Consider the following 118,659-nt stretch of genomic DNA (forward strand, 5'->3'; position numbering starts at 1 on the left):
TGTCTCTCGGTGATCTCTCTGTACACTGACTGCTGTCTCTCGGGGATCTATCTGTACACTGACTGGTGTCTCTCGGTGATCTCTCTGTACACTGACAGGTGACTCTCGGGGATCTCACTGTACACTGACTGGTGTCTCTCGGGGATCTCTCTGTACACTGACTGGTGTCTCTCGGGGATCTCTCTGTACACTGACCGGTGTCTCTCAGATCTCTCTGGACACTGACTGGTGTCTCGCGGGGATCTATCTGTACACTGACTGTGTCTCTCGGGGATCTCTCTGTACACTGACTGGTGTCTCTCGGGGATCTCTCTGTACACTGACTGGTGTCTCTCGGGGATCTCTCTGTACACTGACTGGTGTCTCTCGGGGATCTCTCTGCACACTGACTGGTGTCTCTCAGATCTCTCTGTACACTGACTGGTGTCTCTCGGTGATCTCTCTGTACACTGACCGGTGTCTCTCGGGGATCTCTCTGTACACTGACCGGTGTCTCTCGGGGATCTCTCTGTACAATGACTGGTGTCTCTCAGAGATCTATCTGTACACTGACTGGTGTCTCTCGGGGATCTCAATGTACACTGACTGGTGTCTCTCGGGGATCTCTCTGTACACTGACTGGTGTCTCTCAGAGATCTATCTGTATACTGACCGGTGTCTCTCGGGGATCTCTCTGTACAATGATTGGTGTCTCTCGGGGATCAATCTTTACACTGACTGGTGTCTCTCAGAGATCTATCTGTACACTGACTGGTGTCTCTTGGGGATCTATCTGTACACTGACTGGTGTCTCTCGGGGATCTATCTGTACACTGACTGGTGTCTCTCAGAGATCTATCTGTACACTGACCGGTGTCTCTAAGAGATCTATCTGTACACTGACTGGTGTCTCTCGGGGATCTCTCTGTACACTGACTGGTGTCTCTCGGGGATCTATCTGTACACTGACTGGTGTCTCTCAGAGATCTATCTGTACACTGACCGGTGTCTCTCAGAGATCTATCTGTACACTGACTGGTGTCTCTCGGGGATCTCTCTGTACACTGACTGGTGTCTCTCGGGGATCTCTCTGTACGCTGACTGGTGTCTCTCAGATCTCTCTGTACACTGACTGGTGTCTCTCAGATCTCTCTGTACACTGACTGGTGTCTCTCGGGGATCTCTCTGTACACTGACTGGTGTCTCTCAGATCTCTGTACACCGACTGGTGTCTCTCGGTGATCTCTCTATGCACTGACTGGTGTCTCTCAGATCTCTCTGTACACTGACTGGTGTCTCTCAGATCTCTCTGTACACTGACTGGTGTCTCTCGGGGATCTATCTGTACACTGACTGGTGTCTCTCAGGGATCTATCTGTACACTGACCGGTGTCTCTCAGAGATCTCTCTGTGCACTGTCTGGTATCTCTCGGGGATCTATCTGTACACTGACTGGTGTCTCGCAAATCTCTGTACACTGACTGGTGTCTCTCGGTGATCTCTCTGTACACTGACTGGTGTCTCTCAGATCTCTCTGTACACTGACTGGTGTCTCTCAGATCTCTGTGCACTGACTGGTGTCTCTCGGGGATCTCTCTGTACACTGACTGGTGTCTCTCGGGGATCTCTCTGTACACTGACTGGTGTCTCTCGGCGATCTCTCTGTACACTGACTGGTGTCTCTCAGATCTCTCTGCACACTGACTGGTGTCTCTCGGGGATCTCTCTGTACACTGACTGGTGTCTCTTGGGGATCTCTGTACACTGACTGGTGTCTCTGAGAGATCTCTCTGTACACTGACTGGAGTCTCTCAGAGATCTCTGTACACTGACTGGTGTCTCTCAGAGATCTCTCTGCACACTGACTGGAGTCTCTCGGGGATCTCTCTGCACACTGACTGGTGTCTCTCGGTGATCTATCTGTACACTGACTGGTGTCTCTCGGGGATCTCTCTGTGCACTGACTGGTGTCTCTCGGGGATCTCTCTGTACACTGACTGGTGTCACTCAGATCTCTCTGTACACTGACTGGTGTCTCTCAGATCTCTCTGTACACTGACTGGTGTCTCTCGGTGATCTCTCTGTACACTGACTGGTGTCTCTCGGTGATCTCTCTGTACACTGACTGGTGTCTCTCGGGGATCTATCTGTACACTGACTGGTGTCTCTCGGTGATCTCTCTGTACACTGACAGGTGTCTCTCGGGGATCTCTCTGTACACTGACTGGAGTCTCTCAGAGATCTCTGTGCACTGACTGGTGTCTCTCAGAGATCTCTCTGCACACTGACTGGAGTCTCTCGGGGATCTCTCTGTACACTGACTGGTGTCTCTCGGGGATCTCTCTGTAGACTGACTGGTATCACTCAGATCTCTCTGTACACTGACTGGTGTCTCTCGGGGATCTCTCTGTACACTGACTGGTGTCTCTCGGGGATCTCTCTGTACACTGACCGGTGTCTCTCAGATCTCTCTGGACACTGACTGGTGTCTCGCGGGGATCTATCTGTACACTGACTGTGTCTCTCGGGGATCTCTCTGTACACTGACTGGTGTCTCTCGGGGATCTCTCTGTACACTGACTGGTGTCTCTCGGGGATCTCTCTGTACACTGACTGGTGTCTCTCGGGGATCTCTCTGCACACTGACTGGTGTCTCTCAGATCTCTCTGTACACTGACTGGTGTCTCTCGGTGATCTCTCTGTACACTGACCGGTGTCTCTCGGGGATCTCTCTGTACACTGACCGGTGTCTCTCGGGGATCTCTCTGTACAATGACTGGTGTCTCTCAGAGATCTATCTGTACACTGACTGGTGTCTCTCGGGGATCTCAATGTACACTGACTGGTGTCTCTCGGGGATCTCTCTGTACACTGACTGGTGTCTCTCAGAGATCTATCTGTATACTGACCGGTGTCTCTCGGGGATCTCTCTGTACACTGATTGGTGTCTCTCGGGGATCAATCTTTACACTGACTGGTGTCTCTCAGAGATCTATCTGTAAACTGACTGGTGTCTCTTGGGGATCTATCTGTACACTGACTGGTGTCTCTCGGGGATCTATCTGTACACTGACTGGTGTCTCTCAGAGATCTATCTGTACACTGACCGGTGTCTCTCAGAGATCTATCTGTACACTGACTGGTGTCTCTCGGGGATCTCTCTGTACACTGACTGGTGTCTCTCGGGGATCTCTCTGTACGCTGACTGGTGTCTCTCGGTGATCTCTCTGTACACTGACTGGTGTCTCTCAGATCTCTCTGTACACTGACTGGTGTCTCTCGGGGATCTCTCTGTACACTGACTGGTGTCTCTCAGATCTCTGTACACCGACTGGTGTCTCTCGGTGATCTCTCTATGCACTGACTGGTGTCTCTCAGATCTCTCTGTACACTGACTGGTGTCTCTCAGATCTCTCTGTACACTGACTGGTGTCTCTCGGGGATCTATCTGTACACTGACTGGTGTCTCTCAGGGATCTATCTGTACACTGACCGGTGTCTCTCAGAGATCTCTCTGTGCACTGTCTGGTATCTCTCGGGGATCTATCTGTACACTGACTGGTGTCTCTCAAATCTCTGTACACTGACTGGTGTCTCTCGGTGATCTCTCTGTACACTGACTGGTGTCTCTCAGATCTCTCTGTACACTGACTGGTGTCTCTCAGATCTCTGTGCACTGACTGGTGTCTCTCGGGGATCTCTCTGTACACTGACTGGTGTCTCTCAGAGATCTATCAGTACACTGACTGGTGTCTCTCGGTGATCTCTCTATACACTGACTGGTGTCTCTCAGATCTCTCTGTACACTGACTGGTGTCTCTCAGATCTCTCTGTACACTGACTGGTGTCTCTCAGATCTCTCTGTACACTGACTGGTGTCTCTCAGTGATCTATCTGTACACTGACCGGTGTCTCGGGGATTTCTCTGTATACTGACAGGTGTCTCTCGGGGATCTATCTGTACACTGACTGTTGTCTCTCGGGGATCTATCTGTACACTGACCGGTGTCTCTCGGGGATCTCTCTGTACACTGACTGGTGTCTCTCGGGGATCTATCTGTACACTGACTGGTGTCTCTCGGGGATTTCTCTGTACACTGACTGGTGTCTCTCAGAGATCTATCTGTACACTGACTGGTGTCTCTCAGTGATCTATCTGTACACTGATTGGTGTCTCTCGGGGATCTCTCTGTACACTGACTGGTGTCTCTCCGAGATCTATCTGTACACTGACTGGTGTCTCTCAGTGATCTATCTGTACACTGACTGGTGTCTCTCAGTGATCTATCTGTACACTGACTGGTGTCTCTCGGGGATCTATCTGTACACTGACTGGTGTCTCTCGGGGATCTCTCTGTACACTGTCTGGTGTCTCTCAGGGATCTATCTGTACATTGACTGGTGTCTCTCAGGGATCTATCTGTACACTGACTGGTGTCTCTCGGGGATCTATCTGTACACTGACTGGTGTCTCTCGGGGATCTCTCTGTACACTGACTGGTGTCTCTCGGGGATCTCTCTGCACACTGACTGGTGTCTCTCGGTGATCTCTCTGTACACTGTCTGGTGTCTCTCGGGGATCTATCTGTACACTGACTGGTGTCTCTCGGGGATCTCTCTGTACACTGACTGGTGTCTCTCAGTGATCTATCTGTACACTGACTGGTGTCTCTCGGGGATCTATCTGTACACTGACTGGTGTCTCTCGGAGATCTATCTGTACACTGACTGGTGTCTCTCGGGGATCTATCTGTACACTGACTGGTGTCTCTCGGTGATCTCTCTGTACACTGTCTGGTGTCTCTCGGGGATCTATCTGTACACTGACTGGTGTCTCTCAGATCTCTCTGTACACTGACTGGTGTCTCTCGGGGATCTATCTGTACACTGACTGGTGTCTCTCAGGGATCTATCTGTACACTGACCGGTGTCTCTCAGAGATCTCTCTGTGCACTGTCTGGTATCTCTCGGGGATCTATCTGTATACTGACTGGTGTCTCTCAAATCTCTGTACACTGACTGGTGTCTCTCAGATCTCTCTGTACACTGACTGGTGTCTCTCAGATCTCTGTGCACTGACTGGTGTCTCTCGGGGATCTCTCTGTACACTGACTGGTGTCTCTCAGAGATCTATCAGTACACTGACTGGTGTCTCTCGGTGATCTCTCTATACACTGACTGGTGTCTCTCAGATCTCTCTGTACACTGACTGGTGTCTCTCAGATCTCTCTGTACACTGACTGGTGTCTCTCAGATCTCTCTGTACACTGACTGGTGTCTCTCAGTGATCTATCTGTACACAGACCGGTGTATCTCGGGGATCTCTCTGTACACTGACTGGTGTCTCTCGGGGATCTCTCTGTACACTGACCGGTGTCTCGGGGATCTCTCTGTATACTGACAGGTGTCTCTCGGGGATCTATCTGTACACTGACTGTTGTCTCTCGGGGATCTATCTGTACACTGACCGGTGTCTCTCGGGGATCTCTCTGTACACTGACTGGTGTCTCTCGGGGATCTATCTGTACACTGACTGGTGTCTCTCGGGGATTTCTCTGTACACTGACTGGTGTCTCTCAGAGATCTATCTGTACACTGACTGGTGTCTCTCAGTGATCTATCTGTACACTGATTGGTGTCTCTCGGGGATCTCTCTGTACACTGACTGGTGTCTCTCCGAGATCTATCTGTACACTGACTGGTGTCTCTCAGTGATCTATCTGTACACTGACTGGTGTCTCTCAGTGATCTATCTGTACACTGACTGGTGTCTCTCGGGGATCTATCTGTACACTGACTGGTGTCTCTCGGGGATCTCTCTGTACACTGTCTGGTGTCTCTCAGGGATCTATCTGTACATTGACTGGTGTCTCTCAGGGATCTATCTGTACACTGACTGGTGTCTCTCGGGGATCTATCTGTACACTGACTGGTGTCTCTCGGGGATCTCTCTGTCCACTGACTGGTGTCTCTCGGGGATCTCTCTGCACACTGACTGGTGTCTCTCGGTGATCTCTCTGTACACTGTCTGGTGTCTCTCAGGGATCTATCTGTACACTGACTGGTGTCTCTCGGGGATCTCTCTGTACACTGACTGGTGTCTCTCAGTGATCTATCTGTACACTGACTGGTGTCTCTCGGGGATCTATCTGTACACTGACTGGTGTCTCTCGGAGATCTATCTGTACACTGACTGGTGTCTCTCGGGGATCTATCTGTACACTGACTGGTGTCTCTCGGTGATCTCTCTGTACACTGTCTGGTGTCTCTCGGGGATCTATCTGTACACTGACTGGTGTCTCTCGGGGATCTCTCTGTACACTGACTGGTGTCTCTCAGTGATCTATCTGTACACTGACTGGTGTCTCTCGGGGATCTATCTGTCCACTGACTGGTGTCTGTCGGGGATCTCTCTGTACACTGACTGGTGTCTCTCGGGGATCTCTCTGTACACTGTCTGGTGTCTCTCAGGGATCTATCTGTACATTGACTGGTGTCTCTCAGGGATCTATCTGTACACTGACTGGTGTCTCTCGGGGATCTATCTGTACACTGACTGGTGTCTCTCGGTGATCTCTCTGTACACTGACTGGTGTCTCTCGGGGATCTATCTGTACACTGACTGGTGTCTCTCGGGGATCTCTCTGTACACTGACTGGTGTCCCTCGGGGATCTATCTGTACACCGACTGGTGTCTCTCGGTGATCTCTCTGTACACTGACTGGTGTCTCTCAGAGATCTATCTGTACACTGACTGGTGTCTCTCGGGGATCTATCTGTACACTGACTGGTGTCTCTCGGGGATCTCTCTGTACACTGACTGGTTTCTCTCAGAGATCTATCTGTACACTGACTGGTGTCTCTCGGGGATCTCTCTGTACACTGACTGGTGTCTCTCGGGGATCTATCTGTACACTGACTGGTGTCTCTCAGAGATCTATCTGTACCCTGACTGGTGTCTCTCGGGGATCTCTCTGTACACTGACTGGTGTCTCTCAGTGATCTATCTGCACACTGACTGGTGTCTCTCGGGGATCTATCTGTACACTGACTGGTGTCTCTCGGGGATCTCTCTGTACACTGACTGGTGTTTCTCAGAGATCTATCTGTACACTGACTGGTGTCTCTCAGTGATCTATCTGCACACTGACTGGTGTCTCTCGGGGATCTATCTGTACACTGACTGGCGTCTCTCGGGGATCTCTCTGTACACTGACTGGTGTCTCTCAGGGATCTATCTGTACACTGACTGGTGTCTCTCGGGGATCTCTCTGTACACTGACTGGTCTCTCTCGGGGATCTCTCTGTACACTGACTGGTGTCTCTCAGAGATCTATCTGTACACTGACTGGTGTCTCTCAGTGATCTATCTGTACACTGACTTGTCTCTCTCGGGGATCTATCTGTGCACTGACTGGTGTCTCTCAGAGATCTATCTGTACACTGACTGGTGTCTCTCAGATCTCTCTGTACACTGACTGGTGTCTCTCGGGGATCTCTCTGTACACTGACTGGTGTCTCTCAGATCTCTCTGTCCACTGACTGGTATCTCTCGGGGATCTCTCTGTACACTGACTGGTGTCTCTCGGGGATCTCTCTGTACACTGACTGGTGTCTCTCGGGGATCTCTCTGTACACTGACTGGTGTCTCTCAGATCTATCTGTACACTGACTGGTGTCTCTCGGGGATCTCTCTGTGCACTGACTGGTGTCTCTCGGTGATCTCTCTGTACACTGACTGGTGTCTCTCGGGGATCTCTCTGTACACTGACTGGTGTCTCTCGGGGATCTATCTGTACACTGACTGGAGTCTCTCGGTGATCTCTCTGTACACTGACTGGTGTCTCTCGGTGATCTCTCTGTACACTGACTGGTGTCTCTCGGGGATCTCTCTGTACACTGACTGGTGTCTCTCGGGGATCTCTCTGTGCACTGACTGGTGTCTCTCGGGGATCTCTCTGTACACTGACTGGTGTCTCTCTGGGATCTCTCTGTACACTGACTGGTGTCGCTCACTGACTGGCGATCTATCTGTAAACTTGACTCGTACACTTGTGCAACATTCGACTTGGTACAGAGAGCTGTTTCCTGTACACTTATACACAACTTTTCGACTCCCGCCCCTGATTCTCGGAGAGAGTGCTCCCTCTCCGCCCGCTCCCCGCCCAGGGGATGGGTTCGAGCGTAACGGCCAGGCTCGCTGCTTCCTGCGGTGCGTCACCTTTTTCCCTCCGACCTGCAGCATGTGCTTTCTCTCCAAGGTTCCTTCCATGGTCTGGGAGGAGGCCTGTGTGAAACTCTGCAAAGCAAACACGGCAGTCAGTCAGCAGGGTTCACCCTGAATAACATTACCAGGCATCAATTTACTGTAACTATCCCAGTTCACCCAAGCGCACGAGAAACAAAGGAAGAACTTGCATTTCTAAGAACATAAGAAATAGGAGCAGGAGTGGGCCATTCGGCCCCTCGAGCCTGCTCCGCCGTTCAACCAGATCATGGCCGATCTTCGACCTTGACTCCACTTTCCCGCCCGATCCCCAATTTCTGTTGTGCCTTTCACCACCTCAGGGGATGCCCAAAGTGCTTTCCAGCCAAGGAGGGCGGGTGTTGGTCAAAGAGAGGCACTATCTTTAGTATCTTACCTCAACATCCCAGGTGGTGGTCAGGCAATGGTCCAATGGGGAGAGTTTATCTGTAGAACGTTCCACATCATGCCCACAGTGCTTTCTGCGGCGGTCGAGGAGCTGGGCAGGCTCGACACCGGCCCGGTTGCTCCTCGTTGATTCTGTCAGAGAGCTGGTCTTCAGAGGCAGCGTCCCAGCACCGCCTCTGTCCGTTAGATGGATCGACAGGTGGCTCAGAGCCTGCTCGCTTTCCTGGGAATCACGCAGAGCACAAATCAGCAAGAGAAACCTTCCGGCTGGCTGCAACGGACGGAGTATTCCTGCTCAGGGAATGGGGCTGGGAGTCACCTATACTCCGTGAATGGGGCTGGGAGTCACCTATACTCCATGATTGGGGCTGGGAGTCACCTCTACCCAGTGAATGGGGCTGGGAGTCACCTATACTCCGTGAATGGGGCTGGGAGTCACCTATACTCCGTGAATGGGGCTGGGAGTCACCTATAATCCATGAATGGAGCTGGGAGTCACATATACTCCATGAATGGGGCTGGGAGTCACCTATTCTCCATGAATGGGGCTGGGAGTCACCTATACTCCATGAATGGAGCTGGGAGTCATCTATACTCCATGATTGGGGTTGGGAGTCACATATACTCCGTGAATGGGGTTGGGAGTCACCTGTACTCTGTGAATGGAGCTGGGAGTCACCTATACTCCATGAATGGAGCTGGGAGTCACCTATACTCCATGAATGGAGCTGGGAGTCACCTATACTCCATGAATGGGGCTGGGAGTCACCTATTCTCCATGAATGGGGCTGGGAGTCATCTATACTCCATGAATGGGGCTGGGAGTCACCTATACTCCGTGAATGGGGCTGGGAGTCACCTATACTCCGTGAATGGGGCTGGGAGTCACCTATACTCCATGAATGGAGCTGGGAGTCACCTATACTCCATGAATGGAGCTGGGAGTCACCTATACTCCATGAATGGGGCTGGGAGTCACCTATACTCCATGAATGGGGCTGGGAGTCACCTATTCTCCATGAATGGGGCTGGGAGTCACCTATTCTCCATGAATGGAGCTGGGAGTCACCTATACTCCATGAATGGGGCTGGGAGTCACCTATTCTCCATGAATGGAGCTGGGAGTCACCTATACTCCATGAATGGAGCTGGGAGTCACCTATACTCCATGAATGGAGCTGGGAGTCACCTATACTCCATGAATGGAGCTGGGAGTCACCTGTACTCTGTGAATGGAGCTGGGAGTCATCTATACTCCGTGAATGGGGCTGGGAGTCACCTATACTCCGTGAATGGGGCTGGGAGTCACCTATACTCCGTGAATGGGGCTGGGAGTCACCTATACTCCATGAATGGAGCTGGGAGTCACCTATACTCCATGAATGGAGCTGGGAGTCACCTATACTCCATGAATGGAGCTGGGAGTCACCTATACTCCATGAATGGGGCTGGGAGTCACCTATACTCCATGAATGGAGCTGGGAGTCACCTATACTCCATGAATGGGGCTGGGAGTCACCTATTCTCCATGAATGGGGCTGGGAGTCACCTATTCTCCATGAATGAAGCTGGGAGTCACCTATACTTCGTGAATGGGGCTGGGAGTCACCTATACTCCATGAATGGAGCTGGGAGTCACCTATACTCCATGAATGGGGCTGGGAGTCACCTATACTCCGTGAATGGAGCTGGGAGTCACCTATACTCCATGAATGGGGCTGGGAGTCACCTATTCTCCATGAATGGGGCTGGGAGTCACCTATTCTCCATGAATGAAGCTGGGAGTCACCTATACTTCGTGAATGGGGCTGGGAGTCACCTATTCTCCATGAATGGAGCTGGGAGTCATCTATTCTCCATGAATGGGGTTGGGAGTCACCTATACTCCGTGAATGGGGCTGGGAGTCACCTATACTCCGTGAATGGGGCTGGGAGTCACCTATACTCCGTGAATGAAGCTGGGAGTCACATATACTCCGTGAATGGGGCTGGGAGTCACCTATTCTCCATGAATGAAGCTGGGAGTCACCTATTCTCCATGAATGAAGCTGGGAGTCACCTATACTCCGTGAATGGGGCTGGGAGTCACCTATTCTCCATGAATGGAGCTGGGAGTCACCTATACTCCATGAATGGAGCTGGGAGTCACCTATACTCCATGAATGGGGCTGGGAGTCACCTATTCTCCATGAATGAAGCTGGGAGTCACCTATTCTCCATGAATGAAGCTGGGAGTCACCTATACTCCGTGAATGGGGCTGGGAGTCACCTATACTCCGTGAATGGGGCTGGGAGTCACCTATACTCCATGAATGTAGCTGGGAGTCACCTATACCCCGTGAATGGAGCTGGGAGTCACCTATACTCCGTGAATGGGGTTGGGAGTCACCTATACTCCATGAATGGAGCTGGGAGTCACCTGTACTCCGTGACTGGGGTTGGGAGTCACCTATACTCTGCGATTGAAATATTCCATGGTTGGGAGCCCTTCATTGCCTGGGGCTCTTAGCTATTCTCGTGTTTTATTACTAAAACCACCCATCATCCCTGAGAAAAGCTGGTACCTCTTGATTGCTGGTCTCCTCCTCCTCATCTCCATACTTGTAGATATATTTCTCTTGTTCCATAATACAGGGTACCTTGGCCACATTCGATGCGGTTTCATTGTGGAGTGAAGCCATTTGCTGGTCTTGTCCGTGATGTGTGTGGGCTGCCCAGGACCTCCTGGAGGCAGTGGTGTTCTGACCAGCCATGCCACTGCCAGTGTTCCACTCTCCCTCTAAGCCTTGCTTGGCTTGAGAACCTCTAGGTTGCAGCCTAACCTCAGCACACACAAAGAGATTAGGGGCCGAAGTGGTGACTAGCTTCCTAGATGTTGGCGTTCGATTAAAATCTTCATTCCCAGTTGAGTTCTTGGCGAGTTCCCTTTTGCAGGTCGTGTACATAATATCAGAGCAGATACTTTGACTGGAGCAGTCAGTTTTACTCCAGATCTCTTCAAGCTCCTTTTCATCTTCTTCAAACTGTTCATGATCTGGGTGAAAGACCTCCATGGAGGTATCAAGAATTCTTGGGGCCTTATCTCCACATTCCCATAAGGTTGGGTTTTCAGACATTTCTGCAGGGCCTTCGCAAAGACCCTCCTCTTCTCTCCCACCCAGAGAACCTGCTCCTTTGGAGGCCAATTGATCTCGATGGGACCTCAGTTTGGGGCAGTCTCTGGGCACTTCACATTCCACATGATCTGCGACTGAGCTACGAATAACTTCCGTCTCAGTGAGGTGGTGGGTCTGTGTGGTGGCAGGATCAAGGATATCACGGCTGTTATCGACTTCAGACTCAGACAGATAATCACTGATCTCCTCACGTGAGTCAGAAGGTGTGGGTCTTTCTAACTCACCTGGAGTATCAGTGCCAGGATGATCTGGACCACTCGGTTGCTCCACCTCTCCGCCTTCTGTCAAACCATTCTGCTGGTACTCAGTACCTGACCAATTTAACTGGCCTGATGACTTTAGCAAGGCCGCTAGCTTGTCCCACTCGTCGCCGATTTGCTCGTGGAGAGCACTGGTGCCAGACTCTCTGCAAAGTTTGAAGTCTGTAAACGCAGCCGAGGACCTGCACTGAAGTCTTTGTCGAGGTCGATCATCTCTGTTGAAGACGGAGTCTGATCCATGGCTCTTCAAGTGGTCAGGGTCCAGTTCAGGGATTGGGTGTTGGAGCCATGGATTGATGCTTTGCTGACCTGTGGCTCCTTTTGGGATCTCTTTGCAAATTTCCCCATGATCCTTTGGCTCTTGTTGCTTCACGACGGGTCGGTCAGGAGCCATTTTGCCCGGACACTGGACACCTCCGATTGTACTACGGTCCTCGGTGACCTTTGACACGAAGCGATCAGGCCGCCATTTTGCCTCGCCATCGGGGTAGCCGTTATTTCGTCCTTCCTCACTAGCTCCTTTTCTGACCCGCTGAGATCCGAGACCCACCAGATCCGGGCACTGGGCACATTCAGGACTAAACGCTGAATGTAGAGAAGGGTACCTGGGGATGGCAGCGATCCAAGTCAACCCAGTGCTAGACCAGCTCAGATTGGGCTTGGAGCTTCCAGGGGCACATTCCTTATCAATGTCCTCAGCAAGTGGATTCTCAACATCCGCGAAGCTCGGGCTAGGACCTCCGAGGCCCGATTTCTTTGTTTTAGGGGGCCAAGTGTTGTGGGAACAGATGATCCTTCCAACTGGTGTCCCCACAGAGTTCAGACGGGGGCTCGTGACCTTCTGTACGGCCTCTCTGCAATCTTTCACCTTCGCCCTTCTGCCTCTCCTCTTGAGGCTGCTGAAGATAGAGTTGGTGCCTGGTTTTGGCCGGGTCGGGAAGGAGAGGCTGCTGACCTTTGTCACAGAGCAGGCCTTGGTTTGGGGGTCCTCTACGCAGAATCCATGAGCCAGAGGGAGGCTTTGACGGGCGATCTTCTTGACGTTCTCTTGCTCATTCACTTGCAGATAAGCACTCACCTGGTAATCACAACACAACATTACGGTAGGTCCAATCGAACCAGCATTCCTGGCCAGGAACAATATCACAGGGCTCCCCAAAGAAACATCTCCTCAACCCAACCCGCATCCTGCCAAGTGTTGGTCAGGCCAACATGTGGCGGGGCAGGTCCAACTGTAAGCACCAGAGGTGGGGTAATACAGGGAATGAAGCTGAGGAGGAGGAGTGTGAAATATTGGATGGGATAAACATAGTGAGAGAGGAAGTATTAAGGGGTTTAGCATCTTTGAAAGTGGATAAATCACCAGGCCCGGATGAAATGTATCCCAGGCTGTTAAAAGAAGCCAGGGAGGGAATAGCGGAGGCTTTAACAATCATTTTCCAAACTTCACTGGATACAGGCGCAGTGCCGGAGGATTGCAGGACTGCTAACGTTGTGCCATTGTTTAAAAAGGGAGCGAGGGATAGACCGAGTAATTACAGGCCAGTCAGTCTAACCTCGGTGGTGGGCAAATTATTGGAATCAATTCTAAGGGACAGGATAAATCATCATTTAGAAAGACACGGGTTAATCAAGGACAGTCAGCATGGATTTGTTAAGGGGAGGTCGTGTCTGACTAACTTGATTGAATTTTTCGAGGAGGTGACAAGGAGGGTCGATGGGTGTAGTGCCATTGATGTAGTCTACATGGATTTTAGCAAGGCTTTCGACAAGGTCCCACATGGCAGATTGGTCAAAAAAGTAAAAACCCATGTGATCCAAGGGAATGTGGCAAATTGGATCCAAAATTGGCTCAGTTGCAGGAAGCAAAGGGTAATGGTCGTCAGGTGTTTCTGCGACGGGAAGGCTGTTTCCAGTGGGGTACTGCAGGGCTCGGTATGAGGTCCTTTGCTTTTTGTGGTATACATTCATGATTTGGACTTAAATGTAGGGGGCGTGATTAAGAAATTTGCAGATGACACAAGGATAGGCCGTGTGGTTGATAGTGAGGAGGAAAGCTGTAGACTGCAGGAAGATATCAATGGACTGGTCAGGTGGGCAGAAAAGTGGCAAATGGAATTCAATCCGGAGAAGTGTGAGGTAATGCATTTGGGGAGAGCAAACAAGGCAAGGGAATACATAATAAATGGGAGGATACTGAGAGGTGTGAAGGAGGTGAGGGACCTTGGGGTGCATGTCCACAGATCCCTGAAGGTAGCAGGACAGGTAGATAAGGTGGTTAAGAAGGCATATGGAATACTTTCCTTTATTAGCTGAGGCATAGAATATAAGAGCAGGGATGTTATGCTGGAACTGTATAAAACACTGGTTAGGCCACAGCTTGAGAACTACGCACAGTTCTGGTCACCACATTACAGGAAAGATGTGATTGGGTACAGAGGAGATTTACGAGGATGTTGCCAGGACTGGAGAATTTTAGCTGTGATGACAGATTGGATAGGCTGGGGTTGTTTTCCTTGGAACAGAGGAGGCTGAGGGGTGATTTGATTGAGGTGTACAAAATTACGAGGGGCCCAGATAGACTGGATAGGAAGGACCGATTTCCCCTAGCGGAGGGGTCAATAACCAGGGGGCATAGATTTAAAGTGATTGGTAGAAGTATTAGAGGGGAGCTGAGGATAAATTTTTCCCCCAGAGGGTGGTGGGGGTCTGGAACTCACTGCCTGAGAGGGTGATCGAGGCAGAAAACCCTCAACCCATTTAAAAAATACCTTGATGTGCACCTGAAGAGCCGTGACCTACAGGGCTACGGATGTGGGAAAGTGGGATTAGGTTGGGTGGCTCGTTTCTCAGCCGGCATGGACACGATGGGCCGAATAGCCTCCTTTTGTGCTGTAAATTTTCTATGATTCTATCAGCAACTTTCAAAACTCTGTTGAGTTTCTCAAGTTCAGCAGTCATTCACTTTACTAACAGTGTCACCAATAGTGTCAAATCAATAGTGATATCGTCACTAGTCTGGGATTCTTCAGCAATTGAGTGACACAACTGTACCTATTAATTCCCCTCCCTCACACTGTCACACAGTGACCCCTCTCCCCCCCAGCACCCTGTGTTACTGACTGTATCTCGACTGATGTTAATCCCTCTCCCTCACACTGTCACTCAGTAACCCCTCTCCCCCCAGCGCCCTGTGTTACTGACTGTATCTCTACTGATGTTAATCCCTCTCCCTCACACTGTCACTCAGTAACCCCTCTCCCCCAGCACCCTGTGTTACTGACTGTATCTCTACTGATGTTAATCCCTCTCCCTCACACTGTCACTCAGTAACCCCTCTCCCCCAGCGCCCTGTGTTACTGACTGTATCTCTACTGATGTTAATCCCTCTCCCTCACACTGTCACTCAGTAACCCCTCTCCCCCAGCGCCCTGTGTTACTGACTGTATCTCTACTGATGTTAATCCCTCTCCCTCACACTGTCACTCAGTAACCCCTCTCCCCCCAGCGCCCTGTGTTACTGACTGTATCTCTACTGATGTTAATCCCTCTCACTCACACTGTCACTCAGTAACCCCTCTCCCCCAGCGCCCTGTGTTACTGACTGTATCTCTCCTGATGTTAATCCCTCTCACTCACACTGTCTCTCAGTAACCCCTCTCCCCCCAACACCCTGTGTTACTGACTGTATCTCTACTGATATTAATCCCTCTCCCTCACACTGTCTCTCAGTAACCCCTCTCCCCCCAGCGCCCTGTGTTACTGACTGTATCTCTACTGATGTTAATCCCTCTCCCTCACACTGTCACACAGTAACCCCTCTCCCCCCAGCACCCTGTGTTACTGACTGTATCTCTACTGATGTTAATCCCTCTCCCTCACACTGTCACTCAGTAACCCCTCTCCCCCAGCGCCCCGTATTACTGACTGTATCTCGACTGATGTTAATCCCTCTCCCTCACACTGTCTCTCAGTAACCCCTCTCTCCCCCAGCACCCTGTGTTACTGACTGTATCTCTACTGATGTTAATCCCCCTCCCTCACACTGTCACTCAGTAACCCCTCTCCCCAGCACCCTGTGTTACTGACTGTATCTCTACTGATGTTAATCCCTCTCCCTCACACTGTCACTCAGTAACCCCTCTCCTCCCAGCGCCCTGTGTTACTGACTGTATCTCTACTGATATTAATCCCCCTCCCTCACACTGTCTCTCAGTAACCCCTCTCTCCCCCAGTGCCCTGTGTTACTGACTGTATCTCTACTGATATTAATCCCTCTCCCTCACACTGTCACTCAGTAACCCCTCTCCTCCCAGCGCCCTGTGTTACTGACTGTATCTCTATTGATGTTAATCCCTCTCCCTCACACTGTCACTCAGTAACCCCTCTCCCCCAGCACCCTGTGTTACTGACTGTATCTCGACTGATGTTAATCCCTCTCCCTCACACTGTCACTCAGTAACCCCTCTCCCCCAGCACCCTGTGTTACTGACTGTATCTCGACTGATGTTAATCCCTCTCCCTCACACTGTCACTCAGTGACCCCTCTCCCCCCAGCGCCCTGTGTTACTGACTGTATCTCTACTGATGTTAATCCCTCTCCCTCACACTGTCACTCAGTAACCCCTCTCCCCCCAGCACCCTGTGTTACTGACTGTATCTCTACTGATGTTAATCCCTCTCCCTCACACTGTCACTCAGTAACCCCTCTCCCCAGCACCCTGTGTTACTGACTGTGTCTCTACTGATGTTAATCCCTCTCCCTCACACTGTCACTCAGTAACCCCTCTCCCCCCAGCACCCTGTGTTACTGACTGTATCTCTACTGATGTTAATCCCTCTCCCTCACACTGTCTCTCAGTAACCCCTCTCCCCCCAGCGCCCTGTGTTACTGACTGTATCTCTACTGATGTTAATCCCTCTCCCTCACACTGTCACTCAGTAACCCCTCTCCCCCCAGCGCCCTGTGTTACTGACTGTATCTCTACTGATATTAATCCCTCTCCCTCACACTGTCACTCAGTAACCCCTCTCCCCCCAGCGCCCTGTGTTACTGACTGTATCTCTGCTGATGTTAATCCCTCTCCCTCACACTGTCACTCAGTAACCCCTCTCCTCCCAGCGCCCTGTGTTACTGACTGTATCTCTATTGATGTTAATCCCTCTCCCTCACACTGTCACTCAGTAACCCCTCTCCCCCCAGCACCCTGTGTTACTGACTGTATCTCGACTGATGTTAATCCCTCTCCCTCACACTGTCACTCAGTGACCCCTCTCCCCCCCAGCACCCTGTGTTACTGACTGTATCTCGACTGATGTTAATCCCTCTCCCTCACACTGTCACTCAGTAACCCCTCTCCCCCCAGCGCCCTGTGTTACTGACTGTATCTCTACTGATGTTAATCCCTCTCCCTCACACTGTCACTCAGTAACCCCTCTCCCCCAGCACCCTGTGTTACTGACTGTATCTCTACTGATGTTAATCCCTCTCCCTCACACTGTCACTCAGTAACCCCTCTCCCCCAGCGCCCTGTGTTACTGACTGTATCTCTACTGATGTTAATCCCTCTCCCTCACACTGTCACTCAGTAACCCCTCTCCCCCAGCGCCCTGTGTTACTGACTGTATCTCTACTGATGTTAATCCCTCTCCCTCACACTGTCACTCAGTAACCCCTCTCCCCCCAGCGCCCTGTGTTACTGACTGTATCTCTACTGATGTTAATCCCTCTCACTCACACTGTCACTCAGTAACCCCTCTCCCCCAGCGCCCTGTGTTACTGACTGTATCTCTCCTGATGTTAATCCCTCTCACTCACACTGTCTCTCAGTAACCCCTCTCCCCCCAACACCCTGTGTTACTGACTGTATCTCTACTGATATTAATCCCTCTCCCTCACACTGTCTCTCAGTAACCCCTCTCCCCCCAGCGCCCTGTGTTACTGACTGTATCTCTACTGATGTTAATCCCTCTCCCTCACACTGTCACACAGTAACCCCTCTCCCCCCAGCACCCTGTGTTACTGACTGTATCTCTACTGATGTTAATCCCTCTCCCTCACACTGTCACTCAGTAACCCCTCTCCCCCAGCGCCCCGTATTACTGACTGTATCTCGACTGATGTTAATCCCTCTCCCTCACACTGTCTCTCAGTAACCCCTCTCTCCCCCAGCACCCTGTGTTACTGACTGTATCTCTACTGATGTTAATCCCCCTCCCTCACACTGTCACTCAGTAACCCCTCTCCCCAGCACCCTGTGTTACTGACTGTATCTCTACTGATGTTAATCCCTCTCCCTCACACTGTCACTCAGTAACCCCTCTCCTCCCAGCGCCCTGTGTTACTGACTGTATCTCTACTGATATTAATCCCCCTCCCTCACACTGTCTCTCAGTAACCCCTCTCTCCCCCAGTGCCCTGTGTTACTGACTGTATCTCTACTGATATTAATCCCTCTCCCTCACACTGTCACTCAGTAACCCCTCTCCTCCCAGCGCCCTGTGTTACTGACTGTATCTCTATTGATGTTAATCCCTCTCCCTCACACTGTCACTCAGTAACCCCTCTCCCCCAGCACCCTGTGTTACTGACTGTATCTCGACTGATGTTAATCCCTCTCCCTCACACTGTCACTCAGTAACCCCTCTCCCCCAGCACCCTGTGTTACTGACTGTATCTCGACTGATGTTAATCCCTCTCCCTCACACTGTCACTCAGTGACCCCTCTCCCCCCAGCGCCCTGTGTTACTGACTGTATCTCTACTGATGTTAATCCCTCTCCCTCACACTGTCACTCAGTAACCCCTCTCCCCCCAGCACCCTGTGTTACTGACTGTATCTCTACTGATGTTAATCCCTCTCCCTCACACTGTCACTCAGTAACCCCTCTCCCCAGCACCCTGTGTTACTGACTGTGTCTCTACTGATGTTAATCCCTCTCCCTCACACTGTCACTCAGTAACCCCTCTCCCCCCAGCACCCTGTGTTACTGACTGTATCTCTACTGATGTTAATCCCTCTCCCTCACACTGTCTCTCAGTAACCCCTCTCCCCCCAGCGCCCTGTGTTACTGACTGTATCTCTACTGATGTTAATCCCTCTCCCTCACACTGTCACTCAGTAACCCCTCTCCCCCCAGCGCCCTGTGTTACTGACTGTATCTCTACTGATATTAATCCCTCTCCCTCACACTGTCACTCAGTAACCCCTCTCCCCCCAGCGCCCTGTGTTACTGACTGTATCTCTGCTGATGTTAATCCCTCTCCCTCACACTGTCACTCAGTAACCCCTCTCCTCCCAGCGCCCTGTGTTACTGACTGTATCTCTATTGATGTTAATCCCTCTCCCTCACACTGTCACTCAGTAACCCCTCTCCCCCCAGCACCCTGTGTTACTGACTGTATCTCGACTGATGTTAATCCCTCTCCCTCACACTGTCACTCAGTGACCCCTCTCCCCCCAGCGCCCTGTGTTACTGACTGTATCTCTACTGATGTTAATCCCTCTCCCTCACACTGTCTCTCAGTAACCCCTCTCCCCCCAGCGCCCTGTGTTACTGACTGTATCTCTGCTGATGTTAATCCCTCTCCCTCACACTGTCACTCAGTAACCCCTCTCCTCCCAGCGCCCTGTGTTACTGACTGTATCTCTATTGATGTTAATCCCTCTCCCTCACACTGTCACTCAGTAACCCCTCTCCCCCCAGCACCCTGTGTTACTGACTGTATCTCGACTGATGTTAATCCCTCTCCCTCACACTGTCACTCAGTGACCCCTCTCCCCCCAGCGCCCTGTGTTACTGACTGTATCTCTACTGATGTTAATCCCTCTCCCTCACACTGTCTCTCAGTAACCCCTCTCCCCCCAGCGCCCTGTGTTACTGACTGTATCTCTACTGATGTTAATCCCTCTCCCTCACACTGTCACTCAGTAACCCCTCTCCCAGGTGACTTTAGAGCTCTGGTTTCTCCCCCACTGGGGGTCTTCCTCGCCTCATGTCTGGGTCTGTTGTCGACTCATTGATAGAGATTGATAGCTAGGATCAGACAATAACTCCACTATCGTTGTATCGTGCGATTACCGGGATGGCAGGAGGTGAGCTCCAAGGACCGTGGTCTTTTCTTGTCCAGCAATTCCCACTTGCCTCATCTTTTGATCACCCTTGGTGCTGCCCTGCACTGTGGGCCTTGTTCCTTATCCTGGGTTACTCAACAAACAGACCAAATGCGCATGCACACACTCACAGACAATGGAAGCACAGCAACCACAATGAGAAATTGAAGGCCATGACACTACTGTGGTACAAGAGAGCTCACACCAGTCCATGCCGAAGACACCGAGAGCAAACCACACTTTCCATGCAGGTGGCCCACACCATCCAATTACCTCATCGTGGCCTCGACGGACAGCCTCTTTCCTTCGCTTTCGACTGCCAAAAGTATTCCCTAAAATCCCCTGGCACCTCTTCCAAAAACTTTTAGAGGGCTTTGCTGGACAGGCAGAGGACTGAGGGAAAGTGGGAAAGTGAGAGACAGAGAGGAGACCAGAGGTGAGAATGGGAAAAGCACAATTAGAAAACACGACCACCCACTTCCATCTCCCACAATGCTCCGGAAGGAACATACATGTGAGACATACTCAGGGGATAGTGGACCCACCCTGATCATGTGTAATGGACCCACCCTGATCATGTGTAATGGGCCCACCCCGATCATGTGTAATGGGCCCACCCCGATCATGTGTAATGGACCCACATTGATCATGTGTAATGGACCCACCCTGACCATGTGTAATGGGCCCACCCTGATCATGTGTAATGGGCCCACCCCGATCATGTGTAATGGGCCCACCCCGATCATGTGTAATGGTCCCACCCTGATCATGTGTAATGGGCCCACCCTGATCATGTGTAATGGGCCCACCCCGATCATGTGTAATGGGCCCACCCTGATCATGTGTAATGGGCCCACCCTGATCATGTGCAATGGACCCACCCTGATCATGTGTAATGGTCCCACCCTGATCATGTGTAATGGACCCACATTGATCATGTGTAATGGACCCACCCTGACCATGTGTAATGGGCCCACCCTGATCATGTGTAATGGGCCCACCCCGATCATGTGTAATGGGCCCACCCCGATCATGTGTAATGGGCCCACCGCGATCATGTGTAATGGGCCCACCCTGATCATGTGTAATGGTCCCACCCTGATCATGTGTAATGGGCCCACCCTGATCATGTGTAATGGACCCAACCTGATCATGTGTAATGGACCCACCCTGATCATGTGTAATGGACCCACCCTGATCATGTGTAATGGACCCACCCTGATCACGTGTAATGGACCCACATTGATCATGTGTAATGGACCCACATTGATCATGTGTAATGGACCCACATTGATCATGTGCAATGGACCCACCCTGATCATGTGTAATGGACCCACATTGATCATGTGTAATGGACCCACATTGATCATGTGTAATGGACCCACCCTGATCATGTGTAATGGACCCACATTGATCATGTGTAATGGACCCACATTGATCATGTGTAATGGGCCCACCCTGATCATGTGTAATGGGCCCACCCTGATCATGTGTAATGGGCCCACCCTGATCACGTGTAATGGACCCACCCTGATCATGTGTAATGGACCCACCCTGATCATGTGTAACGGGCCCACCCTGATCATGTGTAACGGGCCCACCCTGATCATGTGTATCGGGCCCACATTGATCATGTGTAATGGGCCCACCCTGATCATCTGTAATGGGCCCACATTGATCATGTGTAATGGACCCACATTGATCATGTGTAATGGGCCCACCCTGATCATGTGTAAATGGTACACCCTGATCATGTGTAATGGGCCCACCCTGATCATGTGTAATGGGTTCACGTTGATCATGTGTAATAGGCCCACGTTGATGAGCTGTAATGGGCTGACCCTGATCATGTGTAATGGGCCCACATTGATGATGTCTAATGCGCCCTTATGGCACATGTGTGTGACTTCCTGTTCATCTCTCTTTCTCTGATTTCCCATTGATCTCTCTCTCTCTGATTTCCCATTGATCTCTCTCTCTCTCTGTGATTTCCCATTGATCTCTCTCTCTCTCTGTGATTTCCCATTGATCTCTCTCTCTCTGATTTCCCATTGATATCTCTCTCTCTCTGTGATTTCCCAATGATCTCTCTCTCTCTCTGTGATGTCCCATTGATCTCTCTCTCTCACTGTGATTTCCCATTGATCTCACTCTCTGTGATTTCCCATTGATCAATCTCTCTGAGATTTCCCATTGATCTCTCTCTCTGATTTCCCATTGATCTCTCTCTCTCTGTGATTTCCCATTGACCCCTCTCTCTCTCTCTGATTTCCGATTGATCTCTCTCTCACTCTCTCTGTGATTTCTCATTGATCGCTCTCTCTCTGTGATTTACCATTGATCCTTTGCTCTCTCTGATTTCCCATTGATCTCACTGTCTCTCTGTGATTTCCCATTGATCTCTCTCTGTGTGATTTCCCATTGATCTCTCTCTCTCTCTGCTTTCCAATTGATCTCTCTCTATCTGTGATTTCCCATTGATCTCTCTCTCTATCTGTGATTTCCCATTGATCTCTCACTCTCACTCTCTCTGTGATTTCCCATTGATCTCTCTCTCTCTGTGAGTTCCCATTGATCTCACTCTCTCAGTGATTTCACATTGATCTCTCACTCTCTCTGTGATTTCCCACTGATCTCTCTCTCTCTCTGTGATTTCCCATTGATCTCTCTCTCTCTGTGATTTCCCACTGATCTCTCTCTCTCTGTGATTTCCCATTGATCTCTCACTCTCTGTGATTTCCCACTGATCTCTCACTCTCTCTGTGATTTCCCATTGATCTCTCTCTCTGTCTCTCGCAGTGATTTCCCATTGATCTCTCTCTCTCGCAGTGATTTCCCACTGATCTCTCTTTCTCGCAGTGATTTCCCATTGATCTCTCTCCCTCGCAGTAATTTCCCACTGATCTCTCTCTCTCGCAGTGATTTCCCATTGATCGCTCTCTCTCTCTGTGATTTCCCATTGATCTCTCTCTCTCTGTGATTTCCCATTGATCTCTCTCTCTCTGTGATTTCCCATTGATCACTCTCTCTCTCTGATTTCTCATTGATCTCTCTATGATTTCCCAATGATCTCTCTCTCTGTGATTTCCCATTGATCTCTCTCTCTCGCTGTGATTTCCAATTGATCTCTCTCTCTGTGATTTCTCATTGATCTCTCTCTGTGACTTTCCAATGATCTCTCTCTCTCTCTGTGATTTCCCATTGATCTCTCTCTCTCTCGCAGTTATTTCCCACTGATCTCTCTCACTCGCAGTGATTTCCCATTGATCTCTCTCTCTCTCTGTGATTTCACATTGATCTCTCACTCTCTGTGATTTCCCAGTGATCTCTCTCTCTCTCTGTGATTTCCCATTGATCTCTCTCTCTGTGATTTCCCACTGATCTCTCTCTCTCTGTGATTTCCCATTGATCTCTCACTCTCTGTGATTTCCCACTGATCTCTCTCTCTCTCTGTGATTTCCCATTGATCTCTCTCTCTCTCGCGCAGTGATTTCCCATTGATCTCTCTCTCTCGCAGTGATTTCCCACTGATCTCTCTCTCTCTCTCGCAGTGATTTCCCATTGATCTCTCTCTCTCGCAGTGATTTCCCATTGATCTCTCTCTCTCTCTGTGATTTCCCATTGATCTCTCTCTCTGTGATTTCTCATTGATCTCTCTCTGTGATTTCCCAATGATCTCTCTCTATCTGTGATTTTCCCATTGATCTCTCTCTGTGATTTCCCATTGATCTCTCTCTCTCTGTGATTTCCCATTGATCTCTCTCTCTGTGATTTCCCATTGATCTCTCTCTCTCACTGATTTCCCACTGATCTCTCTCTCTCTCTGTGATTTCCCATTGATCTCTCTCTCTGTGATTTCCCACTGATCTCTCTCTCTCTGTGATTTCCCATTGATCTCTCACTCTCTGTGATTTCCCACTGATCTCTCTCTCTCTCTGTGATTTCCCATTGATCTCTCTCTCTCTCTCTCGCAGTGATTTCCCATTGATCTATCTCTCTCGCAGTGATTTCCCACTGATCGCTCTCTCTCTCGCAGTGATTTCACATTGATCTCTCTCTCTCGCAGTGATTTCCCATTGATCTCTCTCCCTCGCAGTAATTTCCCACTGATCTCTCTCTCTCTCTCTCGCAGTGATTTCCCATTGATCTCTCTCTCTCTGTGATTTCCCATTGATCTCTCTCTCTCTGATTTCCCATTGATCTCTCTCTCTCTGATTTCCCATTGATCTCTCTCTCTCTGATTTCCCATTGATCTCTCACTCTCTCTGTGATTTCCCACTGATCTCTCTCTCTCTCTGTGATTTCCCATTGATCTCTCTCTCTCTCTGATTTCCCACTGATCTCTCACTCTCTCTGTGATTTCCCATTGATCTCTCCCTCTGTCTCTCGCAGTGATTTCCCATTGATCTCTCTCTCTCTCGCAGTGATTTCCCACTGATCTCTCTTTCTCGCAGTGATTTCCCATTGATCTCTCTCCCTCGCAGTAATTTCCCACTGATCTCTCTCTCTCGCAGTGATTTCCCATTGATCGCTCTCTCTCGCAGTGATTTCCCATTGATCTCTCTCTCTCTCTCTGTGATTTCCCATTGATCTCTCTCTCTCTGTGATTTCCCATTGATCTCTCTCTCTTGCAGTGATTTCCCATTGATCTCTCTCTCTGTGATTGCTCATTGATCTCTCTCTGTGATTTCCCAATGATCTCTCTCTCTCTGTGATTTCCCATTGATCTCTCTCTCTCTGTGATTTCCCATTGATCACTCTCTCTCGCAGTGATTTCCCACTGATCTCTCTCTGTGATTTTCCAATGATCTCTCTCACTCTCTGTGATTTCCCATTGATCTCTCTCTCTCGCAGTGATTTCCCACTGATCTCTCTCACTCGCAGTGATTTCCCATTGATCTCTCTCTCTCTGTGATTTCACATTGATCACTCTCGCTCTCTCTCGCAGTGATTTCCCATTGATCTATCTCTCTCGCACTGATTTCCCACTGATCTCTCTCTCTCTCTGTGATTTCCCATTGATCTCTCTCTCTGTGATTTCCCACTGATCTCTCTCTCTCTGTGATTTCCCATTGATCTCTCACTCTCTGTGATTTCCCACTGATCTCTCTCTCTCTCTGTGATTTCCCATTGATCTCTCTCTCTCTCTCTCGCAGTGATTTCCCATTGATCTATCTCTCTCGCAGTGATTTCCCACTGATCGCTCTCTCTCTCGCAGTGATTTCACATTGATCTCTCTCTCTCGCAGTGATTTCCCATTGATCTCTCTCCCTCGCAGTAATTTCCCACTGATCTCTCTCTCTCTCGCAGTGATTTCCCATTGATCTCTCTCTCTCTGTGATTTCCCATTGATCTCTCTCTCTCTGATTTCCCATTGATCTCTCTCTCTCTGATTTCCCATTGATCTCTCTCTCTCTGATTTCCCATTGATCTCTCACTCTCTCTGTGATTTCCCACTGATCTCTCTCTCTCTCTGTGATTTCCCATTGATCTCTCTCTCTCTCTGATTTCCCACTGATCTCTCACTCTCTCTGTGATTTCCCATTGATCTCTCTCTCTGTCTCTCGCAGTGATTTCCCATTGATCTCTCTCTCTCTCGCAGTGATTTCCCACTGATCTCTCTTTCTCGCAGTGATTTCCCATTGATCTCTCTCCCTCGCAGTAATTTCCCACTGATCTCTCTCTCTCGCAGTGATTTCCCATTGATCGCTCTCTCTCGCAGTGATTTCCCATTGATCTCTCTCTCTCTCTCTGTGATTTCCCATTGATCTCTCTCTCTCTGTGATTTCCCATTGATCTCTCTCTCTTGCAGTGATTTCCCATTGATCTCTCTCTCTGTGATTACTCATTGATCTCTCTCTGTGATTTCCCAATGATCTCTTTCTCTCTGTGATTTCCCATTGATCTCTCTCTCTCTGTGATTTCCCATTGATCACTCTCTCTCTCTGATTTCTCATTGATCTCTCTGTGATTTCCCAATGATCTCTCTCTCTGTGATTTCCCATTGATCTCTCTCTCTCTCGCTGTGATTTCCAATTGATCTCTCTCTCTGTGATTTCTCATTGATCTCTCTCTGTGATTTTCCAATGATCTCTCTCTCTCTGTGATTTCCCATTGATCTCTCTCTCTCTCGCAGTGATTTCCCACTGATCTCTCTCACTCGCAGTGATTTCCCAGTGATCTCTCTCTCTCTGTGATTTCCCATTGATCTCTCTCTCTGTGATTTCCCACTGATCTCTCTCTCTCTGTGATTACCCACTAATCTCTCTCTCTCTGTGATTTCCCACTGATCTCTCTCTCTCTGTGATTTCCCACTGATCTCTCTCTCTCTGTGATTTCCCACTGATCTCTCTCTCTCTGTGATTTCCCACTGATCTCTCTCTCTCTGTGATTTCCCACTGAACTCTCTCTCTGTGATTTCCCGTTGATCTCTCTCTCTCTGTGATTTCCCATTGATCTCTCTCTCTGTGATTTCCCACTGATCTCTCTCTCTCTCTCGCAGTGATTTCCCATTGATCTCTCTCTCTCGCAGTGATTTCCCATTGATCTCTCTCTCTGTGATTTCCCATTGATCTCTCTCTCTGTGATTTCCCATTGACCCCTCTCTCTCTCTCTGATTTCCGATTGATCTCTCTCTCACTCTCTCTGTGATTTCTCATTGATCGCTCTCTCTCTGTGATTTAACATTGATCCTTCTCTCTCTCTGATTTCCCATTGATCTCACTGTCTCTCTGTGATTTCACATTGATCTCTCTCTGTGTGATTTCCCATTGATCTCTCTCTCTCTGCTTTCCAATTGATCTCTCTCTATCTGTGATTTCCCATTGATCTCTCTCTCTCTCTGTGATTTCCCATTGATCTCTCACTCTCACTCTCTCTGTGATTTCCCATTGATCTCTCTCTCTCTGTGAGTTCCCATTGATCTCACTCTCTCAGTGATTTCACATTGATCTCTCACTCTCTCTGTGATTTCCCACTGATCTCTCTCTCTCGCAGTGATTTCCCATTGATCTCTCTCTCTCTCTGTGATTTCCCATTGATCTCTCTCTCTCTGTGATTTCCCATTGATCTCTCTCTCTTGGAGTGATTTCCCATTGATCTCTCTCTCTGTGATTTCTCATTGATCTCTCTCTGTGATTTCCCAATGATCTCTCTCTCTCTGTGATTTCCCATTGATCTCACTCTCTCTGTGATTTCCCATTGATCACTCTCTCTCTCTGATTTCTCATTGATCTCTCTGTGATTTCCCAATGATCTCCCTCTCTGTGATTACCCATTGATCTCTCTCTCTCTCGCTGTGATTTCCAATTGATCTCTCTCTCTGTGATTTCTCATTGATCTCTCTCTGTGATTTTCCAATGATCTCTCTCACTCTCTGTGATTTGCCATTGATCTCTCTCTCTCGCAGTGATTTCCCACTGATCTCTCTCACTCGCAGTGATTTCCCATTGATCTCTCTCTCTCTGTGATTTCACATTGATCTCTCTCGCTCTCTCTCGCAGTGATTTCCCATTGATCTATCTCTCTCGCACTGATTTCCCACTGATCTCTCTCTCTCTCTGTGATTTCCCATTGATCTCTCTCTCTGTGATTTCCCACTGATCTCTCTCTCTCTGTGATTTCCCATTGATCTCTCACTCTCTGTGATTTCCCACTGATCTCTCTCTCTCTCTGTGATTTCCCATTGATCTCTCTCTCTCTCTCTCGCAGTGATTTCCCATTGATCTATCTCTCTCGCAGTGATTTCCCACTGATCGCTCTCTCTCTCGCAGTGATTTCACATTGATCTCTCTCTCTCGCAGTGATTTCCCATTGATCTCTCTCCCTCGCAGTAATTTCCCACTGATCTCTCTCTCTCTCTCTCGCAGTGATTTCCCATTGATCTCTCTCTCTCTGTGATTTCCCATTGATCTCTCTCTCTCTGATTTCCCATTGATCTCTCTCTCTCTGATTTCCCATTGATCTCTCTCTCTCTGATTTCCCATTGATCTCTCACTCTCTCTGTGATTTCCCACTGATCTCTCTCTCTCTCTGTGATTTCCCATTGATCTCTCTCTCTCTCTGATTTCCCACTGATCTCTCACTCTCTCTGTGATTTCCCATTGATCTCTCCCTCTGTCTCTCGCAGTGATTTCCCATTGATCTCTCTCTCTCTCGCAGTGATTTCCCACTGATCTCTCTTTCTCGCAGTGATTTCCCATTGATCTCTCTCCCTCGCAGTAATTTCCCACTGATCTCTCTCTCTCGCAGTGATTTCCCATTGATCGCTCTCTCTCGCAGTGATTTCCCATTGATCTCTCTCTCTCTCTCTGTGATTTCCCATTGATCTCTCTCTCTCTGTGATTTCCCATTGATCTCTCTCTCTTGCAGTGATTTCCCATTGATCTCTCTCTCTGTGATTGCTCATTGATCTCTCTCTGTGATTTCCCAATGATCTCTCTCTCTCTGTGATTTCCCATTGATCTCTCTCTCTCTGTGATTTCCCATTGATCACTCTCTCTCGCAGTGATTTCCCACTGATCTCTCTCTGTGATTTTCCAATGATCTCTCTCACTCTCTGTGATTTCCCATTGATCTCTCTCTCTCGCAGTGATTTCCCACTGATCTCTCTCACTCGCAGTGATTTCCCATTGATCTCTCTCTCTCTGTGATTTCACATTGATCACTCTCGCTCTCTCTCGCAGTGATTTCCCATTGATCTATCTCTCTCGCACTGATTTCCCACTGATCTCTCTCTCTCTCTGTGATTTCCCATTGATCTCTCTCTCTGTGATTTCCCACTGATCTCTCTCTCTCTGTGATTTCCCATTGATCTCTCACTCTCTGTGATTTCCCACTGATCTCTCTCTCTCTCTGTGATTTCCCATTGATCTCTCTCTCTCTCTCTCGCAGTGATTTCCCATTGATCTATCTCTCTCGCAGTGATTTCCCACTGATCGCTCTCTCTCTCGCAGTGATTTCACATTGATCTCTCTCTCTCGCAGTGATTTCCCATTGATCTCTCTCCCTCGCAGTAATTTCCCACTGATCTCTCTCTCTCTCGCAGTGATTTCCCATTGATCTCTCTCTCTCTGTGATTTCCCATTGATCTCTCTCTCTCTGATTTCCCATTGATCTCTCTCTCTCTGATTTCCCATTGATCTCTCTCTCTCTGATTTCCCATTGATCTCTCACTCTCTCTGTGATTTCCCACTGATCTCTCTCTCTCTCTGTGATTTCCCATTGATCTCTCTCTCTCTCTGATTTCCCACTGATCTCTCACTCTCTCTGTGATTTCCCATTGATCTCTCTCTCTGTCTCTCGCAGTGATTTCCCATTGATCTCTCTCTCTCTCGCAGTGATTTCCCACTGATCTCTCTTTCTCGCAGTGATTTCCCATTGATCTCTCTCCCTCGCAGTAATTTCCCACTGATCTCTCTCTCTCGCAGTGATTTCCCATTGATCGCTCTCTCTCGCAGTGATTTCCCATTGATCTCTCTCTCTCTCTCTGTGATTTCCCATTGATCTCTCTCTCTCTGTGATTTCCCATTGATCTCTCTCTCTTGCAGTGATTTCCCATTGATCTCTCTCTCTGTGATTACTCATTGATCTCTCTCTGTGATTTCCCAATGATCTCTTTCTCTCTGTGATTTCCCATTGATCTCTCTCTCTCTGTGATTTCCCATTGATCACTCTCTCTCTCTGATTTCTCATTGATCTCTCTGTGATTTCCCAATGATCTCTCTCTCTGTGATTTCCCATTGATCTCTCTCTCTCTCGCTGTGATTTCCAATTGATCTCTCTCTCTGTGATTTCTCATTGATCTCTCTCTGTGATTTTCCAATGATCTCTCTCTCTCTGTGATTTCCCATTGATCTCTCTCTCTCTCGCAGTGATTTCCCACTGATCTCTCTCACTCGCAGTGATTTCCCAGTGATCTCTCTCTCTCTGTGATTTCCCATTGATCTCTCTCTCTGTGATTTCCCACTGATCTCTCTCTCTCTGTGATTACCCACTAATCTCTCTCTCTCTGTGATTTCCCACTGATCTCTCTCTCTCTGTGATTTCCCACTGATCTCTCTCTCTCTGTGATTTCCCACTGATCTCTCTCTCTCTGTGATTTCCCACTGATCTCTCTCTCTCTGTGATTTCCCACTGAACTCTCTCTCTGTGATTTCCCATTGATCTCTCTCTCTCTGTGATTTCCCATTGATCTCTCTCTCTGTGATTTCCCACTGATCTCTCTCTCTCTCTCGCAGTGATTTCCCATTGATCTCTCTCTCTCGCAGTGATTTCCCATTGATCTCTCTCTCTGTGATTTCCCATTGATCTCTCTCTCTGTGATTTCCCATTGACCCCTCTCTCTCTCTCTGATTTCCGATTGATCTCTCTCTCACTCTCTCTGTGATTTCTCATTGATCGCTCTCTCTCTGTGATTTAACATTGATCCTTCTCTCTCTCTGATTTCCCATTGATCTCACTGTCTCTCTGTGATTTCACATTGATCTCTCTCTGTGTGATTTCCCATTGATCTCTCTCTCTCTGCTTTCCAATTGATCTCTCTCTATCTGTGATTTCCCATTGATCTCTCTCTCTCTCTGTGATTTCCCATTGATCTCTCACTCTCACTCTCTCTGTGATTTCCCATTGATCTCTCTCTCTCTGTGAGTTCCCATTGATCTCACTCTCTCTGTGATTTCCCACTGATCTCTCTCTCTCTCTGTGATTTCCCATTGATCTCTCTCTCTCTGTGATTTCCCACTGATCTCTCTCTCTCTGTGATTTCCCATTGATCTCTCACTCTCTGTGATTTCCCACTGATCTCTCACTCTCTCTGTGATTTGCCATTGATCTCTCTCTCTGTCTCTCGCAGTGATTTCCCATTGATCTCTCTCTCTCGCAGTGATTTCCCACTGATCTCTCTTTCTCGCAGTGATTTCCCATTGATCTCTCTCCCTCGCAGTAATTTCCCACTGATCTCTCTCTCTCTCGCAGTGATTTCCCATTGATCGCTCTCTCTCGCAGTGATTTCCCATTGATCTCTCTCTCTCTCTGTGATTTCCCATTGATCTCTCTCTCTCTGTGATTTCCCATTGATCTCTCTCTCTTGCAGTGATTTCACATTGATCTCTCTCTCTGTGATTTCTCATTGATCTGTCTCTGTGATTTCCCAATGATCTCTCTCTCTCTGTGATTTCCCATTGATCTCTCTCTCTCTCTGTGATTTCCAATTGATCTCTCTCTCTCTGATTTCTCATTGATCTCTCTGTGATTACCCAATGATCTCTCTCTCTGTGATTTCCCATTGATCTCTCTCTCTCTCGCTGTGATTTCCAATTGATCTCTCTCTCTATGATTTCTCATTGATCTCTCTCTGTGATTTTCCAATGATCTCTCTCTCTGTGATTTCCCATTGATCTCTCTCTCTCTCGCAGTGATTTCCCACTGATCTCTCTCTCTCGCAGTGATTTCCCATTGATCTCTCCCTCTCGCAGTGATTTCCCATTGATCTCTCTCTCTCTGTGATTTCCCATTGATCGCTCTCTCTCTGTGATTTCCCATTGATCTCTCTCTCTGTGATTTCCCATTGATCTCTCTCTGCGATTTCCCATTGATCTCTCTCTCTCGCAGTGATTTCCCATTGATCTCTCTCTCTCACTGTGATTTCACATTGATCTCTCACTCTCTGTGATTTCCCAGTGATCTCTCTCGCAGTGATTTCCCACTGATCTCTCTCTCTCTGTGATTTCCCATTGATCTCTCACTCTCTGTGATTTCCCACTGATCTCTCTCTCTCTCTGTGATTTCCCATTGATCTCTCTCTCTCTCTCGCAGTGATTTCCCATTGATCTCTCTCTCTCTCGCAGTGATTTCCCACTGATCTCTCTCTCTCTCTCGCAGTGATTTCACATTGATCTCTCTCTCTCGCATTGATTTCCCATTGATCTCTCTCCCTCGCAGTAATTTCCCACTGATCTCTCTCTCTCGCAGTGATTTCCCATTGATCTCTCTCTCTCGCAGTGATTTTCCATTGATCTCTCTCTCACTCGCAGTGATTTCCCATTGATCTCTCTCTCTGTGATTTCCCATTGATCTCTCTCTCTCTCTCTGTGATTTCCCATTGATCTCTCTCTCTGTGATTTCTCATTGATCTCTCTCTGTGATTTCCCAATGATCTCTCTCTCTCTGTGATTTCCCATTGATCTCTCTGTGATTTCCCATTGATCTCTCTCTGTGATTTCCCATTGATCTCTCTCTCTCGCAGTGATTACCCATTGATCTCTCTCTCCGTGATTTCCCATTGATCTCTCTCTCTGATTTCCCATTGATCTCTCTCTCTCTGATTTCCCATTGATCTCTCTCTCTCTGATTTCCCATTGATCTCTCTCTCTCTGTGATTTCCCATTGATCTCTCTCTCTTGCAGTGATTTCCCATTGATCTCTCTCTCTCTGTGATTTCCCATTGATCTCTCTCTCTCTGTGATTTCCCATTGATCTCTCTCTCTCTCTGATTTCCCACTGATCTCTCTCACTCTCTCTCTCACTCTCTCTGTGATTTCCCATTGATCTCTCACTCTCTCTGTGATTTCCCATTGATCTCTCTCTTTCTGTGATTTCCCATTGATCTCTCTCTCTTGCAGTGATTTCCCATTGATCTCTCTCTCTCTGATTTCTCATTGATCTCTCTCTGTGATTTCCCAATGATCTCTCTCTCTCTGTGATTTCCCATTGATCTCACTCTCTCTGTGATTTCCCATTGATCACTCTCTCTCTCTGATTTCTCATTGATCTCTCTGTGATTTCCCAATGATCTCTCTATCTGTGATTTCCCATTGATCTCTCTCTCTCGCTGTGATTTCCAATTGATCTCTCTCTCTGTGATTTCTCATTGATCTCTCTCTGTGATTTTCCAATGATCTCTCTCTCTCTGTGATTTCCCATTGATCTCTCTCTCTCTCGCAGTGATTTCCCACTGATCTCTCTCACTCGCAGTGATTTCCCATTGATCTCTCTCTCTCTTTGATTTCACATTGATCTCTCTCTCTCTCTCTCTCTCGCAGTGATTTCCCATTGATCTATCTCTCTCACAGTGATTTCCCACTGATCTCTTCCTCTCTCTGTGATTTCCCATTGATCTCTCTCTCTGTGATTTCCCACTGATCTCTCTCTCTCTGTGATTTCCCATTGATCTCTCACTCTCTGTGATTTCCCACTGATCTCTCTCTCTCTGTGATTTCCCATTGATCTCTCTCTCTCTCTCTCGCAGTGATTTCCCATTGATCTATCTCTCTCGCAGTGATTTCCCACTGATCTCTCTCTCTCTCGCAGTGATTTCACATTGATCTCTCTCTCTCGCAGTGATTTCCCATTGATCTCTCTCCCTCGCAGTAATTTCCCACTGATCTCTCTCTCTCGCAGTGATTTCCCATTGATCTCTCTCTCTCTGTGATTTCCCATTGATCTCTCTCTCTCTGATTTCCCATTGATCTCTCTCTCTCTGATTTCCCATTGATCTCTCTCTCTCTGATTTCCCATTGATCTCTCACTCTCTCTGTGATTTCCCACTGATCTCTCTCTCTCGCAGTGATTTCCCATTGATCTCTCTCTCTCTGTGATTTCCCATTGATCTCTCTCTCTCTGATTTCCCATTGATCTCTCTCTCTCTGATTTCCCATTGAGCTCTCACTCTCTCTGTGATTTCCCATTGATCTCTCTGTGATTTCCCATTGATCTCTCTCTCTCTGTGATTTCCCATTGATCTCCCTCTCTCTGTGATTTCCCATTGATCTCTCTCTGTGATTTCCCATTGATCTCTCTCTCTGATTTCCCATTGATCTCTCTCTCTCTGATTTCCCATTGATCTCTCTCTCTCTGATTTCCCATTGATCTCTCTCTCTCTGTGATTTCCCATTGATCTCTCTCTCTTGCAGTGATTTCCCATTGATCTCTCTCTCTCTGTGATTTCCCATTGATCTCTCTCTCTCTCTGTGATTTCCCATTGATCTCTCTCTCTCTCTGATTTCCCATTGATCTCTCTCACTCTCTCTCTCACTCTCTCTGTGATTTCCCATTGATCTCTCACTCTCTCTGTGATTTCCCATTGATCTCTCTCTTTCTGTGATTTCCCATTGATCTCTCTCTCTTGCAGTGATTTCCCATTGATCTCTCTCTCTGTGATTTCTCATTGATCTCTCTCTGTGATTTCCCAATGATCTCTCTCTCTCTCTGTGATTTCCCATTGATCTCACTCTCTCTGTGATTTCCCATTGATCACTCTCTCTCTCTCTGATTTCTCATTGATCTCTCTGTGATTTCCCAATGATCTCTCTATCTGTGATTTCCCATTGATCTCTCTCTCTCGCTGTGATTTCCAATTGATCTCTCTCTCTGTGATTTCTCATTGATCTCTCTCTGTAATTTTCCAATGATCTCTCTCTCTCTCTGTGATTTCCCATTGATCTCTCTCTCTCGCAGTGATTTCCCATTGATCTATCTCTCTCGCAGTGATTTCCCACTGATCTCTCTCTCTCTCGCAGTGATTTCACATTGATCTCTCTCTCTCGCAGTGATTTCCCATTGATCTCTCTCCCTCGCAGTAATTTCCCACTGATCTCTCTCTCTCTCGCAGTGATTTCCCATTGATCTCTCTCTCTCTGTGATTTCCCATTGATCTCTCTCTCTCTGATTTCCCATTGATCTCTCTCTCTCTGATTTCCCATTGATCTCTCTCTCTCTGATTTCCCATTGATCTCTCACTCTCTCTGTGATTTCCCACTGATCTCTCTCTCTCGCAGTGATTTCCCATTGATCTCTCTCTCTCTGTGATTTCCCATTGATCACTCTCTCTCTGATTTCCCATTGATCTCTCTGTGATTTCCCATTGATCTCTCTCTCTCTGTGATTTCCCATTGATCTCCCTCTCTCTGTGATTTCCCATTGATCTCTCTCTGTGATTTCCCATTGATCTCTCTCTCTGATTTCCCATTGATCTCTCTCTCTCTGATTTCCCATTGATCTCTCTCTCTCTGATTTCCCATTGATCTCTCTCTCTGTGATTTCCCATTGATCTCTCTCTCTTGCAGTGATTTCCCATTGATCTCTCTCTCTCTGTGATTTCCCATTGATCTCTCTCTCTCTGTGATTTCCCATTGATCTCTCTCTCTCTCTGATTTCCCATTGATCTCTCTCACTCTCTCTCTCACTCTCTCTGTGATTTCCCATTGATCTCTCACTCTCTCTGTGATTTCCCATTGATCTCTCTCTTTCTGTGATTTCCCATTGATCTCTCTCTCTTGCAGTGATTTCCCATTGATCTCTCTCTCTGTGATTTCTCATTGATCTCTCTCTGTGATTTCCCAATGATCTCTCTCTCTCTGTGATTTCCCATTGATCTCACTCTCTCTGTGATTTCCCATTGATCACTCTCTCTCTCTGATTTCTCATTGATCTCTCTGTGATTTCCCAATGATCTCTCTATCTGTGATTTCCCATTGATCTCTCTCTCTCGCTGTGATTTCCAATTGATCTCTCTCTCTGTGATTTCTCATTGATCTCTCTCTGTGATTTTCCAATGATCTCTCTCTCTCTCTGTGATTTCCCATTGATCTCTCTCTCTCGCAGTGATTTCCCACTGATCTCTCTCACTCGCAGTGATTTCCCATTGATCTCTCTCTCTCTTTGATTTCACATTGATCTCTCTCTCTCTCTCTCTCTCGCAGTGATTTCCCATTGAACTATCTCTCTCACAGTGATTTCCCACTGATCTCTTTCTCTCTCTGTGATTTCCCATTGATCTCTCTCTCTGTGATTTCCCACTGATCTCTCTCTCTCTGTGATTTCCCATTGATCTCTCACTCTCTGTGATTTCCCACTGATCTCTCTCTCTCTCTGTGATTTCCCATTGATCTCTCTCTCTCTCTCGCAGTGATTTCCCATTGATCTCTCTCTCTGTGATTTCTCATTGATCTCTCTCTGTGATTTCCCAATGATCTCTCTCTCTCTCTGTGATTTCCCATTGATCTCACTCTCTCTGTGATTTCCCATTGATCACTCTCTCTCTCTGATTTCTCATTGATCTCTCTGTGATTTCCCAATGATCTCTCTATCTGTGATTTCCCATTGATCTCTCTCTCTCGCTGTGATTTCCAATTGATCTCTCTCTCTGTGATTTCTCATTGATCACTCTCTGTGATTTTCCAATGATCTCTCTCTCTCTCTGTGATTTCCCATTGATCTCTCTCTCTCGCAGTGATTTCCCATTGATCTATCTCTCTCGCAGTGATTTCCCACTGATCTCTCTCTCTCTCGCAGTGATTTCACATTGATCTCTCTCTCTCTCGCAGTGATTTCCCATTGATCTCTCTCCCTCGCAGTAATTTCCCACTGATCTCTCTCTCTCGCAGTGATTTCCCATTGATCTCTCTCTCTGTGATTTCCCACTGATCTCTCTCTCTCTGTGATTTCCCATTGATCTCTCACTCTCTGTGATTTCCCACTGATCTCTCTCTCTCTCTGTGATTTCCCATTGATCTCTCTCTCTCTCTCGCAGTGATTTCCCATTGATCTCTCTCTCTGTGATTTCTCATTGATCTCTCTCTGTGATTTCCCAATGATCTCTCTCTCTCTCTGTGATTTCCCATTGATCTCACTCTCTCTGTGATTTCCCATTGATCACTCTCTCTCTCTGATTTCTCATTGATCTCTCTGTGATTTCCCAATGATCTCTCTATCTGTGATTTCCCATTGATCTCTCTCTCTCGCTGTGATTTCCAATTGATCTCTCTCTCTGTGATTTCTCATTGATCTCTCTCTGTGATTTTCCAATGATCTCTCTCTCTCTCTGTGATTTCCCATTGATCTCTCTCTCTCGCAGTGATTTCCCACTGATCTCTCTCACTCGCAGTGATTTCCCATTGATCTCTCTCTCTCTTTGATTTCACATTGATCTCTCTCTCTCTCTCTCTCTCGCAGTGATTTCCCATTGAACTATCTCTCTCACAGTGATTTCCCACTGATCTCTTTCTCTCTCTGTGATTTCCCATTGATCTCTCTCTCTGTGATTTCCCACTGATCTCTCTCTCTCTGTGATTTCCCATTGATCTCTCACTCTCTGTGATTTCCCACTGATCTCTCTCTCTCTCTGTGATTTCCCATTGATCTCTCTCTCTCTCTCGCAGTGATTTCCCATTGATCTCTCTCTCTGTGATTTCTCATTGATCTCTCTCTGTGATTTCCCAATGATCTCTCTCTCTCTCTGTGATTTCCCATTGATCTCACTCTCTCTGTGATTTCCCATTGATCACTCTCTCTCTCTGATTTCTCATTGATCTCTCTGTGATTTCCCAATGATCTCTCTATCTGTGATTTCCCATTGATCTCTCTCTCTCGCTGTGATTTCCAATTGATCTCTCTCTCTGTGATTTCTCATTGATCACTCTCTGTGATTTTCCAATGATCTCTCTCTCTCTCTGTGATTTCCCATTGATCTCTCTCTCTCGCAGTGATTTCCCATTGAACTATCTCTCTCGCAGTGATTTCCCACTGATCTCTCTCTCTCTCGCAGTGATTTCACATTGATCTCTCTCTCTCTCGCAGTGATTTCCCATTGATCTCTCTCCCTCGCAGTAATTTCCCACTGATCTCTCTCTCTCGCAGTGATTTCCCATTGATCTCTCTCTCTGTGATTTCCCACTGATCTCTCTCTCTCTGTGATTTCCCATTGATCTCTCACTCTCTGTGATTTCCCACTGATCTCTCTCTCTCTCTCTGTGATTTCCCATTGATCTCTCTCTCTCTCTCGCAGTGATTTCCCATTGATCTCTCTCTCTGTGATTTCTCATTGATCTCTCTCTGTGATTTCCCAATGATCTCTCTCTCTCTCTGTGATTTCCCATTGATCTCACTCTCTCTGTGATTTCCCATTGATCACTCTCTCTCTCTGATTTCTCATTGATCTCTCTGTGATTTCCCAATGATCTCTCTATCTGTGATTTCCCATTGATCTCTCTCTCTCGCTGTGATTTCCAATTGATCTCTCTCTCTGTGATTTCTCATTGATCTCTCTCTGTGATTTTCCAATGATCTCTCTCTCTCTGTGATTTCCCATTGATCTCTCTCTCTCTCGCAGTGATTTCCCACTGATCTCTCTCACTCGCAGTGATTTCCCATTGATCTCTCTCTCTCTTTGATTTCACATTGATCTCTCTCTCTCTCTCTCTCGCAGTGATTTCCCATTGATCTATCTCTCTCACAGTGATTTCCCACTGATCTCTTCCTCTCTCTGTGATTTCCCATTGATCTCTCTCTCTGTGATTTCCCACTGATCTCTCTCTCTCTGTGATTTCCCATTGATCTCTCACTCTCTGTGATTTCCCACTGATCTCTCTCTCTCTGTGATTTCCCATTGTTCTCTCTCTCTCTCTCTCGCAGTGATTTCCCATTGATCTATCTCTCTCGCAGTGATTTCCCACTGATCTCTCTCTCTCTCGCAGTGATTTCACATTGATCTCTCTCTCTCGCAGTGATTTCCCATTGATCTCTCTCCCTCGCAGTAATTTCCCACTGATCTCTCTCTCTCGCAGTGATTTCCCATTGATCTCTCTCTCTCTGTGATTTCCCATTGATCTCTCTCTCTCTGATTTCCCATTGATCTCTCTCTCTCTGATTTCCCATTGATCTCTCTCTCTCTGATTTCCCATTGATCTCTCACTCTCTCTGTGATTTCCCACTGATCTCTCTCTCTCGCAGTGATTTCCCATTGATCTCTCTCTCTCTGTGATTTCCCATTGATCTCTCTCTCTCTGATTTCCCATTGATCTCTCTCTCTCTGATTTCCCATTGATCTCTCACTCTCTCTGTGATTTCCCATTGATCTCTCTGTGATTTCCCATTGATCTCTCTCTCTCTGTGATTTCCCATTGATCTCCCTCTCTCTGTGATTTCCCATTGATCTCTCTCTGTGATTTCCCATTGATCTCTCTCTCTGATTTCCCATTGATCTCTCTCTCTCTGATTTCCCATTGATCTCTCTCTCTCTGATTTCCCATTGATCTCTCTCTCTCTGTGATTTCCCATTGATCTCTCTCTCTTGCAGTGATTTCCCATTGATCTCTCTCTCTCTGTGATTTCCCATTGATCTCTCTCTCTCTGTGATTTCCCATTGATCTCTCTCTCTCTCTGATTTCCCATTGATCTCTCTCACTCTCTCTCACTCTCTCTGTGATTTCCCATTGATCTCTCACTCTCTCTGTGATTTCCCATTGATCTCTCTCTTTCTGTGATTTCCCATTGATCTCTCTCTCTTGCAGTGATTTCCCATTGATCTCTCTCTCTGTGATTTCTCATTGATCTCTCTCTGTGATTTCCCAATGATCTCTCTCTCTCTCTGTGATTTCCCATTGATCTCACTCTCTCTGTGATTTCCCATTGATCACTCTCTCTCTCTGATTTCTCATTGATCTCTCTGTGATTTCCCAATGATCTCTCTATCTGTGATTTCCCATTGATCTCTCTCTCTCGCTGTGATTTCCAATTGATCTCTCTCTCTGTGATTTCTCATTGATCTCTCTCTGTGATTTTCCAATGATCTCTCTCTCTCTCTGTGATTTCCCATTGATCTCTCTCTCTCGCAGTGATTTCCCACTGATCTCTCTCACTCGCAGTGATTTCCCATTGATCTCTCTCTCTCTCTCTCTCGCAGTGATTTCCCATTGAACTATCTCTCTCACAGTGATTTCCCACTGATCTCTTTCTCTCTCTGTGATTTCCCATTGATCTCTCTCTCTGTGATTTCCCACTGATCTCTCTCTCTCTGTGATTTCCCATTGATCTCTCACTCTCTGTGATTTCCCACTGATCTCTCTCTCTCTCTGTGATTTCCCATTGATCTCTCTCTCTCTCTCGCAGTGATTTCCCATTGATCTCTCTCTCTGTGATTTCTCATTGATCTCTCTCTGTGATTTCCCAATGATCTCTCTCTCTCTCTGTAATTTCCCACTGATCTCACTCTCTCTGTGATTTCCCATTGATCACTCTCTCTCTCTGATTTCTCATTGATCTCTCTGTGATTTCCCAATGATCTCTCTATCTGTGATTTCCCATTGATCTCTCTCTCTCGCTGTGATTTCCAATTGATCTCTCTCTCTGTGATTTCTCATTGATCTCTCTCTGTGATTTTCCAATGATCTCTCTCTCTCTCTGTGATTTCCCATTGATCTCTCTCTCTCGCAGTGATTTCCCATTGATCTATCTCTCTCGCAGTGATTTCCCACTGATCTCTCTCTCTCTCGCAGTGATTTCACATTGATCTCTCTCTCTCGCAGTGATTTCCCATTGATCTCTCTCCCTCGCAGTAATTTCCCACTGATCTCTCTCTCTCGCAGTGATTTCCCATTGATCTCTCTCTCTCTGTGATTTCCCATTGATCTCTCTCTCTCTGATTTCCCATTGATCTCTCTCTCTCTGATTTCCCATTTATCTCTCTCTCTCTGATTTCCCATTGATCTCTCACTCTCTCTGTGATTTCCCACTGATCTCTCTCTCTCGCAGTGATTTCCCATTGATCTCTCTCTCTCTGTGATTTCCCATTGATCTCTCTCTCTCTGATTTCCCATTGATCTCTCTCTCTCTGATTTCCCATTGATCTCTCACTCTCTCTGTGATTTCCCATTGATCTCTCTGTGATTTCCCATTGATCTCTCTCTCTCTGTGATTTCCCATTGATCTCCCTCTCTCTGTGATTTCCCATTGATCTCTCTCTGTGATTTCCCATTGATCTCTCTCTCTGATTTCCCATTGATCTCTCTCTCTCTGATTTCCCATTGATCTCTCTCTCTCTGATTTCCCATTGATCTCTCTCTCTCTGTGATTTCCCATTGATCTCTCTCTCTTGCAGTGATTTCCCATTGATCTCTCTCTCTCTGTGATTTCCCATTGATCTCTCTCTCTCTGTGATTTCCCATTGATCTCTCTCTCTCTCTGATTTCCCATTGATCTCTCTCACTCTCTCTCTCACTCTCTCTGTGATTTCCCATTGATCTCTCACTCTCTCTGTGATTTCCCATTGATCTCTCTCTTTCTGTGATTTCCCATTGATCTCTCTCTCTTGCAGTGATTTCCCATTGATCTCTCTCTCTGTGATTTCTCATTGATCTCTCTCTGTGATTTCCCAATGATCTCTCTCTCTCTCTGTGATTTCCCATTGATCTCACTCTCTCTGTGATTTCCCATTGATCACTCTCTCTCTCTGATTTCTCATTGATCTCTCTGTGATTTCCCAATGATCTCTCTATCTGTGATTTCCCATTGATCTCTCTCTCTCGCTGTGATTTCCAATTGATCTCTCTCTCTGTGATTTCTCATTGATCTCTCTCTGTGATTTTCCAATGATCTCTCTCTCTCTCTGTGATTTCCCATTGATCTCTCTCTCTCGCAGTGATTTCCCACTGATCTCTCTCACTCGCAGTGATTTCCCATTGATCTCTCTCTCTGTGTGATTTCACATTGATCTCTCTCTCTCTCTCGCAGTGATTTCCCATTGATCTATCTCTCTCGCAGTGATTTCCCACTGATCTCTTTCTCTCTCTGTGATTTCCCATTGATCTCTCTCTCTGTGATTTCCCACTGATCTCTCTCTCTCTGTGATTTCCCATTGATCTCTCACTCTCTGTGATTTCCCACTGATCTCTCTCTCTCTCTGTGATTTCCCATTGATCTCTCTCTCTCTCTCTCTCTCTCGCAGTGATTTCCCATTGATCTATCTCTCTCGCAGTGATTTCCCACTGATCTCTCTCTCTCTCGCAGTGATTTCACATTGATCTCTCTCTCTCGCAGTGATTTCCCATTGATCTCTATCCCTCGCAGTAATTTACCACTGATCTCTGTCTCTCTCGCAGTGATTTCCCATTGATCTCTCTCTCTCTGATTTCCCATTGATCTCTCACTCTCTCTGTGATTTCCCACTGATCTCTCTCTCTCTCTGTGATTTCCCATTGATCTCTCTCTCTCTCTGATTTCCCACTGATCTCTCACTCTCTCTGTGATTTCCCATTGTTCTCTCTCTCTGTCTCTCGCAGTGATTTCCCATTGATCTCTCTCTCTCTCTCGCAGTGATTTCCCACTGATCTCTCTTTCTCGCAGTGATTTCCCATTGATCTCTCTCCCTCGCAGTAATTTCCCACTGATCTCTCTCTCTCGCAGTGATTTCCCATTGATCGCTCTCTCTCGCAGTGATTTCCCATTGATCTCTCTCTCTCTCTCTCTGATTTCCCATTGATCTCTCTCTCTCTGTGATTTCCCATTGATCTCTCTCTCTTGCAGTGATTTCCCATTGATCTCTCTCTCTGTGATTACTCATTGATCTCTCTCTGTGATTTCCCAATGATCTCTCTCTCTCTGTGATTTCCCATTGATCTCTCTCTCTCTGTGATTTCCCATTGATCACTCTCTCTCTCTGATTTCTCATTGATCTCTCTGTGATTTCCCAATGATCTCTCTCTCTGTGATTTCCCATTGATCTCTCTCTCTCGCTGTGATTTCCAATTGATCTCTCTCTCTGTGATTTCTCATTGATCTCTCTCTGTGATTTTCCAATGATCTCTCTCTCTCTGTGATTTCCCATTGATCTCTCTCTCTCGCAGTGATTTCCCACTGATCTCTCTCACTCGCAGTGATTTCCCACTGATCTCTCTCTCTCTGTGATTTCCCACTGATCTCTTTCTCTCTGTGATTTCCCACTGATCTCTCTCTCTCTGTGATTTCCCACTGATCTCTCTCTCTCTGTGATTTCCCACTGATCTCTCTCTCTCTGTGATTTCCCACTGAACTCTCTCTCTGTGATTTCCCGTTGATCTCTCTCTCTCTCTCTCTGTGATTTCCCATTGATCTCTCTCTCTGTGATTTCCCACTGATCTCTCTCTCTCGCAGTGATTTCCCATTGATCTCTCTCTCTCGCAGTGATTTCCCATTGATCTCTCTCTCTGTGATTTCCCATTGATCTCTCTCTCTCTGTGATTTCCCATTGACCCCTCTCTCTCTCTCTGATTTCCGATTGATCTCTCTCTCACTCTCTCTGTGATTTCTCATTGATCGCTCTCTCTCTGTGATTTAACATTGATCCTTCTCTCTCTCTGGTTTCCCATTGATCTCACTGTCTCTCTGTGATTTCCCATTGATCTCTCTCTGTGTGATTTCCCATTGATCTCTCTCTCTCTGCTTTCCAATTGATCTATCTCTCTCTCTGATTTCCCATTGATCTCTCACTCTCGCAGTGATTTCCCATTGATCTCTCTCTCTCTCTCTGTGATTTCACATTGATCTCTCACTCTCTGTGATTTCCCAGTGATCTCTCTCTCTCTATGTGATTTCCCATTGATCTCTCTCGCAGTGATTTCCCACTGATCTCTCTCTCTCTGTGATTTCCCATTGATCTCTCACTCTCTGTGATTTCCCACTGATCTCTCTCTCTCTCTGTGATTTCCCATTGATCTCTCTCTCTCTCTCGCTGTGATTTCCCATTAATCTCTCTCTCTCGCAGTGATTTCCCACTGATCTCTCTCTCTCTCGCAGTGATTTCACATTGATCTCTCTCTCTCGCAGTGATTTCCCACTGATCTCTCTCCCTCGCAGTAATTTCCCACTGATCTCTCTCTCTCGCAGTGATTTCCCATTGATCTCTCTCTCTCTCAGTGATTTTCCATTGATCTCTCACTCACTCGCAGTGATTTCCCATTGATCTCTCTCACTGTGATTTCCCATTGATCTCTCTCTCTCTCTGTGATTTCCCATTGATCTCTCTCTCTGTGATTTCTCATTGATATCTCTCTCTCTGTGATTTCCCATTGATCTCTCTCTCTCTGTGATTTCCCATTGATCTCTCTCTCTCTCTGATTTCCCATTGATCTCTCGATCTCTCTCTCTCACTCTCTCTGTGATTTCCCATTGATCTCTCACTCTCTCTGTGATTTCCCATTGATCTCTCTCTCTCTGTGATTTCCCATTGATCTCTCTCTCTTGCAGTGATTTCCCATTGATCTCTCTCTCTGTGATTTCTCATTGATCTCTCTCTGTGATTTCCCAATGATCTCTCTCTCTCTGTGATTTCCCATTGATCTCACTCTCTCTGTGATTTCCCATTGATCACTCTCTCTCTCTGATTTCTCATTGATCTCTCTGTGATTTCCCAATGATCTCTCTCTCTGTGATTTCCCATTGATCTCTCTCTCTCGCTGTGATTTCCAATTGATCTCTCTCTCTGTGATTTCTCATTGATCTCTCTCTGTGATTTTCCAATGATCTCTCTCTCTCTCTGTGATTTCCCACTGATCTCTCTCACTCGCAGTGATTTCCCATTGATCTCTCTCTCTGTGTGATTTCACATTGATCTCTCTCTCTCGCAGTGATTTCCAATTGATCTATCTCTCTCGCAGTGATTTCCCACTGATCTCTTTCTCTCTCTGTGATTTCCCATTGATCTCTCTCTCTGTGATTTCCCACTGATCTCTCTCTCTCTGTGATTTCCCATTGATCTCTCACTCTCTGTGATTTCCCACTGATCTCTCTCTCTCTCTCTGTGATTTCCCATTGATCTCTCTCTCTCTCTCTCTCTCGCAGTGATTTCCCATTGATCTATCTCTCTCGCAGTGATTTCCCACTGATCTCTCTCTCTCTCGCAGTGATTTCACATTGATCTCTCTCTCTCGCAGTGATTTCCCATTGAACTCTCTCCCTCGCAGTAATTTCCCACTGATCTCTGTCTCTCTCGCAGTGATTTCCCATTGATCTCTCTCTCTCTGATTTCCCATTGATCTCTCACTCTCTCTGTGATTTCCCATTGATCTCTCTCTCTGTGATTTCCCACTGATCTCTCTCTCTCGCAGTGATTTCCCATTGATCTCTCTCTCTCGCAGTGATTTCCCATTGATCTCTCTCTCTGTGATTTCCCATTGATCTCTCTCTCTCTGTGATTTCCCATTGACCCCTCTCTCTCTCTCTGATTTCCGATTGATCTCTCTCTCACTCTCTCTGTGATTTCTCATTGATCGCTCTCTCTCTGTGATTTAACATTGATCCTTCTCTCTCTCTGGTTTCCCATTGATCTCACTGTCTCTCTGTGATTTCCCATTGATCTCTCTCTGTGTGATTTCCCATTGATCTCTCTCTCTCTGCTTTCCAATTGATCTCTCTCTCTCTCTGATTTCCCATTGATCTCTCACTCTCTCTGTGATTTCCCACTGATCTCTCTCTCTCTCTGTGATTTCCCATTGATCTCTCTCTCTCTCTGATTTCCCACTGATCTCTCACTCTCTCTGTGATTTCCCATTGATCTCTCTCTCTGTCTCTCGCAGTGATTTCCCATTGATCTCTCTCTCTCTCTCTCGCAGTGATTTCCCACTGATCTCTCTTTCTCGCAGTGATTTCCCATTGATCTCTCTCCCTCGCAGTAATTTCCCACTGATCTCTCTCTCTCGCAGTGATTTCCCATTGATCGCTCTCTCTCGCAGTGATTTCCCATTGATCTCTCTCTCTCTCTGTGATTTCCCATTGATCTCTCTCTCTCTGTGATTTCCCATTGATCTCTCTCTCTTGCAGTGATTTCCCATTGATCTCTCTCTCTGTGATTACTCATTGATCTCTCTCTGTGATTTCCCAATGATCTCTCTCTCTCTGTGATTTCCCATTGATCTCTCTCTCTCTGTGATTTCCCATTGATCACTCTCTCTCTCTGATTTCTCATTGATCTCTCTGTGATTTCCCAATGATCTCTCTCTCTGTGATTTCCCATTGATCTCTCTCTCTCGCTGTGATTTCCAATTGATCTCTCTCTCTGTGATTTCTCATTGATCTCTCTCTGTGATTTTCCAATGATCTCTCTCTCTCTGTGATTTCCCATTGATCTCTCTCTCTCTCGCAGTGATTTCCCACTGATCTCTCTCACTCGCAGTGATTTCCCAGTGATCTCTCTCTCTCTGTGATTTCCCATTGATCTCTCTCTCTGTGATTACCCACTGATCTCTCTCTCTCTGTGATTTCCCACTGATCTCTCTCTCTCTGTGATTTCCCACTGATCTCTCTCTCTCTCTGTGATTTCCCACTGATCTCTCTCTCTCTGTGATTTCCCACTGATCTCTCTCTCTCTGTGATTTCCCACTGAACTCTCTCTCTGTGATTTCCCGTTGATCTCTCTCTCTCTCTCTGTGATTTCCCATTGATCTCTCTCTCTGTGATTTCCCACTGATCTCTCTCTCTCTCGCAGTGATTTCCCATTGATCTCTCTCTCTCGCAGTGATTTCCCATTGACCCCTCTCTCTCTCTCTGATTTCCGATTGATCTCTCTCTCACTCTCTCTGTGATTTCTCATTGATCGCTCTCTCTCTGTGATTTAACATTGATCCTTCTCTCTCTCTGGTTTCCCATTGATCTCACTGTCTCTCTGTGATTTCCCATTGATCTCTCTCTGTGTGATTTCCCATTGATCTCTCTCTCTCTGCTTTCCAATTGATCTCTCTCTATCTGTGATTTCCCATTGATCTCTCTCTCTCTGTGATTTCCCATTGATCTCTCACTCTCACTCTCTCTGTGATTTCCCATTGATCTCTCTCTCTCTGTGAGTTCCCATTGATCTCACTCTCTCAGTGATTTCCCATTGATCACTCGCTCTCTCTGTGATTTCCCATTGATCTCTCACTCTCTCTGTGATTTCCCACTGATCTCTCTCTCTCTGTGATTTCCCATTGATCTCTCACTCTCTGTGATTTCCCACTGATCTCTCTCTCTCGCAGTGATTTCCCATTGATCGCTCTCTCTCTTGCAGTGATTTCCCATTGATCTCTCTCTCTGTGATTACTCATTGATCTCTCTCTGTGATTTCCCAATGATCTCTCTCTCTCTGTGATTTCCCATTGATCTCTCTCTCTCTGTGATTTCCCATTGATCACTCTCTCTCTCTGATTTCTCATTGATCTCTCTGTGATTTCCCAATGATCTCTCTCTCTGTCATTTCCCATTGATCTATCTCTCTCGCTGTGATTTCCAATTGATCTCTCTCTCTGTGATTTCTCATTGATCTCTCTCTGTGATTTTCCAATGATCTCTCTCTCTCTGTGATTTCCCATTGATCTCTCTCTCTCTCGCAGTGATTTCCCACTGATCTCTCTCACTCGCAGTGATTTCCCAGTGATCTCTCTCTCTCTGTGATTTCCCATTGATCTCTCTCTCTGTGATTACCCACTGATCTCTCTCTCTCTGTGATTTCCCACTGATCTCTCTCTCTCTGTGATTTCCCACTGATCTCTCTCTCTCTGTGATTTCCCACTGATCTCTCTCTCTCTGTGATTTCCCACTGATCTCTCTCTCTCTGTGATTTCCCACTGAACTCTCTCTCTGTGATTTCCCGTTGATCTCTCTCTCTCTCTCTGTGATTTCCCATTGATCTCTCTCTCTGTGATTTCCCACTGATCTCTCTCTCTCGCAGTGATTTCCCATTGATCTCTCTCTCTCGCAGTGATTTCCCATTGATCTCTCTCTCTGTGATTTCCCATTGATCTCTCTCTCTCTGTAATTTCCCATTGACCCCTCTCTCTCTCTCTGATTTCCGATTGATCTCTCTCTCACTCTCTCTGTGATTTCTCATTGATCGCTCTCTCTCTGTGATTTAACATTGATCCTTCTCTCTCTCTGGTTTCCCATTGATCTCACTGTCTCTCTGTGATTTCCCATTGATCTCTCTCTGTGTGATTTCCCATTGATCTCTCTCTCTCTGCTTTCCAATTGATCTCTCTCTATCTGTGATTTCCCATTGATCTCTCTCTCTCTGTGATTTCCCATTGATCTCTCACTCTCACTCTCTCTGTGATTTCCCATTGATCTCTCTCTCTCTGTGAGTTCCCATTGATCTCACTCTCTCAGTGATTTCCCATTGATCACTCGCTCTCTCTGTGATTTCCCATTGATCTCTCACTCTCTCTGTGATTTCCCACTGATCTCTCTCTCTCTGTGATTTCCCATTGATCTCTCACTCTCTGTGATTTCCCACTGATCTCTCTCTCTCTCAGTGATTTCCCATTGATCGCTCTCTCTCGCAGTGATTTCCCATTGATCTCTCTCTCTCTCTGTGATTTCCCATTGATCTCTCTCTCTCTGTGATTTCCCATTGATCTCTCTCTCTTGCAGTGATTTCCCATTGATCTCTCTCTCTGTGATTACTCATTGATCTCTCTCTGTGATTTCCCAATGATCTCTCTCTCTCTGTGATTTCCCATTGATCTCTCTCTCTCTGTGATTTCCCATTGATCACTCTCTCTCTCTGATTTCTCATTGATCTCTCTGTGATTTCCCAATGATCTCTCTCTCTGTCATTTCCCATTGATCTCTCTCTCTCGCTGTGATTTCCAATTGATCTCTCTCTCTGTGATTTCTCATTGATCTCTCTCTGTGATTTTCCAAAGATCTCTCTCTCTCTGTGATTTCCCATTGATCTCTCTCTCTCTCTCGCAGTGATTTCCCACTGATCTCTCTCACTCGCAGTGATTTCCCAGTGATCTCTCTCTCTCTGTGATTTCCCATTGATCTCTCTCTCTGTGATTTCCCACTGATCTCTCTCTCTCTGTGATTACCCACTGATCTCTCTCTCTCTGTGATTTCCCACTGATCTCTCTCTCTCTATGATTTCCCACTGATCTCTCTCTCTGTGATTTCCCACTGATCTCTCTCTCTCTGTGATTTCCCACTGATCTCTCTCTCTCTGTGATTTCCCACTGAACTCTCTCTCTGTGATTTCCCGTTGATCTCTCTCTCTCTCTCTCTCTGTGATTTCCCATTGATCTCTCTCTCTGTGATTTCCCACTGATCTCTCTCTCTCGCAGTGATTTCCCATTGATCGCTCTCTCTCGCAGTGATTTCCCATTGATCTCTCTCTCTCTCTCTGATTTCCCATTGATCTCTCTCTCTCTGTGATTTCCCATTGATCTCTCTCTCTTGCAGTGATTTCCCATTGATCTCTCTCTCTGTGATTACTCATTGATCTCTCTCTGTGATTTCCCAATGATCTCTCTCTCTCTGTGATTTCCCATTGATCTCTCTCTCTCTGTGATTTCCCATTGATCACTCTCTCTCTCTGATTTCTCATTGATCTCTCTGTGATTTCCCAATGATCTCTCTCTCTGTCATTTCCCATTGATCTCTCTCTCTCGCTGTGATTTCCAATTGATCTCTCTCTCTGTGATTTCTCATTGATCTCTCTCTGTGATTTTCCAAAGATCTCTCTCTCTCTGTGATTTCCCATTGATCTCTCTCTCTCTCGCAGTGATTTCCCACTGATCTCTCTCACTCGCAGTGATTTCCCAGTGATCTCTCTCTCTCTGTGATTTCCCATTGATCTCTCTCTCTGTGATTTCCCACTGATCTCTCTCTCTCTGTGATTACCCACTGATCTCTCTCTCTCTGTGATTTCCCACTGATCTCTCTCTCTCTGTGATTTCCCACTGATCTCTCTCTCTGTGATTTCCCACTGATCTCTCTCTCTCTGTGATTTCCCACTGATCTCTCTCTCTCTGTGATTTCCCACTGAACTCTCTCTCTGTGATTTCCCGTTGATCTCTCTCTCTCTCTCTCTGTGATTTCCCATTGATCTCTCTCTCTGTGATTTCCCACTGATCTCTCTCTCTCGCAGTGATTTCCCATTGATCTCTCTCTCTCGCAGTGATTTCCCATTGATCTCTCTCTCTGTGATTTCCCATTGATCTCTCTCTCTCTGTGATTTCCCATTGACCCCTCTCTCTCTCTCTGATTTCCGATTGATCTCTCTCTCACTCTCTCTGTGATTTCTCATTGATCGCTCTCTCTCTGTGATTTAACATTGATCCTTCTCTCTCTCTGGTTTCCCATTGATCTCACTGTCTCTCTGTGATTTCCCATTGATCTCTCTCTGTGTGATTTCCCATTGATCTCTCTCTCTCTGCTTTCCAATTGATCTCTCTCTATCTGTGATTTCCCATTGATCTCTCTCTCTGTGATTTCCCATTGATCTCTCACTCTCACTCTCTCAATGATTTCCCATTGATCACTCGCTCTCTCTGTGATTTCCCATTGATCTCTCACTCTCTCTGTGATTTCCCACTGATCTCTCTCTCTCTGTGATTTCCCATTGATCTCTCACTCTCTGTGATTTCCCACTGATCTCTCACTCTCTCTGTGATTTCCCATTGATCTCTCTCTCTGTCTCTCGCAGTGATTTCCCATTGATCTCTCTCTCTCGCAGTGATTTCCCACTGATCTCTCTTTCTCGCAGTGATTTCCCATTGATCTCTCTCCCTCGCAGTAATTTCCCACTGATCTCTCTCTCTCTCGCACTGATTTCCCATTGATCGCTCTCTCTGTGATTTCTCATTGATCTGTCTCTGTGATTTCCCAATGATCTCTCTCTCTCTGTGATTTCCCATTGATCTCTCTCTCTCTGTTATTTCCCATTGATCTCTCTCTCTCTGATTTCTCATTGATCTCTCTGTGATTACCCAATGATCTCTCTCTCTGTGATTTCCCATTGATCTCTCTCTCTCTCGCTGTGATTTCCAATTGATCTCTCTCTCTGTGATTTCTCATTGATCTCTCTCTGTGATTTTCCAATGATCTCTCTCTCTGTGATTTCCAATTGATCTCTCTCTCTCGCAGTGAATTCCCACTGATCTCTCTCTCTCGCAGTGATTTCCCATTGATCTCTCCCTCTCGCAGTGATTTCCCATTGATCTCTCTCTCTCTGTGATTTCCCATTGATCGCTCTCTCTCTGTGATTTCCCATTGATCTCTCTCTCTGTGATTTCCCATTGATCTCTCGCTGCGATTTCCCATTGATCTCTCTCTCTCGCAGTGATTTCCCATTGATCTCTCTCTCTCTGTGATTTCACATTGATCTCTCACTCTCTGTGATTTCCCAGTGATCTCTCTCTCTCTATGTGATTTCCCATTGATCTCTCTCTCTGTGATTTCCCACTGATCTCTCTCTCTCTGTGATTTCCCATTGATCTCCCACTCTCTGTGATTTCCCACTGATCTCTCTCTCTCTCTGTGATTTCCCATTGATCTCTCTCTCTCTCGCAGTGATTTCCCATTGATCTCTCTCTCTCGCAGTGATTTCCCACTGTTCTCTCTCTCTCTCTCGCAGTGATTTCACATTGATCACTCTCTCTCTCTCGCAGTGATTTCCCATTGATCTCTCTCCCTCGCAGTAATTTCCCACTGATCTCTCTCTCTCGCAGTGATTTCCCATTGATCTCTCTCTCTCGCAGTGATTTTCCATTGATCTCTCTCTCTCGCAGTGATTTCCCATTGATCTCTCTCTCTGTGATTTCCCATTGATCTCTCTCTCTCTCTGTGATTTCCCATTGATCTCTCTCTCTGTGATTTCTCATTGATCTCTCTCTGTGATTTCCCAATGATCTCTCTCTCTCTGTGATTTCCCATTGATCTCTCTGTGATTTCCCATTGATCTCTCTCTCTCTGTGATTTCCCATTGATCTCCCTCTCTCTGTGATTTCCCATTGATCTCTCTCTGTGATTTCCCATTGATCTCTCTCTCTCGCAGTGATTACCCATTGATCTCTCTCTGTGATTTCCCATTGATCTCTCTCTCTGATTTCCCATTGATCTCTCTCTCTGATTTCCCATTGATCTCTCTCTCTCTGATTTCCCATTGATCTCTCTCTCTCTGTGATTTCCCATTGATCTCTCTCTCTTGCAGTGCTTTCCCATTGATCTCTCTCTCTCTGTGATTTCCCATTGATCTCTCTCTCTCTGTGATTTCCCATTGATCTCTCTCTCTCTGTGATTTCCCATTGATCTCTCTCTCTCTCTGATTTCCCATTGATCTCTCGATCTCTCTCTCACTCTTGATGGTTTGACTTACAGGGAGAGGTTAGACAGACTGGGACTTTATTCCCTGGAGAGTAGGAGGTTAAGGGGTGATCTTATAGAAGTCTATAAAATAATGAGGGGCATAGATAAGGTCGATAGTCAAAATCTTTTCCCAAAGGTAGGGGAGTCTATAACGAGGGGGCACAGATTTAAGGTGAGAGGGGAGAGATACAAAAGGATCCAGAGGGGCAATTTTTTCACTCAAAGGGTGGTGAGTGTCTGGAACGAGCTGCCAGAGGCAGTAGTAGAGGCGGGTACAATTTTGTCTTTTAAAAAGCATTTGGACAGTTACATGGGGAAGATGGGTATCGAGGGATATGGGCCAAGTGCAGGCAATTGGGACCAGCTTAGTGGTATAAACTGGGCGACATGGACATGTTGGGCCGAAGGGCCTGTTTCCATGTTGTAACTGCTATGATTCTATGATCTCTCTCTCTCTGTGATTTCCCATTGATCTCTCTCTCTGTGATTTCTCATTGATCTCTCTCTGTGATTTCCCAATGATCTCTCTCTCTCTGTGATTTCCCATTGATCTCTCTCTGTGATTTCCCATTGATCTCTCTCTCTCGCAGTGATTTCCCATTGATCTCTCTCTCTGTGTGATTTCCCATTGATCTCTCTCTCTCTGATTTCCCATTGATCTCTCTCTCTCTGATTTCCCATTGATCTCTCTCTCTCTGTGATTTCCCATTGATCTCTCTCTCTCTTGCAGTGATTTCCCATTGATCTCTCTCTCTCTGTGATTTCCCATTGATCTCTTTCTCTCGCAGTGATTTCCCATTGATCTCTCTCTCTCTGTGATTTCCCATTGATCTCTCTCTCTCTCTCACTCTCTCTGTGATTTCCCATTGATCTCTCTCTCTCTCTGATTTCCCATTGATCTCTCGATCTCTCTCTCTCACTCTCTCTGTGATTTCCCATTGATCTCTGACTCTCTCTGTGATTTCCTATTGATCTCTCTCTCACCTGTGATTTCCCATTGATCTCTCTCTCACCTGTGATTTCCCATTGATCTCTCACTCTCTGTGTGATTTCCCATTGATCTCTCACTCTGTGATTTCCCATTGATCTCTCTCTCACTCTCTCTCTGATTTCCAATTGATCTCTCTCTCTCACTCTCTGTCTGATTTCCCATTGATCTCTCTCTGTGATTTCCCATTGATCTCTCCCTCTCTCTCTCTGATCTCCCATTGATCTCTATCGCTGTGATTTTCCATTGATCTCTCTCTCTCTCTGTGATTTCCCATTGATCTCTCTCTCTCTGTGATTTCCCATTGATCTCTCTCTCTCTCTCTGTGATTTCCCATTGATCTCTCTCTCTCTCTCTGTGATTTCCCATTGGTCTCTCACTCTCTCTCTGATTTCCCGTTCATCTCTCTCTCTGTGATTTCCCATTGATCTCTCACTCTCTCTGTGATTTCCCATTGATCTCTCTCTCTCTGTGATTTCCCACTGATCTCTCTCTCTCTGTGATTTCCCACTGATCTCTCTCTCTCTGTGATTTCCCACTGATCTCTCTCTCTCTGTGATTTCCCACTGATCTCTCTCTCTCTGTGATTTCCCACTGATCTCTCTCTCTCTCTGTGATTTCCCATTGATCTCTCTCTGTGATTTCCCACTGATCTCTCTCTGTGATTTCCCACTGAACTCTCTCTCTGTGATTTCCCGTTGATCTCTCTCTCTGTGATTTCCAGTTGATCTCTCTCTCACTCTCTCTGTGATTTCCCATTGATCTCTCTCTCTCTCTCTGTGATTTCCCATTGGTCTCTCACTCTCTCTCTGATTTCCCGTTCATCTCTCTCTCTGTGATTTCCCATTGATCTCTCACTCTCTCTGTGATTTCCCATTGATCTCTCTCTGTGATTTTCCACTGATCTCTCTCTGTGATTTCCCTCTGAACTCTCTCTCTGTGATTTCCCGTTGATCTCTCTCTCTCTGTGATTTCCCATTGATCTCTCTCTCTGTGATTTCCCACTGATCTCTCTCTCTCTCTGTGATTTCCCATTGATCTCTCTCTCTCTGTGATTTCCCACTGATCTCTCTCTCTCTGTGATTTCCCATTGATCTCTCTCTCTCTCTGATTTCCCATTGATCGCTCTCTCTCTGTGATTTCCCATTGATCACCCTCTCTCTGATTTCCCATTGATCTCTCTCTCTCTGTGATTTCCCACTGATCTCTCTCTCTCTCTCTCTGTGATTTCCCATTGATCTATCTCTCTGTGATTTCCCACTGATCTCTCTGTCTCTGTGATTTCCCATTGATCTCTCTCTCTCTGTGATTTCCCACTGAACTCTCTGTGATTTCCCGTTGATCTCTCTCTCTCTGTGATTTCCCATTGATCTCTCTCTCTCTGTGATTTCACATTGATCTCTCACTCTCTGTGATTTCCCAGTGATCTCTCTCTCTCTATGTGATTTCCCATTGATCTCTCTCTCTGTGATTTCCCACTGATCTCTCTCTCTCTGTGATTTCCCATTGATCTCCCACTCTCTGTGATTTCCCACTGATCTCTCTCTCTCTCTGTGATTTCCCATTGATCTCTCTCTCTCTCTCGCAGTGATTTCCCATTGATCTCTCTCTCTCGCAGTGATTTCCCACTGTTCTCTCTCTCTCGCAGTGATTTCACATTGATCACTCTCTCTCTCTCGCAGTGATTTCCCATTGATCTCTCTCCCTCGCAGTAATTTCCCACTGATCTCTCTCTCTCGCAGTGATTTCCCATTGATCTCTCTCTCTCGCAGTGATTTTCCATTGATCTCTCTCTCTCGCAGTGATTTCCCATTGATCTCTCTCTCTGTGATTTCCCATTGATCTCTCTCTCTCTCTGTGATTTCCCATTGATCTCTCTCTCTGTGATTTCTCATTGATCTCTCTCTGTGATTTCCCAATGATCTCTCTCTCTCTGTGATTTCCCATTGATCTCTCTGTGATTTCCCATTGATCTCTCTCTCTCTGTGATTTCCCATTGATCTCCCTCTCTCTGTGATTTCCCATTGATCTCTCTCTGTGATTTCCCATTGATCTCTCTCTCTCGCAGTGATTACCCATTGATCTCTCTCTGTGATTTCCCATTGATCTCTCTCTCTGATTTCCCATTGATCTCTCTCTCTGATTTCCCATTGATCTCTCTCTCTCTGATTTCCCATTGATCTCTCTCTCTCTGTGATTTCCCATTGATCTCTCTCTCTTGCAGTGCTTTCCCATTGATCTCTCTCTCTCTGTGATTTCCCATTGATCTCTCTCTCTCTGTGATTTCCCATTGATCTCTCTCTCTCTGTGATTTCCCATTGATCTCTCTCTCTCTCTGATTTCCCATTGATCTCTCGATCTCTCTCTCACTCTTGATGGTTTGACTTACAGGGAGAGGTTAGACAGACTGGGACTTTATTCCCTGGAGAGTAGGAGGTTAAGGGGTGATCTTATAGAAGTCTATAAAATAATGAGGGGCATAGATAAGGTCGATAGTCAAAATCTTTTCCCAAAGGTAGGGGAGTCTATAACGAGGGGGCACAGATTTAAGGTGAGAGGGGAGAGATACAAAAGGATCCAGAGGGGCAATTTTTTCACTCAAAGGGTGGTGAGTGTCTGGAACGAGCTGCCAGAGGCAGTAGTAGAGGCGGGTACAATTTTGTCTTTTAAAAAGCATTTGGACAGTTACATGGGGAAGATGGGTATCGAGGGATATGGGCCAAGTGCAGGCAATTGGGACCAGCTTAGTGGTATAAACTGGGCGACATGGACATGTTGGGCCGAAGGGCCTGTTTCCATGTTGTAACTGCTATGATTCTATGATCTCTCTCTCTCTGTGATTTCCCATTGATCTCTCTCTCTGTGATTTCTCATTGATCTCTCTCTGTGATTTCCCAATGATCTCTCTCTCTCTGTGATTTCCCATTGATCTCTCTCTGTGATTTCCCATTGATCTCTCTCTCTCGCAGTGATTTCCCATTGATCTCTCTCTCTGTGTGATTTCCCATTGATCTCTCTCTCTCTGATTTCCCATTGATCTCTCTCTCTCTGATTTCCCATTGATCTCTCTCTCTCTGTGATTTCCCATTGATCTCTCTCTCTCTTGCAGTGATTTCCCATTGATCTCTCTCTCTCTGTGATTTCCCATTGATCTCTTTCTCTCGCAGTGATTTCCCATTGATCTCTCTCTCTCTGTGATTTCCCATTGATCTCTCTCTCTCTCTCACTCTCTCTGTGATTTCCCATTGATCTCTCTCTCTCTCTGATTTCCCATTGATCTCTCGATCTCTCTCTCTCACTCTCTCTGTGATTTCCCATTGATCTCTGACTCTCTCTGTGATTTCCTATTGATCTCTCTCTCACCTGTGATTTCCCATTGATCTCTCTCTCACCTGTGATTTCCCATTGATCTCTCACTCTCTGTGTGATTTCCCATTGATCTCTCACTCTGTGATTTCCCATTGATCTCTCTCTCACTCTCTCTCTGATTTCCAATTGATCTCTCTCTCTCACTCTCTGTCTGATTTCCCATTGATCTCTCTCTGTGATTTCCCATTGATCTCTCCCTCTCTCTCTCTGATCTCCCATTGATCTCTATCGCTGTGATTTTCCATTGATCTCTCTCTCTCTCTGTGATTTCCCATTGATCTCTCTCTCTCTCTGTGATTTCCCATTGATCTCTCTCTCTCTCTCTGTGATTTCCCATTGATCTCTCTCTCTCTCTGTGATTTCCCATTGGTCTCTCACTCTCTCTCTGATTTCCCGTTCATCTCTCTCTCTGTGATTTCCCATTGATCTCTCACTCTCTCTGTGATTTCCCATTGATCTCTCTCTCTCTGTGATTTCCCACTGATCTCTCTCTCTCTGTGATTTCCCACTGATCTCTCTCTCTCTGTGATTTCCCACTGATCTCTCTCTCTCTGTGATTTCCCACTGATCTCTCTCTCTCTGTGATTTCCCACTGATCTCTCTCTCTCTCTGTGATTTCCCATTGATCTCTCTCTGTGATTTCCCACTGATCTCTCTCTGTGATTTCCCACTGAACTCTCTCTCTGTGATTTCCCGTTGATCTCTCTCTCTGTGATTTCCAGTTGATCTCTCTCTCACTCTCTCTGTGATTTCCCATTGATCTCTCTCTCTCTCTCTGTGATTTCCCATTGGTCTCTCACTCTCTCTCTGATTTCCCGTTCATCTCTCTCTCTGTGATTTCCCATTGATCTCTCACTCTCTCTGTGATTTCCCATTGATCTCTCTCTGTGATTTTCCACTGATCTCTCTCTGTGATTTCCCTCTGAACTCTCTCTCTGTGATTTCCCGTTGATCTCTCTCTCTCTGTGATTTCCCATTGATCTCTCTCTCTGTGATTTCCCACTGATCTCTCTCTCTCTCTGTGATTTCCCATTGATCTCTCTCTCTCTGTGATTTCCCACTGATCTCTCTCTCTCTGTGATTTCCCATTGATCTCTCTCTCTCTGTGATTTCCCATTGATCTCTCTCTCTCTCTGATTTCCCATTGATCGCTCTCTCTCTGTGATTTCCCATTGATCTCCCTCTCTCTGATTTCCCATTGATCTCTCTCTCTCTGTGATTTCCCACTGATCTCTCTCTCTCTCTCTCTGTGATTTCCCATTGATCTATCTCTCTGTGATTTCCCACTGATCTCTCTGTCTCTGTGATTTCCCATTGATCTCTCTCTCTCTGTGATTTCCCACTGAACTCTCTGTGATTTCCCGTTGATCTCTCTCTCTCTGTGATTTCCCATTGATCTCTCTCTCTGTGATTTCCCACTGATCTCTCTCTCGCTGTGATTTCCCACTGATCTCTCTCTCTCTGTGATTTCCCACTGATCTCTCTCTCTCTGTGATTTCCCACTGATCTCTCTCTCTCTCTGATTTCCCACTGATCTCTCTCTCTCTCTGATTTCCCACTGATCTCTCTCTCTCTGTGATTTCCCATTGATCTCTCTCTCTCTGTGATTTCCCTCTGATCTCTCTCTCTCTGTGATTTCCCATTGATCTCTCTCTCCCTGTGATTTCCCATTGATCTCTCTCTCTCTGTGATTTCCCATTGATCTCTCTCTCTGTGATCTCCCATTGATCTCTCTCTCTCTAGCCCCTCTCTCCCTCTCTCTCCCCCTCTCTCTGTGATTTCCTGTTGATGTCTCTCTCTCTCTCCCTCTCAGTGATTTCCTGTTGATCTCTCTCAATCTCGCCCTCTCTCTCTCCCTCTCTGTGATTTCCTCTTGGTGTCTCTCTCTCTCTGATACTCTCTCCGTCTCCCCCTCTCTGTGATTTCCTCTTGATGTCTCCCCCTCTCTCTCTCCCTCCCTCCATCTCCCTCCCTGTGATTCCCTGTTGATCTCTCCCTCTCTCCCTCCCTCCCACTCTCTCTCTGTGATTTCCTGTTGATGTCTCTCTCTCTCTCCCTCTCTCTCTCTGTGATTTCCTGTTGATGTCTCTCTCTCTCTCCCTCCCTCTCTCTCTGTGATTCACTGTTGATGTCTCTCTCTCTCTCTCCCTCTCTCTCTGTGATTTCCTGTTGATGTCGCTCCCTCTCTCTCTCCCTCTCTCTCTCTCCCTCTCTGCGATTTCCTGTTGATGTCTCTCTCTCTCTCCCTCTCTCTGATTCTCTCTCCCTCTCCCCCTCCCCACTCTCTCTCTCTGTGATTCCCTGTTGATGTCTCTCTTCCTCTCTCTCTGATTCCCCGTTGTCTCTCCTGCCCTTTCTCCCTCTCCCTCTCTCTCCCCTTCTCCCTCTCTCTCTGTGATTCCCTGTTGATGTGTGTCTCTCTCCCTCTCTCTGATTCTCTCTCCATCTCTCTCCCCCCTCTCTTTCTCTCTGTGATTTCCTGTTGATGTCTCTCTCTCCCTCCCCCTCTCTCTCTCCCTCTCTCTCTCTGATTCCCTGTTGATGTCTCTCTCTCCCCCTCTCTCTGATTCTCTCTCCATCTCCCTCCCTCTCTCTTTCTCTCTGTGATTTCCTGTTGATCTCTCTCTCTCTCTCTGTGATTCCCTGTTGCTGTCTCTCTCTCTCTCTCTCCCTCTCATCCTCCCCCTCTCTCTCTGTGATTCCCTGTTGATGTCTCTCTCTCTCTCTCCCTCTCTCTCTGTGATTCCCTGTTGATGTCTCTCTCTCTCTCTCTCTCTCTCCCTCTCACCCTCCCCCCTCTCTCTCTGTGATTCCCTGTTGATGTCTCTCTCTCTCTCTCCCTCTCTCTCTGTGATTCCCTGTTGATGTCTCTCTCTCTCTCTCTCTCTCCCTCTCTCTCTGTGATTCCCTGTTGATGTCTCTCTCTCTCTCTCTCTCTCCCTCTCTCTCTGTGATTCCCTGTTGATGTCTCTCTCTCTCTCTCCCTCTCTCTCTGTGATTCCCTGTTGATGTCTCTCTCTCTCTCCCTCTCTCTCTGTGATTCCCTGTTGATGTCTCTCTCTCTCTCTCTCTCTCCCTCTCTCTCTGTTATTCCCTGTTGATGTCTCTCTCTCTCTCTCTCTCTCCCTCACTCTCTGTGATTCCCTGTTGATGTCTCTCTCTCTCTCTCCCTCTCTCTCTGTGATTCCCTGTTGATGTCTCTCTCTCTCTCCCTCTCTCTCTGTGATTCCCTGTTGATGTCTCTCTCTCTCTCTCTCTCTCCCTCTCTCTCTGTTATTCCCTGTTGATGTCTCTCTCTCTCTCTCTCTCTCCCTCTCTCTCTGTGATTCCCTGTTGATGTCTCTCTCTCTCTCTCTCTCTCCCTCTCTCTCTGTTATTCCCTGTTGATCTCTCTCTCTCTCTCTCTCTGTGATTCCCTGTTGATCTCTCTCTCTCTCTCCCTCTCTCTCTGTGATTCCCTGTTGATGTCTCTCTCTCTCTCTCCCTCTCTCTCTGTTATTCCCTGTTGATGTCTCTCTCTCTCTCTCCCTCTCTCTCTGTGATTCCCTGTTGATCTCTCTCTCTCTCTCTCTCTCCCTCTCTCTCTGTGATTCCCTGTTGATGTCTCTCTCTCTCTCTCCCTCTCTCTCTGTGATTCCCTGTTGATCTCTCTCTCTCTCTCTCTCCCTCTCTCTCTGTGATTCCCTGTTGATGTCTCTCTCTCTCTCTCTCTCTCCCTCTCTTTCTGTGATTCCCTGTTGATCTCTCTCTCTCTCTCTCTCTCCCTCTCTCTCTCTGTGATTCCCTGTTGATGTCTCTCTCTCTCTCTCCCTCTCTCTCTGTGATTCCCTGTTGATCTCTCTCTCTCTCTCTCTCCCTCTCTCTCTGTGATTCCCTGTTGATGTCTCTCTCTCTCTCTCTCTCTCTCCCTCTCTCTCTGTGATTCCCTGTTGATGTCTCTCTCTCTCTCTCTCCCTCTCTCTCTGTGATTCCCTGTTGATCTCTCTCTCTCTCTCTCTCTCCCTCTCTCTCTGTGATTCCCTGTTGATGTCTCTCTCTCTCTCTCCCTCTCTCTCTGTGATTCCCTGTTGATGTCTCTCTCTCTCTCTCTCTCTCTCCCTCTCACCCTCCCCCCTCTCTCTCTGTGATTCCCTGTTGATGTCTCTCTCTCTCTCTCCCTCTCTCTCTGTGATTCCCTGTTGATGTCTATCTCTCTCTCTCTCTCTCCCTCTCTCTCTGTGATTCCCTGTTGATGTCTCTCTCTCTCTCTCTCTCTCCCTCTCTCTCTGTGATTCCCTGTTGATGTCTCTCTCTCTCTCTCCCTCTCTCTCTGTGATTCCCTGTTGATGTCTCTCTCTCTCTCCCTCTCTCTCTGTGATTCCCTGTTGATGTCTCTCTCTCTCTCTCTCTCTCCCTCTCTCTCTGTTATTCCCTGTTGATGTCTCTCTCTCTCTCTCTCTCTCCCTCACTCTCTGTGATTCCCTGTTGATGTCTCTCTCTCTCTCTCCCTCTCTCTCTGTGATTCCCTGTTGATGTCTCTCTCTCTCTCTCCCTCTCTCTCTGTGATTCCCTGTTGATGTCTCTCTCTCTCTCTCTCTCTCCCTCTCTCTCTGTTATTCCCTGTTGATGTCTCTCTCTCTCTCTCTCTGTGATTCCCTGTTGATCTCTCTCTCTCTCTCCCTCTCTCTCTGTGATTCCCTGTTGATGTCTCTCTCTCTCTCTCCCTCTCTCTCTGTTATTCCCTGTTGATGTCTCTCTCTCTCTCTCCCTCTCTCTCTGTGATTCCCTGTTGATCTCTCTCTCTCTCTCTCTCTCCCTCTCTCTCTGTGATTCCCTGTTGATGTCTCTCTCTCTCTCTCTCTCTCTCCCTCTCTCTCTGTGATTCCCTGTTGATCTCTCTCTCTCTCTCTCTCCCTCTCTCTCTGTGATTCCCTGTTGATGTCTCTCTCTCTCTCTCTCTCTCCCTCTCTTTCTGTGATTCCCTGTTGATCTCTCTCTCTCTCTCTCTCTCCCTCTCTCTCTCTGTGATTCCCTGTTGATGTCTCTCTCTCTCTCTCCCTCTCTCTCTGTGATTCCCTGTTGATCTCTCTCTCTCTCTCTCTCCCTCTCTCTCTGTGATTCCCTGTTGATGTCTCTCTCTCTCTCTCTCTCTCTCCCTCTCTCTCTGTGATTCCCTGTTGATGTCTCTCTCTCTCTCTCCCTCTCACCCTCTCTCTCTGTGATTCCCTGTTGATGTCTCTCTCTCTCTCTCTCCCTCTCTCTCTGTGATTCCCTGTTGATCTCTCTCTCTCTCTCCCCCTCTCTCTGTGATTCCCTGTTGATGTCTCTCTCTCTCTCTCCCTCTCTCTCTGTGATTCCCTGTTGATGTCTCTCTCTCTCTCCCCCTCTCTCTGTGATTCCCTGTTGATGTCTCTCTCTCTCTCTCTCTCTCCCTCTCTCTCTGTGATTCCCTGTTGATGTCTCTCTCTCTCTCTCTGTGATTCCCTGTTGATGTCTCTCTCTCTCTCTCCCTCTCTCTCTGTGATTCCCTGTTGATGTCTCTCTCTCTCTCTCCCTCTCTCTCTGTGATTCCCTGTTGATGTCTCTCTCTCTCTCTCTCTCCCTCTCACCCCCCTCTCTCTCTGTGATTCCCTGTTGATGTCTCTCTCTCTCTCCCCCTCTCTCTCTGTGATTCCCTGTTGATGTCTCTCTCTCTCTCTCTCTCTCTCCCTCTCTCTCTGTGATTCCCTGTTGATGTCTCTCTCTCTCTCTCCCTCTCTCTCTGTGATTCCCTGTTGATGTCTCTCTCTCTCTCTCTCTCCCTCTCACCCTCCCCCCTCTCTCTCTGTGATTCCCTGTTGATCTCTCTCTCTCTCTCTCTCTCCCTCTCTCTCTGTGATTCCCTGTTGATCTCTCTCTCTCTCTCTCTCCCTCTCTCTCTGTGATTCCCTGTTGATGTCTCTCTCTCTCTCTCTCTCTCTCCCTCTCTCTCTGTGATTCCCTGTTGATGTCTCTCTCTCTCTCTCCCTCTCACCCTCCCCCCTCTCTCTCTGTGATTCCCTGTTGATCTCTCTCTCTCTCTCTCTCTCCCTCTCTCTCTGTGATTCCCTGTTGATGTCTCTCTCTCTCTCTCTCTCTCCCTCTCTCTGTGATTCCCTGTTGATCTCTCTCTCTCTCTCTCTCTCTCCCTCTCTCTCTGTGATTCCCTGTTGATGTCTCTCTCTCTCTCTCTCTCCCTCTCTCTCTGTGATTCCCTGTTGATGTCTCTCTCTCTCTCTCTCTCCCTCTCACCCTCCCCCCTCTCTCTCTGTGATTCCCTGTTGATCTCTCTCTCTCTCTCTCTCTCCCTCTCTCTCTGTGATTCCCTGTTGATCTCTCTCTCTCTCTCTCCCTCTCTCTCTGTGATTCCCTGTTGATGTCTCTCTCTCTCTCTCTCTCTCCCTCTCTCTCTGTGATTCCCTGTTGATGTCTCTCTCTCTCTCTCCCTCTCTCTCTGTGATTCCCTGTTGATGTCTCTCTCTCTCTCTCCCTCTCTCTCTGTGATTCCCTGTTGATCTCTCTCTCTCTCTCTCTCTCTCCCCCTCTCTCTCTGTGATTCCCTGTTGATGTTTGCCCCTCTTTCTGTGATACTCACCCTGTGCACCTGTTCCCGGTTCCTGGAATCTCTGCTGCTCTCTGCGCTCCTGCCCTGCGGCCTGTGATCTCCCTTCCTGCCAATGCTGAGGATTAGGTTCACCCTGCCCCCCAGCGGTGCCAGCCCCGGCCGCCCGGTCACAACCAGGGGGACGTTGGGTGGCTCGAGTACCAGCGTCTCCTCCAGGGGTTCCGAGTGGGGGAAGGCCTCCTCACTGTCCGTCTCCCTCGGCCTCGAGGCGATCTCGGAGAGCTGGACCTCGTCAGATAGCCTGAACATCTCGGCGAGCAGCCTGTCCGAGGGACTCTCCGTACCCCCAGTCTCTGCCCCGGGCTGGGGTAACTGTGTGGAGCTTCCCACGCTAATCTCCACCGTGTACCCACCTCGCTGCCGGGTTTCGGGAACGCTGCTGTCCTCTGTGGTCTCCGTCGAAGGGGAAACCTGCAGAACAATAATCAAAACTTTTCAGTCACCGAATCAGACTCTGATTGAAACAGTTCTCTCGCCGGTCAGTGGTGGGGGCAAGCCTGAGCCATCCCTCCCACTGGAACGGGTCTGGAGCAGTGGGTGGGGAGCACCCCCCGTGTCCCTGCTCTGTACTCCCCAGCCCATGAGACTCTCCCCGAGGAGTGGAAACTCAGCATCTTCCTGGTGAGATTAACACTGCAGTGCTCAGCTCTTGCCACCAGATGGTGGCAGCGCTCCATGGAAAATCCACCAGTACAACGGCGAGCAGGGGAGATCTTAACTTTGAGTGATCGTGAGGAACAGGCGATAGTGTAAAATTATTGATAGTGTAAAACGGGTGACAGGGTAAAATTGGTGATGGTGTAAATGGGCAATAATGTAGAATGGGTGATAGTGTAAATTTGGTGATAGTGTAAATGTGCAATAGTGTAGAATGGATGATAGTGTAAATTTGGTGATAGTGTAAATGTGCAATAGTGTAGAATGGGTGATAGTGTAAATTTGGTGATAGTGTAAATGAGCAATAGTGTAGAATGGGCAATAGTGTAAATTTAGTGATAGTGAAGAATGGGTGATAGTGTAAATTTGGTGATAGTGTAAATGTGCAATAGTGTAGAATGGGTGATAGTGTAAATTTGGTGATAGTGTAAATGTGCAATAGTGTAGAATGGGCGAGAGTGTAAATTTGGTGATAGTGTAGAATGGGTGATTGTGTAAATTTGGTGATAGTGTGGAATGGGTGATAGTGTAAATTTGGTGATAGTGTAGAATGGGCGATAGTGTAGAATGGGCGATAGTGTAAATTTGGTGATAGTGTAAATTTGGTGATAGTGTAGAATGGGTGATAGTGTGGAATGGGTGATAGTGTGGAATGGGTGATAGTGTAAATTTGGTGATAGTGTAGAATGGGCGATAGTGTAGAATGGGCGATAGTGTAAATTTGGTGATAGTGTAGAATGGGTGATTGTGTAAATTTGGTGATAGTGTAGAATGGGTGATAGTGTGGAATGGGTGATAGTGTAAATTTGGTGATAGTGTAGAATGGGCGATAGTGTAAATTTGGTGATAGTGTAGAATGGGCGATAGTGTAGAATGGGCGATAGTGTAAATTTGGTGATAGTGTAGAATGGGTGATAGTGTAGAATGGGTGATAGTGTAAATTTGGTGATAGTGTAGAATGGGTGATAGTGTGGAATGGTTGATAGTGTAAATTTGGTGATAGTGTAGAATGGGCGATAGTGTAGAATGGGTGATAGTGTAAATTGGGTGATAGTGTAGAATGGGCGATAGTGTAAATTTGGTGATAGTGTAGAATGGGCGATAGTGTAGAATGGGCGAGTGTAAATTTGGTGATAGTGTAGAATGGGTGATAGTGTGGAATGGGCGATCGTGTAAATTTGGTGATAGTGTAGAATGGGCGATAGTGTAAAATGGGTGATAGTGTGAATTTGGTGATAGTGTAGAATGGGCGATAGTGTAAATTTGGTGATAGTGTAGAATGGGCGATAGTGTAGAATGGATGATAGTGTAAATTTGGTGATAGTGTAAATGTGCAATAGTGTAGAATGGGTGATAGTGTAAATTTGGTGATAGTGTAAATGTGCAATAGTGTAGAATGGGCAATAGTGTAAATTTGGTGGTAGTGTAGAATGGGTGATAGTGTAGAATGGGCAATAGTGTAAATTTAGTGATAGTGAAGAATGGGTGATAGTGTAAATTTGGTGATAGTGTAGAATGGGCGATAGTGTAGAATGGGCAATAGTGTAAATTTGGTGATAGTGTAAATGTGCAATAGTGTAGAATGGGTGATAGTGTACATTTGGTGATAGTGTAAATGTGCAATAGTGTAGAATGGGCGATAGTGTAAATTTGGTGATAGTGTAGAATGGGTGATAGTGTAAATTTGGTGATAGTGTAGAATGGGTGATAGTGTGGAATGGGTGATAGTGTAAATTTGGTGATAGTGTAGAATGGGTGATAGTGTAAATTTGGTGATAGTGTAGAATGGGCGATAGTGTAGAATGGGCGATAGTGTAAATTTGGTGATAGTGTAGAATGGGTGATAGTGTGGAATGGGCGATCGTGTAAATTTGGTGATAGTGTAGAATGGGCGATAGTGTAGAATGGGTGATAGTGTGAATTTGGTGATAGTGTAGAATGGGCGATAGTGTAAATTTGGTGATAGTGTGGAATGGGTGATAGTGTAGAATGGGTGATAGTGTAAATTGGGTGATAGTGTAGAATGGGCGATAGTGTAAATTTTGTGATAGTGTAGAATGGGCGATAGTGTAAATTTGGTGATAGTGTAGAATGGGTGATAGTGTAGAATGGGTGATAGTGTAAATTGGGTGATAGTGTAGAATGGGCGATAGTGTAGAATGGGCGATAGTGTAAATTTGGTGATAGTGTAGAATGGGTGATAGTGTGGAATGGGCGATAGTGTAAATTTGGTGATAGTGTAGAATGGGTGATAGTGTAAATTTGGTGATAGTGTAGAATGGGTGATAGTGTAAATTTGTTGGTAGTGTAGAGTGGGTGATCGTGTAAATTTGGTGATAGTGTAGAATGGGTGATAGTGTGGAATGGGCGATAGTGTAAATTTGGTGATAGTGTAAATGTGCAATAGTGTAGAATGGGTGATAGTGTAAATTTGGTGATAGTGTAAATGTGCAATAGTGTAGAATGGGTGATCGTGTAAATTTGGTGATAGTGTAAATTTGTTGGTAGTGTAGAGTGGGTGATCGTGTAAATTTGGTGATAGTGTAGAATGGGCGATAGTGTAGAATGGATGATAGTGTAAATTTGGTGATAGTGTAAATGTGCAATAGTGTAGAATGGGTGATAGTGTAAATTTGGTGATAGTGTAAATGTGCAATAGTGTAGAATGGGCAATAGTGTAAATTTGGTGGTAGTGTAGAATGGGTGATAGTGTAGAATGGGCAATAGTGTAAATTTAGTGATAGTGAAGAATGGGTGATAGTGTAAATTTGGTGATAGTGTAGAATGGGCGATAGTGTAGAATGGGCAATAGTGTAAATTTGGTGATAGTGTAAATGTGCAATAGTGTAGAATGGGTGATAGTGTACATTTGGTGATAGTGTAAATGTGCAATAGTGTAGAATGGGTGATAGTGTAAATTTGGTGATAGTGTAGAATGGGTGATAGTGTGGAATGGGTGATAGTGTAGAATGGGTGATAGTGTAAATTTGGTGATAGTGTAGAATGGGCGATAGTGTAGAATGGGCGATAGTGTAAATTTGGTGATAGTGTAGAATGGGTGATAGTGTGGAATGGGCGATCGTGTAAATTTGGTGATAGTGTAGAATGGGCGATAGTGTAGAATGGGTGATAGTGTGAATTTGGTGATAGTGTAGAATGGGCGATAGTGTAAATTTGGTGATAGTGTGGAATGGGTGATAGTGTAGAATGGGTGATAGTGTAAATTGGGTGATAGTGTAGAATGGGCGATAGTGTAAATTTTGTGATAGTGTAGAATGGGCGATAGTGTAAATTTGGTGATAGTGTAGAATGGGTGATAGTGTAGAATGGGTGATAGTGTAAATTGGGTGATAGTGTAGAATGGGCGATAGTGTAGAATGGGCGATAGTGTAAATTTGGTGATAGTGTAGAATGGGTGATAGTGTGGAATGGGCGATAGTGTAAATTTGGTGATAGTGTAGAATGGGTGATAGTGTAAATTTGGTGATAGTGTAGAATGGGTGATAGTGTAAATTTGTTGGTAGTGTAGAGTGGGTGATCGTGTAAATTTGGTGATAGTGTAGAATGGGTGATAGTGTGGAATGGGCGATAGTGTAAATTTGGTGATAGTGTAGAATGGGTGATAGTGTAAATTTGTTGGTAGTGTAGAGTGGGTGATCGTGTAAATTTGGTGATAGTGTAGAATGGGTGATAGTATAGAATGGGTGATAGTGTAAATTTGGTGATAGTGTAGAATGGGTGATAGTGTAAATTTGGTGACAGTGTAAATTTGGTGATAGTGTAGAATGGGTGATAGTGTTAATTTGGCGATAGTGTAGAATGGGTGATAGTGTCGAATGGGCGATAGTGTAAATTTGGTGATAGTGTAGAATGGGCAATAGTGTAAATTTTGTGATAGTGTAGAATGGGCGATAGTGTAGAATGGGCGATAGTGTACATTTGGTGATAGTGTAGAATGGGCGATAGTGTAAATGTGCAATAGTGTAGAATGGGCGATAGTGTAGAACTGATGATCGTGTGGAACGGGCCGGTCTGGGCCTATATGTGACTCCAGTCCCACACCAATGTGGTTGACTGTTAACTGCCCTCTGAAGTGGCTCAGCGAGACACTCAGTTGTAACAAACCACCACCTTTGGTTCGAGTGGAAGGCCCACCACCACCGTCTAAATAACGTGACGAAGGACGGGCAATAAATGCCGGCCTTGCCAGCGATGCCCACAGCCCAAGAATGAATAAAGATCCAGCACTCACCAGGTTGGAGTGAAGGTTTGAAGCTGGAGTCTGCCTGGATTGAGAATCAGCAGGTTCTCCCTCCCTCTTCCTCCTTTGCTCTTTCTGCGATTGCCAGCACACCAGGATCCACACCAGCATGCTCTTCAGCTCCTGCAGCCTCTCCTTGATCTGGAGGACAGAGACGAGACCAACTCAGAGTAGGGCGAGGGACACTCGGCTCATCCTGGTGGCTCTGAGGTACACCTGGCACTTACAGCAATCCTGGCCATCACTGCCTGCTCTTTGTTCCTCTTGCCTATGACCGGAGACTTAATCCTCTACACCTTGAGCCAAGTTACGTGTGAGTAAGGGACGTGGTACGTCCTTCGTAGCAAGGCCTGTGAGTAAGAGACAAGGTACGTCCTTCTTAGCAAGACCTGTGAGTAAGAGACAAGGTACGTCCTTCTTAGCAAGACCTATGAGTAAGAGACGTGGTACGTCCTTCGTAGCAAGGCCTGTGAGTAAGAGACAAGGTACGTCCTTCTTAGCAAGGCCTGTGAGTAAGAGATGTGGTACGTCCTTCGTAGCAAGGCCTGTGAGTAAGAGACAAGGTACGTCCTTCTTAGCAAGGCCTGTGAGTAAGAGACGTGGTACGTCCTTCTTAGCAAGACCTGTGAGTAAGAGACGTGGTACGTCCTTCGTAGCAAGGCCTGTGAGTAAGAGACAAGGTACGTCCTTCTTAGCAAGACCTGTGAGTAAGAGACAAGGTACGTCCTTCTTAGCAAGACCTGTGAGTAAGAGACGTGGTACGTCCTTCGTAGCAAGGCCTGTGAGTAAGAGACAAGGTACGTCCTTCTTAGCAAGGCCTGTGAGTAAGAGACGTGGTACGTCCTTCTTAGCAAGGCCTGTGAGTAAGGGACGAGGTACGTCCTTCTTAGCAAGACCTGTAAGGGACGCGGTACGTCCTTCTTAGCAAGACCTGTGAGTAAGGGATGAGTTACGTCCTTCTTAGCAAGGCCTGTGAGTAAGGGACGAGGTACGTCCTTCTTAGCAAGACCTGTAAGGGATGTGGTACGTCCTTCTTAGCAAGACCTGTGAGTAAGGGATGAGGTACGTCCTTCTTAGCAAGGCCTGTGAGTAAGAGACAAGGTATGTCCTTCTTAGCAAGGCCTGTGAGTAAGAGACGTGGTACGTCCTTCTTAGCAAGACCTGTAAGGGACGCGGTACATCCTTCTTAGCAAGACCAGTGAGTAAGAGATGAGGTACGCCCTTAGCAAGATCTGTAAGGGACGAGGTACGTCCTTCTTAACAAGACTTGTGAGTAGGAGACAAGGTGCATCCTTCTTAGCAAGACCTGTAAGGGATGTGGGACGTCCTTCTTAGCAAGGCCTGTGAGTAAGAGACCAGGTACGTCCTTCTTAGCAAGACCTGTGAGTAAGGGACGAGGTACGTCCTTCTTAGCAAGACCTGTGAGGGACGTGGTACGTCCTTCTTAGCAAGACCTGTGAGTAAGAGACGAGGTACGTCCTTCTTAGCAAGGTCTGTGAGTAAGGGATGAGGTACGTCCTTCTTAGCAAGGCCTGTGAGTAAGGGACGAGGTACGTCCTTCTTAGCAAGACCTGTAAGGGATGTGGTACGTCCTTCTTAGCAAGGCCTGTGGGTAAGAGACAAGGTAGGTCCTTCTTAGCAAGGCCTGTGAGTAAGAGACGTGGTACGTCCTTCTTAGCAAGACCTGTAAGAGACGCGGTATGTCCTTCTTAGCAAGGCCTGTGAGGAAGGGACGAGGTACGTCCTTCTTAGCAAGGCCTGTGAGTAAGGGACGAGGTACGTCCTTCTTAGCAAGACCTGTAAGGGATGTGGCACGTCCTTCTTAGCAAGACCTGTGAGTAAGAGACGAGGTACGTCCTTCTTAGCAAGGCCTGTGAGTAAGGGACATGGTACGTCCTTCTTAGCAAGGCCTGTGAGTAAGGGACGAGGTATGTCCTTCTTAGCAAGACCCGTGAGTAAGGGACGAGGTACGTCCTTCTTAGCAAGACCCGTGAGTAAGGGACGAGGTACGTCCTTCTTAGCAAGACCCGTGAGTAAGGGACAAGGTACGTCCTTCTTAGCAAGACCCGTGAGTAAGGGACGAGGTACGTCCTTCTTAGCAAGACCCGTGAGTAAGGGACGAGGTACGTCCTTCTTAGCAAGGCCTGTGAGTACGAGACGAGGTACGTCCTTCTTAGCAAGGCCTGTGAGTAAGAGACGTGGTACGTCCTTCGTAGCAAGGCCTGTGAGTAAGGGACGAGGTATGTCCTGAGCAAGACCTGTAAGGGATGTGGTACGTCCTTCTTAGCAAGGCCTGTGGGTAAGAGACAAGGTAGGTCCTTCTTAGCAAGACCCGTGAGTAAGGGATGAGGTACGTCCTTCTTAGCAAGATCTGTGAGTAAGGGACGAGGTATGTCCTGAGCAAGACCTGTAAGGGATGTGGTACATCCTTCTTAGCAAGACCTGAGAGTAAGAGACAAGGTACGTCCTTCTTAGCAAGACCTGTGAGTAAGAGACAAGGTACGTCCTTCTTAGCAAGACCTGTAAGGGATGTGGTACGTCCTTCTTAGCAAGGCCTGTGAGTAAGAGACAAGGTACGTCCTTCTTAGCAAGGCCTGTGAGTAAGAGACGTGGTACGTCCTTCTTAGCAAGACCTGTGAGTAAGGGACGAATACGTCCTTCTTAGCAAGACCTGTGAGTAAGGGACGAGGTACGTCCTTCTTAGCAAGATCTGTGAGTAAGGGACGAGGTATGTCCTGAGCAAGACCTGTAAGGGACGTGGTACGTCCTTCTTAGCAAGACCTGAGAGTAAGAGACAAGGTACGTCCTTCTTAGCAAGACCTGTGAGTAAGAGACGCGGTAGGTCCTTCTTAGCAAGGCCTGTGAGTAAGGGACGAGGTACGTCCTTCTTAGCAAGACCTGTAAGGGATGTGGTACGTCCTTCTTAGCAAGACCCGTGAGTTATGGACGAGGTACGTCCTTCTTAGCAAGGCCTGTGAGTAAGGGACGAGGTACGTCCTTCTTAGCAAGACCCGTGAGTAAGGGACGAGGTACGTCCTTCTTAGCAAGACCCGTGAGTAAGGGACGGGGTACGTCCTTCTTAGCAAGACCCGTGAGTAAGGGACGAGGTACGTCCTTCTTAGCAAGACCCGTGAGTAAGGGACGAGGTACGTCCTTCTTAGCAAGACCCGTGAGTAAGGGACGAGGTACGTCCTTCTTAGCAAGACCCGTGAGTAAGGGACAAGGTACGTCCTTCTTAGAAAGGCCTATGAGCAAGGGATGAGGTACGTCCTTCTTAGCAAGGCCTGTGAGTAAGGGACGAGGTACATCCTTCTTAGCAAGGCCTGTGAGTAAGGGACGAGGTACGTCCTTCTTAGCAAGACCCGTGAGTAAGGGACGAGGTACGTCCTTCTTAGCAAGACCCGTGAGTAAGGGACGAGGTACGTCCTTCTTAGCAAGACCCGTGAGTAAGGGACGGGGTACGTCCTTCTTAGCAAGACCCGTGAGTAAGGGACGAGGTACGTCCTTCTTAGCAAGACCCGTGAGTAAGGGACGAGGTACGTCCTTCTTAGCAAGGCCTGTCATTCCTAAAATGTGGAGCCCAGGATTGGACACAATCCTCGAGCTGAGATTGAGAGTTTTCTGGGCGCCTGCACCGGGCACACTAGTGGGGGTTTCTGAATGTTTTCCCACAGGACAGAATATACGTCAGGAGACCCCGGTTTGGGCCAAAGGGCAGGACTTACCGTCACCGAGGCCCGATGCTCCTCCTCGACCAGCTTTAGCCCCGCCTTCACCAACTCTTCGAATTCCTCAAACTTCTGCTCAATTGTCCTGTCCAGATCTTCACCGACCGTCGTCTTCATCTTCAGCCGCTCCTCCCCTGACTTCGCCACAGTCAACGGGCCATCTGAGAAGATGGAAGACCTCGTACCCTCCGTCCAGGAGCTAAACGCAAAACAAAACACCAAGAGGAGTCATCTCTGAGGGCCAAACCTTCGCCCGGGGGTAAAGCTCCAAACGGGGCAGGGGTGGGGGAGGGAGGAGGAACTTTTCTTCCGTGTATCCAGACTAGTGGAATGTTGGCCTTTATCTCGGGGGCTGGAATACCAAGGGGAGGAAGTGATGGTTACAGGTGTACAGAGCGCTGGTTCAACCCCATCTGGAGAACTGGGCATCGCATCTCAGGAAGGGGTGCAGCAGAGAGTCACCAAAAGGGTTAAATTACGAGGACAGGTTCCATAGACTGGGCTTGTATTCCCTCGAGTTTGGAAGATTAAGGGGTGATCTAATCGAGGTGTTTAAGATGATTAAAGGATTTGATAGGGTCGATCGAGAGAAACTATTTCCTCCGGTGGGGGGAGTCCAGAACGAGGGGGCAGAACCTTAAAATTAGAGCCAGGCCGTTCAGGGGTGATGTCAGGAAGCACTTCTTCACACAAAGGGGAGTGGGAATCTGGAACTCTCTCCCCCAAAAAAGGCTGTGGATGCTGGGGGTCAATTGGAGCTTTCAGGACTGAGATCGATAGATTTTTGTTAGGTCAGGGGATCGAGGTATGGAGTGAAGGGGGGGAAATGGAGTGGAGGTACAGATCAGTCATGATCTGATACAATGGTAGAGCAGGCTCGAGGGGCTGAATGGGCCTCCTCCTGTTCCTATGTAACAGGCTCGAGGGGCTGAATGGGCCTCCTCCTGTTCCTATGTAACAGGCTCGAGGGGCTGAATGGCCTCCTCCTGTTCCTGTGTAACAGGCTCGAGGGGCTGAATGGCCTCCTCCTGTTCCTATGTAACAGGCTCGAGGGGCTGAATGGGCCTCCTCCTGTTCCTATGTAACAGGCTCGAGGGGCTGAATGGCCTCCTCCTGTTCCTATGTAACAGGCTCGAGGGGCTGAATGGCCTCCTCCTGTTCCTATGTAACAGGCTCGAGGGGCTGAATGGCCTCCTCCTGTTCCGATGTAACAGGCTCGAGGGGCTGAATGGCCTCCTCCTGTTCCTATGTAACAGGCTCGAGGGGCTGAATGGCCTCCTCCTGTTCCTATGTAACAGGCTCGAGGGGCTGAATGGCCTCCTCCTGTTCCGATGTAACAGGCTCGAGGGGCTGAATGGGCCTCCTCCTGTTCCTATGTAACAGGCTCGAGGGGCTGAATGGGCCTCCTCCTGTTCCTATGTAACAGGCTCGAGGGGCTGAATGGCCTCCTCCTGTTCCTATGTAACAGGCTCGAGGGGCTGAATGGCCTCCTCCTGTTCCTATGTAACAGGCTCGAGGGGCTGAATGGCCTCCTCCTGTTCCTATGTAACAGGCTCGAGGGGCTGAATGGGCCTCCTCCTGTTCCTATGTAACAGGCTCGAGGGGCTGAGTGGCCTCCTGTTCCGATGTAACAGGCTCGAGGGGCTGAATGGGCCTCCTCCGGTTCCTATGTAACAGGCTCGAGGGGCTGAATGGCCTCCTCCTGTTCCTGTGTAACAGGCTCGAGGGGCTGAATGGCCTCCTCCTGTTCCGATGTAACAGGCTCGAGGGGCTGAATGGGCCTCCTCCTGTTCCTATGTAACAGGCTCGAGGGGCTGAGTGGCCTCCTGTTCCTTTGTAACAGGCTCGAGGGGCTGAATGGCCTCCTCCTGTTCCTATGTAACAGGCTCGAGGGGCTGAATGGCCTCCTCCTGTTCCTATGTAACAGGCTCGAGGGGCTGAATGGGCCTCCTCCTGTTCCTATGTAACAGGCTCGAGGGGCTGAATGGCCTCCTCCTGTTCCTATGTAACAGGCTCGAGGGGCTGAATGGCCTCCTCCTGTTCCTATGTAACAGGCTCGAGGGGCTGAATGGCCTCCTCCTGTTCCTATGTAACAGGCTCGAGGGGCTGAATGGCCTCCTCCTGTTCCTATGTAACAGGCTCGAGGGGCTGAATGGCCTCCTCCTGTTCCTATGTAACAGGCTCGAGGGGCTGAATGGCCTCCTCCTGTTCCTATGTAACAGGCTCGAGGGGCTGAATGGCCTCCTCCTGTTCCTATGTAACAGGCTCGAGGGGCTGAATGGCCTCCTCCTGTTCCTATATAACAGAGTCGAGGGGCTGAACGGCCTTCTCCTGTTCCTATGTAACAGGCTCGAGGGGATGAATGGCCTCCTCCTGTTCCTATGTAACAGGCTCGAGGGGCTGAATGGCCTCCTCCTGTTCCTATGTAACAGGCTCGAGGGGATGAATGGCCTCCTCCTGTTCCTATGTAACAGGCTCGAGGGGCTGAATGGCCTCCTCCTGTTCCTATGTAACAGGCTCGAGGGGCTGAATGGGCCTCCTCCTGTTCCTATGTAACAGGCTCGAGGGGCTGAATGGCCTCCTCCTGTTCCTATGTAACAGGCTCGAGGGGCTGAATGGGCCTCCTCCTGTTCCTGTGTAACAGGCTCGAGGGGCTGAATGGGCCTCCTCCTGTTCCTATGTAACAGGCTCGAGGGGCTGAATGGCCTCCTCCTGTTCCTATGTAACAGGCTCGAGGGGCTGAGTGGCCTCCTGTTCCTATGTAACAGGCTCGAGGGGCTGAATGGGCCTCCTCCTGTTCCTATGTAACAGGCTCGAGGGGCTGAATGGGCCTCCTCCTGTTCCTATGTAACAGGCTCGAGGGGCTGAATGGCCTCCTGTTCCTATGTAACAGGCTCGAGGGGCTGAATGGGCCTCCTCCTGTTCCTATGTAACAGGCTCGAGGGGCTGAATGGCCTCCTGTTCCTATGTAACAGGCTCGAGGGGCTGAATGGGCCTCCTCCTGTTCCTATGTAACAGGCTCGAGGGGCTGAATGGGCCTCCTCCTGTTCCTATGTAACAGGCTCGAGGGGCTGAGTGGCCTCCTGTTCCTATGTAACAGGCTCGAGGGGCTGAATGGGCCTCCTCCTGTTCCTATATAACAGGCTCGAGGGGCTGAATGGCCTCCTCCTGTTCCTACATTATTAAACGACCACATATATATAGTCCAATATCCAGTTCTGGGCACCATAATTTAGGAAGGATGTGGAGAGCTTCGAGAGGATTCAGAAGGGATTTACTGGAATGGTTCCAGGGATGAGGGACTTCAGTTATGTGGAGAGACTGGAGAAGCTGGGGTTGTTCTCCTTAGAGCAGAGAAGGTTAAGGGGAGATTTGATAGATGGGTTCAAAATCATGAAGGCTTTTAAAAGAGTAGAGAGGAAGAAACTGTTTCCAGTGGCAGAGGGTCAGATGCTGCTTGGATGATGAGAGTCTAAACGGGGTAGAGGAGCAGAGGGATCTGGGGGGACAGATACACAAATCACGAAAAGCAGCGACGCAGGTTAATAAAGGCAAATCCAGCACTGGGGTTCATTTCTAGGGGAATAAAATTGAAAAGCAGAGAAGTTATGTTAAACTTGTAGAGAACCTTGGTTAGACCACACTTGGGGTACTGTTAACAGTTTTGGTCTCCATATTATAAAAAGGATATAGAGGCACTGGAGAAGGTGCAAAAAAGATTTACTAGGATGATGACAGAACTGAGGTTATACCTATCAGATTGAACAGGCTGGGGCTTTTTTCTCTGGAAAAGAGAAGACTGAGGGGTGACCTGATAGAGGTCTTTAAGATTATGAAAGGGGTTTGATAGGGTAGACGTAGAGAAGATGTTCCCACTTGTGGGGCAGACCAGAACTAGAGGCCATAAATATAAAATAGTCGCTAATAAATCCAATAGGGAATTCAGGAGAAACTTCTTTACCCAGAGAGTGGTGAGAATGTGGAACTCACTCCCACAAGGAGTAGTTGAGGTGAATAACACAGATACATTTAAGGGGAAGCTCGATAAACACATGAGGGAGAAAGGAATAGAAGGATATGCTGATAGGGTGAGATGGAGTCGGGAGGGAGGAGGCTCAGGTGGAGCATAAATGACCAGTTGGGCCGAATGGCCTGTTTCTGTGCTGTAGTTTCAATGTAAATACCACAGGTCACAGATTTAAGGTAATTGGCAAAAGAGCCAGAGGGGGAGATGAGGAAACATTTTTTTACACAGCGAGTTGTAATGATCTGGAATTCACTGCCTGAAAGGGCGGTGGAAGCAGATTCAATAATAACTTTCAAAAGGGAATTGGAGAAATACTTGAAGGGAATAAATTTGCAGGGCTATGGGGAAAGGGAGTGGGACTAATTGGATAGTCCTTTCGAAGAGCCAGCACAGGCACGATGGGCCAAATGGCCTCCTTCCGTATCGTACGAATCTATGATTCCATGAACTCTGGTAATAAGATGTGGTGGAGGGTGTAGCATTAGACATATGCCCGTACGCACTCCTGACAACTTATAAATTCGCATGAGGGACATTTTCACCTTCAGTGGGGTTGAGACTAGAGGGGCTGAATGGCCTGCACCTGTTCCTATGTTATTCAGGACGATATGAGCCACACTGGGCCAGGCCAGGATTTCTGTGATGGTCAGGCGCTGTTATATAAATGATGGACGTGTTGGCCGAGCGATCCCACTTACATCATGGCGAGGTAGCTTCTGAAGAAGGTCTCCAGTGTGGACACCTGACGAAGCCTGGCCCTGTTCTCCGTGTTCCTACCTGCCAGCTCCTCGCTGGCCTGCAGGGTGCCCTCGATCTCCTGCCCCAGGCGCCGTGCCAAGCCAGGGCACCGCCCCACCAGTCGATAGGCCTTCTCTCTCATCTCGCCCGCCTCTCCCTGCACGCAGGCCGCGGCCAGCTGTTTCAAACAAGAGAGAGGCGTTAGCACTACGTAGAATCACAAAGCACAGGAGGAGGCCATTCGGCCCATCGTACCTGTGCTGGCTCGTTGAAAGAGCTATCCAATCAGTCCCATTCCCCTGCTCTTTCCCCGTAGCTCTGTAAATGTTTAACCTTCAAGTATTTATCCAATTCCCTTTTGAAAGTTACTATTGAATCTGCTCCCACCGCCCTTTCAGGCAGTGAATTCCAGATCAGAACAACTCGCTGCGTAAAATAAAATCTCCTCATCTCCCCTCTGGTTTATTTTTCCCGATCACCTTAAATCTGTGTCCTCTGGTTACCGACCCTTCTGCCACTGGAAACAGTCTCTCCTTATGTCAGAACCATTCATGATTTTGAACACCTCTATCAAATCTCCCCTTAACCTTCTCTGCTCTAAGGAGGAGAACCCCAGCTTCTCCAGTCTCTCCACAGAACTGTAGTCCCCGGTATCATAGAATCATAGAAAGGTTACAGCAAGGAAGGAGGCCATTTAGCCCATCGAGTCCGTGCCGGCTCAATGCAGGAGCAATCCAGCTAGTCCCACTCCCCCGCCCTATCCCCATAGCCCTGCAAAGTTTTTTCCTTTCAAGTACTTATCCAGTTCCCTTTTGAAGGCCATGATTGAATCTGCCTCCACCACCCCCTCGGGCAGTGCATTCCAGATCCTAACCACTCGCTGTGTAAAAAAGTTTTTCCTCATGTCACCTTTGGTTCTTTTGCCAATCACCTTAAATCCATGTCCTCTGGTTCTTGACCCTTCCACCAATGGGAACAGTTTCTCTCTCTCTACTCTGTCTCGACCCTTCATGATTTTGAACACCTCTATCAAATCTCCTCGCAACTGTCTCTGTTCCAAGGAGAACAACCCCAGCTTCTCCAGTCTATCCACGTAACTAAAGTCCCTCATCCCTGGAATCATTCTAGGAAATCTCTTCTGCACCCTCTCTAAGGCCTTCACATCTTTCCTAAAGTGCGGTGCCCAGAACTGGACACAATACTCCAGTTGTGGTCGAACCAGTGTTTTATAAAGGTTCATCATGACTTCCATACTTTTGTACTCTACGCCTCTATTTATAAAGCCCAGGATCCCATATGCTTTTTTAACCACTTTCTCTACCTGCTCTGCCACTGTCAACAATTTGTGTACATAAACCCCCAGGTCTCTCGTTCCTGTACCCCTTTTAGAGTTGTGCCCTCTAGTTTATATTGCCTCTCCTTGTTCTTCCTACCGAAATGTATCACTTTGCATTTTTCTGCTTTAAATTTCATCTGCCACGTGTCCGCCCATTCCACCAGCCTGTCTATATCATCTTGAAGTCTATCACTATCCTCCTCACTGTTCACTACCCTTCCAAATTTTGTGTCATCTGCAAATTTGGAAATTGTGCCCTGTACACCCAAGTCCAAATCATTAATATATATCAAGAAAAGCAGTGGTCCCAGCACTGACCCCTGGGGAACACCACTGTACACCTCACTCCAGTCCGAAAAACAACTGTTCACCACTACTCTCTGTTTCCTGTCCCTTAGCCAATTCTGTAACCATGTTGCTACTGCCCTTTTTATTCCATGGGACACAATCTTGTTCACAAGCCTATTGTGCGGCACTTTATCAAACACCTTTTGAAAGTCCATATCCACCACATCAACTGCATTGCCCTCATCGACCCTCTCTGTTACTTCATCAAAAAACTCTATCAGGTTACTTAAACACGATTTGCCTTTAACAAATCCGTGCTGGCTTTCCCTAATCAATCCACACTCATCCAAGTGACTGTTAATTCTGTCCCGGATTATCGTTTCTAAAAGTTTCCCCATCACCGAGGTTAAACTGACTGGCCTGTAGTTGCTGGGTTTATCCTTGCACCCTTTTTTGAACAAGAGTGTGACATTTGCAATTCTCCAGTCCTCTGGCACCACCCCAGTATCTACGGATGTTTGGAAGATTATGGCCAGTATCTCCGCAATTTCCACCCTTACTTCCCTCAGCAACCTAGGATGCATCCCATCCGGACCGGGTGACTTATCTACTTTAAGTACAGCTAGCCTTTCTAGTACCTCCTCTTTATCAATTTTTAGCCCATCCAGTATCTCAACCACCTCCTCTTTTACTGAGACTCTGGCAGCATCTTCTTCCTTGGTAAAGACAGATGCAAAGTACTCATTTAGTACCTCAGCCGTGCCCTCTGCCTCCATGAGCAGATCTCCTTTATGGTCCCTTATTGGCCCCATCCCTCCTCTTACTACCCGTTTGCTGTTTACATGCCTGTAGAAGACTTATGGATTGATATAATGCTATTAAATCTCTTCTGGACCCTCTCTCAGGTCTTGACATTGTGCCCAGAATTGAACACAATACTCCAGCTGGGACCTAACCAGTGTTTTATAAAGGTTTAGCATAACTTCCTTGTTTTTGTACTCTCTGCCTCTATTAATAAAGCCCTGGATCTCACATGCTTCTTTAACAGCCTTCTCAACTTGTCCTGCCACCTTCAAAGATTTGTGTATGTGCACCCCCAGGTCTCTCTGTTCCTGCACCCCCTTTAGTTTATATTGCCTCTCCTCATTCTTCCGACCAAAATGAATTGCTTTTTTTTTATTCGTTCATGGGATGTGGGCATCGCTGGCGAGGCCGGCATTTATTGCCCATCCCTAATTGCCCTTGAGAAGGTGGTGGTGAGCCGCCTTCTTGAACCGCTGCAGTCCGTGTGGTGAAGGTTCTCCCACAGTGCTGTTAGGAAGGGAGTTCCAGGATTTTGACCCAGCGACGATGAAGGAACGGCGATATATTTCCAAGTCGGGATGGTGTGTGACTTGGAGGGGAACGTGCAGGTGGTGTTGTTCCCATGCACCTACTGCCCTTGTCCTTCTTGGTGGTAGAGGTCGCGGGTTTGGGAGGTGCTGTCGAAGAAGCCTTGGCGAGTTGCTGCAGTGCATCCTGTGGATGGTACACACTGCAGCCACTGTGCGCCGGTGGTGAAGGGAGTGAATGTTTAGGGTGGTGGATGGGGTGCCAATCAAGCGGGCTGCTTTATCTTGGATGGTGTCGAGCTTCTTGAGTGTTGCTGGAGCTGCACTCATCCAGGCAAGTGGAGAGTATTCCATCACACTCCTGACTTGAGCCTTGTAGATGGTGGAAAGGCTTTGGGGAGTCAGGAGGTGAGTCACTCGCCGCAGAATACCCAGCCTCTGACCTGCTCTTGCAGCCACAGTATTTATATGGCTGGTCCAGTTAAGTTTCTGGTCAATGGTGACCCCCAGGATGTTGCTAGTGGGAGATTCGGCGATGGTAATGACGTTGAACGTCAAGGGGAGGTGGTTAGACTCTCTCTTGTTGGAGATGGTCATTGCCTGACACTTGTCTGGCGCGAATGTTACTTGCCACTTATCAGCCCAAGCCTGGATGTTGTCCAGGTCTTGCTGCATGCGGGCTCGGACTGCTTCATTATCTGAGGGGTTGTGAATGGAACTGAACACTGTGCAATCATCAGCGAACATCCCCATTTCTGACCTTATGATGGAGGGAAGATCATTGATGAAGCAGCTGAAGATGGTTGGGCCTAGGACACTGCCCTGAGGAACTCCTGCAGCAATGCCCTGGGGCTGAGATGATTGGCCTCCAACAACCACTACCATCTTCCTTTGTGCTGGGTATGACTCCAGCCACTGGAGAGTTTTCCCCCTGATTCCCATTGACTTCAATTTTACTGGGGCTCCTTGGTGCCACACTCGGTCAAATGCTCCACTTTGGTTGTAAAAACATAAAGGCAGATTATTATCTGAATGATGATAGTTTGGGAAAAGGGGAGGAGCAACGAGACCTGGGTGTCCTTGTACACCAGTCGCACACCACTAACCCGCCCCAACACACCCCAACACACTGACACACCCCAACACACTGACACACTCACACACCACAACACACTGACACACTGTCACACAACACACTGACACACTCACCCACCCCAACACACCCCAACATACTCACACATTACAACACACTGACACACTCACCCACCCCAACACACTGACACACTCACCCACCCCAACACACTGACACACTCACCCACCACAACACACTCACACACACACACCACAACACACTGACACACTCACACACCACAACACACTGACACACTCACCCACCCCAACACACTCACACACACACACCACAACACACTGACACACTCACACACCACAACACACTGACACACTCACCCACCCCAACACACTCACACACACACACCACAACACACTGACACACTCACACACCACAACACACTGACACACTCACCCACCACAACACACTGACACACTCACACACCACAACACACTGACACACTCACACAACACAACACACTCACACATTCACCCACCCCAACACACTCACACACTCACCCACCACAACACACTGACACTCACCCACCCCAACACACTGACACACTCACACACCACAACACACTGACACACTCACACACCACAACACACTGACACACTCACACAACACAACACACTGACACACTCACCCACCACAACACACTGACACACTCACACACCACAACACACTGACACACTCACCCACCCCAACACACTCACACTCACCCACCACAACACACTCACACTCACCCACCACAACACACTGACACACTCACCCACCACAACACACTGACACACTCACACACCACAACACACTGACACACTCACACACCACAACACACTGACACACTCACACAACACAACACACTGACACACTCACACACCACAACACACTGACACACTCACACACCACAACACACTGACACACTCACACACCACAACACACTCACACATTCACCCACCCCAACACACTGACACACTCACCCACCACAACACACTCACACACACACACCACAACACACTGACACACTCACACACCACAACACACTGACACTCACCCACCCCAACACACTCACACACACACACCACAACACACTGACACACTCACACACCACACCACACTGACACACTCACACACCACAACATACAGACACTCACACACCACAACACACTGACACACTCACCCACCCCAACACACTCACCCACCACAACACACTGACACACTCACCCACCACAACACACTGACACACTCACCCACAACACACTGACACACTCACCCACCACAACACACTCACACACCACAACACACTCACACACTCACACACCAGAACACACTCACACACCACAACACACTGACACACTCACCCACAACACACTGACACACTCACCCACCCCAACACACTGACACACTCACCCACCACAACACACTCACACACTCACCCACCACAACACACTGACACACTCACCCACCACAACACACTGACACATTCACCCACAACACACTGACACACTCACCCACCACAACACACTGACACACTCACCCACCACAACACACTGACACACTCACCCACCACAACACACTGACACATTCACCCACAACACACTGACACACTCACCCACCACAACACACTGACACACTCACCCACCACAACACACTGACACACTCACCCACCACAACACACTGACACACTCACCCACCACAACACACTGACACACTCACCCACCACAACACACTGACACACTCACCCACCACAACACACTGACACACTCACCCACCACAACACACTGACACACTCACCCACCCACAACACACTGACACATTCACCCACAACACACTGCCACACTCACCCACCACAACACACTGACACACTCACCCACCACAACACACTGACACACTCACCCACCACAACACACTGACACACTCACCCACCACAACACACTGACACACTCACACACCACAACACACTGACACACTCACACACCACAACACACTGACACACTCACCCACCACAACACACTGACACATTCACCCACAACACACTGACACACTCACCCACCACAACACACTGACACACTCACCCACCACAACACACTCACACATTCACCCACAACACACTGACACACTCACCCACCACAACACACTGACACACTCACCCACAACACACTGGCACACTCACCCACCACAACACACTGACACACTCACCCACCACAACACACTGACACACTCACCCACCACAACACACTGACACACTCACCCACAACACACTGACACACTCACCCACCACAACACACTGACACACTCACCCACCACAACACACTGACACACTCACCCACCACAGCACACTGACACACTCACCCACCACAGCACACTGACAAACTCACCCACCCACAACACACTGACACATTCACCCACAACACACTGACACACTCACCCACCACAACACACTGACACACTCACCCACCACAACACACTCACACATTCACCCATAACACACTGACACACTCACCCACCACAACACACTGACACACTCACCCACAACACACTGACACACTCACCCACCACAACACACTGACACACTCACCCACAACACACTGGCACACTCACCCACCACAACACACTGACACACTCACCCACCACAACACACTGACACACTCACCCACCCACAACACACTGACACATTCACCCACCACAACACACTGACACATTCACCCACAACACACTGACACACTCACCCACAACACACTGGCACACTCACCCACCACAACACACTGACACACTCACCCACCACAACACACTGACACATTCACCCACAACACACTGACACACTCACCCACCACAACACACTGACACACTCACCCACCACAACACACTCACACACTCACCCACAACACACTGGCACACTCACCCACCACAACACACTGACACACTCACCCACCCACAACACACTGACACATTCACCCACAACACACTGACACACTCACCCACCACAACACACTGACACACTCACCCACCACAACACACTCACACATTCACCCATAACACACTGACACACTCACCCACCACAACACACTGACACACTCACCCACAACACACTGACACACTCACCCACCACAACACACTGACACACTCACCCACAACACACTGGCACACTCACCCACCACAACACACTGACACACTCACCCACCACAACACACTGACACACTCACCCACCACAACACACTGACACACTCACCCACCCACAACACACTGACACACTCACCCACCACAACACACTCACCCATCACAACACACTGACACACTCACCCACCACAACACACTGACACACTCACCCACCACAACACACTGACACACTCACCCACCACAACCCACTGACACACTCACCCACCACAACACACTCACACATTCACCCACCACAACACACTGACACACTCACACACCACAACACACTGACACACTCACACACCGCAACACAATGACACACTCACACACCACAACACACTGGCACACTCACCCACCCCAACACACTCACACACTCACCCACAACACACTGCCACACTCACCCACCACAACACACTGACACATTCACCCACAACACACTGACACACTCACCCACAACACACTGGCACACTCACCCACAACACACTGACACACTCACCCACCACAACACACTGACACATTCACCCACAACACAATGACACACTCACCCACAACACACTGGCACACTCACCCACAACACACTGACACACTCACCCATCACAACACACTGACACACTCACCCACCCCAACACACTCACACATTCACCCACCACAACACACTGACACACTCACACACCACAACACACTGACACATTCACCCACCACAACACACTGACACACTCACCCACAACACACTGACACACTCACCCACAACACACTGGCACACTCACCCACCACAACACACTGACACATTAACCCACAACACACTGACACACTCACCCACAACACACTGGCACACTCACCCACCACAACACACTGACACACTCACCCACCACAACACACTGACACACTCACCCACCACAACACACTGACACACTCACCCACCCACAACACACTGACACACTCACCCACCACAACACACTGACACATTCACCCACAACACACTGACACACTCACCCATCACAACACACTGACACACTCACCCACCACAACACACTGACACACTCACCCACCACAACACACTGACACACTCACCCACCACAACACACTGACACACTCACCCACCACAACACACTCACACATTCACCCACCACAACACACTGACACACTCACACACCACAACACACTGACACACTCACACACCACAACACACTGACACACTCACCCACCCCAACACACTCACACATTCACCCACAACACACTGACACACTCACCCACCACAACACACTGACACACTCACACACCACAACACACTGACACACCACAACACACTGACACACCACAACACACTGACACTCTCACACACCACAACACACTGACACACTCACACACCTCAACACACTCACACACCACAACACACTCACACACCACAACACACTGACACACTCACCCACCACAACACACTGACACACTCACCCACCACAACACACTGACACACTCACCCACCACAACACACTGACACACTCACCCACCCACAACACACTGACACACTCACCCACCACAACACACTCACACACTCACCCACCCACAACACACTGACACACTCACCCATCACAACACACTGACACACTCACCCACCACAACACACTGACACACTCACCCACCACAACACACTGACACACTCACCCACCACAACACACTGACACACTCACCCACCACAACCCACTGACACACTCACCCACCACAACACACTCACACATTCACCCACCACAACACACTGACACACTCACACACCACAACACACTGACACACTCACACACCACAACACACTGACACACTCACCCACCCCAACACACTCACACATTCACCCACCACAACACACTGACACATTCACCCACAACACACTGACACACTCACCCACAACACACTGGCACACTCACCCACAACACACTGACACACTCACCCATCACAACACACTGACACACTCACCCACCCCAACACACTCACACATTCACCCACCACAACACACTGACACACTCACCCACAACACACTGACACACTCACCCATCACAACACACTGACACACTCACCCACCCCAACACACTCACACATTCACCCACCACAACACACTGACACACTCACACACCACAACACACTGACACACTCACACACCACAACACACTGGCACACTCACCCACCCACAACACACTGACACATTCACCCACCACAACACACTGACACATTCACCCACAACACACTGACACACTCACCCACAACACACTGGCACACTCACCCACCACAACACACTGACACACTCACCCACCACAACACACTGACACACTCACCCACCACAACACACTGACACACTCACCCACCACAACACACTGACACACTCACCCACAACACACTGGCACACTCACCCACCACAACACACTGACACACTCACCCACCACAACACACTGACACATTCACCCACAACACACTGACACACTCACACACCACAACATACAGACACTCACCCACCACAACACACTGGCACACTCACCCACCACAACACACTGACACACTCACCCACAACACACTGACACACTCACCCACCACAACACACTCACACATTCACCCACCACAACACACTGACACATTCACCCACAACACACTGACACACTCACCCACCACAACACACTGACACACTCACCCACCACAACACACTGACACACTCACCCACCACAACACACTGACACACTCACCCACCACAACACACTCACACATTCACCCACCACAACACACTGACACACTCACCCACCACAACACACTGACACACTCACACACCACAACACACTGACACACTCACACACCACAACACACTGACACACTCACCCACCCCAACACACTCACACATTCACCCACAACACACTGACACACTCACCCACCACAACACACTGACACACTCACCCACCACAACACACTGACACACTCACCCACCCCAACACACTCACACATTCACCCACAACACACTGACACACTCACACACCACAACACACTCACACACCACAACACACTGACACACTGACACACCACAACACACTGACACACTCACACACCTCAACACACTCACCCACCACAACACACTGACACACTCACACACCACAACACACTCACCCACCACAACACACTGACACACTCACCCACCACAACACACTGACACACTCACACACCTCAACACACTCACCCACCACAACACACTGACACACTCACACACCACAACACACTGACACACTCACACACCACAACACACTGACACACTCACCCACCACAACACACTGACACACTCACCCACCACAACACACTCACACACTCACCCACCACAACACACTGACACACTGACACACCACAACACACTGACACATTCACCCACCACAACACACTGACACACTCACCCACAACACACTGACACACTCACACACCTCAACACACTCACCCACCACAACACACTGACACACTCACACACCACAACACACTGACACACTCACACACCACAACACACTGACACACTCACCCACCACAACACACTGACACACTCACCCACCACAACACACTCACACACTCACCCACCACAACACACTCACACACTCACCCACCACAACACACTCACACACCACCCCCCCTCCCCCACCCCCTCCCCCCACACACCCCCCTCCCCACACACTCTCTCCATGAGCAGAGGAGTTTTCTTTACCTCGAGACCCTCCTGCTGATTGAGCAGGTGGAGCAGCCCCTCGGGGTCAGGTTCTGATTCCATTGTAGCCATTTTGTCCTCAGTGTCCTGGACTTTAACAGTGAGAGCCTCCGCTCGAGAAACAAGCTCCTCGAGCCTTCCCGCAACATCTGAAACCTGAAAACATCATCCAGAAAAAGAATGGTAGCTGGAGAGACAGAGAGAGAGAGAGAGGGGGGGAGACAGAGAGAGAGACAGAGAGAGAGAGAGACCAGAGACCAGAGAGAGAGAGAGACCCGAACAGAGAGAGACAGACAGACAGACAGAGAGAGAGACAGACAGACACAGAGAGAGAGAGACAGAGGGAGACCAGAGAGAGACAGAGAGACCAGAGAGAGACAGAGAGACCAGAGAGAGAGAGAGACCAGAGAGAGAGAGACCAGAACAGAGAGAGAGAGACAGACAGAGACCAGAGACAGCGAGACCAGAAGAGAGAGAGAGAGAGACAGACAGAGAGAGACCAGAGGGAGAGAGACAGACCAGAGACAGACAGACAGACAGAGACCGACCAGAGAGAGAGAGAGACCAGAGAGCTAGAGACAGACAGACAGACAGACAGAGACCGACCAGAGAGAGAGAGAGAGAGACAGACAGACAGAGAGAGAGAGAGAGAGAGACAGACAGACAGACAGACAGCGACCACAGAGAGACACCAGACCAGAGAGAGAGACAGACAGACAGAGAGAGACCAGAGAGAGAGACAGAGAGAGACAGGGACACAGACACAGAGAGACACACAGAGACAGAGAGCTCTCTCTCTTTACTGTCTGCTCCTCTCTCGGCACCATTCCCCCTCGACACGTTATTGCTGCTCCCAGCTCACATACTATTCCCCAGTCTCCCTCTCCCCAGACCCCCAGTCCCCTTTCACCCTCTCCCCCGCTCGAGCCCCAATCCCCCCGACCCCCACTCATGGTTATGATATAGTTGCGATTACGGAGACATGGCTGCAGGGTGACCAAGGATGGGAACTGAACATCCAGGGGTATTCAATAATTAGGAAGGACAGGCAAAAGGGGAAAGGAGGTGGGGCAGCGTTGTTAGTAAAGGAGGAAATCAATGCAATAGTGAGGAAGGATATTGGCTCGGAAAATCACGATGTGGAATCTGTATGGGTGGAGCTAAGAAACACCAAGGGGCAGAAAACGTTGGTGGGGGTTGTCTATAGGCCCCCAAACAGTAGTGGAGATGTAGGGGAGGGCATTAAACAGGAAATTAGAGATGCATGCAATAAGGGTACAGCTATAATCATGGGAGACTTTAATCTACATATAGATTGGTCAAACCAAATTAGCAATAATACTGTGGGGGAGGAATTCCTGGAGTGTGTATGTGATGGATTTCTAGACCAATACGTTGAGGAACCAACTGGAGAACAGGCGATCCTAGACTGGGTATTCTGCAATGAGAACGGATTAATTAACAATCTTGTTGTGCGGGGTCCCTTAGGGAAGAGCGACCATAACATGATAGAATTCCTCATTAAGGTGGAGAGTGAAGTAGTTGAATCCAAAACTAGGATCCTGAATCTAAATAAAGGAAATTACGAAAGTATGAGGTGTGAGTTGGCTATGATAGATTGGGGAACTTTACTAAAAGGGATGACGGTGGATAGGCAATGGATAATATTTAAAGAACGTGTGCAGGAATTGCAACAATTATTCATTCCTGTCTGGCACAAAAATAAAACAGGAAAGGTGGCTCAACCGTGGCTTACAAAAGAAATTAGTGATAGTATTAGATCCAAAGAGGAGACATATAAAATTGCCAGAAAAAGCGGCAAGCCTGAGGATTGGGAGCAGTTCAGAATTCAGCAAAGGAGAACAAAGAGATTGATTAAGAGGGGAAAATAGAGTATGAGAGTAAACTAGCAGGGAACATAAAAACTGACTGTAAAAGCTTCTATAAGTATGTCAAGAGAAAAAGATTAGTGAAGACAAATGTAGGTCCCTTAGAGTCAGAAATGGGGGAAATTATAATGGGGAACAAAGAAATGGCAGAACAATTAAACACATACTTTGGTTCTGTCTTCACAAAGGAGGACACAAATAACCTGCCAGAAATGTTAGGGAACCAAGGGTCTAGTGAGAGGGAGGAACTGAAGGAAAACAGTATTAGTAAAAAAATAGTGCGAGGGAAATTAATGGGGCTAAAGGCTGACACATCCCCAGGGCCTGATAATCTACATCCCAGAGTACGAAAGGAAGTGGCCCTGGAAATAGTGGATGCATTGGTGATCACCTTCCAAAATTCCATAGACTCTGGAACAGTTCCTGCAGATTGGAGGGTGGCAAATGTAACCCCGCTATTTAAAAAAGGAGGGAGAGAAAAAACAGGGAATTACAGACCAGTTAGCCTAACATCAGTAGTGGGGAAAATGCTAGAGTCTGTTATGAAAGATGTGATAACAGAACACTTGGAGGGCATTAACAGGATTGGACAAAGTCAGCATGGGTTTATGAAAGGGAAATCATGCTTAACAAATCTACTGGAGTTTTTTGAGGATATAACTAGTAGAATAAATAGGGGAGAACCAGTGGATGTGGTGTACTTGGATTTTCAGAAGGCTTTTGATAAGGTCCCACACAAGAGGTTAGTGTGCAAAATTAAAGCACATGGGATTGGGGGGAATATACTGGTATGGATTGAGAATTGGTTGAGAGACAGGAAACAGAGAGTAGGAATAAACGGGTCTTTTTCCGGGTGGCAGGCAGTGACTAGTGGGGTACCGCAGGGATCAGTGCTTGGGCCCCAGCTATTCACAATATATATCAATGATTTGGATGAGGGAACGGAATGTAACATTTCCAAGTTTGCAGACGACACAAAGCTGGGGTGGAATGTGAGCTGTGAGGAGGATGCAAAGAGGCTCCAATGTGATTTAGACAAGTTGGGTGAGTGGGCAAGAACATGGCAGATGCAGTATAATGTGGATAAATGTGAGGTTATCCACTTTGGTTGTAAAAACAGAAAGACAGATTATTATCTGAATGGTGATAGATTGGGAAAAGGGGAGGTGCAACGAGACCTGGGTGTCCTTGTTCACCAGTCGCTGAAAGCGAGCATTCAGGTGCAGCAAGCAGTTAGGAAGGTGAATGGTATGTTGGACTTCATTGCAAGAGGATTTGAGTACAGGAGCAGGGATGTCTTACTGCAGTTATACAGGGCCTTGGTGAGACCACATCTGGAGTATTGTGTGCAGTTTTGGTCTCCTTACCTAAGGAAGGATGTCCTTGCCATGGAGGGAGTGCAACAAAGGTTTACCAGACTGATTTCTGGGATGGCAGGACTGACGAATGAGGAGAGATTGGGTCGACTCGGCCTGTATTCACTAGAGTTTAGAAGAATGAGGGGTGATCTCATTGAAACATATAAAATTCTGACAGGACTGGACAGACTAGATGCAGGGAGGATGTTCCCGATGGCTGGGGAGTCCAGAACCAGGGGTCACAGTCTCAGGATACGGGGTATGTCATTTAGAACCGAGATGAGGAGAAATTTCTTCACTCAGAGGGTGGTGAACCTGTGGAATTCTCTACCACAGAAGGCAGTGGAGGCCAAGTCATTAGATGTATTCAAGAAGGAGATCGATATATTTCTTAATGCTAAAGGGATCAAGGGATATGGGGAAAAAGCGGGAACAGGGGACCGAGTTAGACGATCGGCCATGATCATTTTGAATGGCGGAGCAGGCCCGAAGGGCCGAATGGCCTACTCTTGCTCCTATTTTCTATGTTTCTATATTTCTTCCCCTGATTCACAGTCCCGTCTCCGTCTCCCCGCACCTCGAGCCCCAATCCTTCCGACCCCCACTCTCCCCCCTGCTCACAGTCCCATCTCCCTCCCCCCGCTCGGGACCCAATCCCCCCGACCCCCACTCTTCCCCCGACTCACAGTCCATCTCCCTCTCCCCTGCTCGAGCCCCAATCCCCCCGACCCCCACTCTCCCCCGACTCACAGTCCCGTCTCCCTCTTCCCCGCTCGAGCCCCAATCCCTCTGATCCTCACTCTCTCCCCGACTCACAGTCCATCTCCCTCTCCCCGCTCGAGCCCCAATCCCCCTGACCCCCACTCTCCCGTCTCCCTCTCCCCTGCTCGAGCCCCAATCCCCCCGACCCCCACTCTCCCCCGACTCACAGTCCATCTCCCTCTCCCTGCTCGAGCCCCAATCCCCCGACCCCCACTGTCTCCACCCGACTCACAGTCCATCTCCCCTCTTCCCCCGCTCGAGCCCCAATCCCTCTGACCCCCACTCTCCCCCCGACTCACAGTCCCATCTCCCTCTCCCCCGCTCGAGCCCCAATCCCTCTGACCCCCACTCTCTCCCCGACTCACAGTCCCATCTCCCTCTCCCCCGCTCGAGCCCCAATCCCCCTGACCCCCACTGTCTCCCCCCCGACTCACAGTCCCATCTCCCTCTCTCCGCTCGAGCCCCAATCCCCTGACCCCCACTCTCCTGTCTCCCTCTCCCCCCTGGAGCCCCAATCCCCCCGACCCCCCACTGTCTCCACCCGACTCACAGCCCCGTCTCCCTCTCCCCCGCTCAAGCCCCATCCCCCTGACCCCCACTCTCCCGTCTCCCTCTCCCCCCGCTGGAGCCCAATCCCCCCGACCCCCATCTCCTGTCCTCACTCTCCCCCGCTCGAGGCCCAATCCCTCCGACCCCCACTCTCTCCCCCCTGACTCACAGTCCATCTCCCTCTCCCCCCACTCGAGGCCCAATCCCCCCGACCCCCACTCTCATCCCCCCTGACTCACAGTCCATCTCCCTCTCCCCCGTTCGAGCCCCAATCCCCCCGACCCCCACTCTCTCTCCACCGACTCACAGTCCTGTCTCCCCCTTCCCCGCTCGAGCCCCAAACCCCCCGACCCTCACTCTCCCTCCCCGACTCACAGTCCCGTCTCCCTCTCCCCACTCAAGGGCCCATCCCCTCAACCCCACTCTCCCCCCTGACTCAGAGTGCCATCTCTCTCTCTCCCCCGCTCAAGCCCCAATCCCCCTGACCCCCACTCTCCCCCGACTCACAGTCCCATCTCCCTCTCCCCCGCTCGAGCCCCAATCCCCCTGACCCCCCCCCCCCCCCCCCCCCCCCCCCCCCCCCCCCCCCCCCCCCCCCCCCCCCCCCCCCCCCCCCCCCCCCCCCCCCCCCCCCCCCCCCCCCCCCCCCCCCCCCCCCCCCCCCCCCCCCCCCCCCCCCCCCCCCCCCCCCCCCCCCCCCCCCCCCCCCCCCCCCCCCCCCCCCCCCCCCCCCCCCCCCCCCCCCCCCCCCCCCCCCCCCCCCCCCCCCCCCCCCCCCCCCCCCCCCCCCCCCCCCCCCCCCCCCCCCCCCCCTCCCCCCCCCGCCCCCCCCCCCCCCCCCCCCCCCCCCTCCCCCCCCCCCCCCCCCCCCCCCCCCCCCCCCCCCCCCCCCCCCCCCCCCCCCCCCCCCCCCCCCCCCCCCCCCCCCCCCCCCCCCCCCCCCCCCCCCCCCCCCCCCCCCCCCCCCCCCCCCCCCCCCCCCCCCCCCCCCCCTCTCCCCCCGACTCACAGACCCGTCTCCCTCTCCCCCCACTCGAGCCCCAATCCCCCCGGCACCCCACTTGTCTCCTTGACCCTGTTCATCCAGCCCTGCACCTCTCCTCGCTCTGTCCCTCCCCAGACTCCTGACTGTTTCTCCACTTTCGGCCACCTCTAAGCGGGGCTGTCACTCTGTGGTGGGGGATGGCGTGTGACGTCACCGAGCTGGAGGCCTCTCGAAGGAAATTTAACGGGCAAAGTTCTCCTGGGTTGCGAGCAGCAATACCCAGGAGATTCATGCTCCATTCCGGGAGACTCCTGGACAATCCGAGACGGTTGGCAACCCTATATCCCAACCAAAGCCCAGCTCAGCGGAGGGAGCTCACATGCAGTTTAACCAAATCTAGGACCAATCTACCCAGTGCCGGCCCAGTCCAGTTCATGCCTGATCGAAGCCAAATCAAGTCAACTCACAACCAAATCTAGTCAGGAGCAGGCCCAATAGAACCAAATGTAGGCCCAAACCTGGCTAAATTTAGGCTCGAGTTTTATCTGATGGCCTAGGTGTGGCTTAGTTTGGAGAAACACTTCCTCAACGACTCTCGCCCAACTCCTTCAATAATCCAGTGCAACGTGCCTGAGTGAAGAGGAGCTGAAAATCTCGAGCCTCCTGCCGTATTTCCTCCCTCTCCTCCACCCCGGCCTGCTTGAGGGTTTCCACGGCTTCCCAAAGCTTCTCCAGTGGATCAGCTACTTTCTGAGTACGGCACAGTGAGGAGTCCAACAGGCTGCATTGCCCGGCTTCATCGAAGACCCGGGACGGAGATCCCGGAGAGTCCAGCTCGCTTTCCAACGTCTAGTGAGGGCAAAGAAAATGGAAGATCTTGTATTTAACGCCTCGATTTTAAAATTCACATCCTCATGTTCAGATCCCTCCATGTCCTCGCCCCCCTCCCTATCTCTGCAACCTCCTCCGGCCCGACAACCCTCCGAGATCTCTGCCCTCCTCCGATTCTGGCCTCTTGCGCATCCCCGATTTTAATCGCTCCACCATTGGCGGCCGTGCCTTCAGCTGCCTGGGCCCTAAGCTCTGGAATTCCCTCCCTAAACCTCTCCACCTCTCTCTCCTCCTTTAAGATGCTCCTTAAAACCTCCCTCTTTGACCAAGCTTTTGCTCACCTGTCCTAATATCTCCTTATGTGGCTCAGTGTCAAATTTGGTTTGATAATCGCTCCTGTGAAGCACCTTGGGAGGTTTTACTATGTTAAAGGCGCTATATAAATGCAAGTTGCTGTTGTAAACTGTGTCTTCTGTTCTCTGTTTCTTGTTTTCTTTTTGGATCCCTCCCAGCAGAGTTGGCTCTTTAACTGGTGGCCGTGTAGTTGATAGTGAGGAGGAAAGCTGTAGACTGCAGGAAGATATCAATGGACTGGTCAGGTGGGCAGAAAAGTGGCAAATGGAGTTCAATCCGGAGAAGTGTGAGGTAATGCATTTGGGGAGGGCAAACAAGGCAAGGGAGTACAGCCTGGGGCATTAGGCCCGGTTCTGGGGAAGGTGGGATCTGTCCAGGCTAGACGGGTTGCACCTCAACAGGGCCGGGACCAATCTCCTTGCGGGGAGGTTTGCTAGTGCAGTTGGGGAGGGTTTAAACTAACTTGGCAGGGGGATGGGAACCTGAGAGGAGGTTCAGAAGGGAGAGTAACAAAGCTGGAAACGGAAGGCAGAAAACTAGTAAGTGAAATTGGAATGCAGTGGAAACAAAGGTCACAATAGGAAAAAATGTTAAAAAGGCAAAATTAAAGGCACTTTATCTGAATGCACACAGCATTCGCAACAAGGTAGATGAATTGACGGCATAAATAGAAGTAAATGGATATGATCTAATTGCCATAACAGAGACGTGGCTACAGGGTGACCATTAGAGAACCAAGGGTCAGGCGAGAATGAGGAACTGAAGGAAATTAGTATTTAAAAAAAATAGTACCAGAGAAATTAATGGGACTGAAAGTCAATAAATCCCAAGGACCCGATGATCTACATCCCAGGGTTTTGAAAGAGGTGGCTATAGAGATAGTGGATGCATTAGTTGTCATCTTCCAAAATTCCATAGATTATGGAACAGTTCCTGCAGATTGGAGGGTGGCAAATGGAACCCCACTATTTAAAAAAGGAGGGAGAGAGAAAACAGGGAACTACAGACCGGTTAGACTAACATCAGTAGTAGGGAAAATGCTAGAGTCTATTATAAAGGATGTGATAACAGGACACTTAGAAAATATCAACGGGATTAGACAAAGTCAACATGGATTTATGAAAGGGAAATCATGTTTGACAAACATACTGGAATTTATTGAGGATATAACTGGTAGACTAGATAAGGGGGAACCAGTGGATGTGGTGTATTTGGATTTTCAGAAGGCTTTCAATAAAGTCCCACACAGGAGGTTAGTGAACAAAATTAAAGCACATGGGATTGGTGGGAATATACTGGCATGGATTGAGAATTGATTAACAGACAGGAAACAGAGAGTAGGAATAAACGGGTCTTTTCCGGGTGGCAGGCAGTGACTAGTGGGGTACCGCAGGGATCAGTGCTTGGGCCCCAGCTATTCACAATATATATCAATGATTTGGATGAGGGAACCAAATGTAATATTTCCAAGTTTGCTGACGACACAAAACTAGGTGGGATTGTGAGTTGTGAGGAGGATGTAAAGAGGCTTCAAGGTGATTTAGACAAGTTGAGTGAGTGGGCAAATACATGGCAGATGGAATATAATGTGGATAAATGTGAAGTTATCCACTTTGGTAGGAAAAACAGAAAGGCAGAGTATTATTTAAATGGTGATAGATTGGGAAATGTTGATGTACAAAGGGACCTGGGTGTCCTTGTACACCAGTCACTGAAAGCAAACATGCAGGTGCAGCAAGCAGTTAGGAAGGCAAATGGTATGTTGGCCTTCATTACAAGAGGATTTGAGTACAGGAGGAAAGATGTTTAACTGCAGTTATACAGGGCCTTGGTGAGACCACACCTGGAGTATTGTGTACAATTTTGGTCTTTTTTTTATTTGTTCATGGGATGTGGGCGTCGCTGGCGAGGCCAGCATTTATTGCCCATCCCTAATCGCCCTTGAGAAGGTGGTGGTGAGCCGCCTTGAACCGTTGCAGTCCGCGTGGTGAAGGTTCTCCCACAGTGCTGTTAGGAAGGGAGTTCCAGGATTTTGACCCAGCGACAATGAAGGAACGACGATATATTTCCAAGTCGGGATGGTGTGTGACTTGGAGGGGAACGTGCAGGTGGTGTTGTTCCCATGTACCTGCTGCCCTTGTCCTTCTAGGTGGTAGAGGTCGCGGGTTTGGGAGGTGCTGTCGAAGAAGCCTTGGCGAGTTGCTGCAGTGCATCCTGTGCATGGTACACACTGCAGCCACTGTGCACCGGTGGTGAAGGGAGTGAATGTTTCGGGTGGTGGATGGGGTGCCAATCAAGCGGGCTGATTTGTCCTGGATGGTGTCGAGCTTCTTGAGTGTTGTTGGAGCTGCACTCATCCAGGCAAGTGGAGAGTATTCCATCACACTCCTGACTTGTGCCTTGTCGATGGTGGAAAGGCCTTGGGGAGTCAGGAGGTGAGTCATTCGCCGCAGAATACCCAGCCTCTGACCTGCTCTTGTTGCCACAGTATTTATGTGGCTGGTCCAGTTAACTTTCTGGTCAATGGTGACCACAAGGATGTTGATGGTGGGGGATTCGATGATGGTAATACCATTGAATGTCAAGGGGAGGTGGTTGGACTCTCTCTTGTTGGAGATGGTCATTGTCTGGCACAAATGTTACTTGCCACTTATGAGCCCAAGTCTGGAAATTGTCCAGGTCTTGCTGCATGCGGGCACGGACTGCTTCATTATCTGAGGGGTTGCGAATGGAACTGAACACTGTGCAATCATCAGCGAACATCCCCATTTCTGACCTTATGATGGAGGGAAGGTCATTGATGAAGCAGCTGAAGATGGTTGGGCCTAGGACACTGCCCTGAGGAACTCCTGCAGCAATGTCCTGGGGCTGAGATGATTGGCCTCCAACAACTACTACCATCTTCCTTTGTGCTAGGTATGACTCCAGCCGCTGGAGAGTTTCCCCCCTGATTCCCATTGACTTAAATTTTACTAGGGCTCCTTGGTGCCACACTCGGTCAAATGCTGCCTTGATGTCAAGGGCAGTCACTCTCACCTCACCTCTGGAATTCAGCTTTTTTGTCCATGTTTGGACCAAGGCTGTAATGAGGTCTGGAGCCGAGTGGTCCTGGCGGAACCCAAACTGAGCATCGGTGAGCAGGTTATTGGTGAGTAAGTGAGTAAATCCTTCCCTAAGAAAGGATATACTTGCCATAGAGGGGGCGCAACGAAGGTTCAGCAGACTGATTCCTGGGATGGCGGGATTGTCATATGAGGAGAGATTGGGTCAACTAGGCCTGTATTCTCTCGAGTTCAGAAGAATGAGAGGGGATCTCATTGAAACATATAAAATTCTTACAGGACTCGACAGGGTAGATGCAGGGAGTATGTTTCCCCTGGCTGGGGAGTCTGGAATTAGGGGTCACAGTCTCAGAATAAAGGGTAGGACATTTAGGACTGAGATGAGGAGAAATTTCTTCACTCAAAGGGTGGTGAATCTTTGGAATTCTCCACCCCAGAGGGCTGTGGAGGCTCAGTCAGTGAGTATATTCAAAACAGAGATCGATTGATGTCTAGATATTAAAAGCATCAAGGGATATGAAGATTGGATAGGCTGGGGTTGTTTTCCTCGGAACAGAGGAGGCTGAGGGGAGATTTAATTGAGGTGTATAAAATTATGAGGGGCCTGGATAGAGAGGATTGGGAGGACCTATTACCCTTAGCGGAGGGGTCAATAACCAGGGGGCACAGATTTAAAGTGATTAGAGGGGAGCTGAGGAGAGATTTTTTCACCCAGAGGGTGTTGGGGGTCTGGAACTCACTGCCTGAAAGGGTGGTAGAGGCAGAAACCCTCAACCCATTTAAAAAGTACCTGGATGTGCATTCGACATGCCGTTACCTACAGGGCTATGGACCAAGTACTGGAAAGTGGGATTAGGCTGGGTAGCTCTTTTTCGACCGGCACGGACATGATGGGCCGAATGGCCTCCTTCTGTGCCTTAAATTTTCTATGATTCTACACCAGTAGTTAGATGCAGGATATAGTTGAGGGCTGTTAATTAGGAGAACCCACCCTCCCTCCCACCTCCAGCGGGGAATCAATTCCTCAGTTTTTTTGACAATTATCTCCATTAAAATAAAATCCCATTAGCAGCCATTTGAAGAGATTTGGAATTGATTGGTGCTGGAGGCGTTTCCTGTGTGGAGCCCACTTCCGGCCCAGTCCATCACACGAACAGGCAGTGCTAACCGCAGAACGTGTCTGGCGAGAGCATCCGAGAGCAGGATGGCCTTCAAAGAGACCCATAGCTGGAAGTAATACATTGGAAAAAAGCTCATTTTGAGAGTGAACCTGGGGAAAATAAACAGGTAAAGAATACTGACAGACAAAAGAGGTAGAACAGCAGTGGGAAATATTTAAAACGGTGTTCAGGAGAAATATATTCCTCTAAAAAACAAGAACAAACTAGCCAATGATGAAACACCATGGATGGATAAAGAGATACGGGTGAAATTGAAACTAAAGAAAAGGGAATATAAGGAGGTTAGGAAAGAAGTCAAAAAAACAATTGGGAAAACAGAGGAATTACAAGATTCAATTCTCAAGGAATATAAAAAGAAATAGTAAAGTATTCGACAGACAGATAAATAACAAAAGGAATATCAGGATCGGGATTGGGTCACTCAGGGATACAGACGATAAACCCACAGGGAATGACAGTGAAAGGGCAGAAATATTGAATATCTAATTTGCCTCAGTATTTACCGGAGAGACTGACAAGGTGGGCAGGATATCAGAAGAGATTAAAAAAGCTTTTAAAACATTTAAGGTAGAAAGGGGGAAATAATTGATAAACTAATCAAACTTAGAGAGGAGAAAACCCCTGGTCCTGATGGATTGCTTCCGTGAATATTAAAAGAAATTAAGGAAGAGATAGCAGAGGCACTATTACAGATATATAAAAATTCACTGGAAAAGGGAATAGTGCCAGAGGACTGGTGGACAGTTAATGCAATTCCTATATTTAAAAAGGCAGATAGAACCAGTCCAGGGAACTATAGACCAGTTAGCTTAACCTCGGTGGTAGGAAAGATAATGGAATCTTTACTCAAAGATGCAGTAGAGAAACATCTAGAAACTGAAAATATAATAATGTGGAGTGTGGGGACAGGTAGCAGAATGGATAGCAAGCTGGCTACAAAACAGAAAACAGAGAGTAGGGGTTAAAGGTAATTACTCAGACTGGCAAAAGGTGGGAAGTGGTGTTCCACAGGGGTCAGTGCTGGGACCACTGTTGTTCACCATTTACATGAAAGATCTGGACTCGGAAATCGGAAGTACAAAATTTCAAAATTTGCAGATGACACCAGAGCGGAGGAGAGGGAGCGGCCCATAAGACGTTTAAGATGGAAATGAGGAGGACTTTCTTCTCCCAGAGGGTTGTGAATCTTTGGAATTCTTTACCCTAAAAAGCTGTGGAGGCCGAGTCATTGAAAACATTCAAGGCTGAGCTAGACAAATTTTTGATCAGCGAGGGAGTCAAAGGATATGGGGAAAGTGGAGTTGAGGTAAAAATCAGATTTTTTTAAAAATTCGTTCATGGGATGTGGGCGTCGCTGGCGAGGCCGGCATTTACCGCCCATCCCTAATCGCCCTTGAGAAGGTGGTGGTGAGCCGACTTCTTGAACCGCTGCAGTCCGTGTGGTGAAGGTTCTCCCACAGTGCTGTTAGGAAGGGAGTTCCAGGATTTTGACCCAGCGACAATGAAGGAACGGCGATATATTTCCAAGTCGGGATGGTGTGTGGATTGGAGGGGAATGTGCAGGTGGTGTTGTTCCCATGTGCCTGCTGCCCTTGTCCTTCTAGGTGGTAGAGGTCGCGGGTTTGGGAGGTGCTGTCGAAGAAGCCTTGGCGAGTTGCTGCAGTGCATCCTGTGGATGGTGCACACAGCAGCCACTGTGCGCCGGTGGTGAAGGGAGTGAATGTTTCGGGTGGTGGATGGGGTGCCAATCAAGCGGGCTGCTTTTTCCTGGATGGTGTCAAGCTTCTTGAGTGTTGTTGGAGCTGCACTCATCCAGGCAAGTGGAGAGTATTCCATCACACTCCTGACTTGTGCCTTGTAGATGGTGAAAAGGCTTTGGGGAGTCAGGAGGTGAGTCACTCGCCACAGAATACCCAGCCTCTGACCTGCTCTTGTAGCCACAGTATTTATATGGCTGGTCCAGTTAAGTTTCTGGTCAATGGTGACCCCCCAGGATGTTGATGGTGGGGGATTCGGCGATGGTAATGCCGTTAAATGTCAAGGGGACGTGGTTAGACTCTTTCTTCTTGTAGATGGTCATTGCCTGGCACTTGTCTGGCTCGAATGTTACTTGCCACTTATGAGCCCAAGCCTGGATGTTGTCCAGGTCTTGCTGCATGCGGGCACGGTCTGCTTCATTATTTGAGGGGTTGCGAATGGAACTGAACACTGTGCAATCGTCAGCGAACATCCCCGTTTCTGACCTTATGATGGAGGGAAGTTCATTGATGAAGCAGCTGAAGATGGTTGGGCCGAGGACACTGTCCTGAGGAACTCCTGCAGCAATGTCCTGGGGCTGAGATGATTGGCCTCCAACAACCACTACCATCTTCCTTTGTGCTGGGCATGACTCCAGCCACTGGAGAGTTTTCTCCCTGATTCCCATTGACTTCAATTTTGTCCATGTTTGGACCAAGGCTGTAATGAGGTCTGGAGCTCAGTGGTCCTGGCGGAACCCAAACCAAGCATCGGTGAGCAGGTTATTGGTGAGTAAATGCTGCTTGATAGCACTGTCGACAACAACTTCCATCACTTTGCTGATGATTGAGAATAGACTGATGGGGCGGTAATTGGCCTGATTGGATTTGTCCTGCTTTTTGTGGACAGGACATACCTGGGCAATTTTTCACATCGTCGATGCTGGTGTTGTAGCTGTACTGGAACTTATAGATAGACACAGAGTGTAAAAGCAAGGAAGTCATGACGAACCTTTATAAATCACTGGTTCGACCACAACTGGAGTACTGTGTCCAGTACTGGGCTCCGCACTTTAGGAAAGATGTAAAAGCCTTAGAGAGGGTGCAGGAGAGATTTACTAGAATGATTCCAGGGATGAGGGATGTTAGTTACGTGGATGGACTGGAGAAGCTGTTGTTGTTCTCATTGGAACAGAGACGGTTGTGAGGTGATTTGATCGAGGTATTCAAAATCATGAAGGGTCTAGTCAGAGTAGATAGAGAGAAACTGTTCCCATTGGTGGAAGGGTCAAGGACCAGAGGACATAGATTTAAGGTGATTGGCAACAGAACCAAAGGTGACATGAGGAAAAACTTTTTTACACAGCGAGTGGTTAGGATCTGGAATGCACTGCCCGAGGGGGTGGTGGAGGCAGATTCAATCATGGCCTTCAAAAGGGAACTGGATAAGTACTTGAAAGGAAAAAAATTTGCAGGGCTATGGGGAAAGGGCGGGGGAGTGGGACTCGCTGGATTGCTCTTGCATTGAAGCGGTGCGGACTAGATGGGCCAAATGGCCACCTTCTGTGCTGTAACCTTTCTACGATTGTATAGTTAATACTGAGGAGGACTGCAACAAAATACAAGAGGACATTAATAAACTTGCACAATGGGCATGTAATTGGCAAATGAATTTCAATATAGATGAGTGGGAGATGGTGCATTTTGGTGGGAAGAATAAGGAGGCCACATACTGCTTGGATAATAAGAGTCTAAATGGGGAGAGGAGCAAAGGGATCTGGGGGTACAGATACACAAATAATTACAAGTAGCAACGCAAGTTAACAAGGCCATAGGAAAAGCAAACCAAGCAATGGGGTTCATTTCTTGAGTAACAGAATTGAAAAGCAGAGAACTTGTATAGCATTTTGGTGAGACCACACTTGGAGTATTGTGCACAGTTCTGGTCTATAGGATAAAAAGGATATAGAGGCACTGGAGAAGGTGCATAAAAGATTTATTCGGATGATACCAGAACTGAGAGGTTATACCCATCAGGAAAGGCTGAACAGGCTGGGGCTCTTTTCTCTAGAAAAGAGAAGGCTGAGGGGTGACCTGATAGAGGTCTTTAAGATTATGAAAGGGGTTTGATAGAGTAGACAATGTTCCCATTTTCAGGGGCGACCAGAACTAGGGGCAATAAAGATAAGTAGCGGGAGTAACTATGATTCTTGGTTACGGATAGAGAGACTGTCTAGACTTCTCGGTCTTTGGTGTCATACCTCCACGTGGTTCTCGCCGGGCAATGTGCACAGGTCATCTGGTGTGCGGCTAAGTTAACATCCTCCACAGAAGTCAGAGTGATCTGTGTGGATCAAGTACCCGCAGGAGAGGGGAAATGTTTAAAGACAATTTGTTCGATAACCCTACGGGGCATCTATTTCCGGTTGGAATGGTCCGGGAGAAACAAACTTCCCGCCAATGTATATGCAGTTGGTGTCAGTGTTAAATGTCTTAACTGCAAAGTCGTCCCAACAAGAGACTCGTGTACACAAACTAACGAGTGTGATTTTATGGATACAAGACCGATTTTAATCTCTGATGTTCATTTAGTGTCGGGGATTTCCTGCGGTGTCAGGACGTGACGGTAATGTGGGCTGTGAGGTGATTATCGATCGGGGTTTCCTGGACGAGAGCTCTCACGCTCACACCAAGATGTTTTATAACACTGCTTTTAGAAATTCATCAACTTTGTGGAGAGATGAGAAAGACATTAGATTTTAGGTACTGATGACGTTTATGCTTTTAACGTGAATCTAGTTACAAATTTGGCCGTTTCGGATTTTAATACTCTAGATACCTCTAATTCATTTAACGAGGTAATAATTTTGTACCCCAGTGACTGTTTATTATGTACGTTATGTAAAGTATACTATAATTCATATGTGATATTCAGAAAACATATCAATGTTAAGCATGCCACATCGAAATTGATTACCAAATGCTTAAAATGCAATAGAAAAGGCGAATATCATTCTATTGCCTGTCATTACCCAAAATGTAAGGGGAGTTCAGCAAAATATCTCGGACAGTCAATTTATGTGTTCCTTATGACCTCTATGTGGTTAGACTGCACCTGGAGTACTGAGAGCAGTTCTGGGCACCGCACCTTCGGAAGGACATATTGGCCTTGGAGGGAGTGCAGCGTAGGTTTACTAGAATGATACCCGGACTTCAAGGGTTAAGTTACGAGGAGAGATTACACAAATTGGGGTTGTATTCTCTGGAGTTTCGAAGGTTAAGGGGTGATCTGATCGAAGTTTATAAGATATTAAGGGGAACAGATAGGGTGGATAGAGAGAAACTATTTCCGCTGGTTGGGGATTCTAGGAGTAGGGGGCACAGTCTAAAAATTAGAGCCAGACCTTTCAGGAGAGAGATTAGAAAACATTTCTACACACAAAGGGTGGTAGAAGTTTGTAACTCTCTTCCGCAAACGGCAATTGATACTAGCTCAATTGCTAAATTTAAATCTGAGATAGATAGCTTTTTGGCAACCAAAGGTATTAAGGGATATGGGCCAAAGGCAGGTATATGGAGTTAGATCACAGATCAGCCATGATCTTATCAAATGGCGGAGCAGGCACGAGGGGCTGAATGGCCTACTCCTGTTCCTATGTTCCTATCCTTCTCCTCGAAAAGTGGTCTCAGTCAACACGAGAGACATGTTCATCCCGACTATTGGAACAAGAAGAGGATAGACGCTTCTGTTCCCAAGAAAAAGACCAATGAAAGATCGATATGGTCTCAGGGAGAGATGGACAATCTTATTATCCTCGAGAAGAGGTTTATGAGGCATCGGAATATCAATATCAAAATTGGAGAGATCCTGACAACAAAAACAAATAAACAAATCTCCGACAAAAGGCGTTGTTTGGCGAAACTTAAAGATTTGCCATTAAATTTACACGATAACTGTGCTGATCGCAATATTATTCATGACGATGACGATGAGGACACCTTGTCAATAGGTCAACCTCTACAGCTTAATTATGGTAATAGGAAGGACCCATCGAAGGGGTTTACAGACCTTCGTGATATCCGTGATATTATTACAGATACATAGGAAATCTTGACGGAGCCACTTAGAACTTTGCTTGAACAACAAGTCCTCGATAATATCGAGGCCATTACTCTGAAATTGGTGGATACGGAAGCAAGACAGCCCCGACGGAAGGTAAATCAAAACCAACAGGCAGAGAGAAAAATTGTAATCTCACAGCAAGGCACAATAGTGGCTACCTCAAAAATATAAAGTTATTCAAACCATGTACTATAACAATAGAAGGAAGTTGGCTCGCCAAATCATGGGTGGGCCTGTGGAAATCCTATGTCCTTCGGACAAAGATGAACTTAGGGCTCACCTTGAAAAGAAACGGTCAACTTTGAACAACAAGGCCGACATTGGCAGGTTTTCAAGCTGCATGAAGACGGCCAATAATTTCAACCTCATGCGTCCGATCAGTGAGCCCGAGGTTAACTCGGCGATCGATGGAATGAGGGAGGGACGTGTCCCAGGTTTGGACGGTGTCGCAGTACACGACCTTTAGAGGATCAATAGTGGCGATCCTTCCCTCCTTCCACCATTATTTTCACTTACTTAAAATATCATATGTTCCTGACGCTCTGAAGAATAGTCGCACCGTCCTAATTCCAAAGAGTGAGGATCCCGAGATTTTAAAGGACATTGATAACTGGAGACCAATCACCACTGGGTCTATAATATTTTGCCTTTTTAATAAAATTACGGCCTCTAGGCTCGAGGAACTCTAAATCCTCACCAGAAAGGATTTGTAACCGCTACTTCTGGCTGCAACGAGAACATTGCGATTTTAAATAACATTTTAAAAGGCTCTAAACAGAATAGGCGGAATCTGGCCGTTGTTTTTAATTGATTTAGTGAAGGCCTTTGATTCTGTGGGCCACAAGTTAATATTAAAATCTCTCGCTAGGATGGGCATTGCGAAGAATTTTATTAATTTAATTAAATCTTTATACCAACAATACTACAATTATTGAAAGCGCAACGGGAAAAACTGACCCGATATTAGTCGAGAAGGGAGTAATATTGCAATTGATCCTTTACTGTGTAGTCTCGAGAAAGGTGGTCCTGGGGTTTAGATGAAGCTCGCAAATGACCAGATAACATGCAGTGCCCTGGCCTTTGCAGATGTCATCACTATATTAAGCGATTCATATAAAGGAATGGAAGCCAATTTAAAAATTATCGAGTCGTTGTGTAAGAAAGCCGGCTTGTCTATTAATATCAAGACGACAGCAGGTTTTTATATGTGTTCTAGTAAGAAGACCTTTACATACAACAATGTCGAACACTGGAAGATCAAAGGCTGCGACCTTAGCTTCATAGAACCCGGTAACATAGGGGCCCGTATTAATCCTTGGGTCACACTATCAGAGGATAATTGGATGGTCAAATTGCAAGATTGGATTACAAATTTAAAAAGGACCAAATTAAAACCAAGGCAAAAACTGGACATTTTGAAGACTTTTATGATTCCATGTTTTTATCATCATTTAATACTGAATGAGGTCTCACAGAATCTTATTAAAATGGACAATGTTATTAAAAAATCCATAAAGGAAATTCTTCACTTGCCCAATCACATTAGTGACGGTGTTTTATATCGCTGAAATAGAGATGGGGGGGTCTGTGTTTACAAAAACTTGAGACTCAAATCCCTTCTGCTATTATGAGAAAATTAACTGCATTTGAGAAATCAACAGATCCAATTCTTAGCTTCATTTTTGTTTTGTGGGCAGATTAAATATTGAAAAACTCAAACAATTTAATATTCTGAAGGAAATTAATGCATATACATCTACAAATCGATGGTGATATATCACGTAATACGGACAACCTGGATATTATTACAGATATTGAAGATCAGTTGCGAGTAGCCAATCCCAGACATAGGATGGGGGAGTCGTAACCTGATATCTATGGTTCATGGAGAAACCTTGAATACTATAAACAGCTAAGTTTCAAGGAGCTGGGATTGTTCACTGTGAGAATGACAGAATTTCTAACAACTGGTTGAGCAAGAAATTAGGATTAAAACATTCTCAGTTTATTTTTGCTTTACTAATGAGAACTGATTTATACCCTACAAGATATTCATCACCTTCGGGCAATGTCACCGCGAATAAACTATGTCGAAGATGTTCGCTTGTCAAAGAGACTATCGGGCAATTGCTTATACGTTAAGAACGCATGGATCATGCGACATAACGTTATCCTCGAACAATTGAAAGAGACGATCGTGAGCTACGGATGGGACGTGTTTGTCGAACCAGGACTACATAGCGAGGACGGTAAGCTGTGGACGCCCGATATAATATTTTACACGCATGATTCTGTTGCTATTGTTGTCCTCAAAATGGATGGTAACATCAACAAGTCTCTTGACTTTGCATGGACTGAAAAATCAAGTAAGTACCGTCTCCTCGCACCGAAAATTGTGCAAATGACTGGTGCCTCGAATATTAAATTCTTTGGCTTTGTAATCGGTGCGAGAGGTGAATGGTTGGCACAGAACGATCAATTAATGAAATTCCTTGGAGCGGAGCATTTTAAAACTTTTGCCACAAGGATTGAGAGACTGACAATACAACTCACTTCACATTTTGAACATTTTTATGGACTCCTAATCCATTTCAATTTGTAGTTTGAAATTATTTTTATATTTTACCGGTTTTTGTTTAATTATATTTCTTTTATCATTGTATTTTTATTAAGAGTTTGTTCTAATTATGTTTTATTATTTAGTTTTTACTTGCTGATTATTTTAAAGGTTTTGTTTTGACTATTTTAATTTTCTGGTCTCTCCACTGCTTGATGAGTTCTGCCAGCCAATGATAGACTTTGTGTTTTTACATCAACATTGTTCCCCGATCCATGTTTCGCTGGATTTTACTAGTTGACGAGCAACTCAAAGACTCAAAGGACACTCAACAATGGATTGTGTCCACGAGTGTATCTTAACATTCACTAATAAATCCAATTGGGAATTGAGGAGGAACTTCTTCACCCAGAGAGTGGCGAGAATGTGGAACTCACTCCCACAAGGAGTGGTTGAGGCAAATAGCACAGATGAATTCAAGGGGAAGCTCGATAAACAGATGAGGGAGAAAGGAATAGAAGGATATGCTGATAGGGTGAGATGGAGTAGGGAGGGTGGGACAAGGCTCGTGTGGAGCATAAACACCAGCAGAGACCAGTTGGGCCGAATGGCCAGTTTCTGTGCTGTACATTCGGTGTAATTCGATGTAATACCTCTGCCTCTGTGCAACTTCTTGCTCGCTCCTCCCTGGCCTGCCTCACTTCCTGGCGCATGTCCTGAAGGAATTCGGCGAGTGCCAAGGAGTTCCTCAGGTTGGCGATGTGACCTTCCAACGCAGTCTCCAGAGAGCGACACCTGTGGTGACAGCAAGTGACCGAGTTAAAACCGGACTCTTTACATTGACGACCTTCTCTCCTCCATACAGCACAGAAGGAGGTCGACTCGGCCCTTCGTGCCTCTGCTGGCTCTTTGTAAGAGCTCTTGAATTAGCCCCTGCTCTTTCCCCATAGTTGTGTTTGCCCACAACGCTGTGGCTCAGCGGGTAGCACTCTCCCCTCTGAGTCAGAAGATTGTTGGGTCAAGTCCCATTCCTGAGATTTGAGCACAAAATCCAGACTGACACTCCGGGGCCGCACTGTCGGAGGGGCCGTACTGTCGGATGAGACCTTAAACTGAGGTCCTGTCTGCCCTTTTGGGTGGATATAAAAGATCCCATGGCATTATTGAAAGAAAAGCAGCGGAGTCCTGGGCCAATATTTATCCCTCAACCAACATTAAAGAACAGATTATCTGGTCATTTATCACATTGCTGATTGTGGGATCTTGCTGTGCATAAATTGGCTGCCATATATCCTACTTTACAACATTGAGTACACTCCAAAAAAAGTACTTCATTGGTTGAAAAGTGCTTTGGGATGTCCTGAGGTTGTGAAAGGTGCTATATAAATGTAGGTTTTCTTTCTTTTATTGGGGTGAAATCGGTCGATGCCAAGGGCCCAAAACATAACAGATGGGGAGTCGGTTTAACACCGAGAATGGGGCGCGTTGGGGGCTCACCATAATTAACGTAAGCAAATTAACAGTAATGAAGAAAATAATGGCACTAAAGAATGACAAATCGCCAGGACCAAATGGTTTCCATCCCAGGGTTTTGAAGGAAGTAACTGAGAACATTGCAGATGCCCTAACTATAATCGTCCAGGATACAGGAACCGTTCCTTTAGATTGGAAAATTGCACCTGTCACTCCGCTATTTATGAAAGGCGAGAGTGGGAACCCAGGGAATTGTAGACCTGCACATCTGTTGTCGGGAAATTACTGGAGTCTATAATTAAGGATAGAGTGACTGAACACCTTTAAAAGGTTCAGCTGATCAGAGAGAGCCAGCATGGATTTGTGAAAGGTAGGTCGTGCCTGACGAACCTGATTGATTTTTTTTGAAGAGGTGACTGAAGTAATGGACAGGGGAATGTCAATGGATGTTATTTATATGGACTTCCAGAAGGCATTTGATAAAGTCCCTCATAAGAGACTGTTAGCTAAGGTTGAAGCTCATGGAATTGAGGGCAAATTATTGACCTGGTTAGGAAGTTGGCTGAACGACAGGAGACAGAGTGTAGGGATAATGGGCAGGTACTCAAATTGGCAGGATTTGACGAGTGGAGTCCCACAGGGATCTGTGTTGGGACCTCAACTATTCACCGTATTTATTAACGACTTAGATGACGGGAGAGAGAGCCACATATCCAAGTTTGCCGATGACACAAAGATAGGCAGCATTGTAAGCAGTGTAGATGAAAGCATAAAATTACAGAGAGATATTAATAGATTAAGTGAATGAAATCCATTTGCCCAATGTCGGCAAGTGTGAGGTCATCCACTTTGGATCTAAAAAGGAGAAATCAGAGTACTTGCTAAATGGTGAAAAGCTCAAAACAGTGGGGGTCCAAAGAGACTTAGGGGTCCATGTACATAGATCATTAAAATGTCATAGACAGGTACAGAAAATAATCAAAAAGGCTAATGGAATGCTGGCCTTTCTATCTAGAGGAGTAGAATACAAGGGGGTAGACGTTATGCTACAGCTATACAAAGCCCTGGTTAGACCACACCTGGAGTACTGTGAGCAGTTCTGGGCACCGCACCTCAGGAAAGATATATTGGCCTTGGAGGGACTGCAGCGTAGATTTACTAGAATGATACCTGGAGTCCAAGGGTTAAATTACGAGGAGAGATTACACAATTGGGGTTGTATTCCCTGGAATTTAGAAGATTAAGGAGTGATTTGATCAAAGTTTTCACAATATTAAGGGGAACAGATAGTTTCTCTCTATCTACTCTATTTCCACTGGTTGGGGAGTCTAGGACTAGGGGACATAATCTAAAAATTAGAGCCAGGACTTTCAGGAGTGAAGTTAGGAAACACTTCTACACACAGAGGGTGGTCGAAGTTTGGAACTCTCTTCCACAAACCACAGTTGATGCTCGCTCAATTGTTAATTTTAAATCTGAGATTGATCGAATTTTGTTAATCAAGGTATTGAGGGATATTGGGCTAAGGCGGGTATATGGAGTTAGGTCACAGGTCAGTCATGATCTCATTGAATGGCGGAACAGGCTTGAGGGGCTGAATGGCCCACTCCTGTTCCGATGTTTCGAACGTGGGCTGCCGATCTATCATGAGCCCGTTTCATGCTACAGTTGGAGACCAATTCCACCCACTGTGGGCTCCAGATGGAATGGGAGACATGGACTTCCTGATGCTATGAAGGGTGTAAGATGTGAGTGGCATTAACTGTGTGGTCCTTCCTTGCGAGTCCCACCTTGTGGGTTAGGGAGTCAATCTCTACTCCGAATTGGCGCCCTGGAATGAAAGTGCGACCAATCAACTTTCCCTCGGCTGATGTCAGCATCTCCACTCAATGGGTCTCTCTGGGATTCTATGTCGTTGGACTTACACTGAAGCATGGCTCTCACTGCTATTAGGATAACAGTTCTAAAGTCCACAAATCTCATAGGCCAACCCTTACCTTCCTTCAACTGCCTCAATCTTCATTTCAATCTTCTCAAACAAGAGATAATTTCTTATGGGGAACTGGTCCCTCTTCTCCCTGAGCGTCTGGAGCTTGGCTCTGCTAAACCCCACCTCCGTTTCTAGAACCTGCTGGTCCTTCAGGAGCTCCCTGATGATTTGCATGTTGTTCTCTGTGGTAGAGTCCGAGATAGTAGACTCAACGCGCTGCAGAAACTCCTCGATGTCGCTCAGCTCCCCGAGAACCTTTAGGGCCTGTGGAATCCAGACAAACAATAGATATGATTAGTGCCAAAAGTGATATTGAGCTTGTGCTGCGATAACAACGGGTTATTGCAGCCCGTCCTCACTAACTGCTCACTAACCAGCTTCCCCATCATTTACCATCTAATCCAACCAATTCCCCCATACCTGGGGCCACTCATCCACCAATCACCCTGACCCATTCTTTACAGCCGAGCAGTAGCCATTATCTATTGCTCACCTTATCCACAGCTTACCACAGGAATAACATAATACGCCCCAAAATCTGTATTCACTAACCCCCCCTCCCCGTCCACGACCCGCCCCCCCCTCCCCGTCCGCTACCCCACCCCCGTCCGCTACCCGCCCCCCCCGCCCCGTCCGCTGCCCGTCCGCCCCCCCCTCCCCCGTCCGCTGCCCGCACCCCCCTCCCCCGTCCGCCTCCCCCTCCCCCGCCAGCCCCCTCCGCCCCCTCCCCCGCCCGCGCCCCCCCCGTCCGCTGCCCGCCCGCCCCCCTTCCCCGTCCGCCGCCCCCTCCCCGTCCGCCGCCCGCCTCCCCGTCCGCCCCCCCTCCCCCGTCCGCCGCCCGCCCGCTCCCCCGTCCACCGCCCACCCGCCCCCTCCCCCGTCCACTGCCCGCCCGCCTCCCGCCCCCGTCCCCCGTCCCCCGCCCCCCTCCGCCGCCCCCTCCCCCGTCCGCCGCCCACCCCTGTCCACTACCCGCCCCCCCTCCCCGTCCACTACCCGCACCCCCTCCGCCGCCGCCCCCTCCCCCCGTCCGCCCCCCGTCCCCTACCCGCCCCCATCAGTATCCACTATCCGCCCCCCCTCCCCCGTCCGCCGCCCGCCCGCCTCCCCTCCCCCGTCCGTCGCCCGCCCCCCCCACCCTTCCCCGTCCACTACCCGCCCCTATCTATATCTACCATCTGATACTTGTACTCTGGACCTCTATTTGTGATGCCAAAAACGCTGGTGCCTTTTTTTGGGTTAAATTCCCTGCACTGACTCTCAGCGAATTCTGTATTTGAACCCCTCAGAGTCTCTCTTCACCCTTCAGTGTCTTTCTTTCGAGTGGGTACTCCCATTCCTTGTGTTGTTTATCGCAGAATCTAACACCTCCTGCTTCTCCAAGTTAAATTGCACTTGCCCCCTGTCTGCCCATCTGCTAACGGGCCTTCCCCTATATTTAGATGCTGGTATCGCAACGGCGCTGAGGGAATCAACCAGTTACCTTCTCAGTTTCTTCTAACACGGTCTCCTTGTCCTGGTGGATTCTCCTCAGTTCTTCCCATTGTCCTTCCAGCTCTCCCAATATCTCTTTCACCTGGATGGTAGGTTGGCAGCCATCGTGAATCAAGCTCCTCCCCTCCTACAGATTACAAAAGGCCAATCAATTTTACTTCAATTCGCTCTGCTCATGTCCTAAAGGTGATGATTCGTGCCTCGTGTGTCCCCGATTTTAATCGCTCCACCATCGGCGGCCGTGCCTTCAGCGACCGAGGCCCTGAGCTCTGGAATTCCCTCCCTAAACCTCTCCGCCTCTCCCTCTTCCGTTAAGACGCTCCTTAAAACTTATGTCACCTGATATTTCCTTATGTTTCTCGGTGTCAAATTTTGTTTGATAATCACTCCTGTGAAGTGCCTTGGGACATTTTACTACGATAAAAGCACAATATAAACACAGGTGGTTGTTGGGCCCAATCCGTCCGGTACCTCGCCTCTGGTACCTCGCCTCCGGTACCTCGCCTCCGGGCACACACGCACACGCACGCTGGAGACTGGTGAGGAGCAGAAACTTTGGCTGATTTTCTGTCTCCTGAGCCCAGGGATGCTGAGGCCAATTCTAGTGCCCCAGCTTCTGTCCGAGCTCAGCACAGATTGAGGATCAAACCCGGGACCTTACTGCTCCGTTTGCCTCAGCACGACTCTGGGAAATAATCACATGAAGCAACTGGGTGATCGGAAGGACTCACTCACTGGGATCCACAGACATTTGATTTAAACCCTGCTGCCATCAGTCACTCACAGGTTAAGTCTTTACTTTTGATATATTAATAAAGACTCTTTGCAAAGAATTTAATATCTTGACCCAGAGCGTGTGGAACTCACGACCTCAAGGAGCAGTTGAGGTGAATAACATAGAGGTGTGGAGTATAAACACAGGGATAGATCTGTTGGGCCGAATGGCCTGGTTCTGTGCTGTACATTCGATGTAATTCCAATATTTTAAATGGGGAGCATCTCACCGCTCTGGACCCATTTCAGTGCGGGAGTCCAGTAGTGGTGTGTGGTGTGGCACGTTGCGTGTGGCATTGCATGTGGTGTGTGGCGTGGCACATTGCGTGTGGCATTGCATGTGGTGTGTGGCGTGGCACGTTGCGTGTGGCATTGCATGTGGTGTGTGGCATTGCATGTGGTGTGTGGCATTGCATGTGGTGTGTGGCGTGGCACGTTGCGTGTGGCATTGCATGTGGTGTGTGGCATTGCATGTGGTGTGTGGCATTGCATGTGGTGTGTGGCGTGGCACGTTGCGTGTGGCATTGCATGTGGTGTGTGGCGTGGCACGTTGCATGTGGCATTGCATGTGGCGTGACACGTTGCGTGTGGCATTGCATGTGGTGTGTGGCGTGGCACGTTGCGTGTGGCATTGCATGTGGTGTGTGGCGTGGCACGTTGCATGTGGCATTGCATGTGGCGTGACACGTTGCGTGTGGCATTGCATGTGGTGTGTGGCATGGCACGTTGCGTGTGGCATTGCATGTGGCGTGACACGTTGCGTGTGGCATTGCATGTGGCGTGTGGCGTGGCAAGTGACATTGCATCTGGCGTGACGTGGTGTGGCACGGTCATGGCATTACGTGTGGAATGGCATGTGGTGCGTGGCCCATACACAGTGGGCTCATTTGAATTTGGTGGGCAGGGAAGGAGTGGTCAGTGGGAGCAGGGAGAGAGAGAGGTCTGGGTGGTGGAATAGTCGGTTCATCACACCACGCACTGAGATATTCCTGACGATCAGTTCAAATTTAGCTCTTTCAGTGAAGACGGTGGAGATTGCCTCCCCCCGACATACTCTCCTGATGACCACGATCCTCATACTGTCGGCCAGCATTTCACCCTCCGAAGCTGCTTGGCTTTTTGTGGCAGCTTCCAGTGTCTCCCAATCAATACCCTCAGGCACCTCAGTCATTAGAGCAAAGTTTCCCTTCAACCAGACCGGCATCGGAAACAGAAACACTTTCAATATAGAGTCGAGATCACTGATCCTTCACCCCCCCTCACACACCGACCCTGATCATCATCACCCCCCCTCACACACCGACCCTGATCATCATCACCCCCCCTCACACACCGACCCTGATCATCATCACCCCCCCTCACACACCGACCCTGATCATCATCACCCCCCCTCACACACCGACCCTGATCATCATCACCCCCCCTCACACACCGACCGGGATCATCATCACCCCCCCTCACACACCGACCCTGATCATCATCACCCCCCTCACACACCGACCCTGATCATCATCACCCCCCCTCACACACCGACCCTGATCATCATCACCCCCCCTCACACACCGACCCTGATCATCATCACCCCCCCTCACACACCGACCGGGATCATCATCACCCCCCCTCACACACCGACCGGGATCATCATCACCCCCCCTCACACACCGACCGGGATCATCATCACCCCCCCTCACACACCGACCCTGATCATCATCACCCCCCCTCACACACCGACCGGGATCATCATCACCCCCCCTCACACACCGACCCTGATCATCATCACCCCCCCTCACACACCGACCGGGATCATCATCACCCCCCCTCACACACCGACCGGGATCATCATCACCCCCCCTCACACACCGACCCTGATCATCATCACCCCCCCTCACACACCGACCCGGATCATCATCACCCCCCCCTCACACACCGACCGGGATCATCATCACCCCCCCTCACACACCGACCCTGATCATCATCACCCCCCCTCACACACCGACCCGGATCATCATCACCCCCCCTCACACACCGACCCTGATCATCATCACCCCCCCTCACACACCGACCCGGATCATCATCACCCCCCCTCACACACCGACCGGGATCATCATCACCCCCCCTCACACACCGACCCTGATCATCATCACCCCCCCTCACACACCGACCCTGATCATCATCACCCCCCCTCACACACCGACCCTGATCATCATCACCCCCCCTCACACACCGACCGGGATCATCATCACCCCCCCTCACACACCGACCGGGATCATCATCACCCCCCCTCACACACCGACCCTGATCATCATCACCCCCCCTCACACACCGACCCTGATCATCATCACCCCCCCTCACACACCGACCGGGATCATCATCACCCCCCCTCACACACCGACCCTGATCATCATCACCCCCCCTCACACACCGACCCTGATCATCATCACCCCCCCTCACACACCGACCGGGATCATCATCACCCCCCCTCACACACCGACCCTGATCATCATCACCCCCCCTCACACACCGACCCTGATCATCATCACCCCCCCTCACACACCGACCCGGATCATCATCACCCCCCCTCACACACCGACCCTGATCATCATCACCCCCCCTCACACACCGACCCGGATCATCATCACCCCCCCTCACACACCGACCCTGATCATCATCACCCCCCCTCACACACCGACCCTGATCATCATCACCCCCCCTCACACACCGACCCTGATCATCATCACCCCCCCTCACACACCGACCCGGATCATCATCACCCCCCCTCACACACCGACCGGGATCATCATCACCCCCCCTCACACACCGACCCTGATCATCATCACCCCCCCTCACACACCGACCCTGATCATCATCACCCCCCCTCACACACCGACCGGGATCATCATCACCCCCCCTCACACACCGACCCGGATCATCATCACCCCCCCTCACACACCGACCGGGATCATCATCACCCCCCCTCACACACCGACCGGATCATCATCACCCCCCCTCACACACCGACCCTGATCATCATCACCCCCCCTCACACACCGACCGGGATCATCATCACCCCCCCTCACACACCGACCCTGATCATCATCACCCCCCCTCACACACCGACCCTGATCATCATCACCCCCCCTCACACACCGACCCGGATCATCATCACCCCCCCTCACACACCGACCGTGATCATCATCACCCCCCCTCACACACCGACCCTGATCATCATCACCCCCCCTCACACACCGACCCTGATCATCATCACCCCCCCTCACACACCGACCCTGATCATCATCACCCCCCCTCACACACCGACCGGGATCATCATCACCCCCCCTCACACACCGACCCTGATCATCATCACCCCCCCTCACACACCGACCTGATCATCATCACCCCCCCTCACACACCGACCCTGATCATCATCACCCCCCCTCACACACCGACCCTGATCATCATCACCCCCCCTCACACACCGACCGGGATCATCATCACCCCCCCTCACACACCGACCGGGATCATCATCACCCCCCCCTCACACACCGACCGGGATCATCATCACCCCCCCTCACACACCGACCCTGATCATCATCACCCCCCCTCACACACCGACCCTGATCATCATCACCCCCCCTCACACACCGACCGGGATCATCATCACCCCCCCTCACACACCGACCCTGATCATCATCACCCCCCCTCACACACCGACCGGGATCATCATCACCCCCCCTCACACACCGACCCTGATCATCATCACCCCCCCTCACACACCGACCGGATCATCATCACCCCCCCTCACACACCGACCCTGATCATCATCACCCCCCCTCACACACCGACCCTGATCATCATCACCCCCCCTCACACACCGACCCGGATCATCATCACCCCCCCTCACACACCGACCGGGATCATCATCACCCCCCCTCACACACCGACCCTGATCATCATCACCCCCCCTCACACACCGACCCTGATCATCATCACCCCCCCTCACACACCGACCCTGATCATCATCACCCCCCCTCACACACCGACCCGGATCATCATCACCCCCCCTCACACACCGACCGGGATCATCATCACCCCCCCTCACACACCGACCCTGATCATCATCACCCCCCCTCACACACCGACCCGGATCATCATCACCCCCCCTCACACACCGACCCTGATCATCATCACCCCCCCTCACACACCGACCGGGATCATCATCACCCCCCCTCACACACCGACCGGGATCATCATCACCCCCCCCTCACACACCGACCCGGATCATCATCACCCCCCCTCACACACCGACCCGGATCATCATCACCCCCCCTCACACACCGACCCTGATCATCATCACCCCCCCTCACACACCGACCCTGGATCATCATCACCCCCCCTCACACACCGACCCTGATCATCATCACCCCCCCTCACACACCGACCGGGATCATCATCACCCCCCCTCACACACCGACCCTGATCATCATCACCCCCCCTCACACACCGACCCTGATCATCATCACCCCCCCTCACACACCGACCCTGATCATCATCACCCCCCCTCACACACCGACCGGATCATCATCACCCCCCCTCACACACCGACCCGATCATCATCACCCCCCCTCACACACCGACCCGGATCATCATCACCCCCCCTCACACACCGACCCGGGATCATCATCACCCCCCCTCACACACCGACCCGGATCATCATCACCCCCCCTCACACACCGACCCTGATCATCATCACCCCCCCTCACACACCGACCCTGATCATCATCACCCCCCCTCACACACCGACCCGGATCATCATCACCCCCCCTCACACACCGACCGGGATCATCATCACCCCCCCTCACACACCGACCCGGATCATCATCACCCCCCCTCACACACCGACCCTGATCATCATCACCCCCCCTCACACACCGACCCTGATCATCATCACCCCCCCTCACACACCGACCCTGATCATCATCACCCCCCCTCACACACCGACCCTGATCATCATCACCCCCCCTCACACACCGACCCTGATCATCATCACCCCCCCTCACACACCGACCCTGATCATCATCACCCCCCCTCACACACCGACCCTGATCATCATCACCCCCCCTCACACACCGACCCTGATCATCATCACCCCCCCTCACACACCGACCCTGATCATCATCACCCCCCCTCACACACCGACCCGGATCATCATCACCCCCCCTCACACACCGACCGGGATCATCATCACCCCCCCTCACACACCGACCCTGATCATCATCACCCCCCCTCACACACCGACCCTGATCATCATCACCCCCCCTCACACACCGACCCGGATCATCATCACCCCCCCTCACACACCGACCCTGATCATCATCACCCCCCCTCACACACCGACCGGGATCATCATCACCCCCCCTCACACACCGACCGGGATCATCATCACCCCCCCTCACACACCGACCCTGATCATCATCACCCCCCCTCACACACCGACCCGGATCATCATCACCCCCCCTCACACACCGACCCGGATCATCATCACCCCCCCTCACACACCGACCCGGATCATCATCACCCCCCCTCACACACCGACCCTGATCATCATCACCCCCCCTCACACACCGACCGGGATCATCATCACCCCCCCTCACACACCGACCCTGATCATCATCACCCCCCCTCACACACCGACCCTGATCATCATCACCCCCCCTCACACACCGACCGGGATCATCATCACCCCCCCTCACACACCGACCCTGATCATCATCACCCCCCCTCACACACCGACCCTGATCATCATCACCCCCCCTCACACACCGACCGGGATCATCATCACCCCCCCTCACACACCGACCCTGATCATCATCACCCCCCCTCACACACCGACCGGGATCATCATCACCCCCCCTCACACACCGACCGGGATCATCATCACCCCCCCTCACACACCGACCCTGATCATCATCACCCCCCCTCACACACCGACCCTGATCATCATCACCCCCCTCACACACCGACCCTGATCATCATCACCCCCCCTCACACACCGACCCTGATCATCATCACCCCCCCTCACACACCGACCCTGATCATCATCACCCCCCCCCTCACACACCGACCCTGATCATCATCACCCCCCCTCACACACCGAA

General features: G+C 48.6%; 1 protein-coding gene across 1 annotated transcript; it reads right to left on the reverse strand.

Moving 5' to 3' along the window:
• Positions 1–11,160: 11,160 nt before the first annotated feature.
• Positions 11,161–87,536, reverse strand: LOC137313308 (uncharacterized). The gene is made up of 6 exons (XM_067979418.1): positions 87,387–87,536; positions 76,395–76,612; positions 71,667–71,868; positions 67,933–68,082; positions 62,994–63,434; positions 11,161–13,146 (listed from the first exon to the last, which is right to left on the reverse strand). Exons 1-6 carry the CDS (start codon positions 87,456–87,458, stop codon positions 11,161–11,163), a joined length of 3,069 nt encoding a protein of 1,022 aa, XP_067835519.1. The 5' UTR covers positions 87,459–87,536.
• Positions 87,537–118,659: the final 31,123 nt, after the last annotated feature.

Source organism: Heptranchias perlo, unplaced genomic scaffold, assembly GCF_035084215.1.
Source record: "Heptranchias perlo isolate sHepPer1 unplaced genomic scaffold, sHepPer1.hap1 HAP1_SCAFFOLD_464, whole genome shotgun sequence".
NCBI classification, from domain to species: Eukaryota; Metazoa; Chordata; class Chondrichthyes; order Hexanchiformes; family Hexanchidae; genus Heptranchias; species Heptranchias perlo.

Coding starts and splice junctions, on each gene's coding strand:
- LOC137313308 (XM_067979418.1), bottom strand. CDS start 87,458: ATGGCTACAATGGAATCAGAACCTGACCCCGAGGGGCTGCTCCACCTG. Junction 68,083..71,666: donor AGCATCGGGCCTCGGTGACG/GTAAGTCCTGCC, acceptor TCTGTCCTCCAG/ATCAAGGAGAGGCTGCAGGA. Junction 13,147..62,993: donor ACCGGGAACAGGTGCACAGG/GTGAGTATCACA, acceptor TGTGATTACCAG/GTGAGTGCTTATCTGCAAGT.